The sequence below is a fragment of the Aquila chrysaetos genome, chromosome 24 (genome assembly GCF_900496995.4).
Source record: "Aquila chrysaetos chrysaetos chromosome 24, bAquChr1.4, whole genome shotgun sequence".
Classification (NCBI taxonomy): domain Eukaryota; kingdom Metazoa; phylum Chordata; class Aves; order Accipitriformes; family Accipitridae; genus Aquila; species Aquila chrysaetos.
In genome coordinates this window covers 20,421,732-20,565,910 of record NC_044027.1, presented here as the reverse complement: position 1 = coordinate 20,565,910, position 144,179 = coordinate 20,421,732, and the positions used below count along the sequence as shown (strand labels likewise).

Below are 144,179 nucleotides of genomic sequence, written 5' to 3'. Positions count from 1 at the left end.
AAAGGGGGGTAGGAGGTGGGAATTTTCCTGTCTGGAGTCATGTTTAGACTGGTAAAGAGGTAGTTCCCCATTTCTAAATACGATGTCTTACCACCCATCCTTTGTACCACTGCACCACATCAGTGCGAATCCTGTGCAGTCCATGGACTCTGCACAGAAGGATGTACGAGACGTACACACTAGGATGTTCACTTCTGCTTGCGGAAGAGTTGTGCTGGCAGGAAATGTAGTAGCAGAACCAGTGTCCCAGTCCTGCTTGGCAGGACTCCCTCCTCTCCTCCCTCATAGTAAAAATCAAACTGTTGGAAAAAAAAAACCAAACCCCAAACCTTAACCCCCCCCCAACAATCCCCCAAAGCAAGCGTCCTTTTTCCTCTTTTCCTTAAGGGCAATTTACACAACCTATACCTTGGATGGGACCTCTTCCAACAGAAGCTGAGTTTTGTTTTTACTCCGTTAATCAGGCGTGGCAGGAAACTGTTACCAGTTGTGCACAATGCATCTAGTTTCTTCCCTTCTCTGTTCCAAATGTGCTTGGATTTATTAAGGTACAGAAGACTTTGAGAAATGTGATGTTCTGGGCTTGCCAAAATAAACCACAAGTGATGATGAAGCAATAATGTATTTAACAAAGTGTCATGGAAAAGACAAGCTGCAAAATCTATTTGCTGGGCTGCTATCTACACTTTACTGTCTGCAGCTGCATAAAACAGAATACTGTGTATTTACTGAGTACTCTATACACATGGGACTGTTGCATGAATTTACCCAAGTTCATGTGCTTCACCCAGACTCTGATCTTGGTTATAGTTCTTTAAATTCTGATACCAACTGTAGAAAATATGTTGGATAGAGAAATCTTTGGTCACGTCCATCCTTTGATAACAGCAACAAGTTATTCTTGCCAATACCCTTAGAAAAGACCTTGTGAGCAAGATGTGGCCACAAAAGGAAAAAAAGTCCATCAGTTTTTCAAATGTTAGTTCAGACACTGGGACATGACTGGACTGTCAGAAGCAGCATCTCTAGGAGATGCCTCCTTGTGATAGTTATGTTCACTTACTGTGGGTACAACATTCAGGCCTGTCACAGTGATGGATGCTCTAATGTTTACATTTGAATGGGCAACGGATTCTATCACAGTTATTTTTAGAGCATTCTTCTGGACTCGGTCAAAAGTCTAGTTTTTTCTTACCACAATAGTAGGCTTAGAGAGAAGCAAGCATTGGTACTGAAAGTAGAAAGATACAAAATGTTTTACTCCTGCAGGAGAACAGACAGCACCCACTTTCTACTCCTCCTGTTATATAACAGGTGACTGAGCATGTTGCTTTGCCCCACCTTGCTTCAGAGAAAAAGCATAAAATATCTACCTGGTTGAAAATGTGATTTCACTTATGCCAGGCCTCAAGGCTGTAAACTGCAGTTCCAATAGAATCCTAGGTTATGTCATTTAACTCTCCTTTTGATTTCCTATATGATTTTTGTGGCTATCTGTTCCAGAGGAAGATACTGAACTTTGCTGAGGGGTGACCTCATTGCTCTGCAGCTTCATGAGGAGCAGATGGGGAGGGGGAGGTGCTGAGCTCTTCTCCCTGGGATCCAGGGGCAGAACACGTGGGAATGGTTCAAAGCTGCATCAGGGGAGGTTCAGACTGGACATTAGGAAGCATTTCTTTATCAAGAGAGTGGTCAAACCTGGAACAGCCTTCCTAGAGAGGTGGCTGATGCCCCATGCCTGTCAGCGTTTAAGAGGCATTTGGACAATGCCCTTAATACCATGCTTTAACTTTTGGTCAACCCTGAAGTGGCCAGGCAGTGGGACTACATGAGCGTTGTAGGTCCCTTCCAACAGAAATATTCTGTTCTGTTCTGTTCTATTCTATTCTATTCCATTCCATTCCATTCCATTCTATTCTACTCCATTTTCTTCTAAGAAGAGGACCTTCCCTCTGCCTGCACTGCACTGGACTATGCCGCTGTGTGTAAAGCTGTGCTAAGGGGACAGGCGACAGACTTCACAACTAGCCATGAGGGCTGCAGGTGGTGCCAGGGCTTTTGTGGGGACTGTGGCCTCCAGACTCTGTTATGCACAATGTTGTTGGTGATGTCTAGAAACGATGACCATGCCTAATTAGCAAAAGGCAACTGTGCCTGCTATCTGATTCCTGGAGGAAATCCTTCATGGCCCGCAGTCATGTTACTGCATCCACATGTGTGAGTGCCCCACTGCTAGTGCTGGTAATGCCATGTCACTGCTGGAACCCAGGAACCAAGTTTCTACAGGGAGGTGATGATACCTAGGTCATGGTGGCACAGGTCCTTGTGGTGCTGATGCATAGAGGCACAGTGAGACATGAGTCACCACTCCCTTTGGATATCACTGTGAGATGCATGGTGTGGCAGGGATTTGAGGGGCTGGGCTGAGGAAAGCAAGAAGGACACGTTACTGAGACAGCGTATTTAATGTTGCAGTGTGTGCTGGCTGCTCAGCTGACACAGCAGCAAATCCAGCCTCTCCTCTCTGCTTGTCGATTTGTTTCTGCACTTGGCATCTTCCCTTTCAAGACTGGTTTTCTAAAAATCAGATATAAATATATGTATCTAATGCTATTAATGTATTTTTAATTCTATTTTTAATTGAGCCATGGAGACTGGCTGTCTCTTGCCAGCTCTTGCTATGTTTTGCATTTTGGGTGAGGGATGTGTATGTAAAGGGTCTTGAACAAATAGTAGCATTCTGTTGTGCTCAGTGCCCATCTGTAACTCATTTTCAGCTCATTCTAAGGCTTGCACTAATGAGTGTGCTGAGGACACTCAGAGCAAAAATAAAACAAAATTCAGAAAGTTGGTGAAACGCTGTTTTTCTTGGCAACAGGAAGCAGCATGGGCTGCCATGGGGAGGTGCCTGGCGAGCAACGGAACCATCCTCCCATCACCAGCAGGCAAGTGGGCGAGCACCCAGGAAAACAGACCCACTCATGGGAGTCGGACCAGTACATGGGCAAACCTCACCTAAGCTGGGTGCCAGAGGAGCATGCTGTCACCTGCATGTCACGCATTGTGTGGGGACGTGCTGCCCCTGGGCTCTCCTTCCCACTCTGTTCAGATGATAACTGAAATGTTTTCTAATGCATTATTTCAATTAATGTATAACTGATACAAACTGATTTCTTAAATTTAGTAATGCCATTGGGTAAACAAGTCTTAACATAGATGGAAATCTGTACTGCAGAAACAATGGCAAAAAATGGAATGCAGTAATCCGATTAACAATAACAACTCCTGTGTAAGGACAGCATAAGCTCCAACCACAATGCTGATTTGAAGTGCATTGACGAGGTGAAGAAGAGGTAAATAAATTACCCAAAGTCACACAGTATCAGGAGCCCTGAATCTGAGTTACTATTCACTCAGCCACCTCTTTCAAAGCCCATTTTAAATTTTTTCTCTTTTGCTGTCACCCTCAAAAAGCATCTTACTGAAATCAGGTGCTGTCCAGGGCATGCAGGTGTTGAAAGGAGGTCTGGCTGCCTTGAGCTTGCAAAGTCAAAATAGAGACTGCAATCATCCAAATTGTTCTAAAAATAAACTTTGCTCCTTGCTTCTCCCCCTACCACCCCATTCTTGCTTTTCTGTCTCTACTGTCAGAGCTGCTTCCACCCACTCTATACAAGAAAGTTAAACAGGCAACAAGGAACACAAACAAGAATACAGAGAGAAATCCTGGAGTATCTCACAGGGAACTTTGTGCTAAGAAGATGTTTCACTATCAAAAAGAAAAGCTGCCCTAGGGTAATGAGGGAAAGGGAGAGAAGCCAAGAAAGAAAGTTCTGAAAAATAAACTCAAATTCAGGATCCATGGGAATTAAAGTGAGCTGCAAAGAACTTTTTTTCTCCAGAATAAAAGGTGATAAGGTGGCAGAAGCTTTCCCACACTCATGTTGTTTGCTCTGCTGCCATGATTGTTGAGTCCTTATTTTATACTGTTCTTTGGCCAGTGCTGTTTCATGTCATTCCTCTACCATCAGGCTGGACTGAGCTCCCAGGGTTCCCCACCAGGACAACAAAGACAATGGAGCCCTTTTACAGGGACAGACTTCCAGAAGTTCTACTCCTAGCTCCTTGGCTCCAACTTCTTTTTGGTATCTATCTCCATTGTTTTCAGTGCTCCCAACTTAATTTAACCTGACTGGAACTAGCTTGCTCTTTATCATTTCTAGATCATTACCAGAAACAGGGAGAAACAGCCAGAGCCTTAGTAAAGAGTGTGTGGCAGTAACAAGGTCTTTTCAGCAGGACAGGCAATAGTGGTGTCCAGACTGTGGGCTGGCCTAGTACTTGCAATGTGCAAAATGGGTGCTTTAAGTCATAACAGCCATTTGGAGATGACACTCTTTTCTGATAAATTTTTATATTATTAGGTTTTATAAATTTTGCCCTTTTCTGGTTTAGCAAAATTAATTCACAGCCCTTTGCTGTTTCTGAGTTATTGGCATCACTGAACACTGCAAGAGTGGCAGAAACATCAGGGTATTTTTTTTTCTATTTTAGTATCAGGGCTGGGTTGTTTTTTTTTTTTCATGATGAATTTTGCTTCAGTATAGTATTTTCAGACTATGAGGTACTAAGTAGGAGGTTAGGGATCAAAGAGCTATTGAAAAATGAAAAATTTTCATGAAAAAAATCAAAGCAGAATTGTGGAGGAAATGGATCATGGAACAAACAATGATATTTTCAAGGATAAGCAATGGTGATTGCATTTCTCAGCAGTGGTTCAATCAAACTGATAATGATCAGACGTGTGTCTGATCAGATGCAGGTCACTGGGGAAGCTTGCAATGAGTTGGAGCCACTTGGATTCCCTGCCCCTGTGCAGCACCAGCCCACATCACTGGAACATCTTCCCCTCGGAACAGCTGTGGGTGGAAGCTGCTGAGCTGTGCTGGTGAAGGTCAAGCACCTCGGAAATTGCCAAGTCCTACATTGTTGTCTGAGGCTGAGCATGGGGACTCACTGGTGGTGGTGGTAGCCAAGGGGTTGGTATCAGGGCAATAAATCCACACTTGGGGCTGTTGTCTACTGCTATGGAAGGTCAGGTCCAGGCCACGGGTTTACTAGCATCCATTTAATTTAAGAAAAATTAATACAAAAGCATAAAACATTTGGTTTGTTGGAATTGTTGTGAGATTTTAAAAAGCATATTTCAAAGCTTTGCTTAATAAGGATGTGTGGCTCTCTTGCCTTTCTTCACTGGTTTAACAGGATGCAATGAAGATGCTGTCCCTCTCCAGCCTCTGTTAGAATGATGATTGAGTTACCTGAATGTGGAGGAGGGTTTTTTAAGTGTTCGGAGTAGGGGCAGGATGGTAACCAAGCAAGGTTTAAATCTTACAAGGCTGTATTTCTCTTCTCTCCAAACTACTGAAAGTATTTCTTTGCGAGGAGAATATTCCTGTACTCCCGAGTAAGTGTTGCAAGAGAATATTTAAAACATTGCTGGTGGTGCCTTCTAGCACTAAACCTAATTAAGCTTCTTTCATGTCTTGGAGGACTGCACATGCTTGCTTTCAGGAGGATGGCAAAGCGCCGGCACTGCCAGGAGATCTGTGTCAATGTGTGAGGTACCTCTGTAGTAAAAAGTAAATGACAGTCAGAAATTGGTAGCTGGTGCTTATAGTACAGACCCAAGAAGCTAAGATTGACGTTTGCTGGCAGCAGGTTTGTTGTGGTTAACTATCTTTTTTCTTTAGCCAAGGAAAAATACTCACACAAAAATTACTTGATCCACAGCAGAAGAATAGGATTAGCATCAGGAAGGGGTGTCTGGTGGCAGGCCTCCATGGTACGAGCCTCCGTCCCTGAATGGGATTCATTCTTCCCCAGCTGAGCCGGTGGGAAGTTCTTGCTCTTACAGGAAAGTGCACAAACCGCTGCAGTGGTGTTGTTTTTTGCTCTCATGTTATGCCCTTTTGCAGGGGTCAAGAGTTCTTCCATAAAACTCACTCCAGGCTATAGGTCCTATCATAAGTAGCCTATGTTGCCTGTCCTCCCAGAAGGGATTTTATAGATGGGGTGCTGGAGCCCTCATGAAACGCTTGTCAACCCAGCACTGTTTGCTTATTCCAGGTTCACTGGAAGGAGACCTCGCTTCACTCTTCAGCCTGTCGTGGCAATTTTTTTCACACATTTTCTCTATCTTTTTTCCATAGCCATCTCTCAGTGAGATCTCTCCACCACTGCCAACCAGCTCTTCCAGGCTGTGCAGTCTGGCACAGAAAGAGACAAAGCCAGACTGAGTCATTTACAAAAACAAGGCGCCGCCCATTATTTTAGCACGCTGGAGTGGACTACTGCTGGGAGATCTCAAGTGCCAAACAATAAATGAATCCTCTCCGGTTAATCGTCACCCCTGCCAATGAGACGGAGGTTGGTCGCTCTTGCAATAAAGGACAAAAGTCTTTTCTTCTGCTCTTTGTTGCCTGTAACAAAGCTGGTTGGATGCAGCTGGGATCAGGCCCACAGCTGATCCTCCTCTCCCCCGCCCCTGGGCCATTCCTTTCAGCTCAGCTGGGGTAGCCCGGACAATAGGGAAGCTGTGTTTGCCGCATCTCAGGATGCTAGGTCTATAGTTTGGACAGCCCAAGAATATGCGTGTATTCTCCCCATTGATGAGGGCTTGATACCTCTTTGTTTGGTTTGCTTTATTGAAAGGTAAAACGGAAGAAGGGATAATGCCCCTGCTTAGAAATATAGATGCATGGTAACATAAAAGGGACAAGAAAGGAACATTTCAGACACGAGACCTGAATCCACACTCTTGGGGGGGGGGGGGGGGGGCAGGGGGGCGGTACGGGAGGGAAGCTGTTATACCAGCTGTGCTGCCCCACTGCAAGATTTCCCCAGGCAGGATCCTTTCCAGAAAGCAAAGTCCTGGTCCATGTTCAGATAACAGACTGCCCCGGTGTAAGATGTCAAGATAATCTGCCAGTTCCTCCTGGCCTCTGGCAGGTAGCTCTCCATGCAAGAGTGAACAGGTAGGTCTGACTCAGCTGCAAACAGACAAGCCATCAGAAAATGATGATCAGAAAATAGTGCTCTCCATTTTCCGGTGTTGGAACTTTGCTTCCCCGATGTGTTTGATGTAGGTGCATTAAAAGTACAGGATAATTTTTTCCACTCTCTGTTTCTGTATTTTGTGGTTACCTTTCTCCCAGCTTGGGAGCCAGCAGGCAGATCCTAGCATGTCCATTTTCTACCCACTTGTGCCTCAGCAAGAGATAGAGCTAGCTGTGCAAGCTATGCCTGTCTCATTAGGACCTACTCTTGTTACCTGCTTCCCCACATTTTGACCTGCTGGGCCTTATAGGGAATCACCGCACAGTATCCTCATTTCCATAAAGCATACTACTGCGAAGAGCATCCCAACATCTAGCTACCTTTCCCACAGTTTATCATATGTGGTAGCTAAACTTCATTTATTCTGCATATCAATCTAAGCAGCTGCTTGTGTTCACATCTGCACTGAACACCTAAGGGACAATGCTCAGTGCTGTGGGTTAAATAAAAATATGCCCTTTTCCAGATCATACCCACAGAGCTGGAGAAAGGTCAAAACTGCAGTGGTCTCCTTCCCCCTTCTCCCTGCTGCTGAATAACTGTTTTCATGCCTTCAGTGCAAAGAGTAGCGGAGGCTGATAAGCATCTTTAAAGAGATCATTTAAGTTGTATTTACCTATGCACACAAATAAAACTTGAGACAATACAGGCAACATCATATTCTCTGCCATCTAATGTTAAAGATATGAATGGCTCTTAGTCCATTTACTATTTTGGAATAATGTATTTCCTGATTTTTCAAGTGTCATTGGATTATTGATAGTTACTGTGTTCTATCTGCATATCAATGCTTGTACTCCCTCCACAAAAGATGGTCACCTAGAAGCCTGTGGAAATTGAATACATATTCAGGACTCAAAACAATTCTTGCCTGATGTATTCAAACACAGCAGCAGAATTTCATCACCTACCTCACCACCAAATTCTTTTCAGATCTTATCTTTTCCAGTCATAAGCTAAAAAAGATGCATGATACAATATCCTACCAGTGCTGCAGGGGATGTGACTCCATAGGTAATTTGTGAGATAGATGTTGGGAGTGTCCCTAACTAAAATTGTTTGAGGATAAAATTACCGAGCACAGTGCTGAAATAGTGGATCACCCACTGGCCTGGTCTAGGATTTCCAGAGGGCTTCTAGGATCTGGGTGCCAAAATACTACTGAATATCAATTAAAATTGTGTTTCTAATTCAGTTCCCTGAAACTCAACTAATCCTTCCCATAACATTTCTTTCAGCTTTTGGATGGCGATTACATTAAAAATCCTACAGACTTTGATCATAACAGACAACATTGCTATAGCAACCAAAGTATGAAACACTAATAACTGAGCTGACTGGACAGACTGAAAAATTCAGTGGTAACCCTGATATACAGAGGGTAACTAGATCCAGAGGAAAGTCTTGTGCCTCTGTGCCTAACCAGCTCACACTGCATGGATGCTCAGTAGAGAGCAGAAAAAAGACCACGTCAGGCCACAGGCAACTTTTTTCCCATGGGGGGTTTCTTTTATGGTTCTGCTCTGAGGATGCTGAGAATGGCAAGAGAGGAGGGGAGGTTTGGAGATGGGGTTTGTGGCTGTAATCTCAGTTTTCACTGAAGTGCTGAACACGCAATTATTTTAAGAACCAACCTCTTCTTAGTGTGTGCTTTCTCCCATTGTCTGAATAATGTTAGTTCTCCTCTAGCCTTGAACCAAATTCAGAAATAACTAGGACTCAAAAGTGACTGAAAACCATTTCAAGTTTCACCAGAATCCAGGGAAGAAAGAGTTAGGCCATGGAAGTATTAGAAGAAAGGAAAATATTTTCTGTATAGGAGAAAAAGTTTGTGCTGGGTTTCACGGTGAGCTCTATTCGGTGCCACATTTTAAAAGTTTGGGGTTTTTCAGGTTCAATGGAACATTACATTTTTTCAGATTCAAGGTGTTCCTGTGGCTCAGCTCCTTACCTATGTGTTGTCTCCTGTTTGTTTGCCAGCCACACAGCAAATGTTTTTTGAGTTCTTTATGCTGTTTAGATTCCAAGTGAGATCACACACAAGAGCAGGATGTAATTAGTACAATGGTAGCATTCTTTATTAGAATTCCATACATGCATAAAAAATTCACTGTGATTATAACATAGTGCTTTATAGTTCTTTATTGCAACTTAAAACTTTATTCAAAAGACACTTTTGAAAGGGAGAAAGATTACAACTATTGTCTATGGCATTATCTGGTAACACTTTATTACTAGTGGATTATATACAATTCTTCATAGAAAGTTATTAAAGAATAAATTGCTCTTTACTAGGAAGTTATTAAACCACTCAAAATAGAAACTTAATGGGAGATTTTTGCAAATTAATATTTCAAATAAATATTTGAACTATATACTATATACATGCTACTGCACCTTTTTATTTTGGAGTCAATATTTTTGAAGTTTAGACTCTATTAAACCATTGAATTGCTTGTTTACTATCTCCGTGCCATGTGAAATAGCACAATCTTTCTCAAGTGCAATAATACATCATCAGTGATCAAAGCCCACATATGCTGATACTATCTCAGCATCAATTTTTTGTGTCCATGCTGAAATGGCAGAGGAACACATCTTCACACTGCCTCCCAGCTCATTTGTCTTACACAAAATGTCACACTTGAATAACAGCTGTTCACCAGTTTGGCCCTGTTAAGCTCCATGTGAAATATGTTGCAGGACAGGGACCATTGCTCTTACTTCTGCAGGGATGCTCCACTGTCTCTACAATTTCCCTTCAGCTTTGTAAGGCTTTGGAGAAGCAACCTGGCTCAACTTAATGGGTTCTCTGGCAGCAGAGCCACTACTGAGTGGAATAGGGCACAGTCCAACTACATCTTCAATACCCAGCTTCATCAAGGGCATTGCAATCCACACAGAGCCACAGGTACTGCTAACACAGATATCCACAGGTGACCTAAGCAGGCAAACAACTGATAACAAATCAAAGAGACAGAATAAAAAGGTGTCATATTTGCAGCTGCAAGTGACGGGGGACAATATCCACATGGCAGTTTAGGTGCTAGCCCAATACTTCTTGAAGAAGCAGGTATTTCACATGGTACTCCATTTTTAATGCGAATTGTTCATCTAGGAGCAGTCATCATAGATTAGATCACTAATGATACAATGTGAGTCTTTCTATTGCATCCTTAGAGTGCCAAGAAACTCCTACATGCTATTACAATACACACCCAGAAAAAGTACTCTTGATGTTGCAGTATGGCACTATGGTAACACACAGGACTCAGAGTCAAAGGTCCCAGATGGCAACAGCGATATCATGGAGGGTTCAGGTATATCCCTAGAAGCAGCAATAGGTTAAAGCGAGGTATCACCTCAGCCAGCTCCTTGGAACAACCTGTTCTTGCAGATGACATGCCCAGTCTCCTTCTGGCCTGGAGGATGCAAGTCCTGAGTGCTTTCCAAAGCACGTGGGACTCCGGAGCATCAGAACAGCCTGGTGAGTCAGCCCATGGGCATGGCTGCAGGCACTCCACAGGCACCATCCAAGAACAAAACCGATGCCATTAGCAGGTATAGCAGTTTACCTTGCTGCTACACACTCTCTAATCCTTTGGGAAGAAGTGCATTAAGAGTTATTAGAGTGGAGGACTGGAGATTAACAAATATTTTACTTGGTTTCAAAAAGGACTCACTTCACTAATTGCAGCTGAGAGTATTCCTGACATCCACACAAATACCCAGTCTTTTCTCAGATTTTGATATGCTTTGGCCTCAGCTTTGGCCTCAGCTGCGTCATATTTTAATGATCCAAAGTTTGAAAGAAACAAAAAATAACCTACTTTGATAGCAGAGAGAGTTATCTTTTTCTTAGCCCATGTGAAGTGGACGGGCAGGTAGTGTGTGTTTAGTCTCTACGCTAGCTTAGAATGAATAAATGCAAAATTTCTAGACTTGGTTACACCTAAAAAATAGACCACAAACACTGCAGCACAGCAGAAAATACAAATATTTAGGCAGGAATTTTGTGCAAAGAGTATGGACACTTAGAAATGGACATTCCTCCCCCCTTCCAATTTTACTCATGGAAACTGAGTCCATGAAACATGAAAATTTTATTCATGGCTGTGAGTGACATAAGATGCTTGAAGTGAATATGATGTGCTTGATACGGTTGAAAAACAACTTTTTTTCATCAGAACTGCATTTCTAAAGACATCACAGGGAGCAGCTTCTAAGGCAAAATACATATTGACTGACTGATGAGTGAATACAACGGATCCTGGAATGGCAACAATCAACCATCTTACATGGGACATGCACTTGCATTTCTGACCTGAGATCAAAAACTAATGCAGTAGTGGATGAGTTGTATGAACAACATAGATCTGATATGGTCTGATCAGGGGTGGGATTTTGGAAGCCACCCTTCGTCAGAGGTACTCCATCCAGTAGGGCAGAGAAGCCCAAGGCTGCTTTCTTATCAACAACATTGCAATACTAATATAAGCAACTTCATCAGATGTTGCTAAGTATGTTGAGAACTTAATGGCCAGATCATACAGCAAGTCAGAACATCCATTTTGAGGCATGATTCTGATGCCCCCAAGATGAGTTATCCTGGAGACATGCTGCTTTCTGATGTTTGAACAAGAGCCAGGCTTACCTGTATTTGCTTTGATGTGTTAGAGCTTTGATAACCACATCAACATGAAATCAAATTACAAGAAAAATTTAGAGATTCATATCAGCTTATTATGGCAGCTATTCATAAAAATCTCTGATAGAAAGGAGTGTATATGTGATGTTTATATGAATTCTTAGAAGCACAAGCCAGGGGACAAAGGTCTGATGTGAAACTGAGGTATGAGTGACAAAAAAAACAAGCACTACCATACTTGGAAGTAGGAATGATAGAAATTATGACACTTGTGAATCCCTGTTCCAGACCAGACTGCTGGTCTGGGAGTGGCCATCTCCTTTACTTGCCACCACACACAACATGAGTCTTTTAAACAAAGAGGCCAGAAACGTCAGCTGGTTTCCTGCCAGAGCATCACCAACATTGATTGTGAGCTTTGGACCTGTTCAACTATGGCTGCCGGTTCCTTAGAGAAGGGCAAGATCTCTGGTACACATCTACTTACTGAGTATAGGTATGCTGAGGGAGGACCCAAGTCCAAACCCTTTGGTTTCTTTGTGATACTGAGAAGAAGCAAGAGTTACTGTCTGAAATTACCTGCAAAAAGCATTTGCCTGAATTTGAGTTTTCCAGCATTAGTAAGGATGATAGAGCTGTTAGGCCAAGAACTGCTGAACTGCTGGATGCAAGTGAGCAGAAGAGCAGGTCAGTAATACCCCCTTCTCCCAGGAGACAGATGAAAAGAAAGCTAAAGAACAGTGTGAAAGGGAAGGGGAAAGAGCCACTGAAGAAAGGCAAAGGATGTTCACAGGCTGAAAAGGGTGATACCAGAAGTCACCATATGAAAGTGAGCTAGTTCAGTGCAGCAGTGGTGTCTCTAGTACCAACCTGGCTCTCCTTTTTTTTTTTTACCATGTTGAACAAAACCTCCCCAACAAATTCACCCATCGTTGCTCCTCCTGTTGTTACTTCAGTAAGTGGGTCTTGAGTGGAGGCACCATGCTTGCTAGAGACAGAGCCTGATGCTGCCATAAATACTCTTGCACCAGGAAGGAAAGGACTTGCCCTGAATTCTTCCAAGCTAATTATCTGGAGAATGAACTCACACAAAAGCCAAGCTGTGCAAGAACAGGAATGTGCCAGTGATTTTTACTTTGCAGGGCTGAAGTGCTGGAGAGAAGGCTGCCCTGTGGAACACAGTCCTGCCCTCCATCAGCACCCATAGACTCGACCACAGGGTCATTGAAGGGTTTTTGCATAACTGGATGGCAAGATTTTCCGTTTGCTGGCCACAGAGTTTGTACAAGAAAGACCTGCATGTCTGATTGGGAAGAAAAGAATATCTGTACCTCATATACCGGCGAAATTGTTCAAGAACAGTTAATCCTTGTGAAAATCTTGCTCTGAAATGCTGCCAAGACCAGTGGCTATGTTGTTATCTGCCATGTCAATGCCAGTCTATGAGCAACAGCTTCTTGCCATATAGCATGTAACCTGGGCATCTGACAAAAATAGTAGGAAGTTTTTCTTCCAGAGGGACACAGCAGAGTCTGTTGTTAATGCTGCCTCTTCCCTGAGTGTGCCAGCCTTTCCTCCGTCGCAGGCATTTTCTTGCATATGCTGCATAACCGTGGAAATGCTGGTTTCCTGATGTCCTACAGGTGGAGCACATGGGGCACTTTTTTCAAGTATGCATTACCTGAAAAACTGTTTCAAACTGTATGGCCATATGCATACACTGTGCATCTATTTTATCTCACTCATCTTTTCCTTGATCACATTGTGTATCCTAGATCCATAATCAACTGCATTCTGCATTATTCAGAGCCAGGTTCTTCTCAGCCTGCTGCTGTCAGATGGGATATGCTAGTAAACTCTGCACACCTCAGTGACGATGCTTGTCACTTAACATAAGCTTGTGCTTTCCTTCACGGTTCATTTTTCTTTCTCTTAGCAGCCATAACAAGTCTGAAAGCTAAATGATGTGAAGACTCAGGTATAGAGGGGAAGATTGCTTGATTTTTTCCTGCAAAATTGGAAAAGAAACGCCAAAACCACCTTTTGATTTTCACATATATAAGACATTGGTCATGTCACAGCCATGCCAGGCTCAGAAAGATAAAACATGCTGTTTTCTTTTTAAACTGGTGCTTCCGTTTTTTTTTCTCCCTAGCCACCCATACAGTCCTTACATATAAACTTCTTTTCAACAAAAGAATATTTTTAATTCATTAAACTTTTCCCTGCCCTTTCTATCTGATTGGAGTAACCATCTATGTTCTTTGGCAGCCTTTCTGAAAATAAATGCTATTCCCTGAATCATAGTGCCTGTAAATGCCCTCCCTGACGGGAGCCCATCACACAGTGGGCAGACATGACTTCTCTGAAAGTTGCTGCAGGACTTAACTCCTTACAGAGTCTAAGGAGAAGGTACTACAGATATTTTTCTCTAATTCTTTCTGTACAATGGCACTCTAAATACTTGCATGTTATGCTCAGGTTGTTGTACAGCATATTAGATGGGTTGTTCATAGTTCCTATTTTTAGGGCCCATTTTACGGTACTGTCCTGTTTGCCTGTGGCTCTGTGACTCCGCTCTGCTCCTCTCCTGGTCCTGAGGTGGCTTTGACTCCCGGGAGCAGGAGCCCGGGCAGGGCACAGGGAGGGTGGCCCCCACCCTGCACTCAGCTCCTACCGCACATGGGTGTCACTGTCTAAACCACCCGGAACCGCGCGCCTGGCGCCCAGGGAAAGCCTGGGTCTACACGGCACCAGGGCATCGCATCGGAGACCATCATTGCAGGATCAGCGTGTCACTAGCAGGGCCTGAATAGCCAAATGGATAAGGAAAAGCTGCCTCTTACGATTTCCTGGGAAGCTACATACTAGCTCCAGCCTCCATTCTGCCCCTGATAAGGATCTAGGTCAGACTTTTTGATTTGGCAAAATAAGAGATGGATATCTTTTATTTTGGATGAAATAAAGTGTAAGAATTCCTCGGGTTGTCAGAGTGAAGCAAGGAGACTGCTTTTATATGGCTGCAAGGCCAAAGAGAGACAGGAAAATCAGGAGAGGTATCTGGACCATACCATAGTTTTGCAAGAGCAGTTTTGGGGGAAATTGGTCTTATTCAGATAGTCTTAATTTTATTTCAGAAATAATAAAATAATGGTTACATAGAAATGTCATGTCAGGTAAACTTTTTCTTTAATTTTGAATTATATTAGAATATTAATGTTACCATTTTATTTTCATTAGTAAAAGCTTTAATCACTCATATATGCATTTGGTTCAAAACTAATAATTTAAGACTTTTTTCCCAACCTTCAGAAAGTTAGCTTTTCATTCCAGTCTGTCAGATTTTTCTCTAGAATAAAAAAAATCCATTCTCCTACAGTGTTATAAGGTAAAGTTTGGCAAAGCAAAATAATGATGATTGATAAAATATTATTCCATTGCTTTGATTAAACCTGTTTGGTTTTATCTACTTAGTCTGTGGAGGTTTGTTTTTCTTCCTGTGGTGTAATTGTTGCTTTTGGTACAGAAACACAAATATTCCAGACTTGCAGATATCAGCTCCAGCTTTCAGAAACTCCTATCTGACACCTAATTGGGACATTGCTTCATTAGTAGCACTAGCAGAGCAGCACAGTCTTCCTTACCCCTGTGGAATGATTCCTTTTGCAGTGGGTAACTATAATAATGATGTGGGAAAGAGCAGTATCCAGTAAAAGCAAGGACTGTTTAATCTGGATATGTTTGTCACAGGTCATAACAGTTCTGAACTGTTAAGTCCTGGCCAGCTGGAGGTGGGTTTTGATGCCCTGGCTCTTCAGTGTGCTCCTTCAAACATCTGAATGCTGTCGCATGTTTTGAGCAGATTAGAAAAGAAAAAGGTACAGCATTCTTTAATGGGAGCTGAAAATTGCTGAAAGCAGTAATAGGTTTGGTGTGCAAGTTTGAATAATAGTTTGAACATGTGAATTAAGGTCCAGAAATTTACTGTGATGCCCTCAGGGGCATGTCTTTGCAGTAGCTCTGTGCAGAGATAAGCAAGGTACCACGAGAATGAATTTGTGCTTTTTGTAGGAAAGGTAATTTGGTCTAATTAGGGCAGGCTCAGCACCACCCTGGTGCAGAACAGAAAGCTGTACAGAAATTCAAAGGATCTAAGCTGTCAACTTCGGTGAGTTCCTCATCCAAAAGACCTCACTTGCAATCACCCATGGAAAAAAGCTACTTGCACAGGCAAGCCATCCTGAAAGCATCCAGATCCACGAAAAAATATTTCAGTTCTGAAGAAGGTGAGATGCTTAGAGCTTCTTGCCAAAACTCCCTAGTGATGCTTGCAGGGTATGTAGGCTGCTGACAAGCCCCATGGTAGGAGAACTGCTCCCCAGTGGACAACCGAGAGCCTTGCGAACCCTGGGATGGCTGTCTCGTCTCAATGGAGGCAGAGAGAAACTGAGTTCACTTCTCATCTGTTCTGCCCAGCACCCAAGCCCAGCAGTGCTTGGCCATGCTTCCAGCAGTACCTGAAAGATGAAAGGCTAAGATCTGCCCATGGTTACGACACTTTCCTCCAACCCAGCCCAGCACAGACATCGGTAATGACCCCTGGGGCTGCCTGAATCATCACTGCAGCACCAGTATCTGACACTTTGCTTTGCAAAGCATTCGCTGTTTAATGCCTGTCTCTGCTCCAGTTTCCACTTCGTTGAAATGACGAAACCCTGCACAACATCAGCCTGACACGGCTCCTTTCTCCTGGAGAGGATTCGTTTGCTGTATTAACAAAGTTGCCAGGTATGTGGAAGGGGAAGGGCTAGGGCTGTGCTCACATGCTCCAAAAGCAGTTGAGAAACCTGAAAACACAGCACAATCTGATGTAAACAAACAAGTTCTGCATATTCTCCTTTCCCAAATATTCAGAAGTCTTAAAAGAATTGGGCGTGTAATTGAAAGTAGCCAAAGGCAGCTTTATCCTGTGCTACCAGCACTTACGCAGCCGATCACCCAAAGTTTCACTTGGCAGGTTGACAGGGTTATGCATTTTCACATGGGTGAACAGTTCTCTAACAAAGCATTGCAGCCCAAACAACACAAAAAACCACATTGTCTTGTTCCACTGATTCTTATTTCAACAGGCTGGAAGAGAAATTTTCATTCTTTCTTTGCCCCAGTCTTACCGTCAAGCCCCTTGCCTGATGTAACAGCTTTCCAGCACCAGAAGCCTATTTTCTTTTACCTCTTGAATCTCACTTACATTTTCTTTGAGAGGCAATAGGAATGATCTCTCCTGTGTCAAGTCCCTTGTGCTCTTTTCCATGTTCTCGGTAAGCACTTTTGAAGACGTTGTTCTTGATGTCATGGGATCCCACTGTCAGGAGGGGATCCAGAACCAGCAGCTTGTTGAAGTTTGGAAGGCAATTTATCAGAAAATTTGGCACTTGAAGGAGATGCAATGGTTCTGAGAAACAAGGAGCATTTCCCTGTAAACCAAAGCGCTCTCAGAGCTACTGCTCCAGGGAACGGTGCTGGCGCTGGTGCCAGAATACCAGGTCGGCTTCCTTGCATGCTAAGACCTGCAGTCTTATGGGCCAGAGAAGAAAATCATTCCATGAAAGGAAAACTTAATAGGCAACACATTACTAAACAAACCAATGAAGAAGGGGTAAGATGAGCCTCTTGCAGTCCTGCATTGAGGAAACAGAGAAACTTGTCCCTTCTACCATAGAAATTCAATAGCTCTCTTAAAAAACAGTGAATTTCCCATCTTTTGAGAAAAATTCTCGCTTCTGATGACTTCATTCCTGGCTAAAAATAATTTTTTTTTTTACTGAAATATGACAAGATAAACAGAAAACCCCATAGTATGGGCAGATACTACACAATACTAAAATCTGACACTTTTTTCCACCAGTATCACCATTTTAATTCATGTATCTGGCATTTCTTTCCTACTCTGCATTAACTTAGAAATACATGGAAGTAGAAGAGTGGGTGAATGTCCTGAGAGCTCCATCCTAGAGAACCCACGTGAGGTGCCGAGCTCAGACAGAAAGAGTAATTCTCCTAACTAAATTCATAATGAGCAATCACTTAAAAAAAAAAAAAAAAGAGGGAAAAAAGAAAAAGGCTCTTCACACAGTTGATTTCTGTTATTTAGGGGGAGGGAAAGTGCTTTTCTCAATCATCGCTCTTGTGAGAGACAGAAAAGTCCACCTACAATACAAATCATCATTTACCAAAACTACAAAGGAGTGCATTTCTGGTTCCTTCTGTGGCAAGCTTTGACGTCGAGTGGCATTCCCAGCATGGAGACAAATTTATTTATTCATTAATTTAATATATTCAATAAACCAACCAGCACACAGACTTATTCTTTACAAGTAATTAGAATGTATTACAAGCATACAAATGTGCCTAAGATTGAGAACTTGGGTTATAATCTAATGAAAATATTGTCGCTGAATTAATTTCCTATGTGGTGCCAGAGCCATGGAATAAAAAGTGTATTGAAAGTCTTCAGAGACCTACTGTCAACAGCCTAGCACTACCTCTATTTTAAGCTGGAGAAGATTAGATTTCAAAAGCCTGTTCTTTTTCATGCATGTTCTAGTTGTCTTACAGGAATCTTCCGTACTTGAAAGGCCTCACAAAAGTTTCAGAGATTAAGAAAGTGAAGAAACAGGCAAATTCTGCTACAAATGTCATTAAAATGCATTAGTCTCACAGAAATGCAGTTCAAATGCAGATTTACCAGGAACTTGAGGCAGTTGGTCCTCTCTGTGCCAAGTTGCAGTCTTATGAACTGCAGATTGCATTATTGCAGCAATTGAAAATTGCACTGTAGCTGGCTGTAGATGTGGTCTCTATCATCAGCACTGCAGCAGCAGTTTATGAACAGCATATGGAAGGTCACTGCTGCTTCAGTCCTTCTAAAAATGATCAGATTTCATACTTGCCTAGCATTTTCATTTTCTAAGCATTTTGCAAACTAAGTAATGATGTATCAGTAAGAAAAGGAATATTTTTAGGAATGGTACATGTAATCGCCACAACACATACAAAAATATTTGGAGTGAACTGGGACACAGACACAGGCTATGCTTGCTGGTGTTCTCAGGAGAACAGCTGCCAACTGAAGGAAGAAGCATTCATGAAGCACAGCTGTTGAGACTCATTCTTTGACTTGCCTTTGGAAGTTAGACAGGCAGATGAACTACAACTGGGATATTGGTTCCAGCTTTCTGTTTCAATCAGCTGATACAGAGGGTAAGAAACCAAGCAGAAATGGCCCTGTTTGGGCGCACGGTTTCAGATACAGGCTGCATCACTTGGTGAAGCCGCATCTCTGGTGCATCCCTGGAGCTGCCAGCCTATTAGCAACCTACCTTCAAACACACTTTTGTTTCTTTCTACCTAGTGTACATAGCTCAGGGCTTCTCCCTCCTTATAGTAATGAAAAAAAGAGATTAGGTTATCCACGTCTTTGTGATTAATTTTTTTTTTAGTCACATATGTTTTTCCCGCTTCAGTAAGCAGCAGTTTCCATTGCTGTGTCCTGCATGAAAGCCTATTGCCACCAGGAGTATAATTACCTGGTTCCTCCTCTCAGTCCTGAAGGAAAGGTTTTCGCATAGCATTAAGGTGTAAAGAAAGATCAAGGGAATGCATGCGGTTCACTGGGAGCACTTCTGTGCAATGCTTATCAGCAGCTCCTTATCGACCCTAATCTGGCAACACAGGTGTGAGGGAATGCCCCAGCTGGGATAGAACACTGGTAATCTGATCAGGAGTAACTCATTGTGTTCTGCTGGACACCAGTTTACTTGTTACCAGTTGAACAAAGGAACAAATTAAGCAAGCCTGATTAAGTCGTGTTGGTAACAAGGGAGGTGTGGTGGAGAGAGCTGCATGTCTTGGCTGTCTGTGGGTGTGCAGCTAATAACCATTACACAACACCCACAGACACGCTCCCTCCGGGGGGGGGGGGGGGGGGGGGGGGGGGGGGGGGGGAGAGGGCATGGTAATTATAGAATGGGTGTTTAGAAGGAAAAGGCATTTCATATCCCATGTTCCTCATTTTAATAATATAGGCTGCTGTGTTGTGAAACACTTTCCTTAGAAAAACATTAAATGCTGTGACCCATGTCCTCCCTAAGCCAGCGCAGCGGCGCGCACTTTCACACTGTACCTGGGGAAAGGTCCCCGTCCCACCTGCTGGGTAGGGCTTGTCCCCAGGGCTGGATGAGGGAAGTTCAGGTCTACAAGGGTCAGTATCTGACTGGAGCCCAGGTAACAAAGCGGAGGGGTGTTCTTCCCAAGGCATGCCCTGAAATGCCTCGTACAAAGGGGGACACCACTGCGCCGTAGATCCTGCTCCTCCGCCGGCCCTGTCTCCATCACCCTCCTCATCCTCATCCCAACGCCCACAGGGGTCCTGCAGGTGGCCCCAGGGCCACCACTTGAGGGGAGGAGGAAGCACACTGGACCTGCAAGAGGTGCAAGCTCGGTCCTCCTCCTGCCCCGGTCCTGCCTCCTGCTGCCCAGGCTCTCCTCCACCCCCCACTTTTGTCCAGAGCAGCCACTGCTGGCCAGTCTGGGCCTTACTGGCAGCCTGAAGGAATGCTGCTGCTCCACCAAGACCTCGCTGGACAGAGAAAGGAGGGGAATGGACTCTGTGCATGGTCTCCTCAGCAACTGCACAAAGCCCATGTGCATTTCTGACTGTGGGGAGGAGGCAACACAAAGCCCCTGAAGCCACTCTCTCCTCAGTCCTGTCTCAAAGGACCAGAAGGCATCCTTATTGTGTGAGGAAAATAACCTTAGAACTCCATTGTTCTGGTCACCGTCATCTTCCTTGCGACTCCGTCTCTCTCAGCCACTACCATCGCCTAGCTTCTCAACTCCATTTGGTCGCCTCTGTCTCTTCACAGTTCTCACAACAACGCAATGTCTTGAACACCGAACAGAAGCAGTGGAAGAGCTAAAAGTATTTTTGGGAAGGACTGTGTTGAGGCTGTCATAGTCCTGATGCGCCAAAAGGAAGTTGATTGTTTATGCAGGAAATAATATTTCAGGTAGAAGGCTGTAAGAAATCCTTCAGCACCTTACTGTTTTCTACAGTAATTTGTATGGAAAAATGGCTCAACTCTGACAAAACCACTTTAATTCTGAATAAGCCTTTTTAGAAGAAGAAATATTGCAGCATACAGAAAGATTTTTTTTTTTTTTTTTGGAAGGGGAGGGACATGCAAGCACAAGACAATGAGAAAAATCTGTATGTCGCTGACAGACAACATGAGTGGTTTGAGCACTGGAGCCAGGCTTCTGGGCTCTGCTCACAGCTCCAGCCTGTCACTCTTGGTGTAGGCTATTAAATGCTTGTCATAAAAGCATTGCTTTTATCTCCCTGTCTTCCAAAATCCTTTTTCCTTCGGACATCATCTGACTATGCCAGGGTCTGATCAAACCCTCTGCTGCTGCTAGGAATGGATCTTATGTTCACTACCAGTTAATCAGTGGCTAGCTGGCACACGTGGTGGGTAGGACAATTTCTGAGTAAGCAGATGTCCTGTTAGTCCCCTGCATAGCTCCTTATGGACACACCATCCCAAAGGCATACAAAAATATCACTCCATTTCCTCTTTTTTGCTAAAAAAGAGAGAATGCAATGCCCTCTTATTAACTAAAGGTCAAGAGATTATCAGTTAATGTAAATCCAGAGGGTAGAATAGTGCAAAAGGGTAAATCCAGAGGGTAGAGAAGAGCAAATACTCTATCAAGAGCCAGTAAAATGTGCATTGCTCTAATTCACATTGTGTTTTACATAGTTCTCTGCTCAGTATTATTTTCTTTCCTCTGCAGTTTGGGGCACAGCTCTGGTCATGTCTAATATCATGTCTTGCTCACGGTGTGATACTCAAAGAGCCTGTGATTTGCAGAAGCAGAGAAGCCAAAACCCTGGGGCTCAGCACAGTGACTGATGAGCTGGCAATGATGAGTGAGTCCAACCTCAGCCACCATCGGTGGGAACTGTCAGACCCAAGTGAGGAGCTGCAGGCCAAGGAGATGGATATGTGCAGATCATTTCTGAATTTAAGGTCTTCCACAGGTACAACCAGTGGTCTGCTTTCACTTCATCCAAGTAATTCATATTTAATTCTCAAAGTATGAGAAAAAACAGTTTGAGAATGCAAATGGTGGCTGTTGCTTTGATAAATACTACAAACCAAATTTATTAGTGGGCTTTCAAAGAGAATTGTTTTGTTTTCCCATCATAAGTAAACAAAGAAATAGCATTCTCTATCATCTCTCATTTCAGAATGTACCTGCTGGTTCTAGTGCTAATTACCATGTTCCTTCATGATGGAAAATAGCCCCACAGCATCTTAACTGCAGAATTTGGTTTTCAGGAAAGAATGGTTTTCTGAAAATGTAAAAATGTGTTTCATTCTTACTGAGTAATTGGTTTATATTTGAATATAAATAAATGAGAAGCAAGTATGCTATTTATTTAATAGCATTTAATGTACAATCATTTTATACAGTGGGGCCATACTCATAATGCTTCTTTTATGTTATTAAAAATATTGATAAAACACTAGACATTCATTAGTTACACCATTTCCAAGTGCACAGAAGGATGAACAAATGTGTTTTCATTATAAAAGGTAATAATAATTAAGAGTGACAGCACCTTATCCTCAGGATCTGCCTCCCAGCAGCAGTTTGGCTGATAAAAAAACAGAAGTTAAGATAAGGCAGCAATTATTAAGACAAATCTTTTGAAGGGCTGTTTGAACTCCTGTGTCCAGCAGATAATCTGATTTTACAAGGTGCTCCAAGGGGGGGTAGACTGCATGGGAAGCAGTACCCAGGTGCAGGCCTTTAGCCCTTTGCACCGGCATTTTTACCTCTAGCCATTTCCCTCGTTGCCTCTTCTTTTGTTTGCTACAGCTGTGGCATATAAATCAGTCTTCATTCTGTCTCAGTGACACCAAAGAGAAACAGAGCACAAACAATGCAGAACACCAAGCCCCAAATGTATTAATCATCTTTTTTTTTTTTTTTCTTTTTTGCTGATCCCTTTCACCTATCTTTTTTCGGAAGATTCAGAAATGGCTATGGGCAACTCAGTAATTCTTCCTTCATAAATATTAGATGCACGCAGAGCATGAATATTTGAGTAGCTAACTCTGACTTAGGTGAAACCAATTGCTAATGGCAATTCATTTTTCCTTAGTGACATTCCACCAATAACAAGCATGAGGGGGACAGGATGATGCAATTTGGAGCTGGGCAGCAAAAGGAAAAGAAGGTGCCGACTGGGAACAAAGATGCGTTATAGATCAGGCCTTCAGGTCGAACTCAGGGCTATGTATCCTCCCTTACCTTGGAGAGAATTTTAGTAGAGAGATCTATGCTCAGCAGTTATGTGTGTACCCTTAGGAACTATATATTGGAAAAAAGTCTTAAACACTTAAGACCAATTTTTATTGTGTCACTGAGCTCCTGCCTCTTGACGTATTGTGCCCTGTGTGATGTTCTGCGCATGATGTGCAAACTGCAGTGGGAAAGACCAGGCGGTTCTCTAACATCCTCCACCTGGGGTGCACCACATCCCCACCGGTGAAACTGTGGCTTGCTGTGGGAAAGGGCAGTTGGGGTTCCTTCAGCCCAGCCGCAGTTCCCTGGTGCATTCCCTTTCTCTCTTCATTGACTCTTGCAGCCCAGTGCTTATAGCACAAGTCAGATTAAGCAGCTGTTCCAGGGGAAAATGCTGTCATTTTGGTTCTTAATGGACTGTTTTTCAAGCCAGATGAACTCACCCTGCTGCACGAGGGCTGCAAAGGACATGCTGAAATGGTGTGACCGGCAGCAGGGCGTGGAAACGGGGCTGCCCCTTTTGGTGATATCAGGTTAGCTGTAAAATTGTATGGTTTGATTTTTAATAAAAGATAGGAATTGTGACTTTATGCCTGAGGCATAGAAAAGAAATGTAGTGGCTCTGGACCTGGGGAATGGCAATGAGTAATCAGATGTGACCGGATCAAACCTCAGCTGAAGTTCATGTTCATGTTTACATGGCCCAAGAGACTCCAGCATGTATCTATCATTTTATATTGGTCTCAAATTTGCCATTACTAGATGAATACTTTATAATCCATTGGCAATACTTATACACATTTGTCTATTTTAGCATGCAGCTCCCCTCGCATGCATTTTTGCCTCAGGAAAGATCCTATTAGGTCTCTCTGAAATCACCACAGCCGCCACACGCCATTTTGCCAGGGCTTCTGCCACGTCAGCCTGTGCCGGGGCAGTGCCGGCAGCGGTTCGGGCAGAGCAGACGCTCCGGGCTTGCAATGGGGCCCGGCAGCCATCTGTGCCAGTCTGCGCCCTACAGACAGTGCCCGGCAAGTGCCTGGGCTGGCCTGCCTGCCCTCGGCACGCGTCCGCTGCCCACAACTCTCGCCTGGCCAGACAGGCAGACGAGCCACCTCAGCTCCGGCGCTGGGCCCCGCTTCTCGCTCCAAACAGATCTGCTGTGGTTCAGTTGCTGGAAATACCAAGCGCAGCTTCAGCAGGAGCCTGTACAGCAGCACGTGAGGAGAGGATCATTTCTGAGGCATGCAGATACAACATGTGCCTCTTTGGATGACGGAGCCGACTCTCTGGGGCCGCTGGCTGTGCCTCTGCCATCCGTCCTGGCGAGCCCCCCTGACCGCACAGACCTGCTGACCATGCGGGGCAACCTGGGATGCTCGGGGACCCACAGGGATGTGGTCCTTGGACAGGGCTGTAACACTGGCATGGTCCCTGTGTGCTGCCTGCACAGACCAGAAACAACTGCCAGCAGAGAGGACTGTCTGAGCCCCAGCACTGAGGATACTAGCACTCTGTTTTCCCGCACGAACGCTCTGTGGCAGGGACCAGCGGAGCAGCACGGTTCCTCTCGCAAGGTCCTCTGTTTGGGTTGGCTCCCTGTCCCCAGGCACAGCCAGCCCAAGAAGCAGGACCTGCGCGGGAGAGGCCCGGAGCACCAGGCAGCTGTGAGAGGGATGGTCGGGCTTTCTCATTCCCCTGCAGCTCTGCGCCTCTCTTCTTGTGCTGCTTCTCCAAGTCGGCAATGCCACTGGCTTTTCACTTAAGGATAAATGGCATTGGTTAAGATAATAAAATAATAACCACATGGCCACTTCTTTGTCACTTAAGCAGAGAAAAAGTGGTTAAAAACCTTGGCCCAGATTATCTGGCTGCCTAGTTCTGGAGTTGGTTCACTTTCCACACCTGCATTTGCTCTGCTTTGCTTCCCTTTAAAGAATATCTCTTTCAGAAAATGTTCTTTTCTCACAGTGTCTGTTGAAATCCTAGCAGGTTTTGGTCGGAAATTTTCCATTTGAGACATTTTATCTCTATAAAAAAAAGTCAAAATTTTCTCTGGAAAATAAAGCACATGCTTTCTGTAGAAGAAAAACCGCTTTTAGCTGGAAATCATAATTCTCAGCTTAAAAGTAGTTTTAATGGCAAACTTTCAAGGGAGCCTATTAACAGTGTCTAACTTGCTTTACAACGAAACCTGACCGATAGAACCAGACCACGTGTCACCAGGTGAGGATCCCATCTCTGGCTGTCGCCCGCGGGGACTGCTCAGGGCACGGGCGCCGCGGGTGTGCCAAGTCAGCCTTTCCTTGCCAGACCGTTGAGCCCTGGCAAACAGCAGGATTGTTGGAGGCTGTGCCCAGAGCACTGCTGTTAACAGCAACAAATAGCCCTTACCTTATCTGAGTCTTGGTCATCGCCATAGCAGATGGTGGCAATGAGTACTGACGTCCTCCCCTGAAACAGTTCATGTACCATCCGAAACACTGCTCATCCTCCAACCTCTGCCACGTAATGGATGAAGCAGAGGGCCAGTGAGTTGCTGTGTTTGTGGTGCAAGCTGTTTGCTGTAATGAACAGATGTTTCTTCTATAGCTGTGCCTGTGGCCAGTGGCAAAGGAGTGGTGCACCCAGGCTTGTCATGACCCCAGGTATGCCCAAAATGCTACTGGGCTTATTGCAGATGAGTAGTCTGCATGTGCATGAGTAGTCAGATGAGTAGTGCATGTGCTTCAGAGTAAGCCCTCCTGGTGCTGCCAGGAACAAGAAGTGCCTGCCCCACACACATCTTGGTCCTGACAGACCTCTGTCTGAGTGGCTGGTCTGGTTGCACCATCTTTAATTCCTACAGACTTTTCCTGTCCTAAACTAGTCCATGCAAAAATGGCTGAGGGCTGTGGTGATGTGTAAGACTGCACCCATCCTTGCAGAGGAACTCTCAACCTGCAGAGGCCAAAGAACAGTGTGAAAGGAGACCCTGCCATTGCCCTTGCTGTGTCTCCCCTTGAAAGAAAGAAGGACACCCACTGAGCAGCCTGGGCTGCTGTTCCACACCACTAAAAATACTAATGCAGTGCTCAGCTGTCACAGTCCCCTGGTTTTGCTGCCTGAGAGAACAGTGGTGCCATCCCCAGGATACAGAGAAGACGCTTTCAGTCTGCAAAAGCAAAGAAAGAACTGCACACTGAAAGAAAATCCTGCTTTGTTTACAGGTTGCTTTTATTTACAAATATACTGAAGTGTAATCTCTCTCTTTTTTTCTTTTTCTGTTTTTGTTTAGAGTGTGTGTGTGTGCGTACGCGCACTTGTGCACATGGGAAGGAGCATAATGTATGAGAAACTCATGTATCTTAGCTGCCAGGCAATGGTGGCAGAAAAAAAAAAATGCAGTGAAATGAAATTTAAAAACACTAATAAATAATTTAACAATGACAAGTAATTAAATAAAAAAAAAAAAACGATCTACATACATTATGGTGGTTTGTTACCAACACAGAGGAAAAGGAGCAGAGAATCTATGGTGAAAGGCAGCTGGTTAAGTAGCTGGTTAAGTATGAGAGAGCATAGTCATATTTTTTACAAGTTAAACAAATTGTAACAGACAGCTACAAAATACTACATTTCGATAACATAAATACAGAATATATAAATATACAAGTAATACAGCCATACACAGCTAAAAAATAGGGTGTTCACTTAAAAACAGAGTTCCCAATGTAAAGTATCTGGCAGCCCCTTCACAGTCACTGCTGAGCAGAAACAGGGCGTGCAGAACCAAGGGGACCTGGGCTGCATCCTTGAGAAGGGCAAACAGTTGTCACTTTATTCAGACAGGCCTCAAATGAACAAGACTGTGCTTAAATCCCACCAAAGCCAAAAGACTTCAGGTACCTGCCAAGACGTAAGCAAGCACCCAAGGACCCCCTAACCAGAGAGAATGGATGCCTGAAGCCCTGGACACGCTGCTGTGGGTGCAGTGGCCAGCTGTCCCATGCCACTGGGGCAAGGAGAGTGGACTGGAGATGGACCTGCACACACAGGGAGCATCTGCATGACATGGTTTAGGCATGGGATTGTGTAAAGCACTATCCTGAACACTTGAGACTTTGGGTACTGTGACTCCAGCTCCCATGGCTTTGATGTGCTTCAGTAGCCTCTCTGTCCTTTCACTGTTGTGACCAAGCTCCAGGCTTGTAAGAACCCTTCCCTTCCTCCTGGATTCTGCTGTTAATTTCTAGTGACTTTTGGGGACAACCAGAATTATTATGACACGGTTCAAAGAGGTGCTCTCGCAAACCCCAGCTTGCAGCATCCCTAGCAGCATCACAGAGCCGGGTTCCCTGGGGCGGTGGCTTGGGATATAATTCTGATCCTTAAGGAAACTGGAAGGGAGTCCTGAGCACAGTAGGAAGAGGTAAGTGGGTTCACATCATCCCTGGAAGGTTTGCCGGCATGAAGGACCTTCCCCATGCAATGACAGCGCAGCGAGGTGGCTGAGTTGCTGCTGACAGAGTAGCAATGACCCCTTCAAAGGACCTGGTAATACTCATCCGACTTGTGCGGGGTGGGTCTGAAAAATCCACTCAGCAGCCATCGTGAGACTAACGTGAGTCACATCTCAGGCACAGTTAGCAGCAACTGAGCCAAGTGATCTGGATTTTTTTGATGACAGAGTTTAAAGAAGGAAAGGAGATCAAAATGCCTAGGATGGTGTTTCAATCTTAGTGATTGCAACCACCATACTTGACTTACATCAATATAATTGTCTTCCATGTTGTGACTGTGAAACACATTTACCACCAGCCTCTAACTACTTGTGATACAGGGTTTAATCCATAGTGCTGTGGTAAATGGGGGGGCTGAGAACAGCAATGCATAGCAGGAATCATCCCCTCGACAGTCAGCCGTGCAGTGGAAACATGCTGCTGCCCAGCCGAGAGCCCAGCAGCGGGATCAAGGACCGCACTGCTCAGTAACCATTTCTGAATGCTGGAAATCTCTATGTGCCATCATTACAGATCTGGTAACTGCACAATAAAGACCTCTGAGGAAGCTACTACCTAGCATATTCATTCTGATCTCAGAGTCATCTTTTTTAAACATTACTGAGCAAACACTGAAACCTAATCAATCATCTTTTACTTAATTGCATCTTGTCACCACTTTAGCTTAACATGTATTCCTTGCTTAGCCAAAACAACAAGATTGAAACACCATGAAGAGCTTACTTGACGCATTTATATTAGAGAGGGGTTAATTTCCTAGGGAAAATGATCACTGTAAGGTGCATGTAATAAACTGCTGTCATGACCTCTAGCCTTCAAGCTCCCATATGTGCAATCATTGTTTGTGGTTTCCGTGGAAGTGCCAGATGCTAAGAATTTTTGGCAAGAGTTTATCAATTTGACTCGGTGTAAGATATTACTGTGATATGGCCCATTAAGCATTTTACTTTCACCTGATTGGTGACATTCCCTTGACAATAGAAGAGTAAAGCAGAAATCAAAAAGGTCAGAGGTTGCTATATAATCTTTTACTGCAGGTCCCAGGTTAAAACCACAATGATCACACTCCAGTAGGGTAATTCATTCCACAAAAAGAAGTGACATTTATTTTGCTTTAATGAACTTTGGCCTTTGCCAGATATAACGGGTCCACTGGAAATCATTGGCTATGCATTCCTTCCGTTGACCAGCAGCAACCCACAGTGGCATGGGAAATGTTACACATGCCAGAGGGCTTGACTGTGTTGTGCACGTGGCACCAGAGATGGTAGAATATGGGGGAACAAACAGCTAAGGCATCCTCATACAACACACCAAGGGAAGAGGAGATGGTATGTACAAGCAATGAAAAGGAAAAAAAAAAAAAAAAAGGTGGCAAACAGTCATCCAAAAAATCAGCAAAAGATTATGGTTACTTCAGCTATAAATGGAATATCTGATTCTTTCCTTGGAAATGGATTGTTTTTTCAACATCCAGCCCAGCAGCAGAGGTAGAGTTGGGACAAGGCAGTTCTCCAAACTGTAGGTCACATTATAGTTCTCATATAAGTCCCTGTAAACACTAAAAATGCCATTTTGATCCTGCCAGTAATGAGGGATGAAGCAAGGTTGTGCCTATGTGTAGAGTCTATAAACCCGGTATGCCTGAGATGGTGAAGATGCTTTTCTATGACTCTAAAGTAGCACAGCTGAAGGGTGGGGAGGAAAACTTGATGAATCCATTGAGATCGGTGGTGACAAATGTTTCTAATGTGCCATATGAAATCTGCTTGCTTTCTGCCCTGCAAGCAGTGAGGATCACCTGAGTTCTTTATAGATGTTTGCTATCATGCAGAGAGAAAGGAAATTGTTATTTATTTTGATACACAAGGAAAGGGAAAAATAACTGAACGGGATGGGTGAGAAAAGAAAATTCTTCCAATTTCAAAACATACGCAGGGGCTCACAACCTTCAACTGAAAATCCACGTCCCTGTCAGAAAGGGACGGACCCATCTCCCTGGGCATGGCAGCCTGCAGTTCGGGCTGCCATGGTGGAGGGAGGAGATGGGAACCTGCAGGGAGGGGAGCATCACCCCGGCATCCTTGCAAAGACATCGGTCCCTTCACGTGCGAAGGGCTACGTGTGTGGCAGACGGCAAGTCTGCCACTGTGCAGCGGCGGGAAGGGCTTGCCTTGGGTCTGCGCTTTGCTCTCCTGCACTGCACACGCATAGTCTTCTCCCCTGGTGCTTTCCTCACCTCCACAGAGTGAAAATGCACGCATTTATCTTGCAAATAAAACTTTGCTTTCTCAAGAAACCTCTAACACGCTTGGTCCACATTTCCACGCTGCGGGGGGAATGTGATCTTATTTTTTCTCTTGGACCTATCATCTGATCCTTACCATCCACTCCTCCGGGACGCAAGGAAGACCTTTCTCCGTCAGTGAAGGGGTGGGCAGCAGTCCGCAGGGCTCCGCAGCAGGACCCCCCTCTGCCAAGGCCGTGGTGCCCCCGGCATTCAGCAGGGCTGCTCTCTCCCCAGGTGCTGAGGCTGCGGGGGCCCTGCTTTGGCCTGACCCCCCCCTGCAACGGGAGTCCCAGAGTCCAGCACTCCTGCAGAAGGTGCTGAGACCCACGGGAGACTCTGCGGCGCTGGCCTGGTACCAGTCCTCAGCCTGGAGGAGTCGGATTAACCAATGCTTTGGACTTGTTTTCGGCTATTATGGTCAATAAATTAAAGGTATTTATTTAAGAAAGTGCCTATCCTGCCAATCTTTCCCCATGAGCTCTATTTTGAACACACCCTATAATTACTGATATTACCCTGGCAAATTTTCCCCATGAAGTTTTCTCCACTAAAAGCCATGACCGTACTTGTCTGCCTCTCCACATTATAATTATCACCAGGCAATATTTATAACTATACTATTATTATTTATGATATTTTATGCCCTACAAAAACCTATATGACATATGCTCAAACTTCAGCATCTGAGACATTCAGACTTCAGCTGGGACATTGCCTTCAATTTCTGTACTTGTTCTTCTTACATTTGCACTAATAGGTTAGTTGGAGTATTTATTGTAAATACAGGAGTCCTGTCAGTGTGAAGCCTGCAGGACTTAGATTAGACTCCAGCTTGACGTACCTAAACCTCCCATTGCGATCCCTCTCATTCTTTTTATTCCCCAGTTGGTGCACATTTCAGGACTTCTGATGGTTCAGGCTAGAACTGTATATCATAGATTCTTGCTGAGGCGAGATAATTAACTAAAGGAGTGCTTAATTATTCCAGATGGACAATGGAGCGCAGCACATTTATGCCTCATGCAAAACATAAATAAACAGAACAGAATGAACAACACATGTTTGCCAATCATGGTCTAGACTTGAAATTTGGCACTGCAATACTTACAAACAAATGTAAATGTTTTATTCTCACACTTCAAAAAAAATTAAAACTCTGTCTTGTAAGCACCTTTAGTTTTAATTATTTAAGATCAATACTAACCTAAATGCCTCTGTCCCTAACATGCATCTCCTCTCCAGGGTCATAGACCTTTCTTATTATGAAATCACTGGCTTTCTCCACAAATATTACTGTTACCAGTTTCCTCAGTATCATATGCATAAGGGCTATAAACTAATGAGCAGATCTAGGTTATGTAGAAAAAGTGTAGAAAGGAAACAATGTTGAACGTCACATTTACATTAACTTCTCACAGTTCAAATGGCAATTTATCCACAACATAGTATGAATCATGCAGTAAGAAAAGGGAGGAATCTCCAGTTTCTTTGATTTATTTGTCATATGGTCGACTGATGTCAGTATCAGTGGCTTTAAAAAAAAAAAGTTTAAACATCCAAAAGAAAGGAAGAGAGAAAGGAGGAAAAGGTCTAGCTTTCCACAAAATCCATTTCCTTTACAACGATGAGCTCAAACCAAACCAAACCAAAGGCTGCTGACGAGCAGGGTCTTCTGTTCCTTCCGTGCTTGTCTCGTGGTCTGGTGCAAGCTGGGAATCAAGGGTATGGGACTGGTGGGTGCATTTTGTTTATATATATATATATGTATGTATGTAGGTAGGTATTAATATATATATACATACATACACATATATGCACACAGATACAGTCTTCCTAAAAATGCTCTTTGCAGTCCAGAGGCAGCAGGAGTCACTGTGAAGGAAGAGCTGGGCAACATATGGCTGTAGAGTCTGCACTGGAAAAAGTCACTGGCTAAATATACGCCGGCTGTTTGTTTTCTTTTATTTTCATGAGGCGAAATACGAGCTCTGCATAGAGTACAGCCTGTCAATGGGGTTTCCTACTCTAGCCTGCATGGAGTTAACTTCGGAAGAGGCAAGAAAACAGTCGCTCAAGCTAGTTAAAGAGGTATCACTGTCGATATCATGAAAAATGGAGTCGTTTCCTGCAAATGAAACGTATATGTTAAGCTGGATTCTGTGCAGCCGGAGGAGGACACAGTACACATGGATGCTCATACGTTGTGCGCTGCAGCAAAAGGGAATGCTCCTGGTTTTGTTTTTACACGTTAACGTAATTTTGCTCTAAGGGTCTGACCTACAACGAGGAAGGCTAGCAACCAATTGACAGAGTTCAGCTGGCAGCAGTGCCACTCAAATCTGCCAGGATTTAATTTATACTTCAGTCAGCAGCACAAAAGAGAGTCTTGGCTGACAACAGGAGCAAATGGTGCCAGGGAGGAGCAGGTCCCCGGCTCTCCGTGAGCTGGGATCCGGCATTTGCGGGGGCACCGGGGCCGCCGAGGAAGGTGGGACCAGAGATTGAGTGCCCGCGACAGGGAAAAGTGGTCTGAGAGCCATAACCAGTAATGGTCTTCCTTTACACACAGGTAAAAGACAGATCTACGAATGCGACAGGACCCAGGAGGAGACCCAGCTTCCCTGGCCTCAAGTTGTAAATATGCTTTCACTTCAGAAAACTCCACTCTTTTGGGGCTGGTTTGGAACAGCACCTTTTACTTCCCTTAGCAACCAAGATTTCAGCTTACTTCAACTCCTAAGGTACCAGAAAGAGCTCTAGCTCAAGTCCTGTGAGCACTAAGAAAGTATTAGTCCGGCTCTTTTTCCTCATGCACTCATTTGAAACGGCTTTGTGCTATCTCCTGCACTTGTTTTGGAGCACAGAACCTGCCTCTCAAGGAGTTTTGCTTAGAAAGCCAAGCAAATTGTTAGCAACAAAATCACAAGCCACCTAATGCTCATTGGCACTTCAGATGTCCTCAGCTCCTTACAGGATTTACCAAAATGCCTGGTGTGTACCATGGACTTGTCTCAGTGGGAAAAGTAATAACACAGACCCAAAGCAGATTTCTTGTTGGCCTGTGCATGCCGTGCTCATGAAAGTGATATGCACGTGGACCTCTACAATGAAGTGCTCCTGGTCAGCAGAAACGAGTCTGACGTAACAGGCCCTTGTGGGCTACAGCAAGGCCAATAATCACAGTCTGAGAAGTCCTCTTAAGTTTTATTTAAATGCCACACTGCAATTGTCCAGAATCAATTATTAGGCATTTAATGCTTGTGATGTGTTTGGTGTACCTATCCACTTGATGATGTATGGTCAGGAAATCATGAAAGCAAACCATCATCTTGATTTTGGGCAGAGAATAAAATTATGCAGGAGAATTGTCCTGTGGTGACATATCTCTCAGTAGCTCAAGAACTGTTCTTTAACAAATCCATGCATCCAATCTGAGGGATCTTACAGGAGTGGTTATTCATTTTGGAATGAATAGATTACTTCTCTTTATTGAAGGCACTTTTTTCCCAAAGCTTCTAAGAAAAAGGAAAAACTTGTGAGGGAGCTACAATTTGGTACTATTTATTTTTCAATGTCTTGGATATTGGTTTAAAAAAGTGGAGCTGGAGAGGTGATGTTGCTTGGTTTATCATTTATCAGAATTATACTGTGAAATATTTCTGAAGAGTGTCCAGAGCCTGGGATGAGCTCTCTTCTACCCCCTTATGTGTACATGAAAATATACAGACAAAACTGACTAGTACAAATTCCCTGGTACAAATCCCAGAAAAAACCATTATAAAAGCAAGTAACTCTACTGAACCTGTGGTGTGTGAACCAGCATAGGAACCCTGCTATTTCTGATGCGGCAGAATGATGCATGCCTTACCATAAGGGTTCATGTGGTCGCCTGGCATTTGTGGAGGGGTAAGACCCTGCTGAAATGGGTCTGTGCCATAACTGCTTTGATCCATTGCTACAATCTGCTGCTGTGGTGGTGCAAGTGGCGTGTAAGATGTCATCATCCCTTCCATTCGGTTGGACATAACTTCTGCAAAGCAAACAGGAGAGCACGGTCACTGCTTAGGAACAAAGAGGCAGCAGACAGTAGCATCAGTGGCAATACTGAACCCGAGCACAGAGTGAACGCAGCTAGGTGTGTCCTGTCAATCAGAGGAGCCTTCCAAATTTTGCCTGAGTACATCCCTAAGCAGTAACTTGAACAACTTGTAGTTTCTGACTATATTATTTCTGGAGCTCCTGGGTGCTGGACCGTATCTTCCCAAAGCCCATCCTGTATGTGACGTTGCCCTATTATTCTCTAACTTCTGTTGGTACCAGTTTTTCTGGCTCTGCATAAAGAGGAGGATTTGAGGCTGCAAGGCCTTGGGAGTTGGAGAACCTCAAGAGCATCCACAGAGCAGAAGGGCAAGCCCTGGTGCCTCTGCGCAGCTCCTGCTCCAAGGTGCAGCCAGCTGCCAGGGCATAGGAGGGGCTCCCTGTGCCTTGGCTGTGGCAGCAACGCTGATGCCCTTGCAAGGACCCTGCAGATGCCCAGCTGAGCAAGGTCCCCCTTTCTTCAGGAGAAAACAAACTAGAGGATCTACCTAGAGCGAGACTCCTGGAGACTTCCTCCAGTGAAAGCTCCTCGCTACTGCACATTTCTTCTAGAAAGGCGGTAAGAGCTTCTGTGTCAGCACCTCCAGGGTCTGGCCCCATGGGAGAGCTCTGGGGTAACCTGGGGTGGGCACTCAGACACAGCACCTCTGTGTGTTTCCACTGACGATGGCACACATTATCCACAGACTTGTGCACGCCCTGTATGGCTGTACTTCAGACATTATGTGCGAATGGCACTTCAAGAAACCTTGCAGATTCTTTTCCCCTTGCTTTGCCTTCATCACAAATCCCCTACCTTGCCCTAGTCGCTGCGAGTTTTGTTGCTCCTGCTGCTGCTGATGCCTTCGTGCTAGTTTTTTCATCTGAATAAAAGAGGAAGAACAGAACAATCTCACGGCTCTGAATACAATTTTGTTTCCTCACAAAACTCTCTACAAACATCGAATCAATTAATACAGAACATTTATATTCACGCACACACCACTGTGGGTTCGGTTTCATTTCTAAGCTTAAACATATCAGTTTCCAGTTCATATTTGCATGCAAAATTTACTCCCAACCTCATGTTGCTTTGAGCACACAAACTTAAATGTCTGTGTTTGAAAGCTGCCTTTCTTGTATGGATGTAGACAGCAGTGCATGCAAAATACGTACAGTTCAGTCCCTGGGACCTCTGGTATGTACTACATCTAGGGAGAGGGGGAAATCTGTGTTGGAGGACAATTTGTGTTTTACTTTTGAGAACTTGACAAACAACCTACCTTTGCTCTTTGGTTTTGAAACCAGACCTGGACAACTCGCACACTGAGTCCTGTTTCAGCTGCTAGTGTTTCTCTGACCTACAGGAGGGAATGTTTAATGATGTAATTTTTTATATTTTTTAAAAAAACTAATCAGTTATGTTAGGAGGAATATGCCTGTACTTACAATAAAAACTGCATGTACATTCTGTACAGAATTACTTTTTAAACTTCCTCATATTTTTGCATAGTTTGTTCAAGTTCTGCCCTTCATGTCGCTACCAGTTTCATAAGTACTGAACAAATAGTCTGAGCTATGTAAAATAACACTAAGTCATTTCATGATTTTTATTTTACCCATAAAACAGTTCTGTGCAAAAAGATATAAATTTGGCTGTGAACAATTTTCATATTCTTGAGGTACAATTTCATACTTTAAAATGGCAAAAAGGCACATTGCACTTTCCCAAAAGACATACTTTGTGCGTCAGCAGGAGAATGTAACTTTTTGCAAAAATGACAGCTTTCAGAATGCAACTCCATTTTTTTCCAGTCAAACTTAGGAGGAAACAGTTACTTGGGTTGCTTTTCACAAAGATTTTATTTTCACCAGCTTCACCAGTGAAGCAATATGTTATACCTTTCCCTAGCGGCTATAAACAAGATCAACAGCAAGGTTAAGTTTCATAAAAAAGCAAGACTGGAAGGACAAGTAGTGTGACCAACCCTGAGCACCCATCTCGCTGGACAGTGACTCCCTCTGCGGTAGGAAGGAGAAGGGCAAAAGCCACTTGTTTACCTGGGCTCTGATAGTCAAGGCCTACTTCATGTTTGTAAGAACCAAATATTGTTGTTCAGCAGCAATCAGGCACGGAGCTGCTCTGCATACCGTGGGTGAATATCCAGAAATAACGATGAGCTGGTTGGTCCTAAGCTGCTGATGGCTCCAGGCTGAGATGGTATCTGGGTGAGCATCGCCATACGCTGGCCTGGTCTCTGTGTTCACCCCAAGGCGCCTGCTGCTGTACCGGGAAGGGGCAGGGGGCTATCTGACCCTGTCACCTCCCATGGCCTGCTGTCAGAGCTGACTTCAGGTCCTCGATGAAGCACCTACCTTCCTACAGGGCTTGGAAGACACTTCAAAGGATGCTTTGAATGCTCGTCTCTGCTGCGTAGTAAGTATTGTCCTTGGTCGTTTAGGTCTTCTTGGGTCCTTCCCGTCATCGCTTCCTTTTCCTTGGGTTACTTGTCCTTTGGTGGGCTTAACGTCTCCATCTTCATCATCGCTTTTAACTGGTGAAAAATAAACAGGATATAAAATTGTACTTGTTCCACCAAGATAACAGAGTGTTTGAGAACTGCTCTTCAGCTGCCAAACTGGTCAACAGGTTCAACTATTACCCCATGTTTATCTGAATACCTAAAGCAACTGCGGGCAGGAAGAGACTATCTTAGATTTGCATGCACTGCCTAAATCAAATGCCACAAAAGCATAAAAGTGTGTTTAATTTTTAATTGAGGGCATGGGACTGATCAAGGGATGGAAATTCAGAATATGCTTCAATACTTCCAGGAATCAGGCACAAAGAGACTTTGTGCCCTTCTGGCATCGCTTGGTCCCCTGCGTGCTCACCTGCTGCAACCACACCAACTGATACACAGCTTTCCCTTCACAGCAGAGCCGCTTCTTCTCCCGAAGCATTAGTTGCAGAGAGGTACTACTGCCCGCACCACTATGGCAGTAAAACAGTGTAAATGCAAATATCACAAAAACAGCTGAAAGTCTGTTTAGCTAAATATAGTGTTGATTCCAGTTATTGTTCTGAGTATTTTGAAGCTCTAGAGATAATATAAACTTTGCCATCTCATTTCTGTATCCCACAGAAAACAGCAGCATTTTTTCCCTGTGTATTACAATGTGTCTATATGTGCATGCACAAATTTTATTTCTTGGTAAATACATACAATATGTACATGCTTGTGTAGACCAAACAGATTATTTGTATTTTCTATAGTTAAATTCTGAATAGTCGTACAATCTATTACGTGTGTTACTATATTGTACCGGGAAATCTCAATCGCAGTGGCAAAGGTCGAAGTACAAATTTTGTTGTGAAAAACAACTTTTCAACTCAGCATATTTTATTTCACCAGACTACTGATTATTCTTCCAGAAAACTTTAATGTAGTATTACAGGGACTTCAACATGAAGAAACACACTGCAATTTTTATATACTCAAAGATTACATTTGGGGAATTAACAAGTTAGACTTTAATTCATTTTAGGGTCTGATTATTATACACCTAGCAATCTAATCACCTTTTACTTTAATAAGCATCTTTTGCCTAATGATTAAAGAGAAGTTCAGTCATTTTAATAACCATGACATTATTAACTTTCCAGCATGCCTTTTCTAAGGAAAGGTTTGTGAGGATTAATATTGCTCACTGGAGAGTTACTTTCGTGTCCAGTGGATAAATATTTGATTGGAGAAGGACACATTCTCAGCCAGGGCTATGTGAAATCATTTGCTCTCACACAGGCATCTGGGAGAGCTGTGTTTTCAATGTATTAGACAATGGGAGACAAAACATCCCATTTAATTTGTCAACTTGTTTTTCAGGTTTGGGTTTGGCTAACAGAGAATAATGAGGAAAAAAAAGCATCTCCAGGAGTAAGAATCTACGCCTTGTGCCAAGGGGAAATAAAATTGAAACCAAGGTTGTTTTGTGCCACTGTGGTAGCTTACTGCTGATCACAAAATAGAAAATCTGGTCCTGAAGGAGAGCCCACCTGTGCCCAAAGCAGATCTCAAACGCAGCCGGCTGGCAAACAGCAGCCACCAGTGCCGGCGCAGTGAGTAAGGAAGGCAGGGGAGGAGGATCCCCATGCCCATCGCTGCAGCATGGGGACAGCCCCGCACACGCAGCTTTTCAAAGGCGGTTTGTCTGGGCACAGACAGGCGGACAGCAGGATGCTGAAGTCCCGGATGAGAATGACATGCTGAAGGGCAAGTAGGAAACTCACATGCCTCAGGCAAATTCACAAAGAGCCCAAACCCTGTGACATGAGATTTACAGAACAGAGCACTCAAGGTCCTGCAAATACAGTATGGCAGTAAATAACATGCTGCTCCAAGGCAGGCCCCGGTCCCGCACGTCCTGCCGAGTCAGCAGTGACCTTTGTCTTGCAGCATTCCTGACATAAAAATATAAATTTCAGCAATGTGGAGAATATGGCTCTCAGATTAGAGATTAAGGATAATTACTGCTCCTAGCTAAATTGGAATAATGCATTTTCCCATAAACCAGAAGCAAACATTCATGTCATTTGTATGCTCAAATGGAACGGTAATTGTTGATTTTCTTAGACTTTTTCTTGGGAAACGAGTGCACAATTATGATGGCTGGCAGCAATTCATGTGCACGCTGTCTCTAGTCTTGGGATCAGCCAGGGCACACTGGCAGCAGGAGGTTTCCAGCGTCCTTGAGTGTATACAGCACAGGAAGGAGGCATCCCACCTCTCCTGGAACTGCCTGTGAGCCTGAAAGCCAGTCTTCACTGTAACCACCACTAGATCCCCTGGGTTTTGGACTGGAGAACCCAAATCTAGTGTGTGAACTATTTGTCCTGTTCAGTACTGTGTTCCCAGCCCTGGACAGACAGCCTCACTTTGCATGCCTCGCTTCTGTACTACACGTAGCATACAAGCCATAGTGCAGCTATCCTTAGGTCAATACGTAGATGATCTCCTAGGCTGACATAGGGGTGGGGCTCAGACACAAAACCAGCAGGTAGACCACAGAGATGATCAGAAACTAGAGCCTTAGTAGCACAGAAGAGACATACTGCCAGGGAGAAGTCGGGATGGAAGTCAGGAGAGCCAAGCATTGTATCTGGCTTGAAAGCACCCAGAGACAGACTCCCCTAAACTCCTCTTTCAAGTTATTGCTTTTTCTTTTCCTTTTTGTGTGAGCCCCCTTGCCTGCCTTGACAGGAGTGGATACGCAGGCAGCCTCGCCAAGCGGGCAGCTGCCCTGGCTTCCTGCACTGTACATGCTATTGCTGCAGCACAAACCCGCTTCTTGGTCCAGATTCTCCTCAGTACTTCTGTGTTGTACTTGTAGTTTTTCTTAAAGTTACCATTTGTGATTGGCAGAGAGAATACTCCCGAAAATCATATTACTACTTTGCCCATTTTCCTAGATCAGTACTGAAAGTGTATGCACAGAAGATGCCCTAAAATACATGTTAAGTGGATGGAAGAATGCCTGTGGAAAACAGCACACTTTGAATGAGGCCTCAGGTAACTGAAGTCAGTCTGATTCCCATTTTCTGATCTCACAGAAAAATATTTTGACAAAAACAAAAAGTTTTTGTCCTTTACTAAGTAGCAAGTTAAGGAAGGGAGTCAAGTTAGGGAGAACAGACTGCAAGTAGGGATTTTTTTTTAGCTGTGCCTGCTAATTTGCATGGGTGGCATGTGCATATAGATAAAGTAGATATAGAAAAGTATATCCATTTTCACAAGAAAGCTCTACAAACCCTTGCGGCTTTTCCAGTCGGAGCAGGTGTGGGAAAAGCTCACCTGAGTCTGAGTCGTCTGGGCTGACCGAGCTCAACAAGTCTTTCTCTTTTTCATAGTCACTTTTGCAGAGCAACTGCCCTTCCTTAAGAACAAATTCATCCCCTTTCCTCAGCTGTCGTTCACAAACACAGCAGCAGAAGCAGCTTAAGTGGTAAACACACTCCAGGGCTCTCATCACGAATTCTGTTGGGGCGATCTTTTCCATGCAGCCACTGCACTTAGCAGCAAACAGCCTGTAAGAAAGAGAGGCAGTAAAGCCAAAGGGAATGTCAGATCATACACTGTATGAATTTAAATACAGCAAATTCTTTAATTTAACTACAGATCAGCTTGGCTCACGCTTTTGCACACTGCGAGACTTGCATCCTTAGTCTTGGAAACATCACAGGCATGCAATTTATTCAAATCTCAATCCCTTTGGTCTAGAGATTCCCAAATCACCTTTGCTAGATAAAAAATACTAAGATTTGTCCTTATCTCACTGTTTTGTTCCTCTTCAAAATGAGAAACAAAAAGGAGCTCTCAGAGTTTGCATAACTTGTTCAAAACCAAATTTATTTTAATTCACCATTTAGAGGAAGGGCCAATTCACGCTTTGTTTTATACAGGCACTCTGGTTTCAGCACTTAAACCCTATTCTGAATAGATTTCATTACTTTCCATTTTTGGTACTGTCTGTCTCTGAGGAGGCTGATAAATGAACACAGAAACAAGCATGAAAACTTAGAGCTATTGCTGGGGAGAAGACAACGCGCACACACACGCAATCACACACATGCAATTGATAGAGAGAGGAGTGAAATAACATGGCTTTTCTTTGGATGTTGAGTTATTCCAGAACAACCTGTCTCTGAAGGGAGTACTGTGCATTTTAAATGGTGTGAAACATCCTTTGGCAGAGATAGGCAGTGATACAATCTGCTAAATTACCACTATAATCACAGGCTCTAGAATATACACTGTATTCCAGACTAGTTCTTATTAAACCTTTATAAACCCCCTCTTTCATCCATCATTAATTTTCTAAGATAAAGTTAGAACGATTTAGATTAATTTTATTTTGCTTTTCTAATGGCAACTAGGAATCTCCCTAAGTGAGCTTTTAGGAAGAGGGCTGCTTCAAATAAAGATGAATAGCTAAGTTACATCCCTGTGTCACACAGTGGGCTTGGTGATTTGAAATTCAGTGTCTTTTCTGACAATACATCAAAGTGCAAGGTGCATTAACATTTACATTTCGGCAATGAAATTAACACAACTGCACCCATGCGTTCACAGGGGAAAAAAAAAAAAGAGATTCTGCCTTTTAGGATGAGGTACGCTGATTTTTTTTTTTTTCCACCCCCAAAATTACCATCTTTTATAAAAAAAGGTGATTAACTTCAATTTTAGAGGCACAGGCTATGGTAGTTACTGATTCCTCCAAAGCGTCCATTTTGTCTGAGCTGAGAAGTACAGCAAAATGGCAGTCACTAGCTCCTCAGCAAACTGATGGAGTCACAGAATGGGCAGGAGGGAAAAGAACATGTAAATGCATTTGCATACGGCATCCAAAGAAAGGCTGAGTGCCCAGGAACTTGTGGGTTTTCCCCATCTGTATCTTTCGATCTAATAGAAGAGATCTACATTATTAACCTTGCTGGCTCGGTGTGTACCTTTGCACGACCACAGCCACAAGGTAACAGCTGTGCATTGTACAAGCCACGCAAGGTGGGCTGAGTGGCTCTCTTTTGGGTACGTAATGAATTAAATCTATTAAGGGGAAACTGATGCCACGCGGGACCCACGGGCAATACTAGTAAACAGGCCATCTTATTTCATACAGCCTATTGGGTTTGTCTGCAGGGTTTTTCTTACAATGCTTTAGCTAGCAAATTCCTAAGCAGAAAATATTTTTATCTATATGCAATAACATATCTGAAAGGATTAAAACACAAAGGGAAAAAAAGAGCAAACAGCTTTCACACACTTAAAAAAGTTCTTTAACTGCTTAAACGTATTTGACTTGGTTTAATTAGGCTTGTCTCTTTTGCCTGAAGACTGTTGTTATGATGGAGCGCACTTAAAGACTCCGAAGACGAGCAGGTCTGGCGTGAAGGCATCCGGCTGCCCTGACCGGCATCGGCCCACTCGCGCCACCGCGACAGGTAACCTGCGCGCGCTTCAGCAAACCTCGGGCCGAGGCTGTGGGGAGGGACGGACGGGATGGCCCCGACGTGCGGTACCCGCTCCGGGGGCTGCGGGGGCAACGGCCCGCCCGGGAGAAGCGGCCGCCGCTCCCGCAGCCTCCGGCTGCCTGGGCTTCGTCCGCCTTTCAAACCGGGGCTGCTGCTCCGAGAAACCCCCAAGAAGAACCTTCAGGAAGCGACGGCGGTCCTGCCGCCGCGGGCAGGGCGGTCTCTCCGACTGCCTGCGCCAGGCCGCGGGGACGGTACGAGCCCCGCGCCGCGGCCGCGCTCTCCCAACGGGCCCGCCGCGCCGCCGGCTCTCCTCCCAGACGGCCCCCGGCAGCAGCCCTCGGCCGCCGGGCTCCCGCAGCCGCCGAGGGCGGGAGGGCCTCGCTCCTTCCCCGCCGGGGCGGGAGCCGGCGGCCGCGGCCCGCGCAGCGGGTCCCGCTCAACGCGGCCGGCGGGCCAGAAGGGAACCGGGCGGGCAGGCAGCGGGTTCCCACCTCCCCTCCCCAGCGGGCAGAGAACGGGGGCGAGGGGGGGGGGGGAACCTTCCCGGGGAGGCGGAGGGGGCGGGGGGGGGGGGGGCAGCTGCCGCGGGGAGCCGGTGCGGGGCCCGAAGGCGGCGGGCCTGGCGCTGTGGTGAGGGGCACAGCGCCCGGGGCGAGGCTGCGCCCGCCTCCCGCATCCTTCCAGGCAAACACGAAGTATGCCACCGTCCAGGGAAGGCGGACACACAGATTGGACACGGTTTACAGATAATTTTAAGTAGGAAAGCATACACACACACACACACACACACCCACCCATTCCTGCTAACTGGGACATAAAAATAATCTTTCCTCTTAGCCTTGTGCTGTGGAGTATGATGGTGACCTGAGTAGCACCTTCACTGTCATACTGCTTTACTGTTCGTTGGTTTTGGTTTTTTTCTTCAAAATAAAAGATGTCTAACACATAAATAGAAAATATTTTGTGTTACTTATTGGCAATTGACTATTGCCAGAAAGGTGGTGCTTTCACAGAAATGTTTCCAAAGGCAGCCTTTTAGTTGTAACGGATTACATTGTTGTCAACGTAGTGTTAACTCATTCAAATTAACATTAAATTGGCCTGACAATACTGCATGGACTCCATACCTTTCATTTGTCTGTTGTCAACGTAAGAAAATTCCATACACTGCACTCGGGTACTCTCTGCATTATAACATGCACTCACACAAATACACACACACATACTGCGCCGTGTTGGATTTAATTCTGAGATTATAAAATCTTGTTAAATCTATCTTATAAAGTGTTTATAGGTATTTTTTCAGCTTCCAGAGAGTAACCCAAGGTTATGCACTTTTTTTGCACAAGGCAATCTCACAACAGGAAACTAATCTTGACAAATGACCAGACTTTGATATCTGTGATCTAAAACACTGCTCATTAGACTGTTCATTTTATAAACGAATGGTAATAAACCTGTTGAGAAGTGTAGGATAGCAGGAATACTTTACAGATCACCCCTTTACAGGTTTCAATCAAAGCCATAAATTTGAACGGGAGCATGGAGATATTCTGTGCTCAGACAAAGACTCTGTCCCACACCAACCACATTTAAAGAAATATTTCTTTTGCTTTCTGTACATTTTACAAATAATTTGCATAACTCTGACTTTTTACCCCCATGGCTGATTATCTCCAGCTCTCTTAAGTTAATGTCAAACCTCAAAATCCTTGGACTTGTTAAAGTATGTGGAGAGTGGAAATCAAATGCCTTTATTAGAAGCCCCAGGAAATCTCCGACTCCTAAGCACAACGAAAACATTCCAAAGAAAATTGTTCAAAGAGGACAAAGGAGAACAGCAGAACAAGAAAACCTTGTTTTGAATCAACGATTGCAAGAGTTTTATAAATAAATTCTGTTGCCTGGACAATTTTGAAAGACAACTCAATAGGTTTAGGAGTTTTTAAGTGTGTTTGCCTCTATGCCTGAAACACTTGGGGGATTCAGCTGAGCTAAAGCTTGGAACAATGGCCTGTCTGTCCATCTGAGTATCTGTAATAATCGCTGTGAAGCAACTTTACAGTACTAGATAGTCAAAAAATCTTCACCAGCCAAAACTGGGTGAACCTAACAAATTAATTTTGCATATATATTAGGGGCAATGAAAACACTAAGACATGTGGTCCTGTCTTTAAACAGTAGATGAAAATGTTCACCAGCGGAAGAGGCCATAAAGATTTTATTTGTTAGGATATCCCTGTGAAGTCAGGCTGAATCAGTAATCCTTAGAAACAACCACAGTTACATGATCCATTATGCCTTCCTGCATGGGCACAACCATCTGGTGTTTAATACGTACTACTGATTTATTATCTCTCGCGTAGTTATCTTGCAGTAAGTTTGACCCTGCTATGCTCCTGAGAATCACGGTTCTGCTGTTTACTCTTCTGACGTTCTGACAACCCACCCTTTACCTTTCTATTGCTCACCCAGGTCCTTCATTTCCTCCTGTCTGTGGGCAAATAGATTTTAATTGTTTTATTATAACTAATTTAATCTGTGCTGAGAGATCTCCATGTGCAGTACAAAATTTGCTGTTCATATTAAGTGTGGTTCAAGAGGTTTGTTATACAGGACAGAGGTATAAAAATAGACTAATTCCGTCAGGTTGTTTATTTACTGGACCTCTACCGTGAAGCAGTAAATAGGAAGTTATTAAGTCGTGTTTGATATATGCAAGAGGACAGATGCTGCTGTCTACCTATCAGAGACGTTAAATCATTTTCCTTTCTGTGTTATTCTGACATTATGAGTTGCAAGAAGCCACAGCAGATACCTGGCTTTTCTTTATTTAATAAATATGCAGAGATGGTGGTCACAAGCTTTTGTAAATATTGTAGGTATAGTCTAGCTCTGACACCTTTCTTTCTGATAATAGCCTGTATATGACAACCCTATCGTGCCTATATAGCCAGCTGGGAGTTCGCTTGGCACTCGTATAGTACGAAATATGTTACCACTGAAGTAAAATATATTAAGCTTTTCACACAACTGAGTTTTATTAAGAGAAGAAATTAAATTACTAATGAATGACATCTGTTACTTGTTCTTTGGGAGAAATTTTGATACTTCCGTCTTTTTAGATGACATAGAATAGGGAAAACACTATACATGGGGTTTTTTTTTCCCCAGCATAGGACTTGAACATTTTTTGTAGTGTCTTACAGCTCATGGGTGCTTATAAAAAAGAAAAACTGTTGCTTGGTTACACTGAATTCTGAACATTCAAAACATCTCAAATGCACTAAAGCGAAACAGAAATATTATAATTTTATGATTTGAAAAAAAAGAAACCCTAAAAAAAGAAACAATCCATTTAAAATATTTTCCCTGCAGAAAAAATAATTACATAGTTTATTAAAGCCAATTTCATAGCTGAAACTTCAGTAAAAGAAAGCTAATTCCCTTTTACCGAGTAGTAATAAAACATGCGCAAAAATTAAAAGTTTCTAGAAAAAAAAAAAGTAGTGTTTAGGGAGAAACTAAAACAAAGAAACCTTTTTCTTCTTCAGGGAGAACTGAAGAAAATATTTATTAACCCTCTATCCACAGGTGCTGTAGTAAGAACACCAACTACTGGTGAAAGCTCACGTTTAAAACCGCGTTTCACAACATGGATTCGGATTCACAGACTAAAATGTAGCATACCTTACTACTGAGTTACTTTTTCTTCCCGTGAACATTTTACCTGCATTTTCATGAGAAGTGCTGTACTGCCATGCAAAGGCAACCTAATGGATAAAATAATGATAGAGACCACATGTTATCCCATGCTAAGTGAAATCTTGCTCTGAAGCTCATGGGAGTTGGACCATGGACATTGTCAGATGCCACAAGCTGATGTAACCGCTCTGTCCACCAAAGACCGACCCACCAAACAAGCTCACATAACTGCTCTGTCCACCAAACACGGGCCCCAGGCAGCATCACAGGATGGCCATGTCCAGACGATAGCTTGTGTCGCAACCATATCCACAAAAATACTACCCCTCCTTTGATTTCCTTCCTTTCCATTTGCCTCAATAGGAGCAGGATTTGGTTCATTTTTGGACTCTGCTTCCCATTAGTGGCAGGGACGGCAGCTCTGCGTGTACCTCTGTGCCACATAGCAGTCCCAAACAGACCCCCATCATTGGCCTCTACCGCAACAGCATGACAACTGCCAAAAAGTCTTCTGCCCTGTGTTAATTTTCTCTCTTCGTGTAGCTTCAACAAAGGAACAAAGTCATCTGTGGCCAGCAAGCTGACGTCCCCTCTTGAGCAGAGCTCGGGACACTGCAGGATCCCCGCAGCCGCTCCACCCGCAAGGGCCAGTCCACTGGGACCTTCGTGCAGACCAGACGTTCCCAGCTCCCTCCCAACACACCAAGACAGGTCTCGGCTGCTGCCTGCTCTGATGGCGCGGGTGTTTGGCAGGGGAATGGACTGGGACAGCCAACCCCTCACGTGGTGACAGGTGGCTGCTTGTCACCTTCTGGAGGCCCTCAGGCCACCGGGCACAGGACTCGCCAGCCACCCGGTACCCAACCCCAGCTCCTGCAGCTGAGGCATCTCAAAATCCCTTCCGCGGGTCAGCCCAGCATTCGCTGATGATGCTGAAGCTCTGTGCACTGCTGGTTCTAGGGTCAGGACCATGATGCTGAGACAAATGGAAAAGACCCAACGAATGAATTCACTAAAATGCAAAAAGACACAGAGAATTCAAAGCTGCCATCCTAATGTAACTTGCTCAAATGGGGCCCAAATGACCTAAAAAGTTACATCTTCCTTAACTATGAAGTAAAACACAAAATGCAAAGTGCAGAGGAGTTTCTCACTTCAAGCAGAATGTGACAGAACGGATTCTTCTCTTTGCTTAATTTTCATCCCCTAATTGACCACTTTGTTCAACTGTCTTCCATCACTGCCACGCAGTTCTATTTTATAGCATTTTTCCTTACAACACTTTGATGGAAAAATTTATGAAGAATCGAATTATTGCTGTTAGAAGGGAATTAAAACAATTTTTCATTTACAAAGTCACTGATATTGCTCTACTGTGCTCCACCTTTGGGAATCCAATTGCTCTTCTCAGCTACTCCCATTCCTCTTTATAGCACGGCAATTGCACTGTACAGATTATGGCTGCAATTTTCTCCTAATCTGTTCTGTAGAATAGAAACTGTTATAAAAGTTAAGGGCGCCGATTGAATTGATAAAGCCAGGGCTGCAATTAAGAAGCCTAATGGATTAACAGAATATGATGATTTTGTTAGCATTATATTTTTAGGCAGTGTAAACATTTGGGAAATAATGTAATTTTTGTCTATGAGTTTAAAAAAGGCTAAACAGGCTTCTGCTGTTGTGCTTTCTGTATTGCTTCAAATTATACTGAAGTGCTATAAAAGCATAGTACATGTTGGGGAGTTTGTAGTTCTGCTGCAACTCTGCTGAGCTAGGTCATTACCGAAAACCAATGGTTTTTTCATTTTTCTTCCTTTGGATTTTTATTCAGTTATTTACACATATTAAACTAAATCCATCTTTATTTCCTACCTGTACAACTTCACTGAATTCCAGTGGGCAAAACGGCTCGCACTCTGCATGGAGAGGGGGTCTTATTTCATAACCCAGCTCCATGTGAGGACTGCCTGTCCCCAGTGTGCTGAATATTCACTAGTCTGATGAGACGTCTTATCCTTCTTGTTCAGTAAGTGGCATACTGAATTTACAGTTGCCTTTGAATTTACATCGCCAACAACACAAGGAAATTCTTCTAATATAATTTTTATATGAAAATTCACCCTAAAGGCCCTATAAGCAGGGAAATTGTACTGTTGGTGATTCACTGCCCCGGCCTTCACTTTTACAGAAAAAAATAATCGTGTGTCAAAGCAATTCAAATGTAATTTCTAAGTTATTTCTTGGCTGGCAAGAATGACTTAGGGAAAGAATTTACACGGGGCCTTTCCTCTCAACTAAGAACATTAAGAGGAAGAAACGTTATTTGCCAGTATAAAACAAAATAACTTCCTGTGCCTGCTGCACTGATGCTGTACAAGAGCTTGTGCCCAAACCCATCAGCACAGCCAATTTAGCAACTGATTTGCAAGGGAAAGATACCTTAGTCCTGTGGTGTTAATGTCTTTACAGTGGGGGGTCTATTGCCAGCTTCTCCAAACTCATCAACACAATCTATTATTAATACCCAGAAAGGCTTTATAGTATCTTTATAGCACAAGGCAATGAAAGCTCTGTGGTGTAATCTGTTATCTATATTGCAAAAACATGTGAAATAAAACAAAACATAGACACTTCATAAACAAAATGTTTCATCTGTTACATCTCTCTGCCTCTCCTATATATAAAGCAGTAGGGTGCAGGAAAGGCATTCAGAGAGATTTGCTGTTAGATGTGGAACTGCCTTCTTTTTAAATTTTATTTGTAATGTGACAAACTTTAAACTGAATGAAAATTTCTGCTTCTTTCACCAAGATGAAAATGTTCAGACCTTTGCAAAATTAGGCTGCATTTGATTTGTAGAGCAAGGGGTTTTAGGAGCAAAATACAGCATCTAAAAATCCTCAAGGTAAGCTCTTTACAACAGAGCAATGAGCTGGTCAACACAACGTAAGGATGCAACAGCAGTGGGGTGAGGAGGGAGGCACAGTCTCTGCTCCCGCAGAGGCCGAGCGCGGCGCCCAGGCAGAGGCAGGACCAGGTACTTATGTCAGGGGCATTGCCATGGTAAGAGCTGAAGAATTTGTCTCCAGTAAGCAGCAGCAAAACCAAGTGCCCACTGGCATTTTCCTGGAGGCAGTTGTTTCTTTGGAAAGCATTCAGGAACAGAATTTCGGCAGAGTTGGATCTTTTCTTCTGTTGTTGATCTACATGTCAATATTTTATATGAAAAGCCCAGATTTACCCTACACTTAGTCCCTAGGAAGACACAATTAGAAATACCATTTAACGGCAAATAAGTCAACACACAGTTTAAAACACAAGATTTTGTTTTGAATAAACAGATCCTGGCAAAGGTGGAACTAAGAAGGGGGTATGGAGAAAGTTTTGTGTATTTGGTGCATATACGTTTGCAATACAGTAAGAACCAAAAAAGTCCTCAACACAGGCCTGCGTCTTATTTCCCAGATGCCCTTTTATTTTCTTTGCCTGTTGAAAATAAATTGTTCTTTTGTAGTATTTCTCTTTTCAGTCCAACTGTCAGCTATTATTTTTCTATTTCCTCTTTTTGTCACTTTGCATTATTTTTGGTGCTGTAATTCCCATTTGTTCCCACTCCTATCTTCCTGTCTCCCATTGTTCCATTTTTTAATCCCCAGTTTTACTCTTCTTCGGCTCTTTTTTGGCCCATTCTCAGTAGGGTTTGAGAGAATACCCAGGCGTGACTCCCTGCTATAGCAACCACACCCCCCCAGGAAAGCCACAACAATCTCTTCGGGAGGAGGAAAGTCTTTCACAAGCTGGCAGCAAAAGTAAATCCTTCTTCAAGGAACAAGAAGGATTAGCAGAGAGCAGTGGGCTGCAGACTTAACCCTACCCCTCATTTCTTTAGAGCACCAGTCACTCAGAACCCTGCTGTGATGTACAATTAAACAGAACCCAAAAAAATCCTGAATGACACAAGAGCTGGATTGTGTAAAGGTTTAATTCCACTTTAATACCTTTCCAAGTTCAGAACTCAAAGATAGCAATTTAACCCAAGAATCCCCATCTGAGCATGAAAAGTTGCTGCTTGTCTTAGAAAAGTCCCTGCTATATTCTGCTCTAAATCATGTTCTATTAGCCTGGCCTTCCATTGATGAATTCCCCCCCCCCCAATCATCTCACATAGTTTTTCTTTGCTGTCCTTCTTTCACAAACTTTGTTCTTCTGAGAAGACAGAAGAGTCTTATGAGAGGCACAGAGCTTTGGGAAAAACTCTGTAAAAAGGACTACTGAAAAAGGAAAAGGAACACGAAAAAGACCAAAATCCAAACCCAAAAACTCAGGCAACTAAAGGTGTGTCCTGCAACGTCTAGGAATGATAATTTATTCTTGTAATGTGGAATCACTCTTATTAACATCATGTCAATTACTTATTATTAATATTATGATGGAAAGTAAATAGCTCTCTTAATACAGGCTTTTTTGAAGACTCCAAACATCTGATTCATCTTTTTTACATTAATGAACAGACATCTGATTCATCTTTAAGTTAATGAAGAGACTAACCTAGTTATTCTAGTATGGACAACTACTATAGCTGCCCTATAAACTGATTTTTTAGATTAACACAGAACTACCAAAATCTCCTAGCTTCTATAAGACCAAATACAGTTGATAGAGTCCTAAAGACTTAGCTATCGGCATCTGTGTTTGTATTCAGGCTTTGGTAAACTAGACTCTCTAAGTCCATACATAAAGATTTATCAATAAGCAAGGCCCTATAGCATGTCCAGACCCTCCTTTTGCCTGGAACATTAGCACAGGTTTTAAGTTATTCCAGCAGTTAAACATATATCACACAGGACACTTCCACATGTGTGAAAATGAAATCCCATTAGACACGAACAACATTATTAGGCATGCAAAGAGGATTATTCCCTTAAGCTCACAAGGCTGAAAGGTTTGTCTAAACATTTTATTAACTTTTTCAGAATTTTTTTTTAATTAAATGAAAACTTGTAAGTAGGTCAAAGCTGGAAAATACTACTTAACTTTTAGTTATGTGTGTATATATATTATACACACACATGCGCATACAGAGAGAAAAAATAGAGATGCCTGTTAGAGAGAAAGTGTACAAAAGCCCCACCACACCATATCAGTACAGCATTCCTTTCTTTTAGTGAGAAAATTTGTACAGCTTGGAATTGTTCTATAAAAGCACAGAAATATCCCATGGTATTCCTGCGGGCGCCGTAAACGTTTCCAAAAATTAGGTGCTTTGTTGAATATCTGGCTGAAAAAAAATCCTGCTCTGACTGTACTGTCCTTTCTACAAAGTTGACAAAGCACCTTTTTTTTTTTTTTAACAGAATATTTGCTGAAATAGAATGAAGTTTGCTCACCAGTAATTCTGAGGTTAAGACCATCTGCTAAAGATAAAGGAGAAGCTGTGTCAGTTTTTGCTTCAAGTAAGTGAAATGAAGAACTCCTTTGACACCATCAGGAACAGGATTGGGTCCTCATTCACAGGTAAGATGACTTTAAAAATGCTTAGCTCCATTGAGAGGTCAGTCCTAAACCTATTTTCTGCTACTCCCTCACAGAACCCCCAGCTTTGACATTAAAGTGTTGTTAGCAGTGTCTCACTTGGCCATTGGAAGGAAAGTGATTCCTTTTTTGGATCTCACATCAATACGTCACAATTCACAAAACAATTTACACTGGAAATTTGTGAACGCCATAGGCGACACTGCAGCGCGCTTGTACGACCTACCTGCTGGTCGTGACGGACACATCAGATGGTCACTTAAGGGGCATGGCTGATCTGCACATTTCTCTCGTTCTCATTTCACTGACAATAGGCATTAAAATATTTAAGATTTGCTCCTAGCACTGCACCAAGCAGGCAGGAAATGTAGAAGCTTGGGTGTACAAGTTAATGAAATATGGTTGGGTGAACATAAGCTCTTCATTTAGACAGTAACAGTTACTGCTGCAGTTTCTTTGTACCCGCTTTATGAAAGTCATAAACTCTCCAAAGAAAAGCATGAGCTATTTTACCCTGATGGTCTTTGACTCCCTCTCACTACCTGCTGGCGCAGTTAGAAAGCATGAACTGCCTTTGAACAGATTAGGACCAAGTTAAAGTGTGACAACATCTTAAGCTTTCTCCACATGTTGCCAATGATTTCCAACTAAAGATGTTACCCTCATCACTTCTGCCACAATGATAAGAATCTATAGCCCACTCACTTGAGGAGATAAAAGCGGTTTAGCTGGAAGTATAAACTACTCTGACTTGCTAAGCTGAGTGGCTGGCTGTCCCAACCTAGCTGAATTTTTCCTCTACAAAGCACAAAATCCTTATCATTAGGGACTTAAGCTGCTTTTTATTTTGAGACAAAAAGAATACTGTTTATTGGCATCCAACTCAAACCAGCTGTAAACAGTTGCTTTGATGAAGAAGCAGCTACAACTTCAGTATGCCCGAAGGCACATACCCATTGAGTGTCAATCATTAAAGGAAGAATGTAAGGTGTATACAGGGTCAAAAGAAGGCCAAGGGACATTTAAGACCTCGGGGATCCTGGATAGCCCAGTTTGCCTTTAGAACCAAAGGAGGATTTTAAGCTATTCTGCTGCATGACCTTTATCTCAAGAGGCAGCTCTATGGCTAGGCTCAGCCCTGAGTTTACCCACAAGAACAGTAGGCTTGCACTGTTAGGCTTTTCTCCCCAACGTGACTGTGGAAGCAACATGGTGAGCTTTGATTTGACAGAACCTAAACGGCTCCAGAATGCTGTACCTCATGACAAACTCAGGATCCACACAGACTTTTGACAGCAGAAATCCTGCTGGTTTCTACAGATATTTTGAGTCACAGATGTGCAGGGCACTCTAAGTAATTTTAATTCTTGTATCGAGCCTTCTCGTAACTTCTTTCTTTCATCAAGAATCACTTTACTGGCTGCAACAACTGTTTAAGTTAAGAGATGCTCCACCAACCATTTTGGTGTGAGAAGTATAAAATTGTTATAAAGATGAAACGGCAGGAAGATCAAAATTTAATTAAAAATAAGTTTGAGAACCAACAGCAATAGCTCTGTCATGAAACACATCCCTACAGTTATAAATCCTCTTGTAAGCAGATACATACCAGCAAAAAGCCCAAACCTCAGGATAAGAGTCTCAAGAGCGCCTAGGCAATTCACAGATTCTGTTTGGAAAATAGTTACTCTTGGATGTGGACTTGGAAGGGGTTCACAGGCATTGGAAGAAAGCAAAATAGTCCCATTTTTGTCATACAGTTCACTCTGAAAGTGCTAGCTCTTCTCTGTTTCCTGGAGTGGGCTAGCCCAGTCACTACTGTCATCAGAGTTAGATTAGGTCTCAAGCAAATAAATGCACACATTGCGTGGGTTTCTTACATATCCTTGCTTGTTCACCTTATGCTTTAATGTCTTTATTTGGACAGTAGTACCTACTAAACACTTTCCAAACACAGAGAAAATATGCAAATCCTGGCCCCAGATATGTAAACTGAAGAGAGAAATGGTCGTGGTTTGAGAGGTGAAGTGGCTCAGTTGTTGATGGGCCCCTGATTTCTCAGTTGCAAAGTTCAACACAAGTGGGGAAAAAAAAGCCTACTTCTTACAGATTCCCCATAATGAAGTTCACACTGTCTCCGTTCACACCCTTCCCTGATAGAGACAATTAAAAAGGCTAATTGAGGGGGCAGTAAAGAGGTATCCTGCTGCCTGACACGGGGGCTAGCTTTGGGTGTTGGCATGGCCTCCTCCACCCCCTGCGCACAGAGCGAGCCCTGGGATGGAGGCTCCTGCAGGACCCCCCTTGGGGCTGCAGCAGCTGAGGTGGCTGCTGCCTCTGGGCATCCTGCCAGCCATGCCCTGCGGATTGCCATCCCCCAGAGGGACAGCAATGCCTATCTGATGCACAGCCACCTCCCTGGCCCCACATATTAACACAACCTCACAGCAGTAGCACTCACTCAAAAAATGCTGGTCTGAAACATGCAGCAACGCAGAGTGGAAATGCATTCACTGCTCCCCAGGACTCGGGGTACTGGCACTCCCCAGTGACAGCCAGCGCCCAGAGAAGGGACGCAGCACCCGCAGCCCCACCGCTGGCTTCAGGGTTGCCCGGGGTGAGCCTCACACACCTTGTGTCACCATCTAGGAGTCGGCTGGGTGAATCTCCACCAGCTGATCAGTACACTGTACAGGGAATTAAATACTGAAGCCAAACCTGAGGCCCCCTTCATGGAAAACTCCCTCTTACACTCCCAAAGGACCCTTTTATAACATTTAAGTAGAAAGAGACAGTTCTCTGCCACCCCATCCCCAGTCCAATGTGAAACTATCTGTAAACACGTCACGTTTCAGGCTCAACCTCCTCAGCAAGGCACCGTGTATGAGAAGCACATCCCATTCCAGCAGGGAAAAAAAGAATTGAAGAAATGTGCAGGTGTGGCTGAGGAAGGGCGTAAGATAGCATCACTGACAGCAGTGACACCTGGGGAGGGATCTGCAGAGTACGGACAGCCCTGGGGGTTGGTCTCCTGCAGGACTCCAAACCTGGGGGAACTCTGGAGCAGGGACAAATCCAACAACCTCAGCTCTGCGCTCTTGGCACCGTGGCAGGGCATAGCTGGGACAGACAGTGCTTCAGGCAGTTGGTGCCTCACTTCTGCACCCCTGCAACACTATCCAAGTCCCCCAATATGGCTCAATTTGCAACCCTGCCTGTCTTGTGTGGCTGCCTGGAGCCTCCCAGTGCTCATGCAACTCCTCCCTGCAGAAGCTTCATAAACATTTGCAGCCTGCACAGTTGTAAGAGACCCAGCCCATGGCCCACACCTGCACACACGCCAGTCTCACGGCCAAGACTTGGCTCCCATATCCAAGAAATACAGAGGCCCTAGGCCAGTCCTAAGCCCCAACACCGGTCTCCTGTGGGTGGAAGGAAAGCAGCACACCTGTTCTGTGGCATGCTGGAGAGAACAGGCTTTCTAAAGACCAGGCACATGGATGCAGATGTTCCCTAATCATGGAAGCAAAGACACTCTGGGGAAGCTTGGCCACCCGTGCCTAGAGCTTCGTGCTGCAGCCAGACTGAAACGGACCCTTACAGACGTTAAATGCTGGCTCCTCTGGGCAGCCGATGAGGGTGGGCTGGCATCAGCTGCTGGCCCTCCAGCCACCTTTCCTCCTCATCAGACGCTCTGCCTGGTGGATGCTGATATCTGACAGGTGGTCCAGGCTTCCTCCCACTCCCCATCCCTAGCACAGCAAGAGAGCTTCCCAAAGTGAGCAGCGGTACAAAGGTTTCAGCACTGAACAGCAGTGCTGGTCATTGGGTGGCAGAGTTTATGCTCCTCTAGAAGACTGGAGCAATTATTTCAGTGTGAATTCAAATACTAAGTTAACTTAGCTACTAGGTGGGCCAGGCTAACCAGATCTCATTCATGCCACACAAGCTGGAATAGCTACATATTTTATAGGAAAGTGTTATTTCTATAGAAGGCCCTGATGCTACCAGAGACGTGGCTTCTCCAGGCACAGGCTCAGCACCTCCTCCTCCTCCCATGGCTGGGAAGAAACACACCAGTTTTACCAGTTCCTCTGGCAGATACAGGGCACATGTCCCTGCCCACATCCTCACAGATACCACAGATACCCTTGTTTTGGGGATTCAGTTCAAAATTCCTGCCCGGGCTTGGAGCTCTCTCTGGGGCTCTTGCCAACCTCACAGCCTCTCTCTGGCCATACCTGTACCCACAGCACCATCCTCCCACTGCCCACTCACAGGGCCAAACCGGGAGACAGGCTTCCCTGCTGCTGCTCATCCCCACCCTTTCACAGATCACATCCGCAGAAACATCTCTAGCCCTTGCTGCGCTGGTGCCTGCCTAGCGTTCAGCTTCTGAACGTCCATTTGATGCAGCCGCTCTCCTCCCAGGTACATCTCACACTGCTGGAATTGCATGTATTATTTTGGGCTTGCATGACAGGCAAAAGACAGTAGAAAGTTTGTGGTGCTGTTAGTTTATACAAGACTACATACATAGTATAGAAAAATAAGTCTTTGCAATTTATTCTGTTAAGAAATTTTCCTGCATAAAAGCTCATAAAATCTTTTTTAAAAGAGACAGTAGTTCATCTTTATTGTCATGTTGATATCTTTATAAACTTACTCTAGTGATCTATAGGAAAAGCAAACCAGACAGCTCTGTATTTATGGGCATATTTAAAAAGCCTCTTATATTTAACAACTGCATTTAGCTGTGTTAACTGCAAGTTGCAGTAATAAAGGCTCTGCACACTTCGATGCTAAATTAAAAAAAGTTCTGCTGTTCAATAATACATAGATGCTGGTTTTTTCATTACTCTTTAATATCATTTCCATTTAGTTTATAAATAATTGTAGCTAGCTAATGAAACGAAATAAAACCTGCCTCCAACCCATTCCCTAGAGCAAACTAAACTCCTCTTTTTAAAGCTTCTTAATCACCGCCCAGTTCTTACAAAATTAGCATAGTAATGGGCTTTAAATTGAGCCTCTTTGTTTTTTAATTAAGCTCCCAGCAGGTAAAAATAAAACAGATTATTGAAGAATATGCCAACACTAATAGCCTGAAACTCTTTTGACAATTAAAAAGATCCCATGTTAACCCTTTTGAGGAATCCTGCATGCTAATTAGTCACTCTGAGGCCCAAATCCATCAATATTCCATCTAGACACCTTGTAAAGTTGAGATGGCGAAGCCGATCTGCGTCAATACCCACTACCATTTCCGACAGAGAGGTGAGGCACCAACTCTCTGAGGCAGCAGGACCGTGCGGGACGGCAGGTACGGACCCGCAAGCCATCGCCTCGCAGGCGCCCATACAGCGGTTTGGGCCGGACGCGTGTGGGGCAGCACCCACAGAACCCGGGCTCGGGAAGCCGTGGGACGATGCACGCTTTGATGCCATCCGCCGGATTCCCACAGCTGGCTGGGCTTGCTGACCCGCAGCAGAGCTGCGCGGCGGCGGCGGGCGAGGGGACGACGGCGTCGCCCCCCAGGTATCGCCGGAGCCGCTCCTCGCGGCGCGGGCCGCCCTGCACTGCCCGCCGAGCCCGCAACCTGCCTGGGCCGCGGCTCCGGGTCCGCCCTGTCTCCCAGCCCCGCACCGGCCGCGTCCCAGCCCCGGGGCCTCTGCTTCGAGCTCCCGGCACTCTTTCAGCTCGCTCTGGTGCTCAGACAAAGAGCCCCTCTCTTGCTCTTTTAACTCCAGCGCTCACTGTTTGGCGATGCCTCCTTGGAACCTCTGCTGCATTTTCTACAAAAAAATTAACTGGATGCCAGAGGTGGCAGCCCTGGTCGGCATTTCAGCCCCTGAGGCTTATTTGAAGTGTCTGCCTAGCAGCGCCAGTGCCCCAAACATGCCGGAGACACAACTACTCTTCTTTGCTTAGCAACATCAAACTGCCCCAGAGGCAAAGGTAAATCTTAAGCAGAACAAGGGGGTTAAGAAAGAGCAATGTCGAAGCCATGTCGGGGACAGCAGTGATTCTCTGGGAAAATTTACTAGATACTGCTGGCAGCCTAGAAATAGGAATAGCACTAAGTTTCACTGGCAGTTCTCTGTCAAATATTTGGAAACCTCTTTCCGAGTCCCACACTTTATTTTCAGTGTCTGATTCAAGCGTCAGTGTGAAGTGCTGGCTGCACTTTGCTCGCATCCAGCCAGGACTATTAATCCCTCACTTTCAGGAGTGCTGTGTCCATCCCCAGAAATGAAATCAACATCATGAAAAGCCCATTCATTTCCAAGAACGCCGATCACTCAGCATCCTTCAGAGACTCGCAATAAATGGTACCGAATGCTCTTGTGTACTCAGTAAAACCCTGTCAGGTCTTAGGCAGCTGCAGTAACTACTGTCAGTTGCTGCTTTATATTACACCTTATACCGCAAGGGTCACTGTGATGGAATTAGGGGCCGACAGAGAATGTGATCAGATTTAAGGGCAGACTCCAGCCATGAATATATGCTGCCTTCTTTCACTGAAGCATTTAGGAGCCTCTGACGTGTGTCCTAACATTTCATTTTCAAAGATAAATGATGCTTCTTGCATCTCTTAACTGATACCAGATAACTTGGAGAAAGAAGGATGCGCTTTGCTTATAATGGAATATAAATTCATTAGGCGAAGACCTTCATTTACCCTCTGTGCAGGGACAAGCATTACAAACTTCACTGGGCATCTCTGGACCGTGCCCTGTCACAAGTAAATATCACCAGCAGAATCATTCAAAACAACCTAAATCCATCACAACTGAATTAACCTCCCCTGAACTACCCTGGAGTAGATCACATATAATTTATGTAAGAACCAGAGAGGCTGGACTGCAAGACAGTGGGGATGACTTAGTGTTTCTTAGACGGGATTCTCAGTCTCACAACCCCTCTCCTCACTGTCACTGCTGGGCCTGATGGAGACACAGCTTATGTGTACAGAAATGCTAATTCCTCCTGGGACCATTTCAATGATGGGGACCTCTCCAGGAATATATTTTCTTTAAAGCAAAAAGCCACAATGTTGAGAATAAGCTCGCAACATTTTCAGCACATCTGGTTGAGAACAGCTGGAGAGGCAGTATTCAGTACGCACTTCTTTATCCTTGTGCTTGAGGTTTGTCAGCTATTGGTGGGGCTCCAGGGGGCTGGAGAAGAGAGCAGCAACTCATGAGGGAGGCGTTTCTCAAATTCCCACAGAACTGACTTTAGAGAATGCAGAATCCACTGCAGCAAACAACTGAACTCCAACCATTTCATACTGAAAACTTCCCAGCAAACTGAGGATAACAATTCCCTATGCCTACAAGATTTATACTACAGATGTCAAGCTGGAAAGCTTACATACAGACATTTTGCATTACATACCTTGTGCCATGTTACATTAAACAAGCTATTCTATGAATACTGGGCTGACATAACCATTTAAGACACGTGTTCATCCCAATGCATCTCAAGAACATAGAAATACAAGAGGACTTCAGCACAATGGTGCATTTAAAAATACTTCTGCCTTTTTTGACGGTTTTTACCAGGCCCAGAGACATTCCTTACTATATGAATAATCCCTCTCCCACCACAGAATCAGTCAAAATGGAAGAAATTTTTTTCCATGTCTAATCCTGATTGGATTTCAGCTGTGGCTGCAGATGGAACTACAATGAACCTACCAACTTTTGCTCTGTGTGCACAGGCTGTTATCTCCACCAGCGTCTGACCTTTTGCAAATGTGATCCAAGGTGACCTTTTACTATTATTGCAGCAGTAAATGCAGTTTTTCAAGGAATTCTCACTGGAGCATGTTTTACATTAGTAGTTGGTATGCATCAGAAAATCCAACTTCTCTGCTGTGTAGGGTTTATTAACACAGCTCTCTCTATAGAGATGTACAATTTTATACGAACCTTATATGAAACTAGCATTATCACCAAGCCACTATCAAGCAGCACCTTTCAATGGGCAATGCAGCTGTCCAAACAGTGCCTGTTGTACCTGGGCAGCATATAGGTACTTGTTTACTCTCTTCCAGCAGAATACACAGAGGTAATTCTGGATTTCATCACTGTCCCTTGTTTTATGCTTTATATTCAACCTTTCAGGAAATCAGAGAAAGGTATTATTTCCTAACAAAAATATCTGTCATCTGATTGCGGCTGGCAGCATCAACCTCCCCCCCGGTCCCCAAATGAGTGCTTTTGTTTAATGTCTCCTTGGTGGGAATGTGTTTTATACTGGCAAAGTGTAATATGGTTTCTTCTGGATAAAGAATATCCAACCATTGCTTGTTGAAAGCTCACACCATCCTTTGTCTCATAATGAAGCTGGACTTATTGGTTGCTCAATAGAAAAAAAAAAAATAAAAGGCAAACATGGATTTTTTTGTTAGAAAATTAGACTCTTGACAGATCAAATGTCAGTCCACAACCAATTCTGCTGACCCAGGCAAGGGGCTTTCTCATAACTTGGAAGCACATTCAGAAGTTACCAAAGCCAAACAACAACAATAACATGAAAATAACAGTGTTTGGATCCTAATGGTCTTTTAAGAGCTCAGGTATTGGGAAAAACACATCTGCAGAAGACCAAGATCAGAAATTGGACAGCAGTGCCACAGACTTCAATTTTTAACCACACCCTCTTTCCTGCACCCATCTGGTTCACTAAAAAAATTGCACAGCCTCGTTCATGCTAATCCACACATTCAAAAATGGGCATAGAATTTATTTCTTCACAGTGCACTTTTAAAATCACTTCTGGGCAGCACCTGTGAAGCCTTGTGGGACCCCAGAAGTCCTCGCACAGCTTCGCTTCACTCCTGCTCCACCCATGGCTCTGATGTGGGCTGCCAGTGACAAAAACCTGTTTCACCCACAACCTGGGGACAACTGTATTTCCCAGGGGTCTGGAGGGGCCTTGAAGAGCAGTTTCCAGGCATGTGCCTGCTGCAGCCGTCAGGCACTGCTGCATATAGCTAGCAGGTGAGAGATATCCTACACCTTCAGCAACTCCAGCTCATTTTCTTACCAAGAAATAAATGAAACTTGACAGCAGCAAGGAAACAGATAGGCCATGGCTGGCTTTGAGCTGGCTGCATTTGCTCCTGCTGGTCTCCTCCAGTGAGAGCTCTGTGTGCCGCCGCTGCTTCTCCCCTCATCTGGAGAGCAGCACCTCTAATGCCTCTGAGCAGGTGGTGATCTAGTACATCTCCTGTTCTGGCCCGTGCACCACCTGTGCTTAACAGGGGAGGGAAATAAAACTCGGAGAAAGGCTTAGAAATTTCTGGTGGGGATGGCCCCAGCATTCCCAGTATGAGAGCCATCTCTGCACAGATAGATACGGAAAGCAGTGAAGATCAGATAGGGACCTGGTAGGAGACAGTTGTCACCTCGTGAGGGACTGAGTTGGGGCTATGCAAAAAAACAGTTATTGGCAACTTGGAGATTATCTGCATGAGGACAGGCGAGGCTGATGATTCAAAGATCCCTGAGCATTGAAGTAAATGCTTGAAGACAGAACAGCTGCTGATGGCATTGCTTCCTGCTTTGAACGCCTGAACATGTTGAGGGAACCTCCCTCCAGCTCCTCATCTTGAGGACATTTCACAGTAAAACACAGGCATTTCCAAGGAACATTTGCATTTTCTGAAAAGGTGCAAATTCTTTTGGCCAGGAAGACATTGTATCACAGTTGTACACTATGAAAACCTGTGTTTGCCAATGCAAATGACTAAATTTTACCATTGACTAAATTTATGAGCTTTAAAATCCATAGCTTTCATATGAGTAAGTCGATACAATCAAAATAATTTGGCACAAAAACGCTAAGAACAAACCCCATCAGCCACTTGTCCACACTCTTTGAGACACATATCTAAGTGACATGATGCACCTGTTGAACCCCTAAAGTTGCAATCTCATTTGGAAAATACACATGCATTTTTATTACCAAATTCTGTCAGAACTGGGAGAAAGACTGTGCAGGTTTGGTAGTTAACAACACAGCAGAAATCAGCATTTTCCAAACACAAGGCTCTGGAAAGAAGTTGAAATACCAAGACTGTGTGCCATAGTCACCTGTAAGGAACTCCTGCGTTGGTCAAGAAAAGTTCACGTCCCTTTGTGAGTACAGGATGAACAGATTAACAGGGCACCTTTCCAAATGAGCCCTTATTGATAAACATTACTGAATTTAGGAGAAGAGTATCATGAAAGTTACCAACAATCCCATCAGCAATCATACATACAGAGAAGTCTTGGGATGACACTGGCAGAAAACATAAAACAAAAAGGGGAGCACCTGATTCAGATATCATGAAGATACAAGCAGCTCAATGCAAGTCTGTGCATTTGCACTCTAAAGCTGGTGCACACCAGATAACTATCCGCCTTAAGTTTCTATCACTTGTCAGTTCATTAAAAATTAGTAAAAGCTCGTCAGTAACTTTCTACAAAAGCCCTAGCCCTTCTTGATAAGGCTCTGCTCCTGATTTTGTTAAATCACCTTATAGTAAAGACTAGGATTAACCTGTAAATGCAGAAAGATGCAAAGCAATTAGAGTAGTTTCTGTAGTAACACAGGGATGCAGAAGTGAATCTTGCACAGCTGAGAGCGTTCTGCTTCCCAGCATTAAATATGTGCTCTGGAGCAGGAAGATGGCCCCAGCACTGAATTGTGCAGCCTCTACGTACAGGAAAACTGGAACGTTTCTGCCATGCCATGGGGAAATCACAAAGCAGAGGAAAAAGTGAGTGGATTGTTTTGGGGGTTTTGTTTGTTTGGAGTGTGTGTGGTTTTTTGTTTTATGCCTTTGGGAGACAGCAGACTTGATATGTTGTTGCAACACAGCAGATGTGTTGCTGTCCTGTTCGTTTGTAAAGAAATGATGCCCTTACTGTCAGTATTTGCTGAAGGGACGTAGCTAGGAGAAGGAAGGGGATCGGTTCTGGTTTTCTGTGTCAGAGAACACCAGCACAGATGAGATACTGCAGGAGAACCCTTCAGAGTGTCCTGCCAAGGGTGATGACAGCTGACATTAAAGTCAAACTGCATTGAGAGAGAGCACCTATACAGCAGTGACTTGCACTCCCACATTAGGAAGGCGCAGGGACTCAGCCTAGAAATATTAGGAGGGAATAAACAGGGAAATGAAATTTTGGTCAGTTCAGGGGAAGAAACAAGAGACATTGTATTACATAAAATATTACATTATCTATATAGGCTTCAGAGATACACATCCATAGTGTGTTTAATTGTGCACTTTTGCACACTGCACAGATCTATAAACTTTGAGGCGTTTATGTGCGTATGCATACTTAAATTGCAACACACTCCTTTCTGAGTCCTGTGACGGTAACTGTACAGAACAGCACAGAACTCCCAGGTCCGCAGCACGCAGCAAAACCTCAGGCCATTCTGCAAGGGGGCCCACGAACTCACCAGGGCAGGCTGCTCTTCAAGTCTGTTGTTAGTGAGCAGGGCTCATCCCAGTCCTGCACCTCTGTCATTAATTGCTCACAGAAGACATTTCTTTACTGCCCTTTATGTAAGGATCATCTGCCACACCCTCGGCAGGCACAAGGGTAAAGGTGTAACTTTTCAAATTTCTGCTGTTTAACTCTATTCAGAAGAAAGCTTTAACTCCTTATCGCCCCATCACACTTTCTCATCCCACCACTGTGTCCCCTCTCTAGCTGTGCTCCACCCCATAAGGCACTGTGACTCTAATGCAGTATTTACCTCTGGTTCACTGCACGCTCCTTGCCTTTGCCTGGCTTTTCCATGTATACTCTAAGTTCTTCATGACAGCAACTTTCTGCTTTCCTGTGCCGTAGGGTGCCGAGCACAGCAAGCTAGGATCGCTTTTGTAACAACCATGACTAACAGCACTGGTCTAACCCAGCAGCGAGTATGGGAAAACCAAGGCTGAGGAAGCAGGACTGCCGCCCGTGTGTTTCGGAGCAGCGCTCAGAGCTGGGGAAGGGCTGGAGGAGCAGCTGTGCCGGAGCCTGCTCGCTGGCTGCCTGGCACACAGGGGCCAGCTTCGCTTCGCCTGCTGATCCACAGTTGTCCCCCACTAACAGTTACACAGAGACCAGAGTTACAGCTCCAGTATTTTTCTTGCTTATTATATAAGCTGACTTTGGTCATCAGCTGCCAAATGGCAGAAACAGAATAGGATAAATGTACATGAAGCTAAACACCAAGTCCAGAAGCGTCATTTAGCCCTGTGGTTTCTTTTGCTCCCACGCACACTTCAGTATTTGACATTTCACAGAATGTATTGGTCAAAACTATCACCTAATTGCAGTAATGATCTCTTGGTTAAGAGCAAACTCTTGGCAAAGCTTCAAGCCCTAATCATTTCAGCTGAATCCAACTGCAAGAAAACAACTACCTTTAAAGCTGTCATTTCTTATAGCATGACTGTTACTGCCACCCCATGAAGCATACCTGCCACATCCTCTAAGTCCATCCTCTAGCTGACCCACATCAGCCCTTGGAATTCCAGTGGTTTTCTGATTCCCATTAAAGAGACCGAACTCTGGACAGTTTTGTGCATAAGGCAGACTTCTACCTGGCAGTAACTCAGCAAACAATTTTGTGAATCCGAAAAAGATAATTAAATAAAAAGTAGCAAAATATGTCTCCTGCACTCAAGACATTGTCTTCCATTTTTCTCTCATATTTTTGAAGCAATATTTTCCAATTTAATTTTTGTCTATCTTAAATTATCTGGAAGTGAGATAAGCTACCCATGAATGTTTTATTAGACTTGGCATTATGCAAATTAGAGAAGTTTGGACTTAACCGTAAATTAGCTCTGAGCCCCCCAGAAGACTGCTCACATGATTTCCTACCTACTAAACACTGACCCTCAGCATTCTGCTGCTCTGGAGGAGCTGAATGCAATTCCTGACTTGACCCTGTACAGATAGAGAGAATGAGGTAGGTTAGGGCTTTAAAAGCCAGCCTGGAAAGCAGACCTCCTTTGGTTGTTGATGGAAGCATAATTATTTTTAAAAACCTTTCAATGTAAGTGACATACAGAAAAGAGGTATGAAGACTATATGATTTCCACACGCTGAAACAGTGATTTTGATTGGGCTTATAGCACTGTAACCATTTACTTCAGCAATTCTGCCCACTCATCTCACAAAATAATAGGGAAATCCATAATTAAAGGCAGATTGAAATGCTGAACTCAAAGTCTTCTGACTTGCCTGTTCCTCCCCTGCAATGTACAAACACGAATTAGAGCACCTACGTGCAAGTACAGCCCTGCAGTAACCATCTAAACGTGCCTCCTGATCCAAAAGTGAAACAAACAAAAAGGTATTTCTTAGCAAACTCTTAAAATGATTATTACTTACAGCACACAGTTTATTTGCAACTACCAAACACTACAGGCTGGATGAATCTCCACTCTTCTTTTTGTTACCCACCAGAATTAGAAGTATGATATGCTTAATTTAAACCATATTTCTCAAACCTCTAAGTGGTTTAACAGAGCTGAAAAGCTTGTCACCCTGTAGAAAACAATTTTATGTCATTTTTCTATCAAAAATTCACAAGCTCTAATAAGCAAACTGAAGAAATAAATTACGAATGTGTTCTTCCCAACACATACATTCTTCCTTTAACACACATTTTCTAGAGCCCATGGCAGACTTTCTATACAGCACATTACAGCATAGCAAGATGCATTTGCTACAGGTATGTAACTTAAAACTGTTTGTAAGAAACATCCTAAACATGTCCCTTGCTGTAAATGTGACATCTTTACAGCATATGCTTAGTAAATGAAAGCCCTGGGAAAAGGAGGAAAGTCAGGATACCTCCCATATAACTGATTGTAAATTCTTGGGCACCAGGTTTATATTCTTAATAACCTACTAGTTAGACTTAGTGTGTCTGTTCCATCTAAGTCAATTTAAATGAGGTGTACCAGATACAGTACATAAAGTGTTTCATACTTGTGGAGATATGTTTAACTATTGTTTCTTTAGGAAAATCTAATAGCTAGCTCCATTTAATCACTGTCAGATGTTCTACATGTTGCAAGTGGTAACTTCCTTGACACAAACTGCTTTTAATCAGGAATCTCCAACATATCTTGCATACATCTCAGACTGACTTTTGTGATACATTAAAAAGTTTTTATAGTGTTTATTTTTTGGCCATGTTACACTGGTTTACTTTTTGCTTTACTGGGTACTTAGGAAAAACCCTACAAGGTAACTTTTTCTTTCTCTGGAAAAGGCCATGAATTCCATGGGGTTTCATAAAAATTAAAACACAAATGCAACACCCCATACCTCCCCCTCCCACAAGCTCTCACCACACTTACTTGGAGTCTGGGTTAATACAATCAATTCTGTCAAACTAGTGCAAAACCCAGCCTTGGGCCCAGTGCAGTGTTACTGTTCTCCCCGATCTCAACGGTTGTTTGTAAACACATCTTGGTTGACAGCACGCGGATGGAGCACTGATAATAAGAGCCTTCAAACTATGTTCTTTAACTTCTCTGACTCTAAAAAGGCAATCAAAGCCACCCCCCAATGTGTAATTAAATATACGCAGGGGATAATCTCGCCTCCGAAAAGCTGGAGAAAAGGTGGTGTCGAGACTGGTTTGAAGTGGCCTCCTTAATAGAAAAGGACGGTCCCTTTCTGTGTACATCATGATTTGCTTTGGGATTTCTGTTGTGCCCCGTAAGCCTACAGGATATTACAGCAGCTTTTGTGTCGCTGGTGACCCAGCTGTTCATTATTGAAAAATTCCACTGCTTGATGCTGAGGGCAGGAAGGCTGACCCCTCATCTTATGGACGTTACTATCTTTCAAAAGATACAGGATTAAAGGGCCGAGCAAAATCTGGAGGAAAGCTATGTCTGGTTTTCTGTGTTTTCGTTGTCTTTTGCTATATTGGCCCAGAGAGGGATGTTTGTACAGGATTTAATTAGTTGGAATCAGGCTGAGATTATTGTTGAGACTATTTACTCAGCAAATCTCCAGTCTGAGCCGGAGCTCAAAATGAGTCTGAATAAGAAAATCTAGGAGTGCTCAGCCTTACTGCTTATATTCTGTAACGAGCAGTAAGGCACGGATGTGAAGGGTCTGATCATGTGAGGTGCTGAATGCCCTTCGCTCCCACTGGGATCAATATAGCATGGGGGGAACTATCATTATATCCCATGATTGAGCCTTAATCAGCTATAAATAGCAAGTGAGAAGATCACAAAAGCCCCTGAGGTTTAAGAACTTCTACTGCATTCTCTTGGGGAGCATGGCTATAACACTACTGCATGATACAGCACAAGAAACAATAAAGGGCATGTTATCATCACTACTACAGTTGTGGGGATCCAGTCATTCCATATAGATCAACTTTTTACAATAAAATAGGTTAGGAATATATATTTTTTAAAAATATTTATTTTTTTAATTAAAGCATCAATATTTGGACATAACACTCTGGACCCATCAGCTTCAGTGGAAGAGAATACATTGCATCTTCTAGATACAAGTAAGGTAGCTGGAAGTAGAAGCTGGAGGGGCAATCAATATGGGAGAAAGCAAGGAATACAGTTCCACAGTAGGACATGAGCATCTCTGAGAACACAGCACATTCACTGTTGGGCCTCCCCTTGTTCAGGGAGGGAGGGAGGAGATTCTGGCAGGAGATTCCCTGGGATTCATATCTTAAACTCCTCAATAATTTAAGGCTCTGAACTCTCTGCATTTCAAGGGGAAGGTAGTCACTATTAGGAAAGGTTTGTAAAAGGTCGATAAGCTGCTGTTCACACTTTGTACAATAACACAGGTGCTTCAGTCACCATGTGCAAACGCAGAGATACCGATGCACTTTCTGGGGCTCTGGAGGGACCTTAAGTGGTCCCTTCATCTACCCTTCTAATAGCGCTCCTCTGTGCAAGCATTCACGTGGAAAGGCACTGCAATACACATAGTTATTGGACTACATTTCCTTGTAGGAGGACCTCTACCAAAATTATGAATAGCTGCTTGCAGGCACAAGTGGTGATTGTCTAGTGTATTAGAGGAGGCACTAAGATTGCTAGAGAGAAGAAAAACGTGTGGGGTCAGCTCCCCTTAGCCAGGCACAATCCTCATCAAAAAATTACTCCCTATGATTTATTAGGCTTGAAATCTTGATGATGAACCAGAGCTAGCTGCCAGGACCTCATGTCTTGGAACACTAAACAAGCCCAACGGTATTACTGCTGCAGCATCCCATCATTAGATGAGAGCGCACAGAAACCAAAAGATTTCTGCCACGTAGAAGGATGTTTAAGGTGAGGCGGCCGTTGCTTTGGTTGCACTGGTTACTATGGCATGAACCTGGCCCTGCCTGCAAGGGGACAGGGAGCTTTGCAGGCATGTTGGTCTGCAGATGTTACCATTCATGAAGCTGCTCTCTGCAGAGGGGAAAAGCCCTTCCCGGAGGCACAAGGCCCCTTGTTGCCTGGCTGCACTATTTCAGTCCAAATAATATTGTTTTAAAGTCACACTTGCCAGACTGAAGAGTAACAGATACAGAGAAAGCAAACACACAAACTCAAGCGGATCCTCACCAAGTCAGACACCAGTGACCACCCATTTCAAAAGACAAAAGCATTCTCTGACCCACGCCTCAAAGCAAAAGGCAGCAGGCATACTGAACATCTCAGCTCTGATTTTTTACCAGTTTTGAGCAAACTCTTGGCATTGGCTCAAAAGGCTTTTTGTGAGCAAGCATGTTGTCAGCATTTTTCCTTTAAAGACATATAACCTAAAGTAAAAGAATAAAGTCAGAGTGAGATTTATGCTGCAGCTTTCTTTCACTCCCCCCCCCCCCCGCCTCTTTTGGTAAATTACTGATGTTGATGTATTAGTCAGCTCTGCAAGCTGTGGGCATATGACTTCAAAGGCAGAGGTTTACCCTGCCAGGAAAGACGACAGGATGGACCTCTCCAGCACCGGGGGTGTGGATCCTGCAGCTGAGCAAGGCAGAAAGGCATCTTATCTGTAGCTGCTGTGTAGCACTGGGAACTTCCCCAGACCTTTGCCAACTGTTCTCAACATGCCTGACGGATCACAGGGCCTAAGGAAATTATTGCCATGTTTATATTATGTGGTTATATTATCTGCTTGTAGAAACCATAGCCCCCTTGTACACTCAGACTCTTCTCCCTAAAGAAAGGAAGAGAATTTGAATAGAGTCTGAATAGCAGTGAGATGCAGCAAACAATGAATAGAAAAACCTTTTTCAAATATTTTGCTAGTGATCCTGTATGAAACAGCAAGTACGCATTCCTCCCTGAAATGCATTATGAGCTTTCGTAAATAAAGATTTTTCTGAAAGTTAAGATTTTATAAAATTCAGAGCATGGAAGAAAAGCTGTATGGCTCAGCTCACAGACAGAAATCCCCAGGCACTGTGCAGAGCGCTCCCGGGGTGCCTGATCCAGCTCTGCAGTTAGAGGGGGTCAGTCTGCAGCTCAGGCTTTGGGAGAGAGAAGACTTGACCGAATGGCTTCCTGCACTACTCAGCAAGTACTGAACATGTAACACATCTTGTAAAAGTGGGTAAACTGTTTATCTCCTCCAAGAAGAAAATTGTATATATTCACCGAATTATTAGTTAAGAAATTAACCATGAAGGTTTCTTTTTTCTTTAAGTAGTGGAAAAAACCTGATAATTTTAAACAAGGTAAAGCTCTGTGAGGACTGGCTCATTTAAAATAACCATGCCACAGAGGTCTACCCATGTCCAAGCTGCAGTGCAACTCAAACCCTTCTGTTTTAAAGCTCTGAAGCACAAAGGAGCACCACAGTAACACAGCATAGACTGTGAGCACGTCCGCAGCTGACGCTGGACTGCCAGCACAGGCACTCACTGGACACAGTACCACTGGAAAACGAACTGAGAGCAGGTTTGGGGATGGAATACATGTGGGACACGGGGTTTTGGTGGGCTTTGGCACTTTGTCCAGATAGATCATGGACACACAGCAGTAGCCCAAAGAGCAAACCATTTGAATCCTTTACTGCTCATGTAAACAAAGCTACCACTGAGTATCCGTGAAGCACTACAGCTACATCTCCAGCTACAGGCCAATAGGGCATCAGACCTTCACATCATCTCTGACAGGCAAATCCTCCCACGGCACAGGCAGCATCAGGGCCCTTGGCAGTTTTGGGACCCCCCGCCCCAGCCGGGCGGGTTGCCTGCGCACACTCCAGTGCCAAGGAAAGGGGCTCTGCAGCGAGGGAGGAAGGGCAGTGTGGGCAGCCGCATCTCACACACCAGCACCCGACAGGCAGGGGGGATCCTGCATGCTACCAACACCCACATTTGGAGCAGCATCCACCCAAAACTGCAGCGCTGCAGCAGCGTGGATGCAGCAGCCTCAACCGCAGGGGAAAGCACATGCTGCAAATTCAGCGCTGTGGCTGCGTGGTTATTCATCAGATGACCAGAAAAGCACTGCAGCAAACGCTCATTTGTTTAGCTTTGCAGCCACACTTGCTCCTTTGTTGAGCCGACACGCACAGGAACAGGGCCTGTAAAATGACAGCTGAAGGCACCCAGGCTGCAAGCGCCACGCTCTGCCCCTCGTGAGCCCTGTCGCACTGCACAGCCGGGCAGCCACACACAGCGTGCTGTGGTCACCGGGAGCTAATGAAAGCCCTTCCCCCTCTTTTTTCCTCTCTCTCTCTCCTTTCTCCTTCTTTTCACAAAGAGTGAATGGATGGTTAAAAAGCCCTGATCTGATAGCTTCGTCCAAGCTGTGTTGCACCTTGAGAGAATCGACATCCAAGCTGTTGACAGCATGATTTCCCTATCGGCTCATCCTCCCATGAAGAGCGACCAGGGCCAACATTTTTGGTGATTTATAAAGAAAACTGTTTTCACAGACAGAACATGAAAGACACAAGCTCTAGATTACCACTTAGATTAGCATGCAAAAATGTATTTGAATTTCTGATCAGCAGGAGGCTTCAAAGGGACCAAGTGCAGATTAGCAGGTGTTACGTGAAAAAAGAGAGAGAGCTTTTGTGCTACAAAGTTGCGTGAGCAAAACAAATATGTCTTTTACTTTGAAGAGCTGGGGAGGAATTTGTGGCCATTGCCATGGAAACTCAACAGGCCTTACGCTGTAAAGCCAGATTTTGGAGACAGAACTGCTGTTATGTCTGTATGCTGCTGAATACAACGTGTCTTTATCGGAAGACTAGTGGGGAAAGTCAAATGACAATGTGACACCATTATGACACCTTTGTTTGTTTCAGCTGAACTTCCATTATCTGAAAAAGGAAAGAGCACAGCAGGCACTTGCTTTCAATAATGGACCCCAGAAATTACATTAATTTGGAGAAAAATTTAAAGGCTCCAGCAGACCTTGATTATCACTAACATCCAGCTAAATTTTCTGGGCCAATATGGTCCCACCCCAAAATTGTGTAGGGTTGGTCTTTGGCTATATGTTTTTAAATTCTCTTTCCACTTCTTTTTTCAGTCATCTCATCTCTGCATTGTAACTGAACGGCACTCACGTGAATCACTGGGCCCTAATTAGTTAGCAATGATCTTCAACCAACCAAAGCAGCCGTTTGGAGAGCACACTGCCGCCGTTTTCAATACCCTCGGTGACCACACTCGAGCTGTTACAAATCCACATCCCCAGGCCCTCCAAGCGGTGCTTTGCTCCGGTGCTGGCAGCAGACACACCACAGCCCCTTGGGGGTATCCCCACACACCCGCCCCCAGGTGCCAGCAGCAGCTGAAACATCCCCAGAAGGGACAGGAGACAAGTCCTCCTCCAGGGCAGGAGGAACAGAAAAGAAAGGCAGCACAGCAAAGGCAAGAGGTGGTGACAAAGGCCCTCTCCGAGGGGCAGCGACAGCAGGACAACAGGCTCAGGCTGCAGAGCTGCTCCTGCCTATGTGTGTCTGCCTGCCTTTGGTTGCCCAGCGTACCCGGCCCTGGTTACGGGTATTGTTTTATAAACAGAACACGTCCACAATTAACCAGCTAGTCCACCACTAACTCATCACCATCAGAACACTTAACACACACAACTAATTAACTGATGCCAAGATATTATGCTTAAAGGTCACAGTATCTCACAGCTTCCTCTACACCATTTGGCCTTTGCTTACCAAGCAGCCTGGCAGGACCGACTGCAGGTTTTATGACTGGGGGGCCAGCTTGCAAACCACTGTTCTTGGGGGCAAGACCAATTCTGAGGCCACCAACCCGCACTGCCACCATCCTCCACGTGAAGAGCCACCCCAGACAAAGGCGGTGGCTAGGCAGTCTCCTGCTCACTCCAACCGAGGCCCAGCAGGACACCGCATCCCCAGAGGGACACGCTGGCTGCAGGGCATTCAGGGCACCTCTCTGGCAAGGGCTGGGGGCAGCCGGTGCTGCCACGCATGGGGCCGTGCAGGCAGCGAGAAGGAGACGTGGGCAGGGGGTGATGGCCGGCCAGCGCCCGGGAGAAAGGTGCTGTGTCTCCTGCCAGCCACCCCCAGCCCCAGCAAGGGGCACTGCGTCAAGGCAGCCAGCGCTCTGCTGCAGATTATTTAAAAAGAAAAAAAAAAAAAAAAAAAAAGACAGACTATTTTCCCTGTGAAAATGCATCCCCCCTCAGTGTGCATGAGGTCTGTGGTGGATGGCAGCAGAGCCACCGGTGCTGGGGCCATAGGGCCTCCTTCCTCAGAGGGCATGCAGCTAAGGCCCTGCAACCACAGAGGAGGTCACTTCACACGTGTTGGGAAATGAGGCGGCAGTGAAGGCAGAGACTGTTGATTTTCCACTGGTTTGGATTCCTCCATGGGGAGGGCACGGCTGCTGACACTGCTGCCTACAACTGCCCTTATGGCCGGTGAGGAGTGAGTGCTCAGGGCGCCCGGGAGTGCCTCACATGGGGTGCAACATATAAAGGAAATAAAAATTATGGAAGACTTGGAAAGGCAGGATTCAGAAACCCCTACAGGGCCGGGGGTCAGCAGAGGACCAACGCAGCGCCCTGTCTGCTATGCTTGTGTTTCCAGAGGCAGAGGATCCTGCCTCCAGGCACCACTCTGAAGCGTGTTCAAGATTTTGTGCATTTCTCCTGGAGGACATTTTACTTCACAAGTTCCCTGGGGACTTTCTGGTTTTAGGGGGCTTGGGGGGCAGGGTGAGGGCAGTAATTATTAGTTTTGCTCCGCTTACAACTGACCTTCCTAGAAAACCATGGTCATTGAGATCCTGGCACCACATCAGACAGGAGGCCAGTTCAGAGTGCCCTGGTAACACTGAGCGAAGCTGGTTTCCTAGTTCTCAGATAGGAGTGTCAGAAGATACTTCTTAGACACACTGGGTTTTGGTTAATTTCTTCCTGTTGAAAATCTGAATTGTTATTAAAAAAATAATAATAATAATCAACCAGTGCTTGAGTGAGAGTGGGCCTTACATAAGACCTTAAAATGCCCTACTGCATTAAATTAAAAACATATTCTGTACAAGGCAGAAGCAGCAGCACTGTCCATCCAGACATTAGATATCAACTGCCTGTGAAAAGAAATGAGTGTAACAGTAGTCACTGGGAGTGCTTGAAACCCAGTATACTTGCTGGAACATGTATTCCCTGCCTTAGATCTCATTTTTAACTTCCACAACTACTTGCATAAGAATACTGACTTCCTTTCCAGCTTGACTTACCTTAGCCTACTTCATTCATATTTGCAAGTATGCATTTTGCCCCCAAGAAATCTGGCAGAAAGCAAAAAGTGCTGTCCTTTTCCACTTGTTGGCTACTTATGAAAAGACTTACAGTACTAAAAGCTAAAGAACTGGTTCCACAGAATTCCACAGAGATAAAGCATACAATTTGTTGCAGATACTGACTGAATTTCAGTATCATTTGCATTCAGCTAAGAGGGAGCAAAGACTTTTGGTTTTAATCACTAACTAGTCACATGCCTGTATACACAAAGGCAAATAACACTTGCACGTGAAAAAAGAAGCATGCTTTAAAATAATAATCCTTGAAGCATATTTCATATGGGCCAGACACTTTTACATTAATTGGTTACATCCAGATATTTTTGGAAAGCTAGGACGGGAATATTTAGATCTTTCTCCATGCCATGGGTTTCTGAAAAACTACTCCTTCAAGTGTAAGCATACAAGAAATATGCAAACACATCATTTATCTAAGTGAAATAAAAAATGTAGTCCTTGCATTTATAGCCTGTTTACATTTCTAGTAAAAAAAAAAAATTTAAATTCATATTTAAGTCTAAGAGAGATATGACACAATAAAGATAATCAATTCAAAACAAATTAATATAACTTCAAAGTATGGGTTGGAAATGCCCAAAGATTATTCTGAACAAATGAAGAAACAAAAGAAATTTTACAATACAGATCTAGAAGTTGAGGGAATAACTTACAGTCAAATGCCAAGGTTTTACACTGTCAGTTATGTAAAACAGCATAAGACAAGGCAGCTGAATTTGTAACTCACAAAACCCTGACAAGTGTGGTCAACCTCCTGAAAGCAATAATTTATTATCAGAAATGTCACGCCTACACAATAGCCTTATTGTTGATTCATTAGGTAATTTCCCTTGAAGACCAGCTGTTTCTAGTGTGGTAGGATGAATAATGAGGAAGATATTCAATGTTCAGGGTACAAATGACAGACATAAGGAGGTTCTAACACCACCAGCGTCCCACCGCCTACGGCACCAGCTCTGTGCTAGAGGGTAAAGGTCCTACACCTCCCACTTGCACAGAAAACCTCCCAGGTGTCAGATTTGCTCAGAGGGCAGGTTGCAGTGCAATACCTTCAATAGAATCAGGAGACGCATGTGATATGGCCAAGCAGGCCTTGGGCTCATTGTCACCTTCTATTTCCATTGACATGCCCGGAGGGTAGATACTTTCTCCTCCCAGCAGACTCAATTTATTCCCAGGTGCTCTAGTGAATGTCTCGCCACCAGTATAGCTTGCAAAAGACAGTCCCGATGGCTGTGCTCCAGGCAAGCTTTTATCCTATTTTCCAGAAGTGCCTCTTTTTAACCTTAAGCCAAGTACTATCTAGATAATAATTATTAAACTATAATTTACTACAGCTAGTAGTACTATCTGCTAGTAGTTTGGTTTGTTGTGTTTTTGTGGTGGTGGTTTTTTGGGGTTTTTTTGGGGTTTTTGTTGTTTTGTTTTTTTAAAATTTTACACAAATACATTATTCGTCCCTCAAATGATCCCTCTGAGGGCTACATCTCCATCACGTTAAGTAACACTGCAATTAAAGTGAGTTAAATTCACCAATAAGCAGACAAGCACCATGTGCTCTGTGGTTGGTGTTCATTATGCTCAGTACATTAATGCTAACAGTTTGTCAAGTTTTTTCATGCCACAGCCACCTAAACTGTATTAACCAGAAAAAAAAAAGGAAAACTTGTCTAAAGCCTGCCCTTTGATCAGCCCTTTAAAATGAACCTGGAATGCAAAAATCAGGTGGAACCATTTCTTTGCCTTCCAGAATGTATTTATTTGGAAACACAAATGCATGCTGAGCAGCACTACAGCCAGAAGCATGAACACAACACTGCACAGAGCAGGATCTGATTAGAATCGCCACTGCTTTTATTGTGTTCTGAAAGGCTGCAGCAGGATGGAAGTCTGGACATTGACAGTCACCTCTATAGCAGATTCAATGAATAACTAGTATGCTGATACTCATGGGCTGACAGAAGGCAAGGAATTTTCATTGAAATTTAAAAAATATGGAAAATAAACCCTCTCTACCTTGCCTAGTGATGGCTTAAGCTTTGAGATGATAGAAGAATAATTCAAGTTCTAAAGACCTGTCATTTGCAAGTGTCCCTATTCCTGCTACATTTTCCTTTAAGTTGCAGTTATATTTACACTTTCAGTTAGACATGGCTTTATGAAAACTAAAAGGAACCCCAGACAGTAAATATTCCTTAAGTATTTTTTTCTGTAGTAAGATGCACCTACTGGTACTCTGCTAATAGCACATAAAACACAATTGTTTTTCGTGAAAGCTCTGTATAAGATAAATAATTTAGTAAATATCTTAGGCTGAAATCTTACTTGTGCTGCAGCTGAGATCAAAATCAAGCCATTATCCTTACCTATCTATGGGGGGTGGGGGGAAAGGACTGCAATAAACCCCTGGATTTACAGTTAATCAGATCTGCCGACTTTGTGACTTCTGTGTACGTTTTAGTACTGCACCATAGTTGAGTAACTCTGCATCCTTAGACACCAGAATAGGTGTTCTCCTTCACCACAGCCACACTGCAGTAATTCTGTTGCTTTTAAAACTGTACCCTTTTACGTTTCAACTGAGAACAAACCACAGTATTTTTACTACCAGATGAAAAGATGTGTGAAGACTTTTTTCCCCTAACAAGGGGGAACACTAGTCCTTAATGCAAGCTCCCCACTCTTGAGCTCTCTGTCTCACCCCATGGAAACACAGCCCATCACTTTGGGTGTTCTGGCCTCACTTGGCAAGCTTGAAGAAACCTTCCTCCACATTTGAAGTCTCCAAATTTTAAGAGTGGTTTCCAATGGTCATTAAAACATTAGCATAATTAATGGCTTGATCCTGTTCTCCATAGCAGGATTTTAAATTTGAAGTCACTCCTTGTCTAAATGAAAGTAGAGCCGAGAGAGTTGCTTGGGATTTATATTGCTAGAACCTTGCCCTTATATTCCCTTCAGTCAGCCTCTTTAAAACACGAATTTAAATACTGGTTTACTGAAGTCATAGGGAAAAATCACAGCACTCAGGACAGGGTGGCACTGCAACTCCCGGTGTGCTCCTTGGGCTCGCACCCTCCACCACCTCCACTCCAGGGAGGACGGTAACGTGGTCCTCCAGAAACGTACTGCAGGGAGAGCTGCAGACATTGGTCACGCTCTGAAGCTGCTGTCACAATAAAATCTCACTGCAATTAGGATTTAATCATGTGCTTCTTTCTAGCAGAGAAAGCACAGCACTGACATTTGTGATTGCCAAAAATCCAACCTAAGGAACCTGTTTGCACTTCTGAGAAGTCTCCCACAGCATGAGCATCTCTTCTATCTTGTTGCTAGACTCCTTTCTATGAATTATGGATTATATTGCATTAAGAGCAGTACACTTCAAGAACAACCAAGAGTTGAAGAACTCCTCCCTGGTCAGTTGGCTCAGCAGTCCTACTGGGACATGAGCAGTGCCACTGACTGCTGTGAGACTGCACAGTGTTTCGGAAGGAGGAGACCCCCTTTCCTGTTTTTTGGCCTATTAGAGCTTCAAGTCCCAACATGGAGATATGCTCAGTACAATTACTCCATAAGGAAATTTATAAACTGTGCCCCACTACAGAGAGTTCTGTTGGCAGAAGTGGTTTTGCAATTAACAAAATCTTGTCCACCGTTCAGTTTTAGAATCTGATTATTGTTCTACATTTATCTTAAGCAAAGTGGCTGACGAATAACTGCAAAATAATGTGATAAAAACCATTTATAATGCCAGCTTATTCCAGGTCTTTCTCCCTAACTAGTTATGACAAGGTAATAATGCTGGTTATGCATTTGTCTGACTTTAAATTGGTTACTTATAGCCATGATGGATGAGGGGAAAGATCGCCTTATTCTGAAAAGCAGCTCTTGATTTTTTATCTCGTTTTTGCAGGTAATGAATTATATCTAATTAGTAGGTTCCAAATCTAATCAAGAGGTTGAGATGTTGACCCAGAGACAGCAAAAGAGGGTGAAGAGGCCTCCTTTTATGTTTTTTTGCTTACCTTAAATAAAGAATGCTTCACAAATACAGTCTTCAGGAGAGCAGAGACTACACTGGCTAAAGATGGAATCAATTTTATAAGTCGCTGTTTCAGTTAACAGTTTAATGAAACTCATCTCCACAGATGTATTCTTTTGATTGGGAATGTAAACTCCTTATTCACCATTACGGTCTATTTATTTTATTATTTAAGAAAAGTATGAGAAATTGTTGTCATTGTTGTAAGCAAATCAGGCTCTGAGTGAAATAAATTACTTCTGATGAAATGAAAAAATTCTGTGAGTTAAGAAAAATTTCCAATAGAATTCTTGAGAAATAAACAATTATTAAAAAATTCAAGGAGCTGGAGTGGGAAAAAGCACAAGGGATGGATGGATAGATAAAAAGTTTTAAAGTTTTACATCATAGTAGCTGCAAAACAATGAACAAAGCTACATTTCTAATCACATTTTGCTCTTATAAGTGCAATTTTCCCCACCAGAGCCGGCAAAGTGAATATATGAGTACAAAATCTACCCCAAAAGTCAGTCAATTAGCTAGTCACATTTGTTATTCTTTGGCTTTCACACTAGACCCAAACCCATTGTTTTACACCTGAAAAAATTCAAACTTATCTTTGCAACGTTAATACATGTGATACAGTTAATCATCTCCCAGTGATTAGACTGCAGGAGGTTTGACAACCACTACATTAAGTCCTGAAACGCCAGCATACCAGCATGTAGAATAACCTTGTTTCACAACTTTTCTCTTACTTTCCCTTTATGATTATTTTTAAAATCTACGTTAAGACCTTTTAAGGAGTGTTAGTTATTAAAATAAAACGGGCATTTAAAAGACAAATATCTTCTGAATTAATAATGAGCACCTATGCCACATGGTTTATGTTCATAAAAAAACCCAATATATTATACAAGTTATTGAGATGCTGTGGCTAAACCTAGAATAAATCCCCTTTTTAACTGAAGTCCTAAATAGACCTAAAGTTTTCCTAAACATTCCTAAAAAATTGATCCAGCCTGTCTACCTAAAACTTACACAACTCCTAAGTCTAGCAAACTAGCTTAGTCTAAAATGGACAAAATCCTAATCCCTTATTTATAACTTGTGAATCTATCCCTATCCACAGAAAGCTCTAGCTGAACATAATTACAGAGCACCAAGCCCTGCAAACAAGAATTCCGCCCTGACCAGCCCACACCTCGCAGCCCACCGGGCACACAGGTGAAGGCACGTTTGGCAATGAAGTCTGCAAGGGGGAAAGCTAATGAAGCCAGTGTGGAAGGTAATTTCCAGAAAGTACAATGGCATCAGGAAAACCCCACTGAGTGTTCAGATGAGCCCAATGCTTTAACATGAGCTGGTGTACCAGCATCCACGGGCCACGCAGGTCACCTGTTCTGGAGGGAAGGTGCTTCCATGTGAACCAAGCCACAACCAGCCTGAATGCAAGCGCAGCAGGCGGGGTGGGCTGCTGGTCGAGCCTTCACCCTGCTCGGCGGGCACGCCTGTACCAGCTGGCAAGGAGTAGGAGTAGCTGGGTACGTATGGGCAGCTTTGGGTGTTTCACTTGGATTCACGGCTTCTGCTATGCATCCCAGAGAAGGCTTGACTTTGCTCGGTCAAGGCTTTCTTGCTTCTCCAAGGGCCTTTTGCTGTGTGGATAAAATGATTCCCCAGAGAGGGATTTTGAGTGCAACAGCTGCACTTCCCCAAGTCTGAGCAAGGTGAGAGAGATAAAAGGGTTAAACACAAACTGCAGCTCAAACACATGACAGGGGTTGTGCTGTACCTGCAGTGAATGCTTTGGGGTAATAAACCATCAGCCGTCAAAGCCGGCAGGGACCAGAGGATGCGAGACTAGAAAGCTGAGGCAATATACTTCTGATTCATTACAGCAAAACTCTTCTGCAGCAAAACAGAGATGTACTTGGAGGCCTTAAAGCATACTGGGGTGATCTAAATTCCTGCTTTTGTGTGGTGACACTGTGGGCACGTAGAAGCTCAGAGGACACAAACTCCCTGCATGACCCGTGCAGGCTGCATGCACCAGTCTGAAAACTGCTGACTGATCTCTGCTTTCCCTGAAGCAAGCAGAATTTTATTGGATCTATTAGAAGCAAAATAATCATCAGTCTTCTGGTATTTTTACCTGCCGGAGTCACTACATAACTCTTATTTCTTGTTTTGATCATAATTTGAGAGTCTCTTCAGTGCTTGGCACACAGCACTCAGATCACCGCCCTTTCCAAGGATGTTCTGTCAAGCCACGAACCAGCTTCATGCAGTCAAACTCAATGCAACGAGACACTTAAAAACCTTAACGACTGCAGAGGAAGCGCTGGACTGAATAAACTGGAGCCATCCAGTGTCCTGCTTATGCTTAACATTGCTAAGATGACGCTACCTCTTGATTAGTATGCTACTGAATGGAACAGTACTTTATTTTTTGATATTGGAGCACCCTGAAAACTCTGGTACTTCGCTTGGATTTGCCAAGTGCAAAAAGAGAGAAGACCATGCTCTTCTACAATATATTGGTAAGATATCTGGATCAGGAGGTCCCCAGTCCACATATTTACTGAAAGAGAGACATTATTCCATGTTGTACTCACTTCATTACATGCCTGCCCTGCTCTTACGCTCTTCCTGAGTGTAGAAAGTGGGATGAAGGAACATTGTTATAACTTAAAAGCACGCATTGTACAGCAGTAGCAGGTAAGGTGCTATTTACTGTAATTCCTTAACTAAAGGAATGGCTTAACAGACCACTGCAGTGTTACGGATAAGGCAACAGCAGCTCTCCTGTTGTGAACCTTAATTTTATATGATCTATAACTGGGCTGCACAAAACTATTATTGGTTTAAATCTGTCTATACAAAGTCTCAGCATGAAAACTTTCTCAAGCATCTGACAAATACAGCAAGATAGCCATAACAAGCTTTGTTAGGTTAAACTGGACATTTTAAAAAGAAAAAAACAGCTGTAGTGAAGTCTCTGGCAGATAACGATCATTTCAGTTCCATCCTTTGCCTTTTACAGTTATTTTGGCAATGGCTAGATGAAATGAATATTCCCCCCAAAAAGAGGATTCAGACATCCTTTCAGCTCTGTTTCTAACACCAAGTTTATTCTGTTTCTAAAGAAAAATTTCTTTCTAGGCAAGCCTACTCCCTTCTCCTGTCTTAACCATGTTAAACCATACTTAATGGTCCTGTGCCAGAACAGCAGTTTGTCGCAAAGCTTTTGCAGGTTTCATCTCTATGTGCTGTAAGCAGCTGGCTACCCCAGTTCCCAGTGTCCTGCACAGGCTGCGATGGGCACACTCATCTACCTGACAAAAGTCTCCTAATGCGTAGATGTTGTGGCCTGAAGTCAGTTCTAAGAGAAGCGAGTGCATAAGCAAAGGATAATCTTAGGGGATGTACCGCTGTTTCCCAACTCGCTGCCCCACCACAGGCCATCCAGAGCCTACGGGGCTGCTTTGGTATGAGCAAAGGCACTGCCTGACCAGCAACGCTTCTGGCCTTCAATCCAGATACTGCTGCTTCAATGAAATCTCCTCATCTCTGACCACATCCACTTAAAGTGAAAAATCTGCTCTACCTACCACTGTTTTGTGATTGCCAAGGATAGGCTTGTAAACCATGAGGGTAAGAATAGTGGAGTCCTTAGGCAGGGACAAGGAGGACTCTGAACTCCTTGACGTTAAATGGATAAATGAATGTGTGTAAAAGGCATTGAGCACTGTCACTATGAAGAGTTTTAAAGGAACTGAAATGAAGAAGTGTCAGGACAAAGGAATCCCAACTACATTGTTGGGAACACTCAGGTTTTTCATTTTAAATGAAAAGAGGTATGCTTTCAAAAAATCTGTCAAGCTATTAATGCTTATTTTCTGGAAATAGTCCTAAAGACTTCCCAATATTTAACTCCTGGAACCCAACCACCATGGAAGGGCTGGTCCCGTGCTCCCAGGTGTTAAGTTTGCACAGCTCACTTTGTTACAGGGCACTGCAAACATGTACTGAGCAATACCTGTTTAGGAAGAGTAGCATTTGCTTGCCAGGTAGACTAGTAAAATGATGGATTCATAGAACTATGTCTTTCATCTAAAGAGGTTAAGTGACCAGTTCCAACTATGCCTGTTTCTCAGGCAATACCAGTTTAAAGAGCTCATTTTTAAAGCCAGACAACTCTATTTTGTGTATTTATCTATTTATTTATGCATTTCCAAAGATCACCACAATATTTACTCTGTTATTAAACTCCATGTGTCAGGCACTAATGCCCTGTAATTATCTTTGCAACTGGATTTGATGTTGCAAAGTTACATAGTGTAGACAAGTGTCTTAATGATGAATGTCAGTGTCAGGGCTGCTGTTAGAGTTTCATCATGAGAAACACTGTTCTGCTTCTGCAATTTACTTAGAAAACACACCTGCCATGCAGAGCATATGAAAACAGTTCAACAACAAGCCTTACTTAAAAATCAAACCAAACCAAATCCCAAATACCCCAAACCTGTATGTCAATCAATTTCAAAATGCCCTAGAAGAGTAACATAGAAAAGAAAAACTACAGTTACCAATGCTCATATTCTGCAGCTCATACTCAACTGCACAGGCCTACGTGGACACATTACTAACATAATTCCACAAAATTAGCATAAAATCAAATGTTTGTGACTGGTATTTCCTTTGTTCCCCTCGAGTTTGGCCAAACCAGCACATTCTGTGTCATTCTTTTTGTGAACAAATGGCTGAGAGCTATCGCTGCCAATTCCCCATTATGTCCCTTTGCCCTCACTCATTCTGTCTTCATAGAGAACAGAAACCCCCCAGCAGCAGGAACACACTGCCATTAATTCAGTTACCCAGGGAATTTCACACCTTTGCCAGGCCCTTTACGGTTCTCATTTTAGTGCAACCTAATCTCAAATGGATGCAGAAAGCTGTGAAGAAGGGCAGCTCAAGCTGAAGGCAGCAATTAAATGATAATTAGAGCTTTACTTCATCTTGTGATTGATAGAGGCTTACTGGGCCCAAACTGCATCTTGTCGTCTACTAATAGGCTACGCAAGACACTCCACTCGAGTCTGAAGGATTTTGTCTTATCTCAAGAGAGATAATCTACTCAACAAGTAATCTCCTGCCTGTGGTAAAGTGCCACTGTATATTTACCAGGCCAGTATTCTTCATCGTTCAGCTCTGAACAAGCCCCAGGACTTCCTTAGGAGCAAGGAAGCTGGGGCTTTTCTTTCCCATTTTCAGGCTTTTGGGTGTCTCCCTGTTCAACTGCCAAAGAGGAATCGGCTGCTTCGCCTCCCCTAAGCATGGTTCCTCCCAGCACAGACCCTTGCAAGAGCCACCACCTTGGAATCGCAGCAATGGAAAACTTTTGAACTGTTTTTAATCTTTACTATTCCTGAGAAAGTTAACTGCATTACAAAGATCAGCCCCAGCATCAGATCCAAGCCAAACACAATCTGGGCAGAAGCATGGCAGTTGGGAAGCAGGAGCTAATGCACACATGATCCGCGGCTGCAGCTCCTGTGCCTCTAAGCTTGTGTACTCGTCTGTGTCATTTGGGCCTTTGTAGACCCAATTACTTATTATAAACAATTCAGTTTATCTTTATCAGAATCATTATCTAAATTGGCTACATGACACATACTGTTTTCCTAACTGCACTCTTGGGAAAATCGGCTATAAAATCTGTGATTTTGTACTTTGTAATTATCCCTCTATGGGCTATAAAACATTACACTTGTGTTTAAAATAGGTATAGCTAGCATTTTCCACTGCTCAAAATGGAACATTTATTCTACCTCAGAAAATAAAATGCAGCAAAATATTTGGTGCAATCAACGCAAAGAGTTTTTGCAGCAGCCATGTTGTGGCTGCTGATCCGATTCCAAACGCAAAGGAGTTGCTCGTGATGCGCTCCATTTTTATTACAGAGTTTCAGCCTCTTGCTTGATGTTTCTTTTTCTCTGGGCAAGGCACAGATGACCTAAGTTAGTGTCAAGTGAAACATGGCCTTAGCTGGCATTTTAGTCTGGAAATGATGAGGTGTCAACAATAACAGCTAACAGGATCATACTCCCAGTGTCATTAATTTTCTCTTTTCAGTATCCTCCACATTTCCTGTTGTAAAAATGCTGGCCAATTCTTCCTCGTTGCTGACTTTTGTTTTCCTTACTGTTTTGAGAAATTCCTCCTTCCTCAGGATTTCTAAATCTATTTCACACAGTGCCAAGCCAGCAGCTCTCCCCATGATTAAAACAAAACACTTTAGTTCTAAAGAGCAAAGACCTAACCTCCCATCTCGCACAACATGAGGTGTCCCTGGCCTCCCTTTTTAGCTGATTCTGCTTGCTTGACGTACTTTCAGAAGTTCAGTAACTAGCAGTGGAGGGGTCATGTTTGCCCTCAAGTTGCTGCTTTTCATGCTTGACATGTTTTTCTACTGTCCGGTCCCTTAGCTGCAGCAGGGTCACGAGGATGGAGAAAAGGGTGGGGGTTACAGAAAGGGTATTGTATTACACAAACCCCAAAAGGTTTCGGTTACAGAATGTATATTGTCCATGCCTATTGGGCTTGTGGAGAAGTATCAAGTTCACCACATTCTCATTTGGGGACTTTGATCCTTTCAGTTAAAAAGAAGCTGCTTAGAATTACTCTGCAGAGCAAAGAAATGAATCAGTTGTACTCACTCACCCAGCACTGAGGAATGCCAATATTTCTGTTAGCCAGCCCAATCCTAGGGAGATTTACCCAGCTGCAGAGAGGCTGGAAAGGGCTTAAGTCTATCAACACAACCACAGGCTCCCCCCTTCCTTTCAGAAAGGCCCAAGCACCTTTTATGTTGCCTGACTTTCAATGATGTGGAGCCCCTTTACACTGCTCTAGAAATGCATGTAATGTCATGCTGGGTTTGAGTATTTTTATGCTCCTTTCAAACTTGAGTATTTTTGTGCTGCTATTCTGTAGCTAAAGCAGCAACAGGAACTGCAACCATGCACCTTATCTCCTCTCCCTCATCTCTATTTCTCTAGGTTATCCCTGATCACCCAGGTATTCCTGCTTAGGTATTTTATCAGACAGATAAAAACATACAAGGAATACAACCATAGCAGTTGATTCTGCTGCTCTAAATTTCCTGTGCCCCTGAGAAAGGCTGACATGTCTCAGTGAACTTTTATTCTCCCCAAAAGTATGAAATTCTGTAATTGTCTTTTCCTATAGGACTCCCTATATTTTTTTGCCTGGAACATATTTATGCACATACTATTATTTTTTTTTTTTTGCATTTACATATATAGTTCCTTTACTCAGTAATCTTTGTTAACCTAATTTTTATGGCCTGATGAGCTATGTGATGCACATACTACCATATTCTTTCTCATTGCTAAATCAGGGATACCTTATATATGGGGGTTTTGTCTGTATTTTACTAAAAGTAGAGAGACTCTGAGCCATCAGGTGTTTAAGGGTCCATGCCTAAGCTTTTATCATCAGGACAGCACCTAACTGCTACATTGCTACGTAACATGTACTTCACCACCTAATGACTGGGAGCCTGGCTCCCAGTTAGTGTGATACTGCAGGTCAACCCCTAATCCAAAGGGCAGTGTTTTTGCCAGCCCAACATAAAACTACATCATCTAGCATCAGAGTCTTCTCTTACTGCTGTAGCTCAGGTGACTCCTTAGCACCGACTAAATAGCCAAATAATGCCTGCACAGAGAACATGTGGATGCAGCATCTGTTGATGACCCTCTCTCAACCCCCCGCGCATTTCTCCTTCAGTAGCACCAGCCCCTGCAGAAGAACAGGCAAGGGGAACAAAAGGAACATTGGACAACCCTCTGTCTTTTTCCTTTGGGTTCCCCCTGACCAGGGCACTAGACTGAGCTTTGCTGGAGAGTTGCAATCCCTGATGCAGCACTTTGTTGAGTGACTGCAAGAGCAGCTTTTTAGCATTCCTTCCTGCTGCAGAAGCACACAATATCAGGGAGGGCCTGGGGAGGCAGTCACAGCAGACATCCAAGCACCACCTCTGAGCTGCAACTGTTCTGTGGGAAGCGATGCTCTTGTGAATGCGGTCAAAAGGGACCCAGGAAGGCATATAATGAAGAGTTATCTGATTTTTCAAGGGGCTTTGTTTTGTTGCATTAGCAATTTTCTACAGCATTAAGCAGTTTCATGGTACGTTGTAGTCTGTTGCCCGAAATGGCATACAGACTATTTTCAATCCAGAAAGCTGAAGGATTTGAGACTTTAAACGTCGTGCTAGGCAGGGAGACTAGTAACAGAACAGCAGTGACCCACCATAAGCTTTCCAGTGCAAGAAAACTGATCCTCCTTCCCAGGACTGCAGTCCCATCAGGAGTCCTGCTCCAGCCTTTCAGTGAGCTGCTGCATCAGTGCCCAAGAAAGAGTCTACATCTTTATTAATCACTACCTATGCCTAACCTGTACTCTCTCCTTACTCCAGCCCTCCATCCTTTCCCTTCTTTCTTCCTTCTTGCCTTTTCTCTTTAAATAGTCTCCCTTCCTATTCCTTCTCAGTGAAATTGTCCAGAGATAATAATAATAATAATAATAATAAATAGAACTGCTTAATGAACTATGGGGTCAAGAACGGTCTTTTTATATAACAAATGCAATATATGTATTTCAATCACTATTTTCAGTTAAATTTAGATCTCTACTTGTCCCTTCCAGTTACACAAGGAAAACAGCAAGTTATTGGCATCTCCACAGCGAGAGGGGCTGTACATCAGGTGTCTTAGGATGGTCACACTAATTTTCAGAAAAAAGTTAGGACACAGGGAAGAAGTTATAAAAGGGTTAAGATGATATATTACCTGTATGCCATAAGCAGCACTCTTGGCTTTCAAGAAGCAAACTGGACCACATCAGCCATGGCATTTTAAAAACACAACACTCAAGAGCAACAAGTGACATGATACAATATGCACAACACATCTGGACTCCACTAAATGGTATATCATGAAGGGTCAATGCATAGGAACTGTACTGCACCTGGCTGAGATTCTTCATATAGGACATGGAGAATTTGGGAGCATCTGCAGGTTGAAGGGAGATGAGGAATACTGCGTGGCTATTGGGGTCTTTATTCTTTAAGATCTTGCCTTTTAGAATCACTAACATTTCTAATAGTAACAACAGTAATAATATTTTTTATTGCTGCTTTGTGTTTGAAGCAGCTTGAAATCAATGTCTTTGGCAAGGAAGAATTCCATAAAATGTTCTGCAATCTATCCTTTTTATTTATGACTATAATCCTAAAATCACAGTCAGCTCACACTGGGAGAGTAAAGCAGCAAAATGCTGTAAAGACAGCTTGAAAAAATGAGAGCTCTCATCTATTACAGGGAGTTCTGTCCCACTTAATTTCATGAATATTATTAGAATTATGGCCACTGGAATATTTCTCAACTATTATATTAAACTTCACAGATCAAACTACATGTAGTTTTTCAAAGCAAATCCCCAAAATAAAGACCAACCAAGGTGCTCAGCACCTTCCGCACATGCTGCTGGGGGATCTGCCCTGTGCCCTCCATGGTAGCTGAACTCAGACTGACTTCAGCTATGGGGGGAGCTGCCTAGTAACCACAGGATACATCCCTTTGGATTTACAGCAAGAGAGAGGACCTCTTTGCTGAGCACGCAATGGTGACAGCCAATGGGGCTGTGGTGTGGGCAGTCACTTCACAAACCTCACAAACATGCAAACACCACTGGGGTCTCCAGGACCCTACCCTGCCTGACACTTGTGCTGAGATGCTCCTTAGCACAAAAGTATCTCTAATTTTGTGGGTAATGTGTATTCTGTTGCTGCCCCTGCCACTGACAGGGAACCATGGAAACAGGAATGACCTGGAGGTTTGGATGCATTTCCAAGACTCCTCACTGACCTTGTGCCAGCCATTCACTGGCTCCTCCCAGAGCCATGACTCCTTGCTCCCAGAGGCTCCCAGTGCTCATGTGGAGCAATGTTTGTGGGAGAAGGTCAAAGCTTGGGTCCGACAGCACAGAACACAGACCAAGGGGAGGCTGGGAGGGGAGCAGAACAGGACTTCTGTGACTCCTGCCTGTTTTCCCCAGACATACACTCTGAACAAAAGAAAGTATCCACTTGAAGAATGAGATTGTCCATCCCAGAGAACCAGAGTAACATCCATGCTCCAGGGTAGTGGACGAGGGGGAAAGGAACCATGTCACAGTGCAAGTGAACTGCTGATCTGTGTAAAATGCCAGGCATGGTATCCAGCACTGTGCCAAGAGCACAAAGGAGAGCACTGCTCATGGAAACCGTGCCTACGCAGTGGGATGGTAAGCTCCACTGGGCCTCCATGGGGCTGTGCCTTGACTGTCTCCCAGCTGCTTTCTGGGATAAGACCTGGAAATAAAGCACCCTTCTCTGCACCCTGATCTCCTTTGGAAAGGAGCCCAGACACAAAAGAGGAGATACAGCCTGGCTGCTCCAGGTGGGGCACCACCAATCCTAGCCACGCAGTAAGGACCCAGCAGTACTCCACACCCGGGGACACACTCCTGCACATGTGGAGGGCTTCCCCTCCATGGTGTCCCATGAAGTCTGCACAGGAGTAACCAAGCATGGAAGCTGGTCTGGCACCATCAAGTCATCAGGGGTATGTTCTGGTCAGGGCTGAGCTGTATGAACATTTCTACTCAAGTGTTTTCTGCTGAAGCATTGAGTTAATCCTCTAGATGCACTTTCTCCAGCCTCAACATCCATCCTGCAAACCTCTATTATAATGCTAAGGAAGTCAAGGTGCTTACACAGCTGATTGCCTTCTCACAGCAAACTGCTGTGCATTCAATTGCATCTGCTAATATCCTCTGTAATCCAAACTATGTCGGTAAAAGCAATCAGGAAGGCTCAGATTAAATAGCAACAAAGCTTGATGTTGTTTCTGGGCTGTCCTGTCCTAAATATTTACGGAAAACCGCACTTAACATTCATGTTGCGTTTTTTTCTCCCTAAGTGGTAGAACTTTTCTGCACCTAAAGACAGCAAATTCTCCATTTCTTGTCACCTGGAAAACAACTTGACTAAATGGAATTAGCTGAAACCAAACTTCCATTGCAGAGAACTAGAAGGCTGCCTTTTATGCTAGTCTACATCAATTCTTACTGAAGGGATATTTTTAACAGGCAGCATACCCTTCTCAGTGAGATAAAGTTTGAATAAAAGAACACATTAAATGGAATATAAAAGTACATGTATGAATGAAGAGCTGTTCGCTGGAAACAGCCACAGATAAAAATCCCTGGAAATGTCATCATGCACTGTTTGTAGATACAGCTGTACCCATATCTCTAAATTACAAATGATAATGAGGTGTAAAGATTTTTATCAGATACCTAGCCTGCTTGAAAGGCCTTTGTGTGTTGGCTGGTGTAGTCTCATATTAGGTGGTAGGAATTTTGTTTTCTTTTCTAAGTGGAACATCAGATTACACAGGTCTTATTTCACTGCTGATTGCAGTCGTCCACTTAACATCTTGACAGATATTCAAGAATGGAGCAAGGCTGGTGGCGCTGCCGAGTGAGGTACACATTCATCCATCATCTGCTAACAGATCACTTGGAGGGCCAGGCCTTATGTCATTAGCTTGCCACACTCCACAACTTGGTGGCTTGCCTTTTTTTTAAATTCCTGCTAACTAGGTTTCTCAACAATTTTGTGACAGCCTGTTAGCTTTCGTTCCTACAAACAAAAACATCAACTGAAAACATCATAGGCCAAAGCTTGAGTAATACAGTAGTTTTTTTGATATATTTGCTGGAGATAACACAGTTGTGTGATGTTTTGGCCTATTTCCAGCAAGCATTACCACTGCACAGTCTGTGTATTGCCGAGTATTCTTCAAATGCTTTGTTTATTTTTTCACAGCAGCGGGACTGTGATCGCCTGCTGCTCCATCTCCCGCGCTCCCGTCCCAGTCCACTCCGGCCCCTGCTGTGGAAGAAGATGGGCTCCCAGTTGTGCCCATGATTCTGCTGTCTGAGGGTCAGGCTGGCAGATCTTAAAGTAAGAAGGGTCACTTTGGGGTCCAAACGGACGATGGGCACCGGCTCAGACATAGGAATAACTAACCAGGACCCAAACACACCACCAAGCCCCAGGCACTGCATCGCGGGAGGCTTGCAGCAGAGCATGCCCTGGACAGGACAGCATGCTCAGCAGTCCCGATCCCCAACACCCCGCTGAGGTCCTGCGGCTGCTCTCACCTGTGCTTCGGCTTGGCCGAAGGCGAAGATGCCCGAAGAGTAATCACTGCCTGTGATCCAACCCTGTCCGATACCTGACTGGTCTTCCTGAAAAGCAGTTTTCCAGAAGGGTCAGGCAGAGGATTTCCCAGACTCCAGGTGACCTCCATACCACCTCTGCTGGCACAGGCAAACCAAGTGCCCAACCTTGCTGTGACCCAACAGTGCTGTGTACCAGTATGGGACAAAACAAGGACCCCGAGAAAGACTTTCACCCCATGGAAGGAAATGTGGCAGTTAACAGTTTCTCCTCTACATGATCGCTATTGCTCTTGCTATCTAATAAGTTCAGAGAAAAATCTTTTTTTTTAAGGAAAATTTATCTGGGGGAAAGAATTGAGATGAGTTATAAATGTAATCAATGTTTGCTGCTGTTTCCAGGTACAGTGCAAGTGGCAGGAGCATCCATACCACCACGTTGTGGAGAGGCACTGAGAATCTGGGGGTTGATCTCATCCAGAAAGCAAACTTGTCCATTGGTCCAACACAACTGCTGAAATGTTTTGTGAAACACAAAGCTGATTGTTCTATATCCATTCATTAGTGCTTTTGGCACCTCATTCAGACTCCTTTGTGACTTCTTATTTTTGTCAGCTTTTCTACTTGGTTACATTAAAAGAGGAACTCTCTTGAACCTCTTTAATGTTCTTAAACTCATAAACCACAAAGCATGTTCTATTTGTGGCAGCCTGTAAGATTTATTACACTAAATGGCTTTGTGTTCACACCTCTGTTGAAAGAGAGAAACAAACTCTTCAGTATTGGAGAAAGAATTGTTGCTTGTCAACATGCCACTGCATAGTTTGACTTCACTGGACATACGAGGAGAGTAAGCTTCTCTCTAGCACTGTTGTCTGTGAAATAGTCCTTAACAAGAAGCAATGAATACAGAAACTTGAAGCTACCTGTATACGTGAAATAGTTATCATCCTGCCTGCTTTCATGTAACACGCAGTGGAAAAATGCATTTGCTTCTATTTGGGAAACACTCAGTAAAATCATTAAAAGCCATGGATGAAACCATATAAAACAGATTTGTGTTTCCTTGTCCCAGTATACTCAACATAACAAAGGGCATAAACTTCTTAATGTAAATAGATCACACTTGCACAACAGTATTCTAAATAAATCTGGGGCTAATGTAGTTTATGAGATACACTGAGGAGGTTAAATTGTTTCTGACTAGGTGGTTAATTAAAGGATTTATTTTGCAATTGCAGAGGACCCATAACTCATGAGTTACTGCACAATAAAAGTGTTGTAGATGTGTAAAACAACACCACGATTAACTCCCCCAAGCCACCTAGCCCCATGCAGTTCTGTGTGCCCCTTCTTTGTGCCACCAGCCCCAATCCAGAATTCAAGAACTTCTACCAAACTGTGGCTTGGGGTTGAGGGGTTTTTTTGTTGTTGTTGTTGGTGGTGGTGGTTTTGGGTTTGGGTTTTTGTTTTGGTTTGGTTTTTTTTAGTGAAATAGATGCATCTGATGAAGTGTTTGGCTCAGGGCTTCTGCCAGCTACATCAGAGGAGGAAAAAAAAAAAAATATGGAGGATTAATTATCAAGCAAAAGGGGTCTGGAACAGAAGAGAGAAACAGCCCGATAAGACTTTTTAATAGATGGTTCTCATTCTGTTTCTCTCTCAAAAGACTCCTGAGGATCTTTGAGCTCTACAGCAAAGCCTCCATCAGAAGACATATTGCATTTGTATTTCGTTTGGCAAGGTCTAGCATTTGTTTTACCATTTCCTCAAAGTAATCTTAATGCTTAATGAAAAGTGACAAAGAGGAAGTGTGAAAAAAAAAAAAATAGAACATGGTTTTCCTTTTAGTTAAAAGTCTGATTGTTTTGGTTCATATTAAAAAAATGATTTTCCTATATATTTAGCCCTCTAAAATCTATGCCATTCGGCTACCAGCATTAATGATGTTAGGGTGAATTATAAAGAGAAATCAAATTTTCCATAGCATTTGAACGCCATTAAAATGCCAAACAATAAACTACCAGACTGCAAATTAGATCAGTGGAAATATCAAACACATTGCGGTATAAAATCCATAATTGCATTTAGCGCTTTGGCTCCCAGGGGACAGGCTGCTAAAGATCATCACCGCGCCACATATGAGAAGCTATTGACAGAACGATAAAAATCGACAGGCTAACCAAATAAACACTGCAGGCTTCATTAAATATTCAGCAACTGAAATTTGACTATCATGCGCCTTTTTTCCCACTAGATGTGTCCTGCTGCAGCGCTCAGAATTTTTACTGTGACAGCAATATGGGATGCTGTGCCCTGCAGGCCTGCGCAGCACTGAGCAGCGGCAGGACACGGTCAGCACCGTCAGGTACCGGTGCCATCAATAAACATGCTGCAGCTCAGACAGGGTTATTATTCTTCTGAATACATTATTAGCCTTGGCCCCAGGAATATCTGGCTCCAAAGACTTTAATTAGAGGAAGTGTAATATCTACAAAAGTTTAACACTTCTCCTATGGGGATAGGGACCTCTCGTCCCTAACAAGGTGCTCTTTTAAGGAGCTGAGCACTAAATTACCTCCTCCCTCTCCCTCCTTCTACTGGGTGGGGTGATGCAGTGACTGCATGATCCTGCATAACCTGAGAAGGCAGAGGGTCAAGCTGTTCCAGGTTAGCCAATGCTCAAATGGCCACCTGTACTTAAAGAGCCACAGAGCATGCTGTTCAATTAAAGAGCTCTACACCCAGACCAGAACGCGCCTGCTGGCTCAGGCTCTGGGATGCTCACCTCTGCATGGCTCTGACCTGGGGGAAAGGGTGGTTTGCTTGATGTAGCTCTGGCTTTTACACTGTAAAAGGGACATAGACGGAATGAGTGACCCTGGCAGAAGACAAGATGGTGCTAATTTTGAATTTTATTAACCGCTTATTTCTTGTTACTCTCTTGAATTACCTGCTGCCAGGAAGAGCGTGTCTGTGGCTTACGCAACCATTTTTTCCGATCACGGTGAGATAAATGGAGCTACAGGAGAGCCTGGTACAGGCAGAGGGCACAGACCCATGCCATGTGTTTGCGGAAGAAATCTAAGAAGCCAGTACGTCCCAAGGAGTTCTGCAAGCAGAACAATACTTGCTGCTCATGGACCTGGCCTGACCAAAAGGGTGAGAGGCAGAGATTTTGGACAGACTTTGGGTACCAAACTGTTTAAAATATTTAAAATATACTGCCATATTTCTTAAAATTACATTGAACATTTCAAATCCTGGAAATGGTTCCCAGTATCCTGTCAAGATACATTTTAGCCTGCCTGCACGATTGGGCGTGCAGAGTGGCACACTTACTGCTGCAATAGCAAAAACGACAACAACGAAAAGACTGCACGTTTCCTCTTTCTGTTCCTACAGGCCTTGAGTCTGAAATTAGAACAAATAAAATGTATAATGCATGCTCTGGAAGCACCCAATAGGGTTATAAGCAGCCATTCCCTCTTCATGGAGAAAAAGTTTATGTAAATGACTGATGACAGTGTTATTGTGTGAGGAATATCAATGGAGTAATTACAGTTACATAGCTTGCTGCTGCACTGCTGCTCTAAGCCTGTGTTAATTTTTCACACCACTCCCTTGGGAAAGATCGCAGTGTGCTCCTAAGAGCAGAGCTAATAATCGGAGCTCTGAGCCACTGCCGCTGAAACTAGCCCCAAGGTCTTTCTGAGCAGACTGCTAAACACTGACTGTCTCCCCAGAGAGAAGAGAACAGAGATAAAATGATTAAAAACTGCCAAATTGGACTGGCAATCACTTGGCTATACTGTCAGCCCAAGACAAGACAAATCTCAGTTATTTTTTCTTTTGTGAGCTGGAGAACTAGGATAGCACAAAGCAGCGTGGCTGCAAACAGAGCAGCATACTACCCACATTTTAGGTCTTCACAAGTACTGTGTCAACATCTGCAGACACAAATGACGTGTCAATGATTGTATTTAACACTAAGAGAAAGCAAGAATCGAGAAAACCAATTTCTATTTAGGCCTACTGGGACCCTTATTATTACGAGTCAACTCCACTTGTTTGATCCCAAGAATAATTTCAGGACTGAGCAGATCACAGACTCAATAACTACATCTTACTCTATATGAGCAGTTCCCTGAGGTTAGATACTGCTGATACTGTTTGTCCTAAAATTTTAGACAAATTACATACTCTGGTCAGTTCTGTATAGTGAAAGGCAGCACAAGGATTAAGTGACAGAACACATCTTAAACTTTGTCCAATAAATGTGCTTTAAAAAGTCAGCCAAGGTATCTCTGCACCTCAGCAGTGTGAACACTGTGAGAGGATCCCAAGCCACATCTGATGATCAGTAAAATAAGGTACCACTTCCCACTGGGTTGGAAGAAATACCCCATATCAAAAGAGAAAAGTGTACCACAATTAGCCTACCAGCTAGAAAACAACAGCCCACAGCAAAGCAAGCGTGCAGTACTGCCATCAACCACTTCAAAAAGGTATATCAACCTTTCCTGGTGAGGCGACGCAGAAGAACAACAGCCTGAAATGGCTGTGGACAATCCCACTGACCTAACGCATCACTGGTCCACAGCCCCTGTGTGAGTTGCATCTCCTGTGCGCATCCTGCCAAAATTGGTTGATGTAGCTCCATCCCTGTCAAGGGGCAAAAGGGTGACAGCCATAGACCTCTTCTACCTTCCAATCACAGTATTTTTAGCTTGATTTAATTGCATGAAGTCATAAGTGCAGGTGTCAGCAATCATGTAACCACCTATCCAGGCCCTTTACAGGAGTCTAATTGTCAAGTGGTTCATGCATAATAATGGAAAAAAGTTATCCCAGTCTGGAACTGGGGCTCAGACTCTCTCCTATCTATCCACAGAAAGGGAGATGACACAGGAGCTTTTCTCCCAAACCCCGTAAATTTCTCAAACATTTATTTGTGATTAAAAATACTTCTAGCCCATTCCCTTCTGAAACAAGAGGAAGAAATCTGTCAAGATATAACACTGGCAGCTGGCTGGGATAAAGTTGGGCTACAGGAGGCAACTTGCTTTGATAAATCCTCCAATGTTTCCAGTTTTCACCAAAACATCCATAGACACATCTGCTCCCCAAATATCTCATTTACAGGACAACTACTGGAAGCCTCTGATAGAGTTTCACAGGGATTAAGATGATATCTCAGCTCTGACTTTTTCTTTATAGGACTGTGCCAGTCTTCCCTACATAGGGCTGCCTGGGCACTGATGTCTGCCTGGGGACTGCAGTCTCCTGCCACCTACGCAGCATCTACGTCTTCTGCAATAACAGAGCGTACCCTGCACGTAGTACTCTGCCAGCCCTGAAAACCCTGCCTGGAACCATGCACAAAACCAGCTTCTTGTACGAGCAACGGGCGAGAGAGAACAGGTTTGGTCCTCCTGATCCTAACAGAGACCTGCATTTTGGAAACAAGATGCTTTGGAAAACCTGCACACAAAGGAGGGAGGTAAGCAAAGCAACCCCAACACAGAAATTATTTTACTGTTTCTGTCTCAGAACAGCCTTGTTTTAATATTTTTGCCCTCAGCTCTGCATCGCGTATGGGGTGAAGGGGGATTCGCAGCAAGCCAAGGGATTCGCAAGGGGAAGGTCTGCAATAAGTCCCTCTCTCTCCATCCCAGAAAAGGAAGTGGAAAGAAGTCCAGTAAAAGCCATGCCCCGAGGGCTGCCCCAAGGTGAGGGGCACGCAGGGACACTTGGGGGCCTCAGGTTGAAACACCTCCCCACAGGACATCAGTGGGCGCTGCTGAACTCCCGAGTGCAGTGTCTTCTACAGGAAAGCTGCGTGCTGGGGCTGGACTCTGGATTGCTGAACTAAAACCACATCTAAGGCAGAGTATACTGCAGTTATTTAATAAGTTTTAATTTATTTCATTGATAGCTAATTTTTAGCTGATTCTTTTTAATCTGTCTCAGTGCCTTGTGTGACATGTCCTGCAGGTCCACCCTGGCTCGTTCCAGCTGTGTTGAAAAGCTCCATCCCTCCCTTTAAACCCTATGGCTTTTGCTTTTCATCAGAGTAAGACAAGCAGAATCCTTTCCACCTATTCCAAACCTGATCTCTCACAGAGAAACAGCAGAACCATGACACAGAGCTCTGCAAAGTCCCATTTATTGCCTCCCAGTTATCTAGCAGTTAAAGCTAACGTTTCCTGCCTGTAAAAGAAGTCATTATGGTGAGTCTCTAAAATAAATTGAGGAATATCTACATATCTACACACCACATCTACAACCCCTTTCCACTCGGCTACACACAGATATATTCACACACAAACTACTCAATTGAGAGAGTCTGAATAGGCATATACGTGCAGCCTGGGAAAGTTTAAGTTACTGAGCCCTCTCTGTAGGGCATTTGTGGAGTGGAAACATTTCAGGCTGCTGAAGCTCAGATTCAGCAAGTCCTGTCTGCGTGGATGTGACAGCCCTGTCGGACAGCCCTCATCCCGTCTTCAACATAACACAGTCATCTTGCCAGCTGACAGACCTTTTCCAGTGGAAACAACATGGGTTTGCTTACTGTGTGTGTTTTCGGATTTCCAATCTTAAAAAAATCCACTAGAATCTTAACTTTCATACACAAAAATATACCTTTTTCTCACACTAAATATATAGTCTATATGCACACAAGACGCGCACTTACCACACACTTAAAGAACATTATTATGAGCAGAGGGTCATATTGTAAACAGAAAAACAACTTTCTACTTCAGCTGCTATAGATCCAGATGCTTTCTCTGTTCTGCAACACTCCAGACACATATGATTAAAAAGAACATACCAGGTATTACAACTATTAAACTGTTAGATACAATTTACAATGGCAATAACCCCCTTGTCGTTGGTCTTTGCTAAAGTTAACCAGAAGTTTGTCAGATATTTAACAGCCTGTGGAGTGAACCGAGTTTGTGACTTGTTTCACAGAAGTTTGTTCAGTTACTTCTTACAATCACTAGCTTTTGTTTTAACTCAGTTTGCTGAAGTTAAGAAAAATGTGAGGCTAACTGGTACAGGGCGCTTTATTTTTGGACTATTTATACGAAGTGTTGCATTTCATTTGCATTCAGAGCAGCTCGGACCCGATTCCTGCTCTGTACTTGCAGAGAGTTGGGGACTGAACACCTCCCAGTGCAGGCTGGCAAACCACACTGGAGCGGCACTAGAGCCAGGCAAATGCCTCAAGGACTCGGCTCTGGACAAAACTACCCCCGAGCCTTAAGGGCAGAGGCTGCTGACACAGGTCTGGGCACCAGGGTGCCCGAGGCAGGGCCAGCAGCCTGACCCCTCTGGGCCACCCAGCCCCACACACGGACAGGGTGCAGCCTGGCCACACGTCCCTGTGCAAATATAGCTGGGGAAGGTCAGCCTCGGTGGCGCTCCTGCCAGTGCTTTGGAAGTGTCCCAAGGGACGTCTGGTGGACCACTCTCTGGAGCGAAGGCAGGAGCAGGCACCAGGCTGGCCTGCCTGATGCGCTTTCCTGGCCCTCCAACAGCACCAGGAGATGCAGCGTACCAGCTCTGGCACTGACTTCGGCAGACAAGAGTGGTATGGCTGGCCAAAAGACAGGAGGGGAATGAGCATCCAGCAGTGTCCTCATTTTATGGAAAAATTTATTAACTTTGGTAGAGATGTTTGAACCAGGAAAGCTGCTGGTGCTTACTCACCGAGAGTAATGAGGTTTGACAGATTTTTCTCAAGAATTATGGAACATAGGCTCCCCTACTCATCAGAAGCAAGATGTTGTCTGGGTGGATGTCTATCCCACAAAATCTGAACAATTTAAACAGGTGACAGCATGTACAGGTCACTATAAAGTTACTCTGTTATTTGTGTCCTCCTGTCCGGGTTGAGCACTGCAAACGCAAACCAGCCCAGCCTCAGAGTACCCACCAGCAAGATGCAGCATTGGAAAGAGAAGTAAGAGCTGAAGATGAGACAATGCCCAAACAAACATTTTCTCACTACAAGTCCCTAAGCTCAACTTGCTGCCTGCCACCTCTGGCTAAATTCCCACAGAATTTAGCCCCAGACTTCCCTTGATTTTTAGCTTAACAAAGGATCCCTGGGGTTTAGCAATTCCACCAGATGATGAGAAGACCAGTTTACAGAATGTCTTAACTTTCTAAATTTATTTCTGGAGAGCTGATAATTTAGGGCCTGACACCACGTGCAAGTCTTGCCTGAGCAGGAACCCTGCGTGGTGTAATCGTTTCCTGCTGCGAGGGCACGGTGTCTGGATCAAGGCTCGCAGCCGACACGCTTCTGCCTGACATCAGGCTGGATCAGCTGCTTCTCCATGCCATCAGCACAATCCTTCAACCATTCCTCATCAGCCAACTTTCCCTTTCAGTGGCACAAGTGTTGTCAGTGTATGAGCTGCTTTTTTTTTTTTTCTTTTGCTTCAGTTCTCAAGGGAATGAACTGGGAGGTGCGGATTTTATTATGCTAATGAAATAAGAACACAACAGCCCTCTGAAGCATGCAACCCAGGGTCTAGGGGCAGTGCTAAAAACCTCTCCCACAGGAAAAACAGATACAAGGCTGGCTTTGAAAGTGGGCGTCTTCTACACTAACCACTGCATTGTCAGAAAACCACAGCTGTCCACCACATGAGCAAGCTCAAATGTAATTGTGTTGGGGCGTGCTGACAGTACAGTGCCCACAATGCAGCGCGCCCAGGGTGCTCCCCTGCAACAAGGGGCAGCTCCTCCGGCTTCTCATTGCTCCGTGCTGATGGCCTCACAGACCAACACTCACGAGGAGAAATAACAGGGCACGGCATGTACTGAGCGCCAAGTCAAGCTGTGCCAAAGTGAGCTTTCCTCTTTGTTTTCCTAAAGGTGAGATGCAGAAGGGCCTGCCTGGGTGTTTCTAACATAGGAACTTCCCCCCCGCCACTTCTTTTTGACTCTTCTATATGCGACAATTTTTATTGGTGCATATCTTGCAGCACAGCATCAATGTTAGCCTGCAGTGTAAATCTTCAGCTAAGAACATGCACAATTCCTGCTGGATGTCCGATCTTTTGAGATGCTGTGCATAACCCCTCTCTAGATCAGCTGTCTGCCCTGTCATGCTCTTACAGTATATGCAGAACAGCCTGGGTCTTCCAGAAGAAAAAAACCCGAAAGCCAGGCCATTATTAAAATGAGTTTAGTAAACAATAATCACAGGAATAGTTAATAAGCACAGCCTTTCTGTGTTAAGTAGGAAATTAGATCCACTGCCCCATTACTATTTTGAGTGAGAAAGCAATGATGCCTTTAATTATGCATAGTCTGCTTTATTTGAACTGTGTTGGCTGTTGTGAGGGAAATAATCAATGTAAACGCCTCCTGAGGTCGCTCCTGAGGCAGACGTGAAATGAACTAAGTGAGCAGAGCAGTGCGTATAATCATATCAAGCAAATCCCCAGGTACTAGCCCGAGAATCACACATACATATGATTTATACACTCTCAACAACTCAACACTGACACCCCGAGCCATTTGAACAGCAGAGCTTGCATATTGCTTTGAATTCTTATCTACACATGACAAGTCAAATTTTTGAAGTTGGAATTAATTCTGTGCATTTTCAAATGAATATACCCTACACTGAGTTCAGTGGAAATCCTGCTTAATTACAGATCATGGAACTCAACTCCTTTTTAAAAACAGTTTGTATTCTAGGGTTTTTAAGCAGAACCCCCCAGAGAATTTCTTCAGACTAAAGACAATCTTCAGTAGAAGTTCAACATGAAAGAAGTTTAGAACCAAACCCTACTTTAGTGAGAGATGCAAGAATCAGTCTGCAGGTATTATCTTTTAACTTCTGTATTGCTACAGTATTTATCCAGTAACAATTTGTTTACAAAGCTACCCAGCTTTTTTGTTATTTTTCAAGTTTCAGAGTTCAAGCAAGTAATATGAGTATCTATTTTCAGTGTGAATTGGCAGCACGTGTGTTAAAGCTGTGACAGAGAGAATGCAACACATGAAACGAGACTTTCTGGGTCAGATTCCCTTACCAATCATCGTTTAGTAACTCAGATACCGTGGCATTGCCACGGCTCACCTTTATCTGCCCGTTTTCCTGCGGTAGGAAGACTTCACCAAGAAGCCTACTTGGGGAGAGAAAAAAAAAAAAAAGGAATTGCGCTGGGATTCAAAGAATCGATTTGGCTGCCGCAGCTCGTAGGAAAATGTGCGAGACCCAGGCCTGGAATGGCCACCGAAGGTCCTTCCAGCTCCACTGGGAAGGAATTTGCTCCAGAATTCCTCAAACACCGGCCTGCGCTCTCCGGCGGCGATGGCTCCGTCCCCGTCCCCTTGCGGGCCTGCTCGGCCAGCCCGCCCGCCGCGGCCGAACCTCCCGGCGGGCTGCGGGGCCTCCCGCCACTCCCGGCCCGCCTCGGAGCTCCAGGCCCGGCCCGGCGCAGGCCCAGGCCGCCGCTCAGGGCTGCCGGGCCTCGGGCCGCGCACCCCCCGCCGGCGGCGGGGCCCGGGCCCGCGGCTCTCGCAGGGCCGCCGGCGCAAATTCGCTCGCTAGCAGCCGTACCCGCTGAGGAGAGTCAGTGATGGATCGGGGAAGGACAAATCCTGGCTGATTTACATCCACGTGAGCCTAATTGCTTCACTTCGCACCCTGTAAATCACACCTGCCAGTGAAGTAATCCTGCCACTCCCTTGCACGCAGCCCAAGTCTGTGATGGATTTGGCAACGAGACTCAGGTATCACAAGTCCCAGGTCAACACATCTATCATTTATTGGGGATGGCACCGAAGTCCTGCACGAAACCATTTTTTACAGCTGCTTGCTGCAAGAACGCTTTTCAGTTAACCCTGACGAGCTGCTTTTCTCCCACCCCATCCACTGCAGCCCTGAAAACATGATGTTCCACCTGTGACATCACCTTCGTTGCCATGGCGACAGACCATGTCCTCAGCTACACAGAGGGCCTTCTTGAAATGCAAATTTCTGTAAAGCAGAAAGCACACACACGCATGCACAGAGGTTGGACATGTCTGACCAGGAACAGAGCTGGGTCCCATGGCCCCAGACACGTTCTCCTGAATGGAAAAAGGCCGGTTTGGAGAAAGTCGGGCCAGTCCAACCCGCTACAGGATGCCAGGCTGTGGCATACCCGAGAGGTCTGTACCATCACCTGTGAATGGCACCAGATGCTCGCTGCTCACCGTGGGTTATCCGCTGATTGCACTGCCTGCCTCAGAGAAGGCTATGCTCAACTGACCAGCAGGTGTGCAAAGCAAGAAGTTTTCTGCTCTCTTAAATGTCTTCCTTCTGTGACCACTGCATCCTCACACAGTTCTGAGACTGGGCTGAACTGTGAAATTTGTATAATCTTCCCCCCTCCAGAATAAAGTTTCTAAGCTGCCTCATGCAAGGCCTTCTGCTCCAAAAAGCATAGTGGATTGATTTTTTTTGCTTGCAATTGAACTACCATAGCGTTTGCTCAGCACAGTTTTCTGAAATCTCATCACTGCTGGTGAGGGAACCGTATCATAGTTATAAAGAAGTTTCTCAGTGCATGCCTGAATGTTTGTGCATGGACATCTGCTCTCCACTCTAAATGCAAGATTTCTGCAGGTCCCTCATCCATGTGTTAAAGGGAGTTTGATCTTTCACAGAGACGTGCACTGGCGTGAACTTCACCCTAAGGAGTTAAATCAGCTTTTGCTATGGAAACTCTCATGATAAAAATAGATCCTCCTGCTCTAAAGGATTTATACCATGCATGATTTAAGGGGGCTTATGGAACTATCCTGTGCAGTTTGTTTTGTTGCACAGAAATCATATTTGTCAAAAATTTCTTTCTTTCACCAGGATTCATTTGAATAGGTTCTGCTGTACTGGCCATATTATGGGAAAATACTAGCATCTCCGTTTCGAATGGAAAAGGCAAGCTTATGCTTCTTAGTTAGCATTTTGGCTAGAAATAAAAGTTTTACGGAGTAAGAGCTTATGGTGGTCTATAATTATTATACATAATCCTCCAACCTATCTCTAAGCATGTTACCATAAATCTTTAAGAGTAAATAAGTCTGAATAGAAGTATCCAGGGTCATGAAGTAGTAGTATTTCGTGACTTCAGACTTTTCAAGTCTACAAGCAAAACAGCTATCTCCAAAACATGCTAAAAAAAAAAAAAAAATCCAACAAGAGACTACGGGCTAATTGTGTTCTCTGCTGGATTTGCCTATTTAAATGCTCTTAAAATTGAAATGCTGTAGTGGTGATTCTAGAAAAATATATTCAGCCCCACGTTTTCTGAGAGTTGGGTAGACACAGAGTTGGATATTGGGAGCTTATTTTAAGATTATTTGAATGCAGAAATATTGTTGATTGATTTTAGTTTTATGTTTTAAGAGGGCTGTTCTGGTCACCTGAAAATAAATGGCAAGCGCAAAGGCACATCCAGTCACCATAGGCTTGGCAGGCCTGAAAAAAAGTGACTGGCATGAGTTCCAAGTGAGGCTCAAGGCAATGATCAGATGAACTATCACCTTACTACCTGCCTCGGTAGCACCGCACACTGAGGATATGAACTTTTTGAATAAGAGAGATAGTATTTCTAATCCCAGCTTCTCACTTTACCCCTATATAACACATACAAGATGTAAAAGTATTTTCTCAACAGTTTATGAACTGTGAGCACCAGTGAAACGACGCATCTCGGCACTGCAATGCCCTAGCACGTCTGCCAGAAGAACTGTAACAATGGGCTTTGTCAGTGCGCGCAACCACAAAATGTGGAGATGCTCCAGGAGCACTGAATAGGCTCCTATGCCACACACACAGCTGGAATGACCTGAAATTCCTGTCCCCTCTCTTGAAATAATATGGGCAGAAGCAAACAAGGTTTCCAGCCCAGGGTACGATCAAGAGGCCAGCCTGCCTGTGGGACCGTGTGTCACAGGCAGCAGCAGCCCTCCTCCACCTGTGGGTCTGCATTGCCCAACTGCAGAGCAGGCATTCCCATGGGCTTATCCTTCAGGCAGAACTTGGGGGATCACACAGCCGTACACACATGTGCACACAAACACATCTGCACACACTCACATTTTCCAGCCCCTTAAAGAAAATAAATTGCATGAACGTCATGCATATTTTAAGCTGATACCCTGGGGGATTTTCAGACCAAAAATGCCTCAACCAGAAAACTTTGTATTTTCCTTGCTCTCAAAAACTCAGAAGAATTCATATACAAACGATGACAAATACTTCATGCAAAGAGACAGTTACTCCCAGAGCAGAGGGGAATAGGGCCAGCTCAAGTAGTTAGAATGGCTGCATGCAGCTAGCCCCTTTGCTTCAAGACCACAGGAATTGTTTATCACTGAGACTCTCCCAGGCTAATTGAAACCAGCCCTGACTTTTGAACCTGCCAGCACTAAAGAAACTTTAAGTGTTTTCTCCTACTGAGATTTGGCCTATGGGGACTGCTCATTGCTCACCCCTCAGTCATTTTCAGTTCATTTTATTTCCACCTTGAATGAATCCTTAGTCTAAAAGATGCTTAAGCAATTCTCTGGTAAAACACTTCGTTTATAGGACAATGAAATTTTGACACTGTTGCATCCTTCTAAGGACACTGATACTAATTAAGTTTGAATCCATACATTAAGGACCACTATTATAAGACAGTTTCAACATATCTTTCTGGTTTATATTTTACAAGTGTAACTTACTGACATTTGCAGTGTACAGCATGCTCTCACTTAGAATTTTCACAAGCTCTTGTGCAGGGAATTGGAAAGAGAGTCCAGTCAATCTGAAGCTGGTTTAACATTTGCTAAAACCAACCTGAAAAACATTACCATCTAAAGACAGACTTCCCTAGTGGTATGTGCTGTACTAGACAGGTATGCTGGCCTGCCCTACACAAAAGTGGGGATTGATTTTTTTTTTCCAGTACGTATCTTCATTTGGATGCTGCAATAACAGGACACCAATGTATAATGCCTCCCTATGAAAAGACATGTTGGAAAACATTGCAACCATGATGCTCTACGGCTAACATGCAATCCACAGCCTTATCATCGATGGAGAAACCGATACAGGTCACAGCACCAGGTCCTGGCAGCCTGACATCCCAAGCTCTCTTCCAGCTCTCCTAATCCCCCCAGGACACTGCTCAGTGCATCACAGATTAAGTCAGGACAAGCAGGCAGGCAGCAGCACATTTATCTTCTCTGCAAACATCAGTTCCAAGAGAGATTCCACAGATAAGACAAGTTCATTCAAATTCATTCATCTGAGAATAGAAACCTGAGCCAAAACTAACATGCATTTTATGCTTATTTACAGACCACCAGAGACTAAAGGATTCACCAAGAAATTCACAGGTACCTTCTCTGCAATAGTAGTGAAATGCCACAGGCTCATTCTCCTGGGAGGCTTCACTGCACACCAGCCCGAAGTTCAGCTCCTTCCCAGGGCTCTTCTCCTTCTCCGGTCCTGCTTGCATTCTCAGTCGTGCTGTCAACCGACCTTTGCCCACGCAGCAGTAAGGAGGACACTCTATGCCTGTTGCTGTCTGGATAGACAATCCGCCTCGTTACCACAGTAGCCAAACAACTACAAGCCCACAGGCCCTAAGAAATGCTTGCAACTCAATCACAAAAATAACTTCTCTGCACTCTTAGAGTAGAGCCCATTCATCTGCCCAGAAGCTTGGGGCACCCTGAAGAGCAGCCCTACTCTTGTGCCTACATCCACTCCAGTCCCCCAGCCCAGCACCTCAACCAGAAAACACCCCCAAGGGCAAGCTGCCGTTTTGAAGCTTCTGGAGAGCTCAGCAGCATGTGAAGCTAATAACAAGGAGCTACAGACCTCACCTGTGCCTCTTGGGAGAAAAGGAGCAGAGGCTCATGGAAGAGTAATAAAATGGTTTAGATCTTTGTCTCCAGGATGATTCCAAGATGCAGTGATAATACACTGCTGGACCCCTTGCTTAAAGACCCTGCAAAGATCAGCTCCTTCTCTGATACCCTCTGTTCGTGGTACATGCAGCTATTAGTTGCCTTAGTATACGGAATGCAATTGATGGCTTGAAAAAAAGAGGCCAGTCAAGTTAAAAACTTTGTGCGTGTTGTGTCCAGAGGAACCCAGTGCTCAGATGTTGTCAGTTTATAGACAGTCAGCAGCCAGGTCATGTCATATGTGAATAAGATAGTGGTGATGTCAGAGAGGGAAGAAATACCTTTCTCAGTGAATCTATGTCATGATCTCCTGTAGAAAAAAGGACCAACCCAAACCTCTTTTTCTTGTTACACACCTTTTCCCAACCTTGCCTCTTTTGAATGTGTAGCTGGTAGTCCAAGAACCTCATCAGAAGAGGACAGAGACCAGCCATACCTCTCCTTGTGGGATAGACATGGGAGAGCAAACAGCATGTGACAGATGTTAGTCACAGTGCTTACACATAGCCAGATGATGTTTGGGTCTGGAGACTCTAAATGCTGAGACATTTAACTAAGAAAATCAGGAGGGTGAGAGGACTATGTGCCTTAGAGCTCCATGTGCCCTGAGCCTCAGCCACTGCAGCAGTGAGTGCTGGAGCAGCAGCTGGAGTGAGAAAACTGTCCAGGGATGTAACGGGGCTCCTGTGACAAGGGGTGAACCAGCTGGACTGTGTGGATGCACGGCTGAACTGATACAGCTCCTGCGTCCACAGCCAGGGTCCTGCTCTCTGCTCTCACGGACACCAGCACACACGTTCAAACAATGAGCCTGATGGCTGTCCTCTGGTCACCTCGCCAGGACCCCTCCTAACAGGCTGCTGGCGATGCTGACATGCATCAGCAGGAGTAACAAGTTCCAGGAGCTCTGCAGGCCACAGCACCAGCATTTTCTACACATGCCAATACTTTCAAACTGTGGGTACTCCCTCTTGACAGGATGCAGGAATGCTTGGGGGCTTTGGATTAGCTCCTGGAGCTGGAACAGCCGTGTCAGCACGGCACTGTGCCCCAGGCTGAGAAAAGTGGGGGCGTAACAGTCAAGTTCACCTGGAAGTGGGACAGGGGGTAAAACAGCTTGGGAAATGCTGACAGAGACTGGTTGACACTCAACCTGTCCTGAGGAAGCCTCAGGAATGCCTTCATGCTCAGTATCATGCAGGGATCAGCCTGGCAGGCTCACACGTGCACACTGGTTGTTTCCCCTGGGACTGACACAGCAGCAGCAACATCCCGTCACCCCACGTGCGGGAGCGGTCCCAGTGCAAGCATTGATACAAGTAGAGAGTCATGCCAGCTTGCACAAGGCCAGCCTGCCTAATCCCCTCCTCACAGCCTCATGTCCTCAGCCCTCAGGAAGGGAAGAGCTTTGTACTGTGCTACTGTTCCTTTGCCACTGTGGGCATCCATGCCCAAGCATGTGGGCACACGCATATGCCATCTCACAATATGCAGCAAATTAATGCTTCCTCTACCAGGATGATGTTGCCTTCGTACCGAGTGCTGATGGTTCCACCACAGACCTGAGAAGAGAACAGTGAAAATGGACTGCTTGTGCTCTCTCTGTGCTCTCAGTTGCCACGGACAGCCGAGACACTCAGAATAAAACATGCAGAGCAACTTTGCGGCTGGAGCACGAAGATGTCCTTGCAGGTGCTGAGGCTGTACAGGACATCGCTGCTTCCTCTGTGGGACACACATTGACATGTGCTACCCTACAACAATGCAAAAAGTAATTAGGACTCAACTGTACAGTACTATGGAGAGGCCTTCACCTGCAGGCTGCAAAAAGGAGACTGTGGGCTGCAAGTCGGTGGGTTAAGGAGGTGGGAGATGTCAGTTCACGTCTCCCCTCCCCTCGAGGGGGTTCACACCTTTCACCGTCCTGGAGAACACGCTCACCTGCAGGCGACAAGGTGTCTGGGGCAGGTTCCATCCCCACCCTCCTGCAGATCGCTCCACCATGCAGAGAAGGAGTCGCCGGCTGAGCGTCCGGGGGGCCGGCATGACCTGCGCGGAGAAGCAGCGAGGGCACTCGCCCGGCCGAGGCCAGCAGGCGCCAGTCCCCGGGGGCTCAGGGCTGCCCACCGCTGCTTCCAGGGTGCTGTGGAGAGGAGCAGGGCGCAGGCTCCCCTGGGCACTCCAGGCTGCTGCAGGGAGGGGGAGAGGGAGAAGCACCGCCAGCTCCTCCTCCGGCAGTGCTTTAAGAGGAGGTTTTGGCTGCCGCTGCATTTTGTGCGAAACCTGATCTTGTCAGTGTGCGCGGTGTGCTCTCAGCATGCCTACCGCGTCGAGGCCCGCGGGGCCGGGGCGGAGGAGCACCTCCTTTCTGGAGCGCAGTCAGCTGGGTGTGAGCCAGAGCCTCGGCAGAGGACGGGCAGCCCAGCGCCCGCGTGGCCTACGCTGGCGGGCAGTGGGTCCGGCACGAGGGGAGGCAGCCCCTCGCCGAGCACGCGTACGCCGCCGAGCACGCTGCCTGCCAGAGCCGCCTTACACCTTCGGCTTGGTGTTGAGTTGGGCCGAAGTGTCCTCCTCCACCAGAGGCTCGGTTGCGGCTGGGTTCTCCCCTGCCGTCAGCAGCAGACAGGCTGACCGTGACCAGCCTTGTTGCCCCGACCTCCCCGCCTCCTCCGGAATAAACTGTGTTCTTGGTGTCTGCGGAAAAAGGATGGGGGAACCGCATCCTGCCCCAGGGCTGGTAAACGCAGTGCCATGCAGCACGCAGCTCACACCGCCCCGTGGTATCGCTGCCACCGAAACCGCCCCGGCCCCTCAGTCCTGTGCTAGAGCAACAGAACGACACCCAGGGACGCTATTTCTATCAGCAATAGATGGACCCTGACTATTGCCTGCATGTTCTTCACAAGAATGAGATGGAAAAAGGGATTTGAATCCAACCTTTAGAACAAATATTTAAATATTGAAACTGTACAGTCCAAAGCTTCTAAAGACTTGCTCCCCCACCCTGGAAGTCTCCGAGTCACAAATCCCCTCAGGCTGGGGGAGGTTGTGGGGCGGCATCCCCCCATGTGCCCTGTCTCACCATCTTCTCCTCAGCACCGTGCCTTGCTGCTGTCAGAGCACCTGCCCTGCTCTGACCCTCACTTTTTATGTTCTTTCAGTGGATCAAATAAATCCCCCGCCTTCAAAATGGAAACACAAAACCAGTTTCTATTCATTTAAAACAACCACACACGTTAATTATAGCTCTTAAAAACTACTCTGTATTTATACTTAATAGCAGCATCTTTATTGGGGGCTTGAGAGTTCACACTCATCTGACAGCCCTTTTCTGGAAGGTCTGAGCTAGATAAAGTTGCATAAACTTCACACTGGCTTTGCCCTGCTTCAGTGAAAGTATTGTAGATTTACACTGCTGAGAGACAAAAACTTGGCTGTAAAAATGTGAAATTACAAATCTAACCTCTACAAAATCCCAGCATAACACAAACTGAATTCAAATACCAGGCACAAAATATTTTCTTTTAAAAATTCTTGCATTTTTAAGCACAGATTCATTCCAGCCCATGTGACTCTAGCTGGCAGCCAGCTTAGTACTGCTCCCTACTGTCAGTACTAAAACAAACAGAAATTTACAGCCTTTCCTCCATTCAAAATTGTCACAGAGCAAATTACTAAAACCAACTAGTATATCTGTTGATTACACCCTTTCTGCAGGCCAGAGGGTTCTCTGTTTATTCATAATGGGTGAGCAGAGTTAACATCCCTCTTTTCAGCCTCTCTTCCTTATCAGAATTACTCTGTATCTCTTTTTGCACATTTTCCATATTCTAACCCCAGCATTTGTACTCTTTTTATTATCCACCATAAGACACAGCATACTGCATCCACGCATTGCTTTGGACAACTTCTGTTCCCAACCATCATGGCATTACTAAATGCATATTGTGAGATTCATTTTGAAGAATAAACAAGAGTTTATTTGTTTTGTTTTTCACAAACACGTGTACAAATAAGTAAAGCTCAATTGCCAGGCCATTTCAGAAAGGATATGCAAAAGCATATTGAAAACAACATCTTTAAAATAAAAACCTAAGGGGAATGTTTCTCACCCTTCCCTGCTCACAAGACACAGCAAGTGCTGCCCTAACATCCCTCGGGGAGGGAGCCAGGATAACGTCCCTGCCTCCAGTTGCTTGCTTTCTTAAGCTACAACTCTTTGACTTGTCTGGAAGAATGGAGACGGTGAGGAAAAAGAGAGAGAAAACTGCCACAAAGGTGATGCAGAATGGCTGGAGAAGTATGCTCACATCTGCCTGCTGAGTCTCAATAATACAGAATATGCACACAGTTTCGCTCCGAGAGGAAGATTCAATCATTTCCCACTTCGTGGTACAGCAACTGGCTAAATGTGGCATTGTCCTGTACCTACGTAACTTCTGCATATCAGCTAATAGGAATGATGCACCCTTTAGGCAGGAAATGTAGGATCAAGATTTACTTCCCCCCACCCAACACTATAATTTGGGTGTTTTAGCACAATCCCAGCCCCTGCTCCCCTATCCAGTCATCTTGGCAGGAATGCTAGCATAGCTGAAACACAAGATGGCACTGATCCTGAGCCGTGACTGACCCCTACTTGATAGTCCCGTTTTTTTTCATGGGGTATTAGTTCATAAAAGATTCTGCAGATCCACCTAAAGCTCCTTCCTCTCTGAATTTCCTCATGATGCAATCCATTGAAGTTTCAGGATGGCCTTTATTACAGCATATGCTGAGGCTTCAAATGTAAAGCAACATTCTGAAAAGGCAGCATCTGTCTCTGCAGGCAGGAAAACCCTTTTGTTACCATATTGAACTGTTACACATAGCAAGAGACGCAGTTCAAGCAGTAAACTCTTGATCTTCACTCAAAAGTCTCTACTTTCACTTATCAGCCTGACATCTCACAGTGGGGCCACCTGACCAGACTATGGGGCTGGCTCCAGGGCTCGCAGACTGGAACCAGACCTCTGAGGGAACAGGGGCGGACGGAGGTGGCCAGCTCCCTGGGACCCTCCAACACAGTTCAAAGTGACATGTTTCAAACAGTCCTTTCCTCCGTACCCCATTGCCTTCAAAGCACAAACAGCTTTATAGCCTGGAGCATGTAAAGTATTCATTCAGGGATGCACGGCAGTTGCTCTTAGCTGAGGAAGGACTGCAGCTCTGCAGAGACGTTCGCATCCTGCACACTTCCAGGACTTTTTCTAAAGGAGTTTAAAGCTGATTCCATTCTTTGATTTCTGCCATCCCATTTCTGCCAGATCCTTGCAGTTGTCTGTCAGAGCTCACACACAAAGAATTTTAAGCAGAAATACAGTAACCCAAAAAAAAAAAAAAATAAATAAATAAAAGCTCCCCAGCAATTGGACTCCGAAGTTCAAGACAAAACTCCTCTGAAGTAGAAAATGAGTTAACACATAATTAGGGGTTTTCCCAAAGAGACTGAATAATTTATGGAAAGTTACTGACATGTTCCTGACATGTTTAGTCCAGTTACGCCTTTGTACAATATTAGGCTGTGACATCACAGCACTAAAAGACAATGTTTTCAAAAGAAAAATCAGTTATTGTGAAGCCAACAGAGTAGAAGCTCCAGAAACTGCTAAACTTAGACCATTTTCCTAAATCACTATTTTATAAAAGGAAAAGGAAAACATTCCTGGCTGTGTGCAATGTGTGCTGAAGTCACAGGATCCCACTTGTAACAACTTTCCTTCCCCTTGTCACAGCTTAAATTAACTGCGCTCACGAGGCAAATGAACAGAACCAGCGCGCTCTGCCTAAGTCGTTTAGCAATTTGTTACCAAAATTGTTCCTGGAGCAAAGACCTACTCACCAGTGGTCAAAAAGAGTCAGTCTAAATCTGAATGGACAAGTTTTCCATAGTGATAAATGGATTAATGGAGTACATATTTTGCAGAGAGCTGCAGGAAAACAACTGTCCTTAAACAAAGAGAGGGTGCTTCTTTTTATGTGAAGATACAGACACTGTTTATCTAATGGTTGGAAAGTTTACAAGAAAACAGCAAACTCCGTGCTGTGGTTGTTGAACTGAAGTAGTACTTTACTAGAACCAGGTTTTTTCGGTAATTTTGCGGTTGTAACAACTATTTTCTTTACATACTGCTATAGAAAAGGGACTCTTTTTAACTTAATTGAAGACACTATCAAGAGTAAATATACTGGGGCTTTTAATAAAAACAGTATGAGGAGAACATTCAAAGCTAAATAATCAGAAGCAATTTGTGTTCATGAGCAGAATGATGTGTCATTTTTTTCCCTTGCAACGCTCTGTACTGGATCAGTTTTGAGACTGTGGCAAACTTTAAACCTATCTTAAAATAATGAACAGCAGTGAGGGTTGAAGATAGTTTGAAAAATACGCTGGAAAGAGAAAACATATGCCACAGAGTGTGGTGCAAAAGTCATATTTCATGCATGACTTTAGAGAATGTTAATAAGGATTAGAACCATACTTCAGTAGAATAACAATCAGTCAAAGAAGTGTAATTAATTTTTCTTTAGATCTCTGTTAGACAAAAATACAGGAGAGATAGCATTGTTGCCTATAGATTTTGCTCCAGCTAAGAAATATAGCCCTTAAATACATGTCATAATTGTACACTATAACTGGAGTGTAGTACATGACTCATTTGCTTTATAGTTGTTGGTTTTATAATATTATGAATCCAAAAATATTTTAAACTTCAATTTTTTTTGCTTTGGCCAATAAATATGATTAAGATAATACATCCAAAAACATATGTAAGCTGTGTATGTGGGACATATGGAAAGCAGATGTGTTCTTAATTTACATATGACCTAAAAAAATCAGCTGATTACCAGAGATGGTACTTTGTGAAGCTGTTTTGGACTCAGAAGCATTGTTGCTAGCTCAGCACCATTTTAAAGTAGGCAGTTTGCTTCTCTTGTGTCTGAAACCCCAAACTCAATGCTGCAGAAAGACGGTATCCCTGGAACAGCGATCATTTGGCTTCACACAGAACAGCCCAGAAATGAAAAACCAAGATCATTTGTTTCTAAACACAATTGTTATTGAAAACTTCTCTTTAATATTTTAAGTGTACGTTCCAGCACAAGCTTACAAAACTTCAGTTGTGCCCTTAATAATGCTCTGTCAACCATAATGATAATAAAGGCCATGCTCAGTTTCCATTAATAAGCCCAACTCTGAATGCCAAAATCAAAAGGCAAAGCTGTGTCCATCTCACTGGTGAGAAATCATGCCGAGGTGGTAGTCACTTTTTTCAAAATCACAACAGATCAGGGAAGCAGTTTCTTAATTATAACCCCTCATGACAGAGGTTCTCTGGGGACCGTGTTCTGGTTTTCACTTTTTAGCTACACCCGATAAGAAAACAGAAACTTACCATCAGATATAAAAGGCAATGAAAAGCTTCACTTCTGAGGCACTCTTGGTAGCATATACAGCCAAGAAGGAAAGTTCCTGTGTCAGTGTCAGAAGAAGTCAAAGCTGGGCTGCAAAGTGAGGCACCAGAAATACAGGGTTCCTAAATCTTGTCAAAGCAAAACATTTTCTAGCCTTTTTCTGAGAAGAGGTGGATCAAATCACAGGGGAGACTGTCAGGGGGACGAGATAGCTTTTCCAAAACACAGGCTAATTGAACGCACCGCTGGTAAATAAAGACACATTTTTTCAGGCAGGCATTTGTCACAGTTAGGAAATTCTCACTCTTCCGCCAGGCTCCATCTTGGCAGCGTCCACGGGAATTGCTCCAGCCAGAGTCCCCCTCGCAGAGGTGCCAAGATGCAAACCCGCCACTGCTGCCTCTCCCTGGTGCTCGCAGCGCTCCGCAGCCGTGCCCAGAGCCGCGGTGAGGGGCTGGGCAGGATCGGGCACCCGGGCCTCGTGCCGAGGGCAGCAGCTCCGGCCGACTGGGCTGCAGCCCCTTCTTCACCCCCTCCTGCAGCGGACGTGGGGAGCTGTCCTCCTCCCAGAGAGACAGATGCCGGGAAGACCTTGCACGGCCTCTGCACTCCCTCAAGCCAACAGACAATATTTTTTTTTAAGCAAACAATATTTTAAAATCTGTCTCCTCTCTCCTCCCTGCTGACATGTAATTCAGGACTTGCTGGTGCAGCAGTGGCTGCAGTGGACCCAGTGAAGTGAGCCCACGGCCAGCCCCACTCCTCACCCCGCTCCGGCGGCAGCACGGGACGGGGCTTTCCTCCATGACTTTGGGGAGTGCCTCCGAGGAAAGTGTGCCCACTGCCACTTCCAGTCGCGGTGGGGACTGCCCGGTGAGGGAGCGAGGGGCTTGCGCCAGCGCCCACCTCTGTGCCTCTGTCCCATCTCCTGGGCATCTTCCCGCTGCGCTTCCCGCCTGGGGCTGAGGCCACGGCCCCGTGGGACAATGGCCAGGAGCCGTCCTGGAGCCCCGCACGGCCCTGGGGGCCAGAGCCCTGCACTGGGGCCTGGGTACGGACAGGGTGTCTGTCCAGCACAGACCCCAGCAAGCACCCAAGCACAGCAGGACTGCTATCTGCTGTTTCTCATGTATTAAGTTTTAAACCAGATACAATTGGGGGTTGTTTCCCCAACTTGGGCTCCGCAGCCTACGCCGTTCTCCTGTTGCTCATATATATGTTATGTATCTACAATTCTGGTACACTTTCTCACAGCAGAGCCGAGGTGTAAAATTCATATGACTCTGGCCTGGCGGCTCTGATGCTGAGAGGTGCTTTGCCCTGGCTGCAACATGGGTTCAAATCCACGTGCCGGGGCTGGATCTCGAGAGCTCCCATCCGCAGGGTTTAGTTCTGCCCCACGGCTTCTCTCCACTCCTCCTGAGTGCAGGAACGCCGAGATCGACAGGCAGGCACCAGGCAGAGAGAGCCGGTGTGGCAAGCAGTCGGTGTCACAGGCACTCGTCAGACCTACTGCTGAATTAGGATCCTGAACGATTTCTCCTCCTTCTCCCCTCTGCCAGTATTTTTCTTTCCTTGTCCCAGAATCTGTCCTCCTTCCAGGAAATCTCTGTTTATATCAGACAAGGCAATGGGACATGCAGTTATTGTTGGACTCTCGTCCAGAAACCATTGCTCCTCTGGCTCTGCTTCTCTGCAGACAGCCCTCCTCCTCCACGGGCCACTGCCAGGGCTTGCAGCACACACAGCCCAGCCCTGCCACTGCCAATTTGTGTGCCCCCTGCCACCACCGACACCCATGGGGCAGAGCTTGTAATAGACTCCCCGGTGAGAAATTAAAATCCCACTCTACTTGTCAGAGCTACCTAATACAATATGCACAGAGATTCTTCCATGATAAATCCTAAAAACTTAATCCTGTGAGATGTGGCATCACTACACCAAGGAAAAGAAAAAAGGGCTGTAGAGAAGAACCCAGCCTGTAGGCTGTTGGGGGCATTTTCTCATCATCATCAGAGACCTCATGATCTGAAACATCTGCATTGTCTTACGCTGGTCATCAAGACCCACTGTCCCTCTGAACTCCAAATGTTTCCCTTCGCCGCCATTCAATGCCTCCCTGGGTCACAGGCCCTCACACACAAATCATTTCAGCCTTCGGAGGGGGCTGAGAGGAAAGCAGGGAGGCTCTGAAATTCAATCCCCAAAGGTTTTTTCTTTTTTTTTTTTTTTTTGGTCCAAACAAAAGTTATTTTTCTTTCAATGAGAATGCTTTAGCATCAAGTGCTGCTAACACAGAAACACCACCCTGGCCTTGCTGTGAGCGGATGGTTGTTTCCCCTGTTTACTGACCCTCTTGCTCAGAGAAGGGCAGGACGTGTCAAGAGGAGCTGCTGTGTAAAGCTTCAGGGCACACTGAAAGGACAGGGTTTGGTTCCCTCTGGAAGATGCAGAACATGCTGCCTTGCCCACGTCCTTCTGAAACAGACCTGTTCGTTGTTACAGCAGGACACCCCACACCAGCACCACGGCTGACGGAGCTACTGCCTCGCGCACACCAGCTGCAGCGGTGAAGAGCCCCAAAGTTTAAGCCCATGAGATTAATGGGATCCCAGATTGCTTTCTGAAGTCACCCTTTCTGAAATACAAGCAGCCTTGTATCGCATCGCTTTGGTTTGCCTTTAACATTTCCAATGTGTTAAAATACTCCTGTTCTTGCATTTCAGGGAGGCTTGCTTTGAAAGTCTGATGTTTTGACGGCCGTTTACGGTTTTACTGAACCTTGTCCCCAAGCACACCCTGACATCACACTGTCTGCTGCAATTCACCTATTAGTTAACTGACCTTAAAAGTTTACAGACGTTTTATGGACTCCACCAGCCTCACCGATTAGCTGGGTATTTAACACTGTTTTCAGCTCACTACCTCCAGCCCTGTCCTTGCTGCAGAGACTGCTGCCAAACTGATACCTGATAACTGATTCTGAGATTCTAGCAGAGCTGTGTGTTTAAAGCAAACATGCTCTGCTAAAGGAAAGCCGCTACCTTGTATGTTCCTTCTCTTGCTGTTTTTTTTAAAACAAGGCAGTGTGTATGTTCCCTTGTTTGCACTGTATGATGGCAACTGCTGGTGCTTAAGGTGGAAAGACAAATCCAGGCGAAGCAGCAGCAAACTGCTCTGCACACCCCAGACATGAGAACTTTCCCATCCCGAATCCTGGTGCAGCCCGGTCCTTAGAAGCCATGGGAAGAAATGGTGTGTCCCGGGGATGAGCGCGCCTGGGACAGGCCCCAGCCTGCAGGAACCCTGGGCAGGTCGTTTTGCAAAGGACTTTGATATCTGCTGGAGGAAAGTGCCACGAGAGATGCAAGCATCTCCCGAAGATGAGATGTGTGCTCCAACCGGGGAGGCATGAGGTCGCCAGGAGACTGGGTGGGGGGACAGGGCGGAGAAAGGGGAATTCCTGAAAGATAATTTCTTAAGACATTTAATTAGCACTGACTTTTAACATCTAAAATTACTTTAAAAATGTGCATAGAGATGAAAAATACAGAGGAGCTGGACACACCTTCTAAAACTAGGACTGGTGAGTAGTGCCGACTGAACCAGCTTGTCGCAGATTAGCTGAAGGAAGTTTTACTCAGTATCTCTACCAGTAGTGCCAGGATGAAAGGAAAAACATCTTAAAATTTTCCCATTCCCTTGCTTTTGATTACAGCTTGAAAAAATACTTAACACAAGAAAAAAATAATTAGTCTATACCCCAGAATGCAGCATTCTTAAAATTTCCCAGACTTCTGTTTCAAAAATTACAGCAAGCAGTATAAACTTCACAAATCCACGGAGGAGGCAACTCTTCAAATACCTGTGGTTTCCCACATTTTCCAAGGAAAACAAAAAGATTTATAGTTTCTCATGTTAAATCTGAGAGGCTAAACTTTGAGAGACATACTTGCCCACCTGCTGCATGTGTATTAGTTCTAGCTGAAGAGAAGTCAATAAAAATGAAGAAAGAAGAATTTGCAGAGCTGGTTAAAGTAATAAGATTTGTTTCAGAGCATCTGATCTTTAGACTAACAGACTTCCAAACAGTTGGACAAGTAAATAAAGCACCACAGGGAACCACTAGTTGGAATAGGTTACCGCAGGGATACGCACAAAGGAATTCCTACAACTAAGAAAGGGCTGGAGCTATGAAACTTATAATACCAGCGATTGGGATGAATTGCTGACTTCTACGACACTTAGGAGTGAATTCTATAGGTACCCACACTTTGAGGAGGACATAAAACTCTGTTCCGAGCTTTAGGAAGTATTACACCCAATAAAAATTACCACTGAGCAACAACAATATTTTGCACTTCATGTTCATCCTATGCTTCTGAAATGATGGGTTTTTTTAGTTCCACTTACTCCTTTTTCTGGATGGAAGGTTTGAAGAAGCTTAGTGATACATTTCCCTACATGGTCTTACACGACGCAAAAGGAAATATTTCCTTTAAAGGCCTTACTTTCTTTAGAGAAACAGAAAGAAAATCCAAACAAAAAAAGTTAGCCTGTGAATCCTCCTACCATCTCCCTGGGATTTTTCTGCACCGCATACACAGCTTCCCCTGGATGGAAGCAGGACAGCAAATGCACATCATGCAGGGTAGTTCAAGACAGGATATGTGAAACCCGTGCAACAGTCCCAGCTCCCAGGAATTGGGAGTGGGGCTGTGTAATACAGCAGGCTGCAGCTCTGCTCCGGCAGAGCAAAGCGCAGACAGCAAACAAAGCAGGAGATGTCCCATGTCCATCCAGTGACGAGGGGGTGGAGGTGACACTGTTGTAAGGTGCCATCTGATCAGGACTTCTTTTCTGTGCTTGACATGAATAAGGGGATTAGGATGGCAAGTTTCCGTGAGCTCACTCTATCGGACAAAAGGCCCTGAGGTTTAGTGTCACACTGCCTGATAAAAGTACAGGAGGCTGTCAATCAAGGGCTCCTAGGTACTTGTGTCGGTGACATAATCTTATTAGAAGATAAACCAGTGAAATCCTTTTCATGATGAAAAGTTACATTTAATTGCTCCTTTGCTTTTCTTCTCTTTCTCTTGTTCATTTGTCTATTTAACTTTGTTAATGTTAGCTATTACAAGAATATAACGGCACAAAGATGCGAGCCATCTACACTATAGCCATGCTCATAATAAACTAACAGCTAAGAATCCTGAAGGATGGTAGTGTCTGTGCAGAAACAGCACCAGTTGTGATCTTTGAAACAGAAGGTCAAAAGAGTTACTGAATTAATTAGCAGGAGTGCTCATGCACAAGGATAAAGTTAAATGTTATGTCAGTTGCTTTACCAAAGAAGCTGACAAAAAGACTAAAAAATGGTTAAAGCTCAGTCTCTGTGCAACAAACAAAGGCAGACTTTTAATATCCTCTCACAGGAGTGAATCCAAATTAGCCTTAGTAATGTGACTGTTTTAGCCAATTTCAGGTTGTTTCTTTCAGTTTCACAAACAGGCAGCTGATGCTGATAGCATGAATCACCGCACACTGCCAGGAATGAATCAGGAGAAACTTCACCAGAGCCCGGAGGGGCGAGTTGGGAACGTCAGCATCTGCATGCCCACCGCGACGGCCGGCACCTGCCGTGCTACGCCTTGGGCTCGGCTGGGAGCAGGTCAGGATCCAGCCCGTGTCACACAGGCCAGGGTGTCCGGAGGAGCCCTGGCAGCACAGAAGCTGTCCCATGCCTGAGAGGAAGGCTTGAGAGGGCACACACGAGGTCTGCACAGTACTCTCTTCTGGGGAGAAAGGAGAGGAGAAGGACAGGATACTCTGTCTGACCAGAAGACCCCGAACCCTGGTGCAGAGGAGGTGGCTCTGACGCCACTGTCCCTGGACACCCTACAGCTGGCCACCCGTATGGCTGTGCAGCTGCGGCACGAGCAGCCCACACGCATATCACCTGCCCCAGACACACTGAGCACAGCCCCCAGGCAAACACAGGACTCAGGTCCTCATCCGTAGTCCCCCAACCTTCCCAAGACACCCCAGCCATCACTCTCAGCCGAAGGAGGCCGTTGTGCCTGCAGCTGGGAGATGGAGTACGAAGGGCGAGCTGTCATCCACATAGGTGGTACGGCATCGCACGCTGCGCGTGCCTCCCGCTGTCGTGTTACACCTGTTTGCCGTGTGGCACGGGCGGTCCCCTGCGTGTGCACGTCTGTGCACCGCACTGCTCTGTGTGTGTGTCGCAGTCCGGCACTCACAAACGTCAAGGCCAGGAGAGAGAGGATGAGCTGCCCGGGCTGCCGTTACCGCTGGGCAGTCGCTGCTCTCTGCCCACGCGGGCAGCTGCAGGCAGCTCTGCCCGCAGCCGGGGGCCCGGAGGGGATCAGCCACCGTCGCCGTCGAGCGGCAGCGGGACTATTTGGTCTGGCTCGAACTCCTCAGCAGTGCCAGAAGCAGCAGAATAGCAGGAAGCCATGCAAAGTTTTACAGCTATTTTCCAAGTATTTCCAGTTTGGGAAAGAGAGCTTGGATGTGATCTTGCTTTAACAGGACTAATCCGACAAAGGCTAAATCGAAGGTCAAGAAGCCTGTCCTGCAAAAATCAAAATGGACACAAAGATTAGCCAAGCCTTTGCAGGTACAGAAGAGGAGAGTTGCTCAGGTCACTGTGGCCCAGATTGCATCAGTAAATGCCTCTGGGAAGTAAATGAGCATTCACCACGCAGTTTAGTCACCCCAAGGCCCCCAGTTCTTCAACTAGTTGTGTGTGTAACTTTACCTTGTAAATAGCTACTGAAGAGACTGAGTAATATTAACCACCTTATTAATGCTGGATCACAGCGCAAGCTAGAAGCTATGCTTCTCAAAATATATATTTTTAAAGCATCATACAATTGTCACGATTAATAAACTACAAACATATTCTGTGTAAATGACTAGTGCCATTTAGTGCCACAGAGTACCACTAAAATGTTTTACACAAAGCACCTGAGTGTGCATATTATCCAAATAATTTAGCTCTGCAAATGTGAAATGTTTAAAGAAGAAATGAATTCCATTCATTTTACACATACTGTTCCTTATTTTATCCAAGTGCCTGTCTGACTGAGAACAAACTAGCACTTTAAGTTGAAATGCTTTGAGAAATTAAAAGTGTAATTCTCTCCCATAACTCAGATGATCTTAAAGAAAATAAGTCCTCCAGTGTTCTTCAAGAAAACCACATTTTCATTTAAGGACTAACAAAAGAAATCTGACAAATGTCTTAATTCTTTGCTTTTTTAGTAAAAGTACGCATGAAAAATCATAAGAAAGAAGGATCAGAGTGGTTGATGGCAGAACAAAAGCAGCTGAAAAATGTGATTTAACATTGGTTAAATCAGTGGTAGTTGGTGATTTAGTGAAAAGACAATTGTTACATTGCTGGCCTGCTGATCACATGTCACTGGCATTCCACAAACGCTTTGCCAGTGGAAATCTAACTCCAGCTTTTGGGAAGGCAATTTCAAAACAGTGCAACATATTATAAATTAATTACCTGACTTACTATTTTCTCTCAAAACAACAGTTTCTATATTATGTGTATTTACAAAATCCTTTATTACGTTTTCAAATATTTAATCACACATATTTCATACCTGCCAGTTCTGTGTTAGACTCTAGAGACTCCGATTACTAAATTGAGAAAACCTGTCAAAAATATTTGCATACAGGTTATTTGCTATGCACCCAAATTCCTCTTACATTTTTCCTGAAATCAACACGAGATGTGGAACAAGATCAGCCCCCCACTCAGCTCTGTCAGGGAGTTGTCCTGGTCATCCCCATCTGAAACATTGCAGGGTGTAGGCTAATCTATGAAAGCAAATGCCTACAAATGAATGTTTAAAAGCTTACAAAGCAGCAATGAGGAAAGAACAATGGGTGAGCTAAGTGCAGAAATTTATTTTTACTGATCGAACTTAAGCAAATCCAAGGAACCATTAGGAAGTGCTGTCAACTAAAGCTTGAAATCTAAGAAAGTAGCCATTCAAAGCACAGTAGGTCCTTATAAACAGTTAATCCACGCAGCTGCAGTAGTTAAAGCAAACACACTACCCTTCACTGCGCCATCAATTACACCTTCCCAGAAAAAATTACACAAACTTTGTAGGATTTTTCAGAGAGAAGATGGATTCTTTTGGAGACTTGAGGTCAAGACTGGGCTGTTTAAAGTATATTATTAACAAATAAACATTTATTGCAAAAAAACCCTATAGGCCTTTGGGGAGGAAAATTGTGTTATTTTTGGCATCAAATGACACAAGCCATTTATGACATGAATGGCTATCACCAACAGACTGATGAAATGGCAAATGTCTCCCACTTAACTTCCCCTGGCTTCCTGAATAAAGTTTTTCAAACACTTTTTTCCTTCTGAAATGGCAATAAACTCCATGTAATTTTGGTTTTCTCTCTGTTCTAGCTATTTCAAGATCCGTAGCTGGAAAGGGTTGAAGGTACTTCCAGATGGAAGCTGAAGACTCCCCAAAGACTGGTAAGGCGATGAAAATCACATTGTTAGGATCCGGGGCTATGTACTGCCCTTGTTTGTATGTATTCTTGCTTGACTGACAACTCGCAATTGGCTTTCAGATGGCTGGGTGAAAAAGCTGAGGTTTAATTGTGGCATCCAACAAATTGAATGTTATAGCTCTTGTCATTGAATGTATCCGCTCTGTGCTCAGACAAACCCCTGCCAAAATATGAGCTGAATTTTTAAGTAAGAAAAAAGCCACAAATGGAACAAGCTTCAATTATGCTAGACAACCAATATTCATAGGACATATATGAAACGAAGACAGCTTGTTTGCCTTGGGCTTGTTTTCCAACCTTTCTGTAAGACACGGATCAGCACAGCAAGCTCCGCTACTGCCCAGTGCTCAGTCCCATTGCCCTGGGCCAGCTGTGGAGCACGGTCGCTTGCGGGACCATGGACTGCCCTGCTCTGGCCTCTGCCGTGAGGCACGCTGCGGGCAGGCGGGTGTCCGCAGGGAGCGGGCACCACCGGAGTGCCGGCGCTGCTTCGCCGAGTCCTCCCATCTCGTCCGTGGGGAGCAGCGGCTGGATGGGGAGGACGCTGTGCTGGGCAAGGCTGCTCTCCCTGTAATTGCCCTGGAATCTCTGGGGATTCTCCCACATAAAATTAATGCAGGCGCCATCAAGGCTAATTTATTCCACACCCACAAAACCATGCTGGGGAACTGGCCCGGGCATGGGTAGCGAGGCTGAGGCAGCGCGACTCTAAGGACCAAGCTAGCAGGAGCTGTGTGCCCCCGGAGCACTGCCTGCTCCCTCTGGCGTGGGACACCCACCCAGGAGTTCAGGGACCCCACAAAGGCCATGAGTGCCCCCGCAGCCCCCAGCACAGGACACGATGGAAAGCTGCCACTGAAATACAAACTGCCTCCTCCATGCAACGTTCTCCCACGGCAGCTCCTGCCAGGGCTGCGACAGCCAGGAGCAACCAGGGTGCAGCGGCTGCAGCGGGGGATGCCCCCAGCAGTGGGATTCTGCCGGCTCCTCCATTAACAAAGTAGCTGTCGGTTGTAACGCTTTCTGCTCCCATCAGCTGAATCACTTGTTTGTTGCAGCTCCAACCACCAAGCCTGGCAGGTTCAAACCGATGATACCAAGTAGAGATAGTATCGCTGCAACATTTCACATGCCATTTATTCCCTCAAATAGTTTTACTCCATTTGTACTTTTGCAACATTTCATAAATTGCTCTTAACAATAACCTGTCTTTTGTACTACAAGTACTCCCATCGCTGTGTCTCATCTGTAAAAAACCTGTTGCTTTTCTTTTTACACATACACAAACCAAAAGGCACACAGAGGACATTGTAGTATCTGCTGTAAGCATCAGTGCTCACGCAAATGCTGCCATAAGCACAAACAGTACACGGCTACAACACTGTTACTGTCACCTGTTCATAACTTTCACGGGAAAAGGCACGAACAGCTTCCTTGCAGCTTGGCTGGTAAATGAAGTAATGAAGTAAACAATTTCTCATATGTGTGTGTAAATAAATAAAAGTGAGAAAGTATCCAGATATTGCAAAGCTTCGGCATGTTTGGCTGACAAGAAAGGGAATCCTTAGAAGAGCAGCATCGCCCCTGGGGCAAAGCGATGCCCAGAACATGGGAGCTCTTCCTCCCTAGACCTCAGGGAGAAACGGGCTATGAAAATCCAGGCAGCTGAGGCTGTCGGTACTGCCTCCCCCAGCCCCGGGCAGGCAGAGGCACCGGCACGGCAGCAGGACTTCCCAGCCAGCTCTTGGCACCGGTGGGTGACGGCACCGGAGTCCACGCTTGTCGTGCCTCCGACCGCAGGGCAGAGCCTTGCCAAGCCGGAGCCTGCGGGCATGGGGCAGGATCTGCCTGACGCCGGGCAGCACAGCGTGAGCCTCCAGCAGATGCACACACCTGCCTGCAGTGACGGCAGAGCGGGTGCTGCCACCCATGCTCCCACCCTCTCCTTTCCGCAAGGGGAGAGCTGGAAAGGGGCACTACGGCAGTGGCAGAGCCTAAAGCTGCCGCTGAGCTGCGTGGGGCTGGGGCAGTGTCAGCTGGACGGGCTGCACAGGCTGTTGAACCTGAGCTCCACAGGGGCACGCAGGGTCACTCCAGTCCTCTCATGACAGCATGCGCTGGGGACGTCCAACAGCAGCCACTGCTGAGCCCCAGCAGTGCGAGATGGTACTGGGTCCCCTGCTGCCCACCACCGCAGGGTCCGCACCCTCACCTGCAGGGCTGACAGCAATCCTGGAGCCTCTGGACTTCTCCCCTCCCAGGTGCAAATGCAAATTCTACTGGCAGGACAGCCTGGGGGGCTTTCTCTGTATGGCTTCGGTCACCTAAATTTCACTGAGCCTTCCTTAGTCACCCCTGTCGCTGTTACAAAGTAGAGATGCTGTGTCTGTGTGATTGCATGTAATAAAAACCAGACCAACATGTAATAAAATTAGTATCAACGGAATCCCTTCAGAAAAAAGTTTTCTCTTAAGATGTCAAGAGAGCGGCACACAATATGCAAAACTTGTTCACTGGGACTCAGGGCAGCCTGGCTTTGCGTTGACCTCTGCAGAGGGGTAGGTCTTGCTCATTGTTCCTTTCTTGCTCTCTCTTCCCTCTTCCTTTCTCACTCCGGACTCTAATTATTAATGACCAGAAGGTGACTGGAAAGCACTCGAAATACAGTATTTGCATTTCCCCAGTGCAGTCACAAGCACAGAGAAGCCAAGTGGCTTGCAGAGGACCACAGAGCCACCAGCAGATCAAGGAGCACATGCTTGGCTTTGTCAGAATGCTTGATGAAGGAAAGGGATTTCTAAAGCCTCGCTGCTGGTACTAACATTCATATAGGGCCCCACCACGCTTTCCTCATCAACTCTAGTGTGAGTGGGAGCTGACCCAGAGGGTCATGCTCCACATGCGAAACTTTTCTTGCCATCAGATGAAGCCCATGCCAAGATCCAATGGCGAAGACAACTCACATTAAACTGCGACTTCTCTTTAGGGTGGGCTTTGCCTATGAAGAGCCCCATCCCCAGAAACATCAGCGAGCACCTCCACCGAGCCCTCTCTAGACACTTGCTGTCAGGTAAGTAAACTGACCTTGCATGACACTGCAAGCCACTGCACGCCGGGGCAATTGGCTTCAATGGCATTACTCACAGGAGCCCTGGGAGTGGGGATTTGCTGGCTGAGGCCCCCGCTGGGGCCCACAAACTGGCAGCGTCAGCCCCTCTGCGCAGGGAGTGTTCCCGGTGCTGGTGACTGCTGCAGGAGGAATGTGCTGCCAACATCCACGAGCACTTGCAGCCCGCTGTGCGCACCGGTAATCTGAAGATAGCTCTCAAATTATAACAGATAGGTACTGACTCAAGCCTGCATGTACATACAAACCTTCATGGAAAGGATATTCAGCCTGCAAACCACAATTATTAATAGCAGGGGGCGGGGGGTAGAAGGAGGGAGGATCATCTCTTTCTCGCCTGGCAAGTCAGAAATGCCAACCTCCCGATGCCCAGGCAGACCCACCTGAATGGGTAACCCACGTGACCCCATCCCACACATGCAGGGAACCCCCACTCACCGGCCCCCCCCCCAGCTCCCGCTCACCCACCACAGCCAGGAAGAGCCAGCCTGTGGCTTTTGACCCGCGTGAGCTCACGAGCAACACCAGCACAACTCCAATATCCTGAACACGTCACTCGACTGGTAGGGGGGATGGACCAGGTCACCTAGAACCCCAGCTGCTGGAAGAAGTGGCCGAGGCAGAAATGGGGCTGTGTGCCCAGCCAGCTCCAGCCTTTGCGGCCGTGGTGGGACCCTGGGAGCCAGGTCAACCCTCGCTCCCTGCTGCTCACCACCTTCCCACAACTTGCTGCAGCACCTGGCACCTCTCCTGTGGCTCCCAACCATCTATCTGACAAGCTCAGGGCGAGGCTCACGAGCTGGGAGGGTTGGCCTGCTCCTGGACAAGGTCAACCACAGAACCAAGGGCACAGCACCCTGCCTGAAGTAAATAGCTGAGGTGCTGCTGCACTGGAGATGGCTTAGCCCAGATCATCAACTACACAGAGATGTCTGCAGAAGACACTGAGCATTTATGAATAGTGCTGGGGCTACCAGACTATCACGTACAGCTGGAACTTACTGCACCAAAGTATCCCCCTAACCGAAGGTAGCTCACCTCTTCTGCGGTCATTTCAGTGTTTTGGTTTGCATTTTTTTGTCTGTTTCATTATTTCCTACAGTGCTTTATTGTGATTTGTTAATAAACCTCCTTGTACGATATAGAATTAAACACTTGTCTCATTTCACAGGCATTATCAAAAGAAACCTCAGCAAGAACACACACACACACACCCCCAACCCCCGTCAAAACTGGATTAAAGTTGTGACATAAGAGAAAAAATCAGAAACCAGAGAAGCTGCTTCGTTGGGAAGCTGCAGAAATAGCTCTATTGGGTGATAGAAAAATGCTGGCTGTAGGCAAGCTGATTATGCCAAAGGATAGGATCCCACAGGTTGAAAACAACTGTTCTGTGGAGTGGATGTTAATGAGAACTGTAACCTTTCTCACTAATGAGTTTTGGCAGGTATCATGCTGCAGCTCAAGGGTCCAGTCCCGCGGAGCTCCCAGTGACCCCAGCTCCAGCTGTGGCAGGCAGTGGTGCCCAGCGCGCTGCCGAGCCCCACCTCCAGAGAACAAACGCTATCCCCAGTCACACCGTCCACGTCCACATTCTATGAGAAACGTAAGGAATGCACCAGTGCTCAATTTGTAAGGAGAAACTACTGTAAGAAGCAATGATGTTTCTATCAGTCTGAGAGAACGACGAGTAACCACTGGCTGTAATTAGAAATGCTTTCAAACAATATTAGTCATTTCTTCTGCAAATTCAAATTTGCTTGCTTCCTATCATAATAATAACCTCTAATAAATGTAACAACTGCAAAAAAAAAAAAAATTACTGATGTAGACTGTTATCCTTTTTTTGGTTTTGTTTGTGTTTGGTTTTGTAATCAGTGAATGGTCATTCAGGTTACTCAAAGGAACAAACACATGAAAGTAAACTTCCTAACAGCTACCAGGAGGATTTGGTCCTCAGCATGTGCACATAAATTCCATTAGCTCTTACTGGGAGAGTGCACGTGCACTCTTGTACATTATAAATAATACACTGATTGCAGTAAAATCAAGAGCCAAATTCTGTCCTTTGATGAGCAAGGATGGCTCTCATTGAAGTCAATAGGAATTGCATGTTCACAAGTTCACGTCAACATTTGCAAAGGAAAATTTTGTGCATATTAAAAAAATATTATGTTACAGAGGCAAAGCAAATGACCTCCACGACAAGTATTCTCTGTAAATGTACTGGCTTCCTACAGGAGCATCAGGGTATAAACCCTTATAAAGTTCCCAAGAAATATGTTATTCCTTGTTTATGTTGCTATTGAGGGCATTTAATCAATTTGTGCCATAGCAGTTCTGCTGTATCTGTAAAGAAGATCACTGTAAAATTTCAAAAACAACAAAATAACAAACTGGAATTAATCATATTAACAATTCCTTTACTGTAATACAATCTTGCAAATGTCTACTTGTTCAGTTGCCCACGGGCAAACAGTTTTTGAGAGGTGAGTACAATACCCAGTTCTGTATGAGCATTGCAATGAGAAGCATGCAGGTGGGTTTAGCTGGGCTGCTGGATTTCCATCTCAGCCTGGAAAAGTTGGTGTAACAGATCCTGGGTTCCTCTGGCAATACTGATTGAATGTTTTACCTTCTCGAGACAGCGGATACTTAATGTTGTGTACAAGATAACTTCATTTTAAGGGTTTTGCTTCTACATAATCTGCATTAAAATTGCATAATATGCCACACATGGTGCTTTCTACTTGTAAGGTATATTTAGCATCCCATAAAGGGCAATGGCAATACATATATTCTGTCTATGTCTTGGTCATCTAAAAGGAGAAAAGGTTTGTGGTCCGTAATTTGTTCGGGAACAACCAGAGCCTATTTTGCAAAATGGCTGTTTTGAGAACAGCCTGGTCAGGTCCAGGGAACAGAAGTCCCTGTCCACTCCTCACATCCCTCTCACAGCAGTAACTTGCCCTTACTTTTCTTAGTGCCCACTGACGCCAGGGGCTGGCTCGAGTCTCAGTGACTGCATTAGTCATAGCGATTGGACATGTTTGTCAAGATATGTTCAAAACAATTGCAGGCATACCAAAAAGTAAAAGAAAAGTAAGACAATATTTCATTTGGGGAATATCAGTCTAGCCAAAGCAAGTCCAGGAACTTAAAGTAAACCTAAGGTTAGTATGTTTAAAAAAAAAAAAAAAAAAAAAAAAGTCAAAGATCTGCCTCAATTTTATGTTGACTTAAGAGGCATCTAGAAACAGTGAATAATTTGCCTGAACAAAGTATGCAAGATTCAGATCTGTATTTGCATGCATGTTATAAACACCAAAGAGCATCACGTTTAAAACTGAAAGTCAGCTCATTTTACCTTACAAGTATTGTCATTTTTTTTCTCCCTTACGGTCTCTGTTCTCGAACTCAGAACTCTAGCTTTACTTTCAACATTTATTTTAAATTAGATACAAAGTTGTTCACATTTTTTTTTTACTTAGTTACCAATAGAGAAAAGTGGTGTCTCCTTCCCTAAATGTTACCAATGCTGTTAAAGCTCCCACTGTTGCAAAATAATCTTATCTCCCTGTTACATTTTTTAAAGTATCTTAACTCAGAAAACACCTCTGCTTTCTTAAAAAAAAAAAAAAAATTCCAATATGTTTTTATCAAACAAAAATCAGTTTTAATTCATAGCTTTAGACATAGCATACCACAATTACATAGTCCGCATGGTGTATATTCGAGAATAATTCCCTGCCCACTTGATATATCTATTCCAATTGACTTAAAGAAAGGAAATTTCTGTTCCTAATTGCACCCATCTAAGCCCAAAGTAACTCCTCTAATTTCATTATTTAGCTGTTAGAGACTCAGCTGTCAAGGTTCACGTCACACTGTTACTTACAACTAACCTTATTCTTTGTTTCAGAACAAATGTGGAGATTTTATATTTTGTAATGAACAAGAAACTGTCATTTCATTATGAGTCAATCTTTGCCTCGTGAGTAATGCAATCATCCCCAAATCATGCCAAAAAAACCTTTCTACCACACTAAACCATCCAAGAGCAATACCCAGTTTGTTTACCTTTACTGGAGATTACTGTACAATTCACTTTGCAGTTTTATTTATTTACGTGCTTCCTTTCTTACCTCACTTGAGCAATAACATGACATATCATGCAGGCAAAAAAAAATGTAGGCAAAAAGAAGCATTTATCCCTGTTTTTTCTGCAAGTATGTCGTTTGACCTAGTGCACCCCTTATAGAGGACAGTGTAATGGTCTTTCTCTGTCTCGCTGGCGTTTAAAATTCACAGCCTTTTTGTGAATCTGCATTTTATGCAACTCGCGGCATGGTCCAAGCCAGCCCAAGCAGTAGAAAATCCCTTTCTAATATTACCACGAAATATTGCTGTTATATTTACACACCACATTCTTCCAAAACTGCCACAAGAACTGAACAGCACAAGGAGTATTGTGCAAACCAGAGAACGTACTTGCCTGCCCTTAGCCTAGCAATGACAAGAAAAATGAAGCGTTTTACTAAGCCCTCTCTTTCCCCCCCCCCCCCAGATTACCCCTCTGAGCACATCAGCAGGCGTCCGAGGGCTTCTCTGCGTACGTGTGCCAGGGTGGGGAGTGCACGCGCGTGTGTCTGTGTGCCCAAACACGCTCCCCCCTCGCTCCCCAGCGCAGGGCAGCCAGCGCGGTGGCTTTCAGCGTGTGTTTCGTTACAGCCAGGGAGGGCCCCGGCCGCTTGCTCGTGTGCTGAAACCTCCCACTGACTTGCACACCGAGTATGCAGGGAACTCAAGCTCTCCTCTCGTAATTTACCGTATCTGCTGTACTCTTCATTCCAGGAGAAGGAGATATTAAATAAAATGAAATCAATTCCTGTCACAACAAGAAATGGCAGATTTAGTCTAAATTTGAATTTTGTCTGGAATGAAAAATCAGAATCACAGCTGCATTACGAAAAGCATACTCCTCTTCCTCCTGAATATTTCTTCCCTGCTGACTAAATTAAGCAGCCTCTAGTTGTTGCTAAATATGCGCCCACCTTTCAAGTTCACCAGAGTAGTAAGCATTTTAAGAGGTACCCTGCCTTATTGGTTGCTTCACAACGGAGGCAAGCAAGAGGGATATGTATATATTTACAATTGAAATACACTAGTAACATAATTTGTCTAAGAAGACACATTATAATCCAGCTATTTTATCATGATATATTATCGATAGTTGAAAAGGTGTGACATATGCCTTTGAACTAGTTCAAAAGTTTAGGCCAAAACATAATAGACGTGATTTCTAAACAGAAAACAAAATGTTCCCGTTATGTATTTCAGTGAAGAAATTTTTGCAGTGTAGTTCATATTTATTGGTTATTTTTTGTCAGGTTAGTAGTTAAGAATTATAAATTATCCTCTTATTAAGCTAATTGCCTATTGCCTACATTGCAAAAAGATCCTCCCTATCATTTTCTACCATGGATTAGTGCAAATTACGTATTACCGTTGCAATTATTTTGTCCAATAAGGTTACCATGATTGTAGCAGAAAACCAAAATGTCTCCCCAAATTCCTAAAACACGTTCCATTCCAGATCCCTGCTAGTATTTACTCAGCCTAACTCCGAACCAGCTCCAGGCTCATGGCTGGCCCTGCCGGGCCGGTGCCTTCCCAGCGCCCATGCCGTTATCTGCCCCGCAGCCTCCCTACGTGCTGCAGAGATGAATTCCTGCTGACACAGGGGGGACCTGCGGGGGCTCTGCCCGATCGCGGCTACTCTGCTGACGTCATCGGCAGAAATAACAGCTACATTTCCTCAACGTTCCCGCTTTTGGAATTGTTTCGAGGTGCTATGAAAGCCTGATTGTACAGAGATTTTTTAATCGGGCTGATGTGTCCGATAGCGCAGGGCTGGCTGGATTTTCAGCAAAAATGCCAGAGTGTTTCAATGACTTTTAAAAGCATTTTTAGTGGATGACATAACTTTAATCGTTACTCCATGTCCTGGGCATGTGCTTAGGCTACTCCTCATCTGTAAGATTCAGTCAGGTTTTATGCTATTCCCTAACGACACACACTCAAGGACCTGTCAGTGCCAGTCTGACACGAGAGACAAACGAAGCGGAGGGGGACACCGCTGGTCTACACAACTCTGCCGAGTTCTCATGATGAACGATTGCACTGATGAGTGTAATGACACGTCTGGTGCTCCTCAGTTAAAAAAAAAAAAAAAAAAAAAAAAAAAAAAAAAAGTAAAACTGAAAACAAATAAAATCTTCCTGTTAGCAAACAGTTATTACCCATTCTGCATGTAGCAGAATCTGGGAGCTCAAGTCACCTCTTGTACCACGGATCCTGCCTACATTCCACAGCCTGCGCTCATGACAGACACGCGTGCTCGCTCCCTCTGGAAGAAAAATAACATTCACAAAAATAAGAGACATTTACTAATAGGAAGCTTTTGTCTTTTTTCGAATAGAAAACGCAACTGAACTCGGAAACATCAGCCTCAGTATTATACTCATGTGAAGGAATTTCCAAAATCTGGAGAGGGTAACATTTCCCTACAGCAACAAGGCTTCGCAGCATTTTCTTTCCTTCCTGCGAGGTACGTGCTGCTCCGTGCTGATTGTACACAAAAAATAAACCCAGTCACTGACAAAAAAGGACTCAAAGATGAAGAATAGTATAAAGACATACCAGAAATATACACTAAGTCTTTTTTAACAGCACCCAAAAACGATGCTAAAACAATGTCTGACATATCTTGAAGAATCTAACAAAAATCTAAATATTTCTCTTTCCCACCCTAAGCAAAACTTAGAATGCATTAGTGAAAAATTATGAAATAGCAGCTGATTGTTTGTTATCCTATCCCTCGAATAAATGACCTCTTTTACAGCCTTTATTTCCAAAGCTAGAATAGGAATATGGATCTTTCTAGAAATTTCATGGATTGCTTACATATGAAATATGTAACCTGAAACAGTTATTTTTCATAGCATATCTTTTCTTTACTATCAGCAATAACTAGGGCAAATTTTTACATAACACTGAGTAGTGAGATAAAAACAAACCAGAAAATCACAAAAATTCAAAAAAAAAAAAGAAAATATACAAATGGGAAAGAAATGTAATATTTATAATTATTAATGTTTTATAGCAGGAAGCACTGTTATGAGTGGTACAATAAATAAATTCATTTAAGCAAAGAACCGGAATATAACTACCGCAAACCCCCTATTTTTGATAAACATTCATTCTGAAGGTTTCAGTTTGTCAAAAAGAAAACTTCTTTTAGAGAAAAGAAGTGCAAGTGTATGGTTCCAAATGTGCAACAACCTTGCAATTTGGCAAAGCTCTCATTAAAATCAAAGTGAATCTGTTTGACTTGGGCTTGCGAGAGTGAGCCTCCCTGGTGCCACTGTACTGCTCCGGGTTTTTTTTCCCCTTAAAAACCTTGCAATCAAATGTACCTGTGACCCTCAAAATCTTAAATTTTAGCAAAATAAGTACTTTGCATTAAATCAAAAGATCAGGATGTACTCCTGCAAAAATTTGTTGAATCTCTTGTATGAAAGGAGTCTAAAATACACGCATAGCTTGTCCCACTGATGCACCGATGATATTTTTGTGACAAATTACACTTATCAGGCACCTCTGCCTACTTCAAACTCTGCTTGGGCCACTAATCCATCCCCCCCAGGATTTATTCTAACATTGCAAGCATAGGGGTAGCTTCAAACAGCCAACGTTTTTATTTAAGGGGGGGGGGGGGGGGAAGGCAAAAATGTTTTCACCCTTCCCCCTAATGTGAAATGCCCTCATCCAAGGATGGGCAGTAATCATTCCTGACCCAGTGAAAGGTTTAAGGTCTGATATCTGACCCATCAGAAGCTTGCTTTCATTAGAAAGACGAGACACCAGTTTTCCAAAGATATACACACAGCACTTGATTACAGTCCTGGGAGTTCTGGAGAAATCTGACCTTTAAATTACATTACTATGTACAGAAAAATCTATTTAAAGCAAATTTCAGTAACTAAGATATTTAAGTAATCTTTATTCTCCCTCTTTTTTTTTTTTTTTTTCTCCACCCCCCCAGAGATCTGTAAATAGGACTCGGGATAACAAAAAGCATCTGATTTTACTGATACCGGTCTTCCTCCGATACTGACACTGTTCCACCTCACTACTCCAAAGCACGCTTACTTGGCATATAGGCATTTCACATCCCTGTATGTTACAGCACAGGATGATGGCTGTACCAGCACGCTGGAGGTGACTTGCACAACTTGCTCATGGCTTCACTCCTCCCTCCACACTCTCACTGATAAAACTGATCATCTGCATCGCACAGCCCATGAGAACTGCTCGCATGTATGAATAGCTATTTTTATCCTTCAGCTATCTATCATAAGAGAGTATTTCTCTGAGTCCAAAAGGCAGCAGACAGGGAAAGCACACAAACAATGTCAGCGTAGTTTCACATGTTTGCTCTTTGGGGCTAATAAAATTTCAGAGAAAACAAATTTTGATTTACCGTGTCTCCCCTCCCCTTTCCATGAGCTGCTGCTGCTGTCAGTCCTTAGGGGCACACACAGCAGGTCACCATGTAATGTCACACTAGGTGCTGGGATTCAACAAAGGCTAACATGTTGATATCTTTTTATTGCTCGTCAGCCTGGTTACCCCATTTCCCCCCTATACAATCGGACACCTTTGATAATACGGAAAGTTCTGAAGCGGTGACATTTCTATTTTCAGTCCGAAAAGTATTTCTGTTTTTACAAAGCAATAGTCTACAATCTTGCTTTTTAAGGTGCAAAGCGTGATCCTTTATTTTACAGAAACTAAAGATGGGACTTAGAGGGTACATTTGCTCGCAAATAATGTAAATATTTACATTGCCAAATAATGCTTTTTTAGGTAGCCTAAAGACTATTATAAATTCTTTCCTAACTAACAAAAACAGCTAAGGTAGTACTACCTACAGAGACACAAGTTTCATTGATCTACAGCTATAGCTACCACGGGGTGTTCCATTCTGTGTGGAAGTAAAAGACAAAGTCCGCGGATACGCTCCCTACACCGGGGTACGAGAAAACACAAATAACGCTGAAGGCCTGGCCCCGCGAGGGCAGGATCGCAGCGGCCCAGTGGAGGCAAGCCCCGGGTGATTTTCACGTGAAGCGCCCGGGCCCGTGGCAGACTCTCTGGCAGCGTGCTGGTGAGGGCTGCAGCACAAAATAGCACGTTTTGTTGTAATTCCTAAACAGGGGGACATTTATCTGGGCCATTTATACAAGAGTTATAACCCTAACAATATTTATACTCAGCATGTCATGTTAGCATTTACTACCAGTTTCCATGGAGATGGATTTTCATGCTGTAGCTATGAAATGCACATTGTTGCCACTAAGCCACTTCAGGCCTTTCTGGAAGCCTGCTGAATGCCTGACAAAAGTTGATGCAAACCAATAGTTGTTGTTCTTTGTTTGTTGCCAGACTTCTAGCAGAGCCATATTATGTCCTAGTGATTGAAGTGCCCATGTTCGCCCCCCTCCCGGCACAAAAAGGATCCTCAATTTCGGTGACAAGCATGAAGTGGGCTTCTGCAGGGGAGGACAAACACGGCGCGGGGCAGGGGCTCTGTCTCCGCGCAGGGACGCGGCGCGGCGGGGGGCCGCCTCCCGACAAAGCCTGACATTTGGGGATAAAGCCGAAATAAAATAAAGCGCAGGCAGCGCCCGGCCCGGGAGGGACGGGGCCAGCGCCGGGCTCCTCCCGCCGCGGCCGGCCGCGGAGGCGCGGCCGGCGCCAGTCCCCGCGGCCGGGCCCCGCGGGCATCGCCGCGGCCGCCCGCGAAACCCTCCGCGCCCGACGGCGGCTCGGCGGGACAGGCGGCGGCCCCGCGCCCGCCTCGCTCCCGCCGGGCCGGCCCGCGGCAGCCGCACCGACGGCCGCGCTCCGAGCCCGGCTCGGGCGCTCCGGCCGCGCCGCCGCGGGCAGGCCGCTCCGCGGGCAGGTCAGCCCGGGGCCGGCTGCTCCCCGCGGCTGCCGGCGCGGCTCCGGGGCCGCGGCCGCCGGCGGGCCGGGGCGAGCCGGGGCAGAAGGGCCCCGCGGGCCGGCTTCGAGCGCGGCGCTGCCCGGGCGGCGACAGCCGCGGCGGGCCGGGCCGGGCCGGGCCGAAACGGGCCCCGCCGCCTCCCCCCCCCCCCCCCCCGACGGCGCCGCGGGGGTCCCGGACCGCGGCGGGTCCGAGCGCTGCGGGGCAGGGGGGCGGCGCGGGAGGGAGCAGCTCCCCGCTCAGGACGGGCGCTGCGGCTCAAAGTTTCTCCGGTCCCGCCCGCTGCCGCCCGCCTGCAGCCCGCCGCGCCGCCCGGCGCCGGGGTCCCCGCTGGCCGGGGCCGCCACCCGCGCACCGCCACGGGCCCCGGCGCGGCGCTTCCCGGCTCCGCCGGGCTCGGGGCGGCGGCCCGCTGAGAAACGCGCCCCGAGCCCGCAGCGCGCCGCCGGGCCGGGCCGGAGAGGGCCGGGCCGGGCGGCCCCGCCAGGACTCCCCCGCCGGCGGCGGCACCGCGCCGGGCCCCGCCGCGCTCTTACTGTTGGTAGTCCTGCTTGCAGTAGAGCTTTCGGTCCCGGAAGTAGCAGCTGGTGGTGAGGGCTTGCTGACACGCCGCGCACTGCAGGCACTCCTCGTGCCAGGAGGACTCGTTCACCCGCATCAGAAACCGGTCCGAGATGGGCCGCTGGCAGCCCTCGCAGACGGCCTGGTGCTGGCAGTCCGACCCTGCGAACGGCAGACAGCGGCGTGAAGCGCCTGCCCCGGCCCCGCTCCCCCGGCCCCGCTCCCCCGACCCGGCCCCGGCCCCTGCCCCGCTCCCCCCCGGCCCCGGGGGCAACCGGCGGGCGGAGCAGCCCGGCCGGCCCCGCAGCTCGGCGACACCGAGCTCGACGGCCGCCGCCGAGCCCTCGCCCCACGGACGTCGGTGAGAAAGCTCCGCGCCCGGCGGCAGCCCCGGGGCGAGGCGGCCGCAGCCCGGCCGGGCCCCGCCGGCGCGCAGCCCCGGGCACCGAGCGGAGCGCGGGGGTCGCTTTCGGCGCAGCCGAGAAGCGAGCGGCAACTCACCCAGCAGCACTCCTAACGTGGCCGGACCCGAGCGCAGAGGGTGGTCTTCCATTTTAATACCGTCCAGCATCTTTGAGCAGTCCGACTGGCCCCGCGTAAAGCACCTTTCCAAGGACTCGGGACCTGTTGCGATATCCATGGGGCGGGCGGCGGCGCGGCCCGGCGCTCCGGGGCGGCGGGGGAGAGGCGCTGCCGGGCGGCGGGGCCGGCTCAGCCCCGCGTCTGGCCGAGCTCGGGGACACTCTGCGGCCGGGAGGAGGGAGTCGCTTTTATTTTTATCTGGGAGACATGAGGAGCGTTTCCTGCCCGGGCTTCCAGAGACGGGGGGCAGAGGAGAGAGCCGGCGCCGCTGCCCATGGGGGCAGCCCGCGCTACACGGGCGCGCACATGCCGCGCACAGGGCGCAGGGCAGCCCGCGGTGTCACCTGCTCGCCGGCAGCGCCGGAGCCCCACGCCCTCCGCAGAGGGCCCTCCCGGGGCCGGGCCGGGCCGGGCGGAGCGGCGCGGCGGGGCCGGGCGGGGCGGCGGGGCTTCCCCGGCGCTCCGCAGCCCATGTGCCATGCGGCGTCCCGAGGAGCCGCGCCGTTTAGAGCAGGGGCCGCGGCGGAGGAACACACCCCCCGGCGCCTCACCCCTCCTCAAACTTGCTGACATTTGAACTCCATTGGTGCGCGCCGTATCGCTGCGCCGCGGTGATCCGTCTCCTCGACGTCAAATAGTGCCCTGGCCCCGCCGGGCCCCCGCGGCCCCCGAAGCGCGGCGGCGCCCGGGGCGCGGGGCGGGCGGGCTCCGCGCACCACGGGGCGGCCGGCGCGGCCGGGCAGCGATGCGGGCCGGGGGCGCGCCCTCGCGGGCCGGGGGCCGGGGCGGGGGGGTGGGGGGCGAGCGAGCGAGCGCGGCCGCCGAGGATGGCGGCGGAGCGGGGCCCCGGCCGCTCCGCTCCCCGCTCCGGGCCCGACGGCGGCTCCTGGCTCCTGCCCTGCCCGGGGTAGGTAGCAGCGCGCGTCCCCCGCCGGGCCGCGGGCAGGTGGCGGCGGGACCGTCCCTCGGGGCGGCCGGCGCCGGCGGGGGACGCGGGCCTCGTCCCGCGGGCGGTGGCGGCGCGACCGGCCCCCGGCGGGGACGCGGGACGGGGCGCGGGGGTCGCTCCGCGCCCGCCCTTCGCCGCCGGGCGGCTCCGCGCCGTCGCGGCGGGGCTGCCCGCGGGAGGGCCCGGCCGCGGGGGTAGGCGGGCGGCGGCGGGCGCGGGGCCCCGGGGGAGCGCCCGACGGCCCCGCGCCCTCCCGCCCGCCGCCCGGGCCGAGCGGCGGCCGAGGGCTGCGGGAGCCTCCCGCGGCGGCGGCGGCCCGGGAGCGATCGGCCGCGGCCCCGCGCCCGCTCCCGCTGCCTACACGGCGCTTGCCGCGGGTGCGCGGGGCTTCCGCGCGCTTCAGCGCGACCGCGGCCGGGCGCGTCGGGGCCGCGGTGGGCGTGCGGGGCGCGGGTTTGCCCGGGCTGTGCGTGGGCAGCAGCCGCAGCAGCAGCAGCAGCCGCAGTTGAAGAGGCCGCGCTCCTTCGTTCCGTCGGAGGGAGCGCGACAGCCGGGAAGAGCGATCCCCCACCCCGTGCTGGAGGGAGCGCGGCCGAGCCCCCGCGTCTCGGGCTTTCCTTTCGGTTTTGCTTTTTTTTTTTTTTTTTTTTTTTTTTTTTTTCCCCGAGACCGTTAAAAATCTAAATCCGAGGAAATAAAAATCCGGAAAGGATTCCGTGCGGAGTTTCTTAATGTGACCCATGATATGCTCTGACCCTGCCGCAGGAAGGGAGTTTATTTTGTAATGCTCCCAAAATATTGGTATTTAATAAGCGGGACAAGTGTTAACGTGAATTACTTAATGCTTCTTTTTCTGGGTCTTAAGATAAAGCCGCCTTTTTATGCTGTTTTCGTACAGAAACCTCGCTGAAAGAAATTCGTGATTATGTTTTCGTTAAATATTTTGGAAAGGGTTTTCAGTAACAGAGCCTGTTTGGGTTTTGTTCCGGACAGTACAAATCTGAAAACCTTTGTAGCTAATGCTGAGAAAATAATATATGATTATTTAATTCTGAGATCAAGATAAAAGGTGCTTAGATTTCAGAGTTCAATCCGTGGAGGAAAAGCTTCTCGTTTACATTAATTTTTTATGTCCCCTTCCTATTTCACGGAAGGATTCAGTGTTCTCCACCACACAGGGCTTCCGTCAAATTATCTTCTACAATTGCGAGGAAAATTAGAGCCCCTCTTTCCGCAGTAGTTTTCGTAACTTCTCATTAAAAAAGAAGGAGAGAAAAACAAGGAAAAAAAAAAAGCAACGCTGTGCGGCGGGACAGTTGAGAGCGGAGCGGGAACCCTCCCAAACTCGCACCCGCAGGAATAATTCAATCTTTGTTCGTGGGCTTTTACTCACAAATATCACACCAAAGATTTGTTGCTTCTTGCCATGTGTGTACGAACGCTGCACCAGATAATTATTATCCCTGCCTCCTACCCCGAGAACAATTCGATGAGGTGTTATATTCGGTTTATATAGCGCTTTTAACGAAAAACAAAATACAATTAAAACACCCACGCGCAAAACCATCACAGAAATAAAACCAAACCAAGACTAGCGCAACCCCACCTTCCCGTGGCTTGGTTCTAATTCCCTGTTTATTTGCAAGGCAAATCTTTTTGTTTTGAGGTGTTTTGGTTTAATTTTGAGTCGAGCGCGAAACGCAGCCGGTCTCGGTTCTGCATTTCCTCACCGAGGCGGTGAAGAACGAAGCGCGGGGATCAGCAGCCGAGGCTGAGCTCGGCCGGGGGAGCCCCCGGGCCGCTGCCGGGGGCCGGTGTGCTGCTGCTGGCACACCGCCCCCCCGCAGCAGCCGGCACCGCCGCTCCGGCGGGACGAGGCGCCCCGGTCCCGTCTCCCCGTCCGCCAGTGCTGCCCGCTGCGCACGCAGGCGCGTGCCGGGCGCTCCGGGGAGCGCGGCGGGGGCTCGGCTGGGGGGGGGGGCGGCGGCGGCCCCCCCTCCTCCGCGGAGGTGCGCCTGACGGAGCGGCCTGGCTGGGTGCTGGCGCGGGACAGCGAGGGGCCCCGGGCCGCTCGACGGCGAGAATAGAGGAGCCCCCCCCCCCCCCCGCTTTCTCCGCGTAAGCATGCCGTCCCCGGCCGGGATGCGTCCTGGCTGCCTGCCTGCGTGCGCGACCCCTCCGGGCGCAGCGCGGGCTCCCCGCGGAACCGAAGTGCGGGGAGCGGGGAGTAGGAGGGGGTGGGAGGGGGGGGGGGCGCGTCCCCGCGGGGTGCCGGGGGTGCTGCCCCGGGTGCCGTGCCCGCCCGCCCCCCCCCCCGCGGGCCGCCGGGGCTCTCCGCAGCCTGCGGGGTTTGCTGCGCTGGTGCGGGGCGTGCGGTCCCGCCGAGCAGCCCCGCGGAGTGCGCTGCCGGATCCGCGGGTGCGGGGGTGCACCCCGGCCGGGGGCGGCGGTGACCGCGCGGGGCCCGGCCCGGCTGCCCGGTGCGGCGGGGCCTCGGGCGCAGCCTGCCCCCTGCCGGCGCGCGGCGGCACAGCCGGAGCTCCCGCGGGCGCGGCGGGGCCGGGAAGCGGGGCCGGGGTCAGCCGGGGCGAGCAAGCGCCCGCGGGGCCGGGCGGCCCGGGGCCGGCGCCGGGGCTCGGGAGCGGGACCGGTCGTCCCGCGTGCTGCTCCGCAGGGCAACCGGCGGCGCTACCCGCCCCTAGACGGGGCGGACCGGCCTCCCGCCTCGCCGTTGCGCGGCCGCCGGCCCCGGCTCCGGCGGCGGGAGCCCCGCGGGGCAGCACGCGGGGGCACCAGCTCACTTTGTCCTTGTTTTTCTCTACCCACAGCGGGACCCTGCGCCTCGCCGCCCCGCGGAGCCCCGGCCTTCCCCGCCCGCCGGCGGCCGATGCCGACGCACCGCTGCCCGGGAACGCTCCCGCAGCGGGCGGCGCTCGGGGAGCGCGGGGGCTGCGGCCCGGGTGCACGGCGGGCAGGGGCCGAGCCTGGCGCGGGTCCGGCCGCCGGGACCGAGACCTGCGGGCGCCCCTCGGGCGGCCTCACGGCCGGCGACCTGCGGCGCGTACCGGGCGCTCCCCTGAACGGCTCTGCAGCCCGCGGCTCCGACCGAGCCTCCGGCGGCGGCGCCCGCCGCGCGTTGCCTCCCCGCCGACGGCCCTCTGCCCCGGGCCACCGCCGCAGCGCCCAGCGGGCCGGGCCGGGCCGGGCCGGGCCAGGCCGTCGTGCGGGGCAGTCGGTCCGCCCGGCCCCGCCGGCCCGGGAGCCTCGGCGGAGCGGCCCCCTGCCCGGGAAGAGCCGCCGCCGGGTGTGCTCGGCGATGACTGATTCAACCCGCTCACCCTCCCTCGGAAGGATAAATGTAAGCGAGCTGCAAAGTGTAGTTACTAATAACAATAACAATAAATTATTGGGCTGTTGCTCAGTAGCGCAAACAAACGCTTGCCGTGAACAACGCGCAGCCTCCCCGCGCCTCGCAGCCGCCCCCCCGGGGACCGGCCTGTCCGTCGCTCCGGTCCGGCTGCGCCCCGGCCCCGGCGAGGCTTCCCACCCGACCGGCAGCCCCATGGTAGCAGGTGACCGGGCGGCGCCGGGCTCGGTGCCACGCCGGGGGCCGGGGCCAGGCCGCCGAGGTGCCCGGCGGGGCGCGGCCGGTGGGTGGGTGGGCTGGAGCCGGAGGGGTCCGCGCTCCGGGCCCGCCGCGCTCGGTGCCGGCGCGGCCCTTCAAAGGGCCCGACCCCCGCCCGGGGAAGCCCCGCGCCCTCCTGGGGGGTGGTGGGAGCGGGGCCGGTAGATCGCGGTTCGGAGGCCGCGCCGCGCGGAAGGCGGCGAACACCGAGCCGGTATTTTAATTAAGCAGAGTCTCTTTGATATAGGCAGCCTGATGCTATCTCTGCGCGCTGTTCCCTGCACGGCAGCTTTTGGGTAGGAAAACTGCTGAGGAAGCGGGATGGCGCGGAGCAGAGCCGAGCAGCGCCAGAAAGCCCCGGGGAAGGCGGAGGGTGCGTGTGAGCGCGGCGCGCTGGGAGTTCCAGCTCCGCCGTGGTGCGGGGCGCGCTGTGTGCATTTTCGGGGGGCCTGGAGGAACTCGAGTCAATTTACCATGATTAAAGGCACAAGCAAGGAGGCGCCACACATTTGCATGCGCCTTCATCTTTCTTAAGTGGATTTTTGAGGGCAGCGCGGCAGACAGACTGGGGCTGCGCGTCCTCCTCCGCCGGCGGAGCGCCTCGCCGTGCGGCGTCGGGGACTGGGGGTCTCGGAGCCCTCGCCCGCCCGAGGGAGCGGCGGGACGGGCCTCGGCACCGGAGCCCCGTCGGGGCCGCTCCGTCGCCCGGTCCCTCCAGCGGCAACAGGCGCGACTCCGCGCCGCCCTCTCTCTCCCCGCGGGCCAGCGGCTCGCCCGGCGCCGGGCACGACGCGCAAGGGCCGCGCCCGCGGAGCGGGCTGCGCTGGCGGCGCTGCACCGGGCGCCCCGTCTCCCGCTGTCTGCTCGCCCGGCGCGGCCATAGCCCACCCGGCCCCGCGTCCGGGCACGGCCCGTGGTACCTCGCCCGGGCCGAGAGCAGCCGCGGCTGCCCGCGGCCCGGCGCCCTGCTCCGAGCCGCCCGGCCCGGCCCGGCTGCCCCCGCACTGCAGTGCGGCCGTCGCGCCCGGCCCCGCGGCCCCGGGCAGGCGGCTGAGGCCCAAGGGCGGCAGAGGCGGAAGCCGGGCCGGGGTGTCCCGGCTCCGGGTCCCTTTCGGACCAAACCGAAGCGCCCTCGCCCTCCCCATCGAGCCGGCTCGCCCAGGCGCAGGCAGGGACCCGACGGGGCGACCGGGCCGGCCGAGCCCCGGCTGGCAGCGGCGTGGTGCGCACATGTGTCCCCGCGGCGGGCGGTGCCAGGTGCAGGGCTGGGGGCAGAGTTTACCGCCAGGCTCTGACGGCTCCGCGGGTTTCCCAGCCCGGGGGGCCGGGGGGGGGTCTTTTCCCAGTTCAGGGCAAATACCTTCGTTTCACTGGGAAATTTAACCTCTCCTTGGAGTTGGATCCATTATACGGGTTTAATATCCGCTCTTTTACAGCTCAGCGTTGTAAAGGCAGCAGCCAGGTCTGTGAACTCTGACATGTGCACCCGCGGGGGGGGGACGGGGGACGGGACCTGCCGGCGCGGGGCGCGCCTGCCAGCGCAGCCTTTCATCTGCGGGGCCGCCGCACCGGCCCCGCCGGCCGGCAGCGGGAGGCGGCGCTCCCCACCCGCGCAGCCCGGCCTGTCCCTCGGGGCCCCCGCCGCGGCCCCGGGGCTCCGAGGCGCCCCCGGGCGTGCCGGCGGAGCCCCACGGCTCCGCCGGTCCTGGGGAGCGGGCTGGGCCGGCGCGGCCGAGGACGTGCCCGACTCGGTGGCCTCCCCCGCGCCGCGACACGGCAGGTGCCCCGGGGGTGCGGGCGGAGGCCGGGAGCCCCGACTAGCCGAGCCGAGCCGGGCCGGGCGCTGCCTGTCCACAGGGCTGGCCGGGCCGGCGGGACGCGCTCCCGCAGAGACCCCCTCTCCGGAGAGCCGCCTCTCCCGCACGGGCGTGAACGGGGCGGCGCGTCGGAGGGACGGGAAGGGGACGAGGCGACCCCGAACCTTCCGCTTTTTCTCCCGCGAACTGGCAGGTGCGTGGGGTGGCCCGGGCGAGGGCACAGGGCCAGCGCTGACCGCGGGGCTGGGCCGGGCCCTCGGACCTCGTCAGCCGGGCAGAAGGGACCGGCGGTAGCGGCGCGGCCCGGCCCGGCCCGGCGGGCACGGCGAGCGCTCGGCGCCGGCGCTGCCGCCGGGCGGGCGGTGCTGCGGAGAGGCGCCGGGAACCGCGCCGGGAGCCCGCTCCGCCGGTGCGGACGGCCGCGCCGGCCTCCCCCGGCAGGATCCCGGCGCCCGCGGGTCCCGCCGCCCCCCAGGCAGCAGCCCCGGCTCTCGGCGCGGGCGGGCCGCCCGTGCCGAGCGGCGCCGGGGCCCGTCGGGCCGGGGCGGCGGCGGCGGGAGCGCCCGCCTGTGCGGCTGCTGAGGGCGGCGGGGCCGCCCGCCGGGCGGGGAGCGGGTTCCCATCGGAGGGGGCCCGCTCCCCGGCGGGGAGGGAGCGGGCCGCTCCTCTGCTTTTCTGACGCGCCGCGGGAGCGTTTCTATACGTTTAAGCCAGGAATCTAAATGAAACTCGATTTTCAGGAACAAAGAAACCCCAAAATTCCAACAACGAGAAATCCTTTCCTCCTGGGGCTGGGCAGCCTCTCCGTTACGACTAACGTTTTCCTCCGCCGTGGCGACGGGAGCGCGGCCGCTCCGGGCCGCTCTGCTTCCTCCCCCGCAGCGCCGGGGCCGGCGGAGCGCGGGCAAGGCGGCGCCGGGCCCCATCGAAACCGGCTCCACCGGCCGCCCGCGGCTCCGCGCAGCCCGCGCTCCCAGGGCCGCCTCGGCCGGCAGCGCAGGGCCCGCTGCGCGGAGGGAGCCCCTCCTGCGCCCGCAGCCCTTCCGCGCCTCTCGCAGCCGAGCCCGCTCCGCGCCCAGCTCTCCGCCGGCAGGACGGGGACAGCGCGGCGGCCGGGGCCCGACCCGCCGCAGGATGCTTCTCCCCTCCCGGGCCGTTCCCCGATGGCCCAGGGCCCCGCGGGGCTCCGGTGCGGGTGCGTGGGACAGGTAGGGCCGGGGCCCGGCCCGTGGGAAGCAGCCGGCCCTGCCCCGGGACCGCGCAGACACCGCTCCGCCGGCGCGCCCTTTGCGCAGCGCCGCGCTACGCGCGGGCAGGCTTCGGCCGGGAGCCTCCGCCGGGGCAGCGGCCTCCGGATCGGCCCTGCCCGCGGCTCCCTCGTCCTGCCCTCGACGTGCCGGGGAGATCGGCCCGGTCTCTTCGCCACCCCCCGCCCCGGGGCATCGCCTCCCGCGGGAGCCCGGGCCCCGGCCGGTCCCGTCCTGGCGAGAGGCGGGGGCAAGCGCCCACTCCCGAGGGGTCCGGCGGGCGGCGTGACGCCGGCGCGGAGCCCTCTCCACGGTCAGAGCTGCCCTGCAGCCCCCGGAGCCCCGAGCCCAGCGGGCCGCCGGTAGCTGGAGTCCGTCCCCGGCGAGGTGCCGGGATGGACCGAGCCCCGCTGCCCCCGGCGCTGCTGCTCTGGCCGGTGCTCCTTGAAGGGAGAAAAGAAAAACGAAGAGTTTGGAGAGAACCGGGAGAGGGCTTTGCCTGCAAGGCGGCATCGCTCTTCACGTAAAGACGTTAATAGTTAGCAGAAAATGCAGGCCGTAGGTAATTGTGTTACATTATCTGATTGGGCTTCGCTGCTGCGGCTCTCCTGAACTGCCTTTGTAAACAGAAAACGGTCACGTAAAATGGGGAAATATCAGAAGCCGTGCAAATAAATAGTGCTGGTAACCTCGCCGGTCTGAGCACTCCCTTGAAGAGCGGAGCGGAGAGCTCCTTTCTGGTTTGTATTAGTGATTATTGCACTGTCATTAAGGAATGCAGGGGTGGAAGTATTTGCTTCGGGACTCGAAGCACACGCGGTACAACAAGAGGGAAGCAAAACGCTGACGCGTGCGTGCCGCAGAGAAAGCAGAATAACGCTCGGCAAGCCCTGAGAATATCCAAGGGCAGGAGAGCCTGGTCGGGGAGGAGCCGGCGCTCCCTGCCCCGCCGAGAGCCCCCAGCCCCGCGGAGCTGCTGCTCCTGCCTCTCCGCTTCGGATCCGTCGTGCGTACAGGCTTCTGCTTCCCAGCTCCCTAACACACATGCCTGGCAGCTTGTCATGCAGACTGGATGCGTGATGTAATTCCCCAGCATGACATGTTCTCACCTGATGCCAACTGATCACTCTCAAGATGCACACGAAGCTGCAGGCTTTCTGGCAGCACCTTCTTGTCCTCTCTGTCTCTCTTGCATGTCTGCGTTTTTCACTGACGCGTTGGGTGCTGGCAAGGCGAGCCCTGGAGCAGCTCCCGGGATCTCCCAGAGGTGCGGGCTCCCACCGCCCCGCACCGGGGCTGCGCTTTGCTGCCACCGGCTGCCCCCGCCGTGTCCCCCTCAGGTGCCCGCTCTGCCTGCGGTCCTGCCCCGTCCTGGGACACCGGCAGGCGCGGAAGAACACCGTTATTTTTTCTCCCATTATCAATAAGCCCACAGCTTACTATTTCTAGCTATCTCGGAACGTAATTTATACGAAGTCAGCTGTGGCATCGGACTGAAGAGGAATCCCTTCTAAAGGTGTTTTCCTAAAAGAAATCCTCTGATCCCGGGGCTCAAAGGTTATCACGAACAATAAACACTTTCACCCTCAGCCTCATTTAGACAATGACCGATGAGCCAACCTGACACTCCTCCCTGCACTACGGATTTGCTTCTCTAATTATTTTTGTATTTTTGGTTTTGGTCAGAATGGCGGATCTCTATAATTTTCGCTGGAGTTGCGGTGCCCGATTTTG

General features: G+C 46.6%; 2 protein-coding genes and 1 long non-coding RNA gene across 3 annotated transcripts; 2 read left to right on the top strand and 1 right to left on the bottom strand.

Annotated features, from left to right (window-relative positions):
• The first annotated feature begins 4,792 nt into the window (after nucleotides 1-4,792).
• Nucleotides 4,793-8,666, top strand: LOC115335142. Its single transcript, XR_003921373.1, has 3 exons — nucleotides 4,793-5,721; nucleotides 6,213-6,429; nucleotides 8,358-8,666. It is a non-coding gene; the product is annotated as an uncharacterized LOC115335142 (long non-coding RNA).
• A 17,691-nt stretch (nucleotides 8,667-26,357) lies between these two features.
• Nucleotides 26,358-135,478, bottom strand: LMX1B (LIM homeobox transcription factor 1 beta). The gene is made up of 8 exons (XM_030000614.2): nucleotides 134,727-135,478; nucleotides 134,201-134,387; nucleotides 39,865-40,097; nucleotides 36,389-36,567; nucleotides 35,296-35,373; nucleotides 34,830-34,896; nucleotides 33,804-33,965; nucleotides 26,358-32,060 (listed from the first exon to the last, which is right to left on the bottom strand). Exons 1-8 carry the CDS (start codon nucleotides 134,863-134,865, stop codon nucleotides 31,903-31,905), a joined length of 1,203 nt encoding a protein of 400 aa, XP_029856474.1. The 5' UTR covers nucleotides 134,866-135,478; the 3' UTR covers nucleotides 26,358-31,902.
• Nucleotides 135,479-137,182: 1,704 nt separating this feature from the next.
• On the top strand, nucleotides 137,183-140,230 carry LOC115335337 (translation initiation factor IF-2-like). The gene is made up of 3 exons (XM_041119932.1): nucleotides 137,183-137,250; nucleotides 137,500-137,874; nucleotides 138,585-140,230. The coding sequence occupies exons 1-3, from the start codon at nucleotides 137,183-137,185 to the stop codon at nucleotides 139,078-139,080; spliced, it is 939 nt and encodes a 312-aa protein (XP_040975866.1). The 3' UTR covers nucleotides 139,081-140,230.
• The last annotated feature ends 3,949 nt before the right edge of the window (nucleotides 140,231-144,179 follow it).

Excerpts from the sequence above, each read along its gene's own strand:
- LMX1B (XM_030000614.2), bottom strand. The coding sequence starts at position 134,865 with ATGGATATCGCAACAGGTCCCGAGTCCTTGGAAAGGTGCTTTACGCGG. Across the intron at positions 33,966-34,829 it reads CTCGCAGCGACTAGGGCAAG|AAGTTATGTCCAACCGAATG; the intron begins GTAGGGGATTTG and ends TTTGCTTTGCAG. Across the intron at positions 32,061-33,803 it reads CGACCACATGAACCCTTATG|GAAACGACTCCATTTTTCAT; the intron begins GTAAGGCATGCA and ends TTTCATTTGCAG.
- LOC115335337 (XM_041119932.1), top strand. The coding sequence starts at position 137,183 with ATGTGTGTACGAACGCTGCACCAGATAATTATTATCCCTGCCTCCTAC. Across the intron at positions 137,251-137,499 it reads CCCGAGAACAATTCGATGAG|AACGAAGCGCGGGGATCAGC; the intron begins GTGTTATATTCG and ends GAGGCGGTGAAG. Across the intron at positions 137,875-138,584 it reads CCCCCCCCCGCTTTCTCCGC|CGGGACCCTGCGCCTCGCCG; the intron begins GTAAGCATGCCG and ends CTCTACCCACAG.